This window comes from Aspergillus fischeri, genomic scaffold (genome assembly GCF_000149645.3).
Source record: "Aspergillus fischeri NRRL 181 1099437636249 genomic scaffold, whole genome shotgun sequence".
NCBI classification, from domain to species: domain Eukaryota; kingdom Fungi; phylum Ascomycota; class Eurotiomycetes; order Eurotiales; family Aspergillaceae; genus Aspergillus; species Aspergillus fischeri.
The window spans coordinates 2204765-2340724 of NW_001509770.1; the positions used below are offsets into that span (position 1 = coordinate 2204765).

The 135960-nt window shown below is 50.4% G+C and overlaps 37 protein-coding genes and 1 non-coding gene across 38 annotated transcripts, besides 4 other annotated features; 16 read left to right on the forward strand and 22 right to left on the reverse strand.

Annotated features, from left to right (window-relative positions):
• Positions 1-3066: 3066 nt before the first annotated feature.
• Positions 3067-5531, forward strand: NFIA_015050 (putative nuclear localization protein; the record flags this gene model as incomplete). Its single annotated transcript, XM_001264709.1, has 3 exons — positions 3067-3172; positions 3325-3483; positions 3613-5531. 3 exons carry the CDS (start codon positions 3067-3069, stop codon positions 5529-5531), a joined length of 2184 nt encoding a protein of 727 aa, XP_001264710.1.
• A 606-nt stretch (positions 5532-6137) lies between these two features.
• NFIA_015060 (histidine phosphatase family protein) lies at positions 6138-7350 on the reverse strand (the record flags this gene model as incomplete). Its single annotated transcript, XM_001264710.1, has 3 exons — positions 6138-6863; positions 6949-7164; positions 7219-7350. 3 exons carry the CDS (start codon positions 7348-7350, stop codon positions 6138-6140), a joined length of 1074 nt encoding a protein of 357 aa, XP_001264711.1.
• A 637-nt stretch (positions 7351-7987) lies between these two features.
• NFIA_015070 (putative homeobox transcription factor) lies at positions 7988-10135 on the reverse strand (the record flags this gene model as incomplete). The annotated part of the gene is made up of 2 exons (XM_001264711.1): positions 7988-9751; positions 9806-10135. 2 exons carry the CDS (start codon positions 10133-10135, stop codon positions 7988-7990), a joined length of 2094 nt encoding a protein of 697 aa, XP_001264712.1.
• A 6424-nt stretch (positions 10136-16559) lies between these two features.
• NFIA_015080 (HAD family hydrolase) lies at positions 16560-17453 on the reverse strand (the record flags this gene model as incomplete). Its single annotated transcript, XM_001264712.1, has 4 exons — positions 16560-17041; positions 17112-17221; positions 17276-17297; positions 17354-17453. The coding sequence occupies 4 exons, from the start codon at positions 17451-17453 to the stop codon at positions 16560-16562; spliced, it is 714 nt and encodes a 237-aa protein (XP_001264713.1).
• A 390-nt stretch (positions 17454-17843) lies between these two features.
• Positions 17844-19628, forward strand: NFIA_015090 (putative GTP binding protein; the record flags this gene model as incomplete). The annotated part of the gene is made up of 3 exons (XM_001264713.1): positions 17844-17862; positions 17916-18010; positions 18069-19628. The coding sequence occupies 3 exons, from the start codon at positions 17844-17846 to the stop codon at positions 19626-19628; spliced, it is 1674 nt and encodes a 557-aa protein (XP_001264714.1).
• Positions 18373-18471: a microsatellite.
• Positions 18435-18470: a microsatellite.
• Positions 19629-20374: 746 nt separating the features above from the next.
• Positions 20375-20395: a microsatellite.
• A 2-nt stretch (positions 20396-20397) lies between these two features.
• On the forward strand, positions 20398-21362 carry cbfA (putative CBF/NF-Y family transcription factor; the record flags this gene model as incomplete). The annotated part of the gene is made up of 3 exons (XM_001264714.1): positions 20398-20538; positions 20599-20732; positions 20807-21362. 3 exons carry the CDS (start codon positions 20398-20400, stop codon positions 21360-21362), a joined length of 831 nt encoding a protein of 276 aa, XP_001264715.1.
• Positions 21363-21811: 449 nt separating this feature from the next.
• Positions 21812-23720, reverse strand: NFIA_015110 (putative SIR2 family histone deacetylase (Hst4); the record flags this gene model as incomplete). Its single annotated transcript, XM_001264715.1, has 2 exons — positions 21812-23208; positions 23282-23720. The coding sequence occupies 2 exons, from the start codon at positions 23718-23720 to the stop codon at positions 21812-21814; spliced, it is 1836 nt and encodes a 611-aa protein (XP_001264716.1).
• A 1814-nt stretch (positions 23721-25534) lies between these two features.
• On the forward strand, positions 25535-28860 carry NFIA_015120 (mediator of RNA polymerase II transcription subunit 16; the record flags this gene model as incomplete). Its single annotated transcript, XM_001264716.1, has 9 exons — positions 25535-25680; positions 25744-26089; positions 26145-26855; positions 26909-27128; positions 27188-27307; positions 27363-27473; positions 27529-27795; positions 27855-27986; positions 28046-28860. The coding sequence occupies 9 exons, from the start codon at positions 25535-25537 to the stop codon at positions 28858-28860; spliced, it is 2868 nt and encodes a 955-aa protein (XP_001264717.1).
• A 520-nt stretch (positions 28861-29380) lies between these two features.
• Positions 29381-30084, reverse strand: NFIA_015130 (60S ribosomal uL29 domain-containing protein; the record flags this gene model as incomplete). The annotated part of the gene is made up of 3 exons (XM_001264717.1): positions 29381-29657; positions 29861-30003; positions 30082-30084. The coding sequence occupies 3 exons, from the start codon at positions 30082-30084 to the stop codon at positions 29381-29383; spliced, it is 423 nt and encodes a 140-aa protein (XP_001264718.1).
• A 405-nt stretch (positions 30085-30489) lies between these two features.
• Positions 30490-31310, forward strand: NFIA_015140 (putative vesicle transport v-SNARE protein Gos1; the record flags this gene model as incomplete). The annotated part of the gene is made up of 3 exons (XM_001264718.1): positions 30490-30555; positions 30627-30740; positions 30807-31310. The coding sequence occupies 3 exons, from the start codon at positions 30490-30492 to the stop codon at positions 31308-31310; spliced, it is 684 nt and encodes a 227-aa protein (XP_001264719.1).
• Positions 31311-31521: 211 nt separating this feature from the next.
• NFIA_015150 (mitochondrial ATPase complex subunit ATP10) lies at positions 31522-32664 on the reverse strand (the record flags this gene model as incomplete). The annotated part of the gene is made up of 2 exons (XM_001264719.1): positions 31522-32212; positions 32273-32664. 2 exons carry the CDS (start codon positions 32662-32664, stop codon positions 31522-31524), a joined length of 1083 nt encoding a protein of 360 aa, XP_001264720.1.
• Positions 32665-33012: 348 nt separating this feature from the next.
• NFIA_015160 (DNA-directed DNA polymerase IV) lies at positions 33013-35288 on the forward strand (the record flags this gene model as incomplete). Its single annotated transcript, XM_001264720.1, has 5 exons — positions 33013-33424; positions 33482-33654; positions 33707-34072; positions 34122-34374; positions 34468-35288. The coding sequence occupies 5 exons, from the start codon at positions 33013-33015 to the stop codon at positions 35286-35288; spliced, it is 2025 nt and encodes a 674-aa protein (XP_001264721.1).
• A 1123-nt stretch (positions 35289-36411) lies between these two features.
• Positions 36412-38873, forward strand: NFIA_015170 (uncharacterized protein; the record flags this gene model as incomplete). Its single annotated transcript, XM_001264721.1, has 5 exons — positions 36412-36919; positions 37024-38033; positions 38086-38475; positions 38527-38713; positions 38764-38873. The coding sequence occupies 5 exons, from the start codon at positions 36412-36414 to the stop codon at positions 38871-38873; spliced, it is 2205 nt and encodes a 734-aa protein (XP_001264722.1).
• A 274-nt stretch (positions 38874-39147) lies between these two features.
• On the reverse strand, positions 39148-39235 carry NFIA_015180. The gene has a single exon. It is a non-coding gene; the product is annotated as a tRNA-Asp (tRNA).
• Positions 39236-40215: 980 nt separating this feature from the next.
• Positions 40216-40692, reverse strand: NFIA_015190 (uncharacterized protein; the record flags this gene model as incomplete). The annotated part of the gene is made up of 2 exons (XM_001264722.1): positions 40216-40324; positions 40400-40692. 2 exons carry the CDS (start codon positions 40690-40692, stop codon positions 40216-40218), a joined length of 402 nt encoding a protein of 133 aa, XP_001264723.1.
• A 909-nt stretch (positions 40693-41601) lies between these two features.
• NFIA_015200 (uncharacterized protein) lies at positions 41602-42212 on the forward strand (the record flags this gene model as incomplete). The annotated part of the gene is made up of 2 exons (XM_001264723.1): positions 41602-41681; positions 41897-42212. The coding sequence occupies 2 exons, from the start codon at positions 41602-41604 to the stop codon at positions 42210-42212; spliced, it is 396 nt and encodes a 131-aa protein (XP_001264724.1).
• A 19-nt stretch (positions 42213-42231) lies between these two features.
• Positions 42232-43083, reverse strand: NFIA_015210 (aminoglycoside phosphotransferase family protein; the record flags this gene model as incomplete). Its single annotated transcript, XM_001264724.1, has 2 exons — positions 42232-42778; positions 42944-43083. The coding sequence occupies 2 exons, from the start codon at positions 43081-43083 to the stop codon at positions 42232-42234; spliced, it is 687 nt and encodes a 228-aa protein (XP_001264725.1).
• Positions 43084-44685: 1602 nt separating this feature from the next.
• On the reverse strand, positions 44686-47217 carry NFIA_015220 (uncharacterized protein; the record flags this gene model as incomplete). Its single annotated transcript, XM_001264725.1, has 3 exons — positions 44686-45110; positions 45162-46560; positions 46609-47217. 3 exons carry the CDS (start codon positions 47215-47217, stop codon positions 44686-44688), a joined length of 2433 nt encoding a protein of 810 aa, XP_001264726.1.
• Positions 47218-48671: 1454 nt separating this feature from the next.
• NFIA_015230 (uncharacterized protein) lies at positions 48672-50824 on the reverse strand (the record flags this gene model as incomplete). The annotated part of the gene is made up of 2 exons (XM_001264726.1): positions 48672-50380; positions 50446-50824. The coding sequence occupies 2 exons, from the start codon at positions 50822-50824 to the stop codon at positions 48672-48674; spliced, it is 2088 nt and encodes a 695-aa protein (XP_001264727.1).
• Positions 50825-51339: 515 nt separating this feature from the next.
• On the reverse strand, positions 51340-52235 carry NFIA_015240 (uncharacterized protein; the record flags this gene model as incomplete). Its single annotated transcript, XM_001264727.1, has 4 exons — positions 51340-51708; positions 51770-51907; positions 51970-51998; positions 52070-52235. The coding sequence occupies 4 exons, from the start codon at positions 52233-52235 to the stop codon at positions 51340-51342; spliced, it is 702 nt and encodes a 233-aa protein (XP_001264728.1).
• Positions 52236-55534: 3299 nt separating this feature from the next.
• On the forward strand, positions 55535-56508 carry NFIA_015250 (uncharacterized protein; the record flags this gene model as incomplete). Its single annotated transcript, XM_001264728.1, has 4 exons — positions 55535-55579; positions 55637-55654; positions 55706-56300; positions 56372-56508. The coding sequence occupies 4 exons, from the start codon at positions 55535-55537 to the stop codon at positions 56506-56508; spliced, it is 795 nt and encodes a 264-aa protein (XP_001264729.1).
• A 777-nt stretch (positions 56509-57285) lies between these two features.
• Positions 57286-58542, forward strand: NFIA_015260 (recombinase RAD51; the record flags this gene model as incomplete). The annotated part of the gene is made up of 4 exons (XM_001264729.1): positions 57286-57372; positions 57462-57541; positions 57612-57679; positions 57731-58542. 4 exons carry the CDS (start codon positions 57286-57288, stop codon positions 58540-58542), a joined length of 1047 nt encoding a protein of 348 aa, XP_001264730.1.
• A 484-nt stretch (positions 58543-59026) lies between these two features.
• On the forward strand, positions 59027-63087 carry NFIA_015270 (nucleoporin Nup120/160; the record flags this gene model as incomplete). The annotated part of the gene is made up of 3 exons (XM_001264730.1): positions 59027-59669; positions 59737-61878; positions 61931-63087. The coding sequence occupies 3 exons, from the start codon at positions 59027-59029 to the stop codon at positions 63085-63087; spliced, it is 3942 nt and encodes a 1313-aa protein (XP_001264731.1).
• A 600-nt stretch (positions 63088-63687) lies between these two features.
• On the reverse strand, positions 63688-68911 carry abcB (putative ABC multidrug transporter; the record flags this gene model as incomplete). Its single annotated transcript, XM_001264731.1, has 15 exons — positions 63688-63916; positions 63982-64356; positions 64414-64494; positions 64544-65162; positions 65218-65333; positions 65381-65452; positions 65507-65630; positions 65683-66024; positions 66088-66250; positions 66305-67083; positions 67139-67372; positions 67425-67704; positions 67769-67995; positions 68051-68588; positions 68687-68911. The coding sequence occupies 15 exons, from the start codon at positions 68909-68911 to the stop codon at positions 63688-63690; spliced, it is 4404 nt and encodes a 1467-aa protein (XP_001264732.1).
• A 5560-nt stretch (positions 68912-74471) lies between these two features.
• nrps1 (nonribosomal peptide synthase Pes1) lies at positions 74472-93664 on the forward strand (the record flags this gene model as incomplete). Its single annotated transcript, XM_001264732.1, has 7 exons — positions 74472-75455; positions 75572-75874; positions 75927-88200; positions 88263-88642; positions 88697-89354; positions 89400-91027; positions 91082-93664. The coding sequence occupies 7 exons, from the start codon at positions 74472-74474 to the stop codon at positions 93662-93664; spliced, it is 18810 nt and encodes a 6269-aa protein (XP_001264733.1).
• Positions 93665-94137: 473 nt separating this feature from the next.
• Positions 94138-96048, reverse strand: NFIA_015300 (MFS transporter; the record flags this gene model as incomplete). Its single annotated transcript, XM_001264733.1, has 5 exons — positions 94138-95004; positions 95059-95390; positions 95450-95541; positions 95599-95620; positions 95688-96048. The coding sequence occupies 5 exons, from the start codon at positions 96046-96048 to the stop codon at positions 94138-94140; spliced, it is 1674 nt and encodes a 557-aa protein (XP_001264734.1).
• A 1011-nt stretch (positions 96049-97059) lies between these two features.
• Positions 97060-99600, reverse strand: NFIA_015310 (TTC39/IML2 family protein; the record flags this gene model as incomplete). Its single annotated transcript, XM_001264734.1, has 5 exons — positions 97060-97896; positions 97953-99040; positions 99120-99186; positions 99254-99330; positions 99510-99600. The coding sequence occupies 5 exons, from the start codon at positions 99598-99600 to the stop codon at positions 97060-97062; spliced, it is 2160 nt and encodes a 719-aa protein (XP_001264735.1).
• A 1029-nt stretch (positions 99601-100629) lies between these two features.
• On the forward strand, positions 100630-101099 carry NFIA_015320 (proteasome regulatory particle lid subunit SEM1; the record flags this gene model as incomplete). Its single annotated transcript, XM_001264735.1, has 3 exons — positions 100630-100741; positions 100827-100932; positions 101066-101099. 3 exons carry the CDS (start codon positions 100630-100632, stop codon positions 101097-101099), a joined length of 252 nt encoding a protein of 83 aa, XP_001264736.1.
• A 549-nt stretch (positions 101100-101648) lies between these two features.
• On the reverse strand, positions 101649-103064 carry pgkA (phosphoglycerate kinase pgkA; the record flags this gene model as incomplete). The annotated part of the gene is made up of 3 exons (XM_001264736.1): positions 101649-102415; positions 102473-102893; positions 102999-103064. 3 exons carry the CDS (start codon positions 103062-103064, stop codon positions 101649-101651), a joined length of 1254 nt encoding a protein of 417 aa, XP_001264737.1.
• A 738-nt stretch (positions 103065-103802) lies between these two features.
• Positions 103803-104723, reverse strand: NFIA_015340 (Mpv17/PMP22 family protein; the record flags this gene model as incomplete). The annotated part of the gene is made up of 5 exons (XM_001264737.1): positions 103803-103874; positions 103932-104098; positions 104154-104496; positions 104574-104599; positions 104666-104723. 5 exons carry the CDS (start codon positions 104721-104723, stop codon positions 103803-103805), a joined length of 666 nt encoding a protein of 221 aa, XP_001264738.1.
• An 894-nt stretch (positions 104724-105617) lies between these two features.
• NFIA_015350 (TRAPP trafficking subunit Trs65 domain-containing protein) lies at positions 105618-107545 on the reverse strand (the record flags this gene model as incomplete). Its single annotated transcript, XM_001264738.1, is given in 4 exon segments — positions 105618-105795; positions 105854-106979; positions 107037-107317; positions 107337-107545. 4 exon segments carry the CDS (start codon positions 107543-107545, stop codon positions 105618-105620), a joined length of 1794 nt encoding a protein of 597 aa, XP_001264739.1.
• Positions 107546-108282: 737 nt separating this feature from the next.
• NFIA_015360 (snoRNA-splicing protein PRP40) lies at positions 108283-110414 on the forward strand (the record flags this gene model as incomplete). Its single annotated transcript, XM_001264739.1, has 2 exons — positions 108283-109339; positions 109395-110414. Coding segments are annotated over 2 exons (2077 nt in total), but the record flags the coding sequence as incomplete, so codon positions are not given.
• A 777-nt stretch (positions 110415-111191) lies between these two features.
• Positions 111192-113669, reverse strand: NFIA_015370 (putative RNase L inhibitor of the ABC superfamily; the record flags this gene model as incomplete). Its single annotated transcript, XM_001264740.1, has 7 exons — positions 111192-111407; positions 111502-112573; positions 112627-112723; positions 112780-112941; positions 113005-113407; positions 113557-113581; positions 113650-113669. 7 exons carry the CDS (start codon positions 113667-113669, stop codon positions 111192-111194), a joined length of 1995 nt encoding a protein of 664 aa, XP_001264741.1.
• A 1269-nt stretch (positions 113670-114938) lies between these two features.
• On the forward strand, positions 114939-119563 carry NFIA_015380 (chromatin-remodeling ATPase CHD1; the record flags this gene model as incomplete). Its single annotated transcript, XM_001264741.1, has 2 exons — positions 114939-119365; positions 119419-119563. 2 exons carry the CDS (start codon positions 114939-114941, stop codon positions 119561-119563), a joined length of 4572 nt encoding a protein of 1523 aa, XP_001264742.1.
• A 1054-nt stretch (positions 119564-120617) lies between these two features.
• On the reverse strand, positions 120618-121847 carry NFIA_015390 (C2H2-type zinc finger protein; the record flags this gene model as incomplete). The annotated part of the gene is made up of 2 exons (XM_001264742.1): positions 120618-121240; positions 121316-121847. The coding sequence occupies 2 exons, from the start codon at positions 121845-121847 to the stop codon at positions 120618-120620; spliced, it is 1155 nt and encodes a 384-aa protein (XP_001264743.1).
• Positions 121848-122420: 573 nt separating this feature from the next.
• NFIA_015400 (aldo/keto reductase family protein) lies at positions 122421-123507 on the reverse strand (the record flags this gene model as incomplete). Its single annotated transcript, XM_001264743.1, has 3 exons — positions 122421-122901; positions 122963-123395; positions 123456-123507. The coding sequence occupies 3 exons, from the start codon at positions 123505-123507 to the stop codon at positions 122421-122423; spliced, it is 966 nt and encodes a 321-aa protein (XP_001264744.1).
• Positions 123508-124147: 640 nt separating this feature from the next.
• Positions 124148-124850, reverse strand: NFIA_015410 (uncharacterized protein; the record flags this gene model as incomplete). Its single annotated transcript, XM_001264744.1, has 2 exons — positions 124148-124471; positions 124527-124850. The coding sequence occupies 2 exons, from the start codon at positions 124848-124850 to the stop codon at positions 124148-124150; spliced, it is 648 nt and encodes a 215-aa protein (XP_001264745.1).
• An 8751-nt stretch (positions 124851-133601) lies between these two features.
• Positions 133602-133646: a microsatellite.
• Positions 133647-134808: 1162 nt separating this feature from the next.
• Positions 134809-135669, forward strand: NFIA_015420 (C2H2-type zinc finger protein; the record flags this gene model as incomplete). Its single annotated transcript, XM_001264745.1, has 1 exon — positions 134809-135669. The coding sequence occupies one exon, from the start codon at positions 134809-134811 to the stop codon at positions 135667-135669; it is 861 nt and encodes a 286-aa protein (XP_001264746.1).
• Between the last annotated feature and the right edge of the window lie 291 nt (positions 135670-135960).

The following is a 135960-nucleotide window of genomic DNA, read 5'->3' on the forward strand; positions in this document are numbered from 1 at the left end:
CGCGAAACCTCCTGAGCGAGGCCTTTCATCCACGCCACAGAGAATAACACCCACCCGAGTAGGAGCCCTCCTAGAGGATCGACATGCGAATGAAATTCCATCATTTTCGCCTCGCAGCGAACCGTTCAAGCTCCAATTGCCGACAAGACTATCGAATGAAGATGAGGACCGTCTATTCAGAGAAAGAGGCAAACGGACAGGTGGCACAGCTGTCATCAAGGTGAGACAAGTCTGGAATGTGAGTATGCGTGCACGGCCCTGATCGACTCTAGTTCCCGCTCAAGTGACCCTCTACAAGACTACACCAAAGTCTAATGTCGATAATTTCGCAGGTCATCTGCCCCTCTAGGATGCCTGGACCAGGATGGAGTGGGCAGTGCTCTGGATACTTGATTTGATAGCCCACGAGGCGAGTCAGGAATGAATCAGGGTTAGGAGCCGAGTGGCTGAGAGGATGGAAGAGATCACCAAAGCTTAGGTAGCACTGGGGATGTGCAACTATACGCTGCATGTCCGTTGGACGCTGCTACATTGAGTTGCACGTCCTCAACTCTATTCCTGGTCGTGTACCTCCAGTGCTGGTAGATTTTATGCTGTCTATTTTCTCTGGCAGCATTAAGTACGCCATTTCTCAAAAAGCACCTGATACTGATAACGAGGGAACACTGAAGGAGATGGAACAGAAATGAATCAGTTCTCAAACTTGGAGCGAATGCGCAGCATTGTCTTGTGATTGGGCCTGAAATGGAAAGGCGCGAGATCTTTCGCGAGTACAGATGACGCCATAAAATACTCCATCCATGCTGACGATCGCTTGTCGGCTAGGATACTATTCTATTGTACCTCTCGACTCGCTCTTCAGGGTATTATCCGGGCTCATTCGGCTACCACTCCACAAAGGTACTGTCTATTGGTCTTTGACCAGAGAGATCTGGAACTATTGACACTGGTTCCGCCCATCAGATAAGGACAATAGGATTGCCAACATTCTTGAGCTGATTTGTCAACATACTTTGACGACACCACTTGGAATCATAGCACTAGAAATTATAGCACTAGTGACGAAGTACTTCACAGATGCCTACTCGACGGCTATCTTCATTCCTCCTATCCAGCGTAGGGACTGAACTTGCTCGCTGTTTCTGAAGAGTATGGAGAATAGTACTGTCCGTCGCCTTATGTCTCGGCTATTATTGGGCAAATGCGACGGGGTCTGAAGATACCAAGATACTACCCTGATATCAGATATCTTGTGACTAGTGAATCATCTTGAACCTGATTCGCTCTTCAGTCCATATTGCTTGGTGCTTCGTAATCTTGCTGGCGGCAGGCTACTGCACAATACCCTTGACTATGGCTAGACTGCAGAAGCGTTTCAAGGATTTCATTGGTAGGATCTCGCAAAAAAGGCCTTGTCTCTTCTCCCTGAGTAGTATTCTAAAGAATAGTCAATAGTCATGTTTCTGACTCTTTCGTCTCATGGCTCAAAGCTGTCCGCGCTATCCGAGAAATTCTAGCCTGGTTACATTTACCGTTATTCGCGTGGGCTCTGCAGGAGAGCACGTTGACATGGTCCAATGTCGTCATAATCTCCTTCTTCTTTTCAGAGATAGTATTATATCAGGTTACTTGGTAAATGATCTCCCATAATCACTGAGATAATTCCATACCTATTTATTGTTGCAACTTGCGCATCCCTCCTGTTTGCAGTGACCACGGATTCACCCGGTTGGACTGTGATCCGAGGGCCAGCCACCAATCAGGGGCCTTGTGGCGCCGCCTCCCGCCAGGTGCCCCCTCCACCGTTGGTCAACTGGCCCAATTTGTGTCTGAGATATCGCCATGGACGTAACTTACCCCTCCCCCTTCTCCATACATTGATACTCCTTACAGTCCATACACCCAAGGCAGAAGCCAGAATTCATCGACTAAAGTAATATACCTAAGGCATATTATTATTCCTTCATCACATCGGCTCCTGCTGGGTAAACTTTCATTTCCGTGCTTACTTTCTTCCCCACTCCACCCGCGAAGGTGTGTCGCTCTGTCTGGCTTGTCTTTTGAGGTACGTATTGTTTCCACCAGGATAATCTATCGAGCTCGTATCGATCTATCTGTCTATCTGTCCATCACACGTTTAATCCTCGTCTATCGCATTCGCTGCACATATTCTCGAATAATACAACGATACAATACACATACCCCATACTCCCTACCTGCTTTTCGTTTATGCACCCAGGCAGTTTATCGTCACACTGGCTGTTGTTCCGTGTACCCACTGATTGATTCCATCGGCTGGTGGCGCGCGTTCTTCCCTAACAATCACACTGTTTACTACCGCTAGCTATTTCTTATGCATCGGGTTTGTTTTTCCCTTTCCAAGTCAAGCCTAACTCGGATATCCTGGGCCACCTTATCGCGTTTCCCTGGCGCTTGACTGGGTGCCGCCGCTTTCTGCAGGCAAGGAACCTTGGGAGGACCCAGTTTCCTGCCTGTATCAGCCTCAGCCCTCTGTGGCGGTGTCCTCTCCAGCCACAGCTCTGTTTCCGAATCAGTTCACCGCCTTGTCTTTTTCTCCTTCTTACCTTACCTTACCTCTTATCATACTGCTCTTCTCTCTCATTATTCTTTCCAACTGCACCAGATCAGAGGTACCTACTATCAATACCATACCTTACAAAACCTGTATCATCCGAATCTGCAACCTTTTCCTGCTGATCCCGCTGCCTCTGCCACACACCACTGACCACTCACTGTGATCACCAACCACCAACCAAAAACTGAACTAACTGCTTCCCCTCCCCAATCCAGTCCATGATTCCATCATCAACTGCATGCGCGTCGTGATCTCTCACATCCCAGTCAAGGATCAACTTGTTTCGTGGCAGTCTCTCCTTCTTCCTTTCTTTCCATCCCACTGCAGCTGCGCTTGCCAACTCACCTCCGCCCATCCTGTCCCGTCACTGGGGTTCTCAACACCTCTCGCTCGCGTTTCGCTGACGCGCCCACGGCCCTGCTGACGGCCGTCATCAAACTTTGCCTTCCCCCGTCCTTCCTTGGCCCGCCATGTATGGCACATCCCACACTTCCGTCCCCGCCCCGATGAATGGCATCGGAGGCGAGCTTGTTGATGGGTCGGGGACCATCAATCCTGCTGCTCTGAATAATTCCGGTATGCTATCCCTTTTTATCTGCTAGCCTCCCTACATTTTATCTCTTGCATATCATGATCTTTGAGCGATCCCACTGTCGCTTATCACGGAGGTCGTGGTTTATTTGTACTTTGTCCTTTGCGACAGCCTCCCACTGACGGCCTTTTGCTAGTCGCCGCTGTTCTTCCCTCACCTTCCTTGGGAGACTCAGCGCCAGCAGGTCCGACATCAATAGCTACCCCCGCAGGCCTAAATCCCCCTCGTGGCATCAAGCGCAGTCGCACTCCCGATCAACGCGCAAACTCGCGCGCGGATGGTGACCATGATGACGGTATGTGCGCGTCGCATCTTCCACGGTCAAGGTGCCGTGCGAGACTGTCGAGCCGCTTCGTCGCCTTTTCTCTGTTATACATTTACGCATCTCTTGATGGTATTGATGCTAACTTCATATCGTAAATAGATGAACAGGGTCGACGAAAACGAGGACGTCCTCCGAAGACGCAACGGCCCAACGACAGCCAGAGTCAACAATCGCCTGGGAGTGCGAGCGTGCAGACTCCCCGAATGCAGTCGCAGTCGCTTCCACAGCAGACCAGTGTGAACGTGTCGCCGCCGCAGGCATCTCCCCCGGAAAAGGCGACCCCAACCAAAACCGCTGTAGTGAAGGCGCTCCCCACGGTCAGAGATCACACCACCGACCAGCTCAACGAAGAAGGCGATGAGTATATCCCCAAGGAGTTTGATGAGGCCGGCGAGAAGAAGGTGGACGCCATGGGTTACCCCCAAGGCGGCCGCGAGTTCAAATGTCGGACATTCCGTGTGCCGCTCCGTGGAAATAAGCTGTTCATGCTGGCGACCGAATGCGCACGAGTGCTTGGGTATCGAGACTCATACCTGCTGTTCAACAAGAACCGGTCTCTGCACAAGATCATCGCGTCGCAAATCGAAAAAGACGACCTCATCCAGCAGGACGTTCTGCCGTACTCGTATCGGTCGCGCCAGATTGCCATCGTCTCGGCCAAGTCGATCTTCCGTCAGTTTGGCAGCAGGGTCATCGTGAATGGACGGCGCGTGCGCGACGATTACTGGGAAAGCAAGGCGCGAAAGCAGGGGTTCACCGAGGATGACCTGGCTGGTGAAAAACGACCGGGGGCCGGCAAGGCTCGGGACGCCGCCGCCGCGGAGGCAGCCAATGCTGCGAATCTGTTGCCGACCCTCACCCATGGCGACGTCATCTACAGCAATGCGCTCGAGACCATGCCTCATGGCTTGCCGGTCGGGGGCCCGTCCTCGTCCTCGCTGGCTTCTCTGCCGATGATCCACATGGCCACCACCTCCGATGATCCCCGGCTGAGGGAGTACAACAGTATGCCTCGTGCGCGCCAGGAGATCACAGGCCAGCCGTACCAAGACCGATCGCAGCCCAGCTCGGCTGCTGAAATCCTCAACCATGCCTCGCACACGGCCGACTTCAACAAGATTCTGAGCAACCAGCGCAGTTTCCGTCAGAAGGGCCTGGAGGAGTTTTACTCCAGACAGCGCGAGGTCCCCGAGACCGCGGATCTGTCTCAACCCGGGCAGTTGGACGCCACCGTGTCGGCCTCCCAGCCCTTGCAATCGCCTCAGATGGCGTCGACGGGCTTGATCAGCTCGACGCAGCCGCAGGCGATTCTTCCCAACCAGGCGCCGATGATGGCCGGTCAGGCCGCCTTCCAAGCGCCCACGGGACACCAGCAGGGCCATATTGCTCAGTCTCCCATCCAGCCCATGCCCGCGGTTCGGCCCAACCTGATGCATCAGCGTTCGAACCCTTCTATGTCCGGGGGCACACCGCAGCCGACCGGACCGTATGGGTACCCGGCGCAACAGCAGCAAATGTGGGGTCAGCCACCTCCGCCGCCTCAACAATCCCCCATGTCCGCCGGTGGCCCGCAAGGGGTTGGGATGCCGCAGTATGCGACCCAAATGCATGCTCCACAGCAATCTCCCTCGCCCATGGGCCACGCTGTTCAGGGCCAGCATCACCCCTCGCAGTCGCCTCGCACGCAACACCGCCCGTCTGTGGGTCAGATGCAGCAGGCGTACCAGATGCATCATCCGCAGGCGCCGCAGCAACAAGCCATGGCGTCCATGGGCTATCCAGGAGGGGCCGCCAGTCCGTATGCTGTCGCAGCTGCCAGAGGCATGTATCCCTCTACACAAGGACCCGGGGGTCAACAGTTTATGGCTGGAAATCCTCAGCAGGCGGGATTGGCCATGGGGATGAACCCGGGGGGTGCCATGCCCGGCTGGCCATCTACTCCCGGTGGGCCGATGCAACCAGGTCACCCACAGCCAGGCCAAGGCGGAACTCCCCTAGGAGGGTGGTCGGGTTATTAGTCAAGAACATAAGCACAATTTTGGAAGAATGCACCCGAGGAACAACAGGCAAGGGGAATATATTCATGGCCGGGCGTTTTGCGGACTTGGCGTTCATGGACACGAGGCGCCGGCGAAGGTATTGATCATTTCTCCCATCTTTTTCCGGCCTGGAATCTTATTTAATGATAATCTGCGCATTTCCTTTTTTATACCAGCCGTTATACCCGATTGCGTTGTGTATCTAGTCTTGCGATTTCTATGCAAATTCTCTGGGTGTTTTCTCTTGGGGTGAAGAGGTTCATTTGCATGTGGCATGGATCTATTCTTCGATGTTCTCATAGATGGAATGGTGGTTGCACTTATGTCTTCGGTCGCGTTTCTGTCTGCTTTGCATGCATGGATTTTGTGTCATGCCCACTCTACTCTATGCACTGTGCCTATTGACTTGTCGGTGTCATCTCTCCTTCTGGCATACCGGTCCCTGCGATGATTGTTGTGTCTATAGTCGGGGAACCAATTTGATATACTGCCCCAAGCGTGTTTGTAGGAAGGAGTGTGTAGCAATTACATGGTTAACATATTTCATCTCATCCTTGTAGTCACTGATCACCACTCCTAGTTCAGTCAAAACCCCGCGACCAAAGGCGTGGTGACCGGCGCCGCAGTCGACGCACACACACACGCCGTAACCGACGTCACCGGCGGCGCCGTACAATGCGCCGACGTAGTCCAGGGGACCGTGGTCGGCTCCGGCGCATACTTATTCGAGAACTTCTTCGCCTTGACCAACACAGGAATCACCGCGCCCGTCTTGAGCGAGAACGCCCGATGCCCCAGCACCCGCAGCAGACTCGCAATCTCGCCCGAATGCGCCGTCACACTCACAAACAGATCCTTGCCATCCGTCCGCTCAAACATCTCGTCCAGCGCACTCTTACTCCGCACATCCTGCGCCGCGCTCGTCTCCCCAGTCACCCCATTCCACAGCTCGTCCTCCTCACTGAACCCCTCTTCAATCTCCCACCCGGGAAATAACCCCGTAATGTATGATCTACTCCGCCGATGATCACACGTATGCAGACTAATCCCCTCGCGCAGCCCCTCCATAACCAGCGGCTTGAACGCCGCAGCTTCCTTGGGTAAGGTTAGGTCACTGAACGTGAGATTAGCCGTCCGCAGCGCGCGCGTCAGCGGACTGACGAAGTATGCGTCTGGGGTGTGCATCCCGTCTCCGGTAATGAGTGAAGCCCAGAAGTCGTGGGCGGTTTGGGCTTGGGCTATTCCTGCGGGGGTGAGGTCTGCGTCGGACCAGGTTACCGTGCCGTTGCCGGCTAGGAGGGACCAGTAGCACTTTTTTTTTTCTTTGTCAGCTTTTTCCTTTCCTTTCCTGGAAGGAAGAAGAAGGTTTGTTGCTGAGGGGCATGGCATGGCATACATTCCAAGCAGGAGTACCGTAAAGACTCTCCGCGGCATTATGCCATCCCTCGCCGTGGCGGCCGAAGAAGAAAACCTTGTATTCTGTTTTATGGGGGGCGTGCTTGTTCAGTTCGTGGATGTGGTTGTAGAAGCGTTGCCACTGCGTGAGTGTGGTGTTCTCGTTGTCCGCATCTGTGTCGTAGGTGCGGTTGATCAGGCCGAAATTGTTCGCTGTCTGTTGGATCTTTAGTTTGGGTTATGTTTAGGGTAAAAGAGGGAGGGGACATACGTAGTCAAAGGTCGATGGGTCGGTGCTGGCCTCATCTTGTAGGAAGTACCCCGTTACCGTGGTGTACTCGTAGTAAGCTGCTTGTGCTGTCGCGGCGAGACCGAGAGCGAGGAGGCTTAATGCGCACTTCATTTTGCGCTTGTTTGCGATTCAGATGTTGATGAGATGCAGACAGAGGCAAAGGTAGCTGTCGCCATCTTTATACTCTAGCAATGGCAGACAGCAGTATCGTGCGCTAAGTCAATGATAATATCGCTATATTGCGACTGCGCGGCCTCTATGCCTACTGCCTACCACTCCGGCACGTGCGTCGCTAGCTAGCCTGGTGGATAAAGCCTGGCCTGGAGGCATTCTCATGTGGATAATACCATTGGTGGTTGATTATTGTTTGTGATTCGACGGTCGGAGAAGTCGGAAATTAGTCTAGATATGGAAGGCCAACTGTGTCTGTGGATCATGATTCTATTGTACAGACTAAAGTTAACCTCATCATATTATGTATTAGGGTAAAGATGGTAAGGTAGAAGTCATATCCTCCAAGTAAGTATAACCAGTCGCTTCAAACAGATGCAATCCAAACGTATCGACAGAGAAGGCGAGCCCTAAGCTCAATAGACAATGAAGTGAAGAGCCCAAGACACCAGCAGTATAATGCAGAAATGCTCCGAGTATAAACAACAGGCCCAAGTATGTATAAGCTCCATGTGGATATCAATATATGAAACAGGACGGCCAGGAAGCCGTGCAAGAAAATTCAGAAAATGGTCGCTCAGTTCTGAAAATTGTGTGGCGTAGAATTGGCGGCGAATGTGTAGGCCTTGGGTTTGTGCGATGGGAGCTGCTGAGCGACGAATCGGTGGATCTCTTGCTGTTCAGGAAACTCTTGAATCTGAAACTCAGTGGGCCTCGCATCCTCGGTCGGCACTCCTGTCGACATGTGCATGTCAATATCTTTGGACGAGTACATCCCGATATCCGCCGTTGCGCCAGTCGGATCGACAGCCTGCTCGTAAGTCACAGATGGCATCTCCATCTGGCAGCGCGCGGCGAACGATTGCTCGGACGGAGGCATTGATGCAGCGTCGGCCCAGCTCCGGCCCGTCAAAGGGGTCCCGTCACAAGAGGAATACTCGGGAAAGGTCGTGTAGTGGGCAGGGGCGGACATTGGCGGAGCGACGCCATGGTAGGAATACGACGACATCATATCTACCGCAAGCGGAGTAGCCGGAGGAGACGCGATGTTGATCTGCATGGGCTGAGTCGTGGGGAACAGGTGGCTGGTCGGTTGCGCCGACAGGCAGTACCCCCCGTCAGACGGAGTGGCTGGAAGCAAGTGGTGAAGGTCCTCTGGAGTCAGCGGCGTTGGTGGAGCCAACCCACCGGTTGTGACAGGTTGCAGCATGCTTGACATCTCGGCCTTGCTATTCAAAGTGCCCGCCTCGGCAAAGGTTGCCAGGTTGAAAGGCGACCGCTGAGCGGCCGATGCCTTTCTGACACCAGCGTACCGCGAGCCGAGACTCTGTGCGGATTTGGACTGTCTCACTGCGTGACCGGCGCCGTTCGGCAGGCGCATGGTCGGTGACATGGAAGAGGACCCAGCCAGCATCGAGCTAGATCGCGATGTGCCAATGGCCGCCGGCCTCGGCCGCTTTCTGCGCGCAGCAAGGTCGAGCTCCTTTCCAGCGTCTTTCCATGAAGACCGGCCAGTCAGCTGCGACAAGCCATGAGGCGAGCCGCTAGTGTCGATTCCAATGCCCTGCAAGGTGCTAGCAAGATCTTCGGACGAGCCTCGCCTTGACAGCTCCGGCTTGACGGAGTAATGGATGGTTCCGTATGACGAGGAACCAACATCCATGGGTGCACGGTGGCCGGGCAGCGATTCGGTCGACGTCGCCAATTGGCTCGCCCACTCCTCACCTTGACTGGCACGCTGCAGCGAACTTTCCATTGTGGGAAATGAAGGCGTGGCCAGGCCAGTATATGCGAAGGGCTCCTGAGCGCTCTGAGAGGTCCAGGAAGCTGAAGAATCTTTGCCACTCTCCCATACTGAGAAAGGGGTGTTGAGAGCACTGTGGGCGCTTTCCGAGTCATCATGGTCATTGGCCCGAGCGCTCAGGGAGAACGTCGTTGGGGAGACAGATCCTCCAACACTGTTGTCGTCATTTCGATCCTGCTCGCACTCGCTGCCGTAGTGCTCACGTGCCGCCACGGCAGCATTGAGAGCTCTCTGCAATGAGGCGAAAGTGGCCTCTCGAGCCGACTCACTCCTTGTTTTCTGATGCTTCGATCGAGATGAAGTAGAGGTCTTCTTTTGTTCGCCTGGCCCGCCCGACTCCGATTTCTTAGTGTCGTTGGTCTTATCGGTCTCCTCCTTGGTCGTCTTATCGCTTTGGTTTGAGTCAGATGTGTCGTCCGCGCTGTCGGCCTTATTCCGAACAGCTTCCTCAGCCTCTGCTTTGGCCTTTTGCATTCTCTCAAACTCCTCCTGTCTCTTTTGCTGCTTTGCCTTTGCTCGTCGGTTTTGGAACCAATTCTATTCAGAGTCAGCGCATGTCACATATTGCATTCTTCTTAGTGTCAAACTGACAGCAACTCGAGGCAAGCTCAGATTTGTCTGAGCGGCCAATTGACGCTTCACATTGCTGCTTGGCTTGGGGTGAGCCTGAAATTGAGCCTCCAGCGTCTCCACTTGTTCTTTGGTCAACCTCGGACGGGACAGATTCTCCGCGTATTCTTCGTAGTCCATGATCGGTTGATGGTAGTAGTCAACCATCTCGTATGGTGGGTGAGGGTATAGGTAGCCATCCATGGGGTGCACCATGGCATGGTGTGCCATGGCAGGGTCGTAGGCTATGGGTTGATCGAATTGAACCGCACTATGACCGCCGAAGGCGTATGGGTGGTGTAGGTAGTTCATGGCGGAGGAATTGGGGAAAGTTAGGACGCTCGAATAGGGGTGGTGTCAATGGTCTGATAGGGTCGACGGTAGAGATGTGATGGCTGCGAGACCGAAGCAAATCTTCAATTCATTGAAGAGGGAACAAGTGTCAAGGATTGCTGCATGTACAGGGCTGACTGCAACCTGGAGAGTGTCGTAGACGAAGAGAGTGACTGATTGCTGGTGGTGGGTGAGGTACTTGTCCTAGTATATGTACGGACAGTAGAACTCGACGGATGCAAGAGGGAAGATAAATGAATGACAGTATGTATAGTTGGCAGCCGGAAGGCGGGTGAGATAATATAATAGACAATTCACAGAAAAGGAAAAAGAAGGGAACGACTGAGAGCTGAATGAGTGACTGTATTAGCTAAAAGGGAAATAGGAAAAAGAAAACAAAAAGAAGGTCCTGAAATGGAAAGGGGAGAGACTGAGAGAGACTGGGAGGAGACAAAACGGAAAAAGGGACGGCGGAGAAGAAGGATTGACAGCCAAATGAGTATAGACAGATAGACAGATGAGATGAGGTTAACCTCAACTGAGGAACATTATTATTTTTGGGAGGGGGGGGAAATAGGGAAAAGGATGCATAGTGGAGTTGGGACTTGATGGACTGATGCAGAGGAGCGCAGGAGGTGTGGAGGGGAGTGATCTGATTGGACGGTCGCCTGCCCGGAACTGCGAGGACTCGGCCGCTGGATTGACTTGGTCTGGTACCAGCGCCGTATTTACCGCCTGCTTGGGTGATCGGGGAACTTTTTACGCCTCCCGCTTGGTCCATCAATACGTAGAGGTAAGGTACTTTCCTTGTCACCTTACTTGGTTCTGTATGGTTAGGAGATTCATATCTCTTCATATTTCAAGATTACTGACACACAATAGGCACTGATTGAATTACATACTCCTTTTCTGACCAAATTTTATCATCTTTATCTCATTTATCCGAGTCATTGAAGGTCTGACCTATGTAGCAGAGAAGTACACAGATTACCTGATTAGGTACCATGTATTGTTCTGTCCCAACGTAGGTTAGCGGGGACCTAATTGATCGTACGGGTACCATGGATGGTACCGTATCAGGTACCGTATCAACGTCATACAGTCGAGCCGCCGAAGTCTACTCCGTACTGGTGCTTCCTCCCGTGTGGTTCAAGGGGGTGGCGGCCGGGGCACAATCAATCCGTACGCAGAACTATCTTGAGGTCCGGGCAGGAGACTTCCAAAAAGACTACTGTACCTGGCTAAAGAGAGTAAGATACAAACAATTCAAGGAAAAGTTAGAACTGAGAAAATCGAGCAGAATCTGGGGACTCTCCATCTTTCCACCATTCCCATATGCACTGTGGATCGTAGTGTGCTAGTTTGGGCAGTCATTCTGTCTTGCTTTTTCTGGTGCGTATTGTGATGAGATGGGATCAAAGTAGAGACGATCCAAGTTAGACTCGAGATCATCACAATGTTGTCGCCACTGGTCAGTCATGCACATTGTCCATGCTGCAGAAGCACAATCATTCAGTCGAATGCAAAGTAGCATGAGGTTTCACAGCTCAGCCGTTGGTTAGCAGTTATCCCACAGTGCTCTAACAGCCTGATTTGCATGCGTCCGTCAGAACTGAGCCACTGGTTACTCGAGTCCTCCCCGAAGCAATCCATTGTCCAGTAGCCCTGAACAGCCCCTACTTCATCAGCATAACTTTAAGTCTTTGATAGCCATGTTGAAACAATGTGTCGCTTTGAAACCGCCTCAGCGGGGACGTCTATTTTTGCACCCTCCACGATGACAAATTGTACCTACAATAGTCTGTATCTCGAGGCCGAACGAGAATATGCCGTTGTATCAGCACTGAGCGATCCCCAGGATCCAGAGCCCTACGGCTTACCCTGATGATTCCCATTATCCTTCGTCAGTTCCTGCATTAGCGCCATTGAAACCCGATTTAGCTTTAGGGAGTCCCAGGGGTGTGATTCTCCAAGGAACTAAGCACCTAGGACAACGCCCATATGGTTCTCCTTAACGAATATTCCTACTTGAAGTCATGACGATCATGCTCGTGGCAAGTTGCAACAATGGCATGACAAATACTGTGCCCAGTACTCTACATAAGCATTTGAAGATGCTATCATATTCATAGATGGGATTTGCGTCCAAGCCTCCACTGATGGGAAACCACCACCGTCACCACGTCTTCAGAATTGCTGTTGCCTGTATGTCTTAGGTGGACGTGGTGTCTCGTTGGACTGATAACAACCTCTCATTGGACCATCTGTCAATGTTGGAGAGCCCTGTGATCAAGCTCTGTGGATTCTGATGGGCTCAGTCCTCACACTTGGGATGTACATATTCTGGATCTGGTTAGCACTTGCGGACCGTCGACCCCACCAGCAGGCCCAAAGTTTCTTCATCCTCCAGAGGTATTGCTGTTACTGTATGGTAAATTATTAGGGCGTCCATGTTCCAGAGGGTTTCGGGGCCTGGGTTACCTCACCTTTTTTGGAAAGGGCTTCTTTGACTGTATCAAGCATAAGACGAAGCTATGACTCGATTTACTAGTCCTTACCTTACGTCTCTCTCACATGGTTTACGGGCCATGCGGAGGAGATCATCGGACAGCCCAATCTTCCGGCCAAATGGAAAAAGCAGTCTGTGCCTATGTTCCAGAAGGGATCTTTGTCTTTGTACTTTCTACTTCGTATATTTCTTCGACGAGGGACTTGCACACACTTGAGCCCAACACAAGAGTGCTGGCAGTGGTCAGTACGTAACGTAGTGCTACTGTTCTGAACCTTCTTTTGCAGTACCACTCCAAGCAGTCGACGCAGGTCTTGCACCTTTTGGCGCTTCTGTCATCCCTTTGCATGTGGTTGCTAATCCTTTCGTAAGCATTTTATTCGTGTTCTGCCTCAAGTCGAAGAGCTACATCCTGCAAGTTGACAACAGACCATGAGCCGCAGAAAGGGCTGAAAAGCGAGTCAGCTGGGCCCCACTAATCTAGCTAACATCAATAGTCGACAGATCCCGACGATCAGTGGCCGGGATCTGTACGCCAGCTCTCGTCCGCTATTCCCCTTTGCTCCAATGCTCGCATTTGCACATGCAGCGCCCTAGGTTGTTGTCTCATATCTAATGCTGGGCCGATTAGACTTTCATTTGCTGTTTCCCGGGTTCCTGGTTCTGTGGCTATTGTCAATGCGGTGGTTGTCCATACCTCAACTCCCCACTACTCATGATGCAGTCTGAAGCGCCTGCTTGAATCACGAGGTAGCTGTCCTAAAGAGCTCCCCCCAATGCATCTGTAAGAGTCTAAAAAGATGAAACCAAATCCTCGAGCCCGAGGCCATGTTAGACCATGTTAGGGGGCGTGCTTTACGCGATGTATCATACGTATCCTCTTTCGTCTACCACGCTTTGTCTGTTGTGCTGGACTGCTGGCTTTCAATGCCAACCAAGTACTCGGTCCTCACGCCAATAAATGAGGGTTTGAGCTTCTGACGGCCTTTTCAGTCATGCTGCTGGTGATTATCTGTTGACAGAGTTAGAAGATAGAGTACGTAACTCTGGCACCCATCTCAGAATTTCGAGTCCCTTTCACTGAGACAATCGCCTCGTTCTCGGCTTTTAGTGCCACTTTCGGAGCTCGCATCATGTAATCTTTTCACAAGTCAGCAATTGCGATAGACAGCTCTTAGGTGCGCTTCGAACGAATTACAGCTAACAAAGATGGCATTCACGTGTACTCTGTGTGAATATGCAGATGGAGAACGTCTTAGATCCTTAGTGTAGACTGGAAAGACAGCAGAAGATCCTGGGTAAGAAGAAATACAGCGTCTTTGGGCTAATCAGCAGCGAATTGTTGATCACCACAACCTGACGATCCAAAAGTTAAGTTACGCGCTTGTCGAAAATGGTCAAACGAGGATCACAGGGCAGGCATTGACTCTTGGGGTCCTCGTTCGATCCGCAGGCAGGTCTGATGCAATCGCACAGACTACGTTCAAGAACATCCCTCAGGCCTTGATTGGACCTGAAGGAAGCCGTTGTCACCCGAAAGAGGGATTTGAAATATTGAGAACTTGACTAGCACCACCGGACAATGGAGGAGAATATTTTCCGAGTCGATCATAAGGTGATCACTGATCAGCGGTTGCTCACGGTCCATCAAGGTGACGCTTTCCTGAAGTTCACACTGCAACGTCTCCTAGATCCTCTTCGATGGCTAGGACCAAATCGGTATGAGCTGGGCCGGGGACGGGGTCCAGGAACTCCAGGTGATCAGCAATCGCATCATAGTACTATCATATCCCTGTCCTGGCATAAGGTTGACTTGGCACTGGGGATCCTCCTGTATCTAAAGGGCGAGCCACGGACTCTCAGTTCAGAGACTCCACCCCCTTAAGCCAGTGACTCGATCACTCACTCCGTCCTGTCATGACGATCCCAGGATTTCCAATGCATCGGGCTCCATTCTGTAAACCCGTATTACAGCGACCTGGTTTTGCTCGTAATTACGGTCATGATGCGCCAGCTGGAGCTTCCTTGAAAGTTAAGAATACCAGGGTACATGCGGAGGTAAAAGTCCTGTATCAGCCACGAAAGTACTCGACTAGTCCTATCCAGTACTCACTTTGCTGATCATTCCTTCTCATTCAGCTCTGACTTGCAGCGCCACAAAAACACTCAACTACTCTGTGGCTGTGACTCCGGTATCAGCCACGCTTGGGATCTTCTCGGTTCCAGCCCAAGGCCTCATTTGTATTGACAGTAATTTGTCATTCAGCACAATAGTACGGCTTGTGATGGCCGAAAAAGGGTCCGATATCTTCAGTCAAGGGGACCCGCTACTGACCTCCGCCTGATGGCATGTACTTTTTGTTCTTGAGAAGATCAATAGATGCTTCAATGTTATCGAAACGGCTACCATGCGCCCGTTGAGCATTGGTGCCATACTAGAAGCACGTTTACCAGAACGGACAATGCACTACAAGTACTTCTCAGACGAACACTTCTACCTGCAACTCACATCTCCAGGAGCTGCGGGTTTAAACTCAACCCGTCTTGCTCTTACCGCAACTGCCACAGCCGCCAGTTGTTCAAACCTCAAGCCATCTCAGCATGATACATTCATCATCAGAACGAACAAGGAAAGTGGAAGCAAGAGGTATCCACAATCTCAGAGCCTGGAAAGACCTTCCAACCCCTTACATGCCATATCAGACCCAGCTTCTGGGTTAAAGCGCTCTTTCGTTGCGGAAGAAACAGGTGAAATGATACATATCACATTTCTGACACTAGGACGGCCAAGACCGATCAACTCCCCAGTTTCCAGAACTCGATTGCCTCCTTCTATCGACTCCTTTGCTGCAGTCCGCTCGTGTGGAAACTATTTCGAACGGCAAAAGAAGCTACAACAAGCCACAGACTAGCCTAGATGCGGGATCTGGCTTGGATTTTGATCTATCTGCATGCTGCAACCCCGTTCATGCAATGAGCTGTCGCTTGCAGCCCATCCTGTCTCCTCCATGAACTGCTCCAGGGCTTGAGGATGTCGGTGAGCATGCCGATGAATGCTGTATATACCTGCAGCTGCAAGCTTACTCTGGCAGAGCTCCAGCTTCATGCTTCTGTTATCTAGATAGGCGCTAGCGTTGTCTGTTCTAGCCATCTTATGGAACTGCGCGGTTTTCGTCCGCTCACTTAAGACATATCCGACCGAGGGCATGATCGTGAAGCGGTGAAGAGTCTGCCATCGCGGTGAGTGTCTATCTCAGCACAGGTGAAGCTAATACTATGAGCAGTACTGCTGTACTTGGTCAGAGAATCGTCCGACACACTCCATAACGCAAGGTCTTCACCGCCAGGAGTTGGTGGGTTTATGGTGGATCTTAAGCTCATCACTGTGTTACGAAGGGGTTCAGGGCTCTTTTCTACCGGATTTTGTGTTTGTTTCTAGGCCAACAGTCAAATGTAGGCTCATACGGTGTAAACCGATCCCAGATCGGTCCGTTCGGCTAGGTACTCGGTGGATGATCTCCGAGAGTAGAGTTTCAAGGTTCAAATGGTTTGGCTTCACTAGAACCGTTCATCAAGGCGGATGATTTGTCATTGGGCCTTCTTTGGCCCATTCGCGAATGGCACAACATCTCTGATTAGTGCGATGCAAGGCATGGGCTTCTGGCACAATAGTACCTACCTGTCATATTAGTCAGACACTTAAAGCTGGCAGCAAAGATATTTTCATCCCAGTGGTGAATATTAGTAAGTACCGTACTATCATTCTATAATATTTACTCTGTAATGTAAACCATTCTATATACAAAGCAGAAAAAGATTGACAAAAGACTAGACCATTGACCATTGACCCCTCTATTGGACTCCATGTGAGGTCTTGCCCCTCCTGTTCACCCTTTATTGGAACGCATTCCTGATTTCCAACTGAAGCTTCCCGTCCTCGACGCCCTTCACCGAAATGCTCCTCAAGTCCTCCACAATCCAATCCGCCCCGGCCTCCCGACACTGCTCAAGAGTGTGCGTCGTCGTCAGCGCAATCACCTTGAAACCGGCGGCCTTGCCCGCCCGGATACCCGAGGGCGCATCTTCCAGCACCACCAGGGACGTGGAGTGCTCCAGGTCCAGCCGTGACCGGCCAAGCAGGTAGCACCGGGGATCGGGCTTGCCCAGCTCGACGTCCTCCGCGACAACCAGCACCTTGGGATGTGTGAGGTTGAGGACACCCAGCCAGCCGTCGACGAGAGCGCGGGTGCCGGATGTCACGACGCCCCAGCGTGCTCCGGACTCGTCCAGCGCGTTGAGGAGGGTTCTGGCGCCGGGGATCTCGACGGCGTCGGAACCGTACTCTTTGGGGATGCGGCCTTCGATGTAGCTGACGTCTGTTTGGACCAAGTTGTCAGCTTGGGCGTCGGGTCGATGGTTGGTAGATAGCGTAGGGCGAGTACTTACATTCCCAGTTGGCCTTGGAGGGGTCATACAGCTTGATGACATCGATACTTCTTCGGCCGTGGGATGTGGCGAGGATGGCCTTGGGGTCCACGCCTAGCTCGGCGCCGATTCTGGGACGGTACTTAGATACTGTTCGCAGGTAGTCGTATATTTGCCGGACTTACTTGTGCCAGTGCTTGACGATCGCTGTTTGCAGGATAACCGTTAGAGAGATACAGCGGTATAATTTGAGGAGAACTAACCATCCGTCGAGTCAACTATCGTTCCATCGAAATCGGACAAAAGTCCATCAAAAGTATGGACTTGTGGAGGGGCAGAAAATGAGCCTTCGGAATGGGCCATGTTGGGTTGAAAGTTGGAGATACAGTTGAGAGAAAGTGATACTAAATCAGAGGCGCTCGCAATGCGTCAACCGTAACAACTGTCCAATCTATAATGAACGTCTATACAACAACGAACGTCGAGAAGATTCTGTACAAATAATAGCACCTCTCTATGGAGTATCTACATGATTATATCTACTCCAAACTCCGCCAACCCAGTGTTTCCAGCGCCGCGGAGCGGAGATCGGCATAAGAGATAGTCCGGTTATCTTAGCACGGTGAAATCTTGGCGTCGCCCAAGTTTGCAAAAAAATATCTGAAGAGGATCTGGGCCGCTTATCTGGAGAACTTTTGTCTTCTTCTTTGCTGGAGTGCATTTTCAGACAGGCTGTGTCTGTAGTCTGTCAAGATGGTCAAGAATAATTTCGGTATGATTTCATTCAGGTAATCGATGGATACAGTCGCTGACCGTCGAGTACAGGCAAGAATTCGAAGCGGAAGCCCGTCCGCCTACGACACAAGATTGAGAAAGCCGCGGCGGCGAAGCAACGGAAGGCGAGAAAGCTTGCGAAGAAGGTATTTTGCTTCTTGTTATCCGCGAAATCGACGAAGGAACTAATGTCTTTGTCGGTAGAACCCCGAATGGCGCTCCAAGGTCAAGAAGGATCCCGGTATCCCCAATCTGTTCCCATTCAAGGACAAGATTCTTCATGAGATCGAGGAAAAGAAGAGATTGAAGGCAGAGGAGCAACAGCGTCTCAAGGAGGAAGCACGTGCTCGACGAATGGCCGAGAAGCAGCAGTCACAGGATGGAGAATCTGTCCCCAACGCTATGATCGACGATGATGAGATTGATGAGGATATGGATGAGGATGATCTTGACTCGTCGAATCCCATGGCTGCTCTGCTTGCCTCTGCCCGTGCGCGGGCCGCCGAGTACGAGGACGAACACGGTGATGAGAGTGATGAGGATGACGAAATGGACGAGGACGACGACGAGGATGATGATGATGATGATGATGATGATGATGATGATGTGGACGGCATGGACGAAGACGAGAAAGAAGGCGGGGCTACGCTTGGCGAGAATATCCCCGAGCTGGTCTCACAACCCATCTCGAAAGAAAATTCACGGCGGGCGTTCGACAAGGTGTTCAAGCAGGTCGTTGAGGCTGCGGATGTGATCTTGTACGTGCTCGATGCTCGTGATCCGGAAGGCACCCGGTCGAAGGAGGTCGAGCGTGAAGTGATGGCTGCAGACGGAGGCTCCAAGAGACTGATCTTGATTCTGAACAAGATCGATCTGGTCCCCCCTCCTGTGCTCAAGGGCTGGCTGCTGCACTTGCGCCGATCCTTCCCCACGCTGCCTCTCAAGGCGGCCAATGGCTCGGCCAACGCACACACCTTCGACCACAAGCAGCTGACGGTCAAGGGCACCTCGGAGACGCTCTTCCGCGCCCTCAAGTCATATGCCGCCAACAAGCAGCTGAAGCGGTCAATCTCGGTCGGCATCATCGGTTACCCCAACGTGGGCAAGTCGTCCGTCATCAATGCGCTGACTGCTCGTCTCAACAAGGGCTCGAGCAACGCATGCCCCACTGGCGCCGAGGCCGGCGTTACCACCAGTCTGAGACAGGTGAAGCTGGACAGCAAGCTCAAACTCATTGATTCGCCCGGTATCGTCTTCCCCAACTCCAGCGATAAGAAGAAGAGCAAGAGCAAGAAGGACGAGCATGCTCGCCTGGTTCTGCTCAATGCCGTCCCACCCAAGCAGATTGAGGACCCCATCCCCGCCGTCAGTCTGCTCCTCAGACGTTTGTCATCATCCGAGCAGCTCATGTCGAAGATGCTTCAACTCTACAACATCCCGCCGCTCTTCCCGTCGGGTAACGATCAGACCACCGACTTCTTGATCCAGGTCGCTCGCAAACGCGGTCGTCTCGGCAAGGGCGGTATCCCAAATCTTGAGAGCGCCGCCATGACCGTGATCAACGACTGGAGAGATGGACGCATCCAGGGCTGGGCCACCGCTCCAGTCCTGCCTTCTGTCGTGACGACCGCCCAGGGTGGCTCGACTGCCCCTGTCGAGTCAGGTGTTGACACAAAACAGATTGTCCCCGAGTGGGCTGCGGAGTTCAAGATCGAGGGTCTCTGGGGTAATGGCGAGGGGGACGACGAGGAGATGGCGGAGTAGACGGTACGATGAGAACGGTCTTTTCTTTCTTCAGCTTATTCAGTTATTCATGGATACCAAAAAGGCGTTGTCCCGGTTCTTGAGTCTTCCTTTGGACAGTACGTTAGATAGATAACAATATCTGGGATTCTACCACATTCATGATCACTTCCGCATCCTGAGCATCCTGCAATGGCCACCTGTAGACCAGGCCTCTACATAATTATCTTCCATGTGAGCATTTATCTAGCTCATCCTCAACATTCAGTACTGTAGCAGACCCGTCGAGATACAACTTCTTCCCAATTCACATAAACGACCTCGCTCATGCCGTCTTGATCTACGGGAATAGTTGGTAGATAACCCTGATTTGGCTCGATCCAATTTGGTGAGTGGTTGAAAAATTCCAGAGTATGCGATGGTGCATTGAGGATTCCGCGAAATATATATACCTGCGCACTAGTAATTCTTACCTGGTAATCTTCCAACTCTGCCCTTCCAAAGAATTTAATACGACACAATTCCCCTAAATACTACCCAGATTATACTACACACCATCAAGTGCACGCAGTATTCTAGATAGGTACATTCGTCGATACTACCCAGCGGTCAACTCAAGTCAGATAAAGCTCGCCACGCGCGAAACCTCGCGCCCGCGGACTTTTCGCGTCATCCACCTCAAGCTATCAACCACAGCATAAGTTGACCACCCACCACAACAATCAATCACCAGCAACACCTCACAGAAACTCGATGCACCGTTAAACAGCAAGCAAGCAAGCAAGCAAAAATGCCCACCCGGAAATCCACCGATGCCCCAACCGACACAGACGGCCCCTCGCCGCAACCGCAGACGCAGACCTCACCAGCCCAGAATGTCCAAGCAACAGAGCAGCAGCTTAAGGCTCGTGCCGAGGGCGTGAGTATCGAGGTAGCTTCTAACCAATCCCCGATTTGCTAAACCTACAGCAAGATTGACAGGTGTATGCAGGACTACCTCCTCCCGCGATCGCTCACCCTCCGACTAGCGAAAGCAGTCCTACCCCCCAACACAGCCATCCAGAAAGATGCGGTGCTAGCGATCCAGAAGGCTGCGACGGTGTTTGTGTCGTATCTTGCTTCGCAGTACGTCTTTCCCTTCTTTCCATTCCTGCTCACTGTTGGCGAAGCGGGGTGTGGGTGGATGCTGACGAATATAGCGCGAACGAGGCGACGCTCAAACGAACGGTTACACCTGCGGATGTCTTCGCCGCATTATCCGAGTTAGAATTCGAGGCGTTCCAGCCTAGGCTTGAGAAGGAACTGGAGGCGTTTACGGAGATGAAGGCTGGGAAGCGGAAGGGGAGGAAGTCTGGGGCGGGGGTTGGTGACGAGGCTGGGGCTGTGCAGCAAACACAGGAAGATGATGAGGAGAGCGCGGTGCGTGAGGCGAAGAGGGTGAAGCGGGTTCAGGGGGGTTCGTCTAGTGCTCAGGTTGGGGAGGAGGAGGAAGATGACGATGATACCCAGGAGGAACAAGAACAGGGGTTGGAGCATGAGGAGGAAATTGAGGAAGACGAGCAGGAGGAGGATGAGGATGTTGACGAGGAGGAGGATGAAGATGAGACACAAGAAGAGGACATTGATCGAGTGGAAGATCTGGATCGCGATTCGCGACCGAGGCGGACGATGGATCCAGATGCTGCGGATGACACAGAGAGCGAAGATGAGTTGGGGCCTGGGACGCAGCTGCAGAGTGGGCTGGGTTTGGGATAGACACAGGAATGCTTTGCTTAAGAGGAGACATCAGACTACGCAATGAATACTGATTGATGAGCACCACGTATACAGAAGAATTGTTCGATGAACTCGTGTCATTGACACGTATTATTGATTCAGCAGCTCATCGGAGCTGTCAAGTGCAAGGAGCAATATCACCAACGCCGGTCTTCAACAACCGCATATCGCATGCGTCCAGTAAGTATCATGATCCCGTAGAGTATACAGCAAGAAATACAGGACAATCCAGCCGCATGTACATCCATCGACTATTCAGCCTCAATGCAAGACATAGTGCATTGAATTCAGATCATCCCCATACCCAACGCCAAATATGCAACATAGTCTATCAGTGGTATCCGCGAACAACATCTGAGGCTCGGTCGTCCGGTCGTCCTCAGTTCAGAAAATAATAGTACACAAAGGCCAAACTTGAACTGGAAACATCACGGACTTGGAGGATTGAGCAGATCCTTCATTCCCTTCGGAACCGATTTGGGAGAAATCGTGTCAGGGTTGCTCCAGAGTCCACCGCACGGAGAAGTGTTTCCTTTACCGACCAGGTTAGGGAAGAGAGGCCCGTTATTGCGCGCCGCACCAGGCGGAAGTGGATGCATCGGTTTCGCATCATCCTTCTCCAGTTTGACAGATTTGCCAGCATCGCCAGTCGCAGCCCTCGCGGTTTTGGTGACTTTGCTAAAGGCGGTGATCTTTGCATTGTGCGCCGGCTCGACTTTCTTGCCTCGCTTCTTGGGCGCACTCTTTTTCGGTGCGGCTTTCTTGGGTTCGCCGCCTTTCGCCTTGTGGAGCACATCTTTGAGACTGCGTCCCCGGCTGGCGGGATTATTGAGAGAGCCGCCGTTCGATGGGTGCTTGTGTCGCAGTTCTGCTGACTCCTCGTCGTGGCTAGAGGAAGGCGTAAGAATTCCTGTTTGCGTCTTCTGCTTCTTCTTCGGCGTTCGGATGACAATGGATACAGCACCTTGTTCCTTCTTCACCCGCTCGACTTCGGAGGAGTTGCACTCGTCAAACACGTCCTCAGAATCGTCATCCCACCGTTTCAGACCGGCGAGTCGCGCCACTTCTTCACAGTCGCCCTTGACCATCAAATCCCAGCAGTCTTCGAACTCCTTGCCGGCAGGCGGCTCGTTGTTGATCCACATGGTGACGCCGTTGCGACGCGTGCGGATCACAGAACAGAGGCTTTTCACCAGGCGACGTACGCCGGGGATTTTCAGACTGGTGCCGACCACGATCAGGGCGTCCGGCCGTGACCGGATATCTGCGTTCATGACCGAGGTAATCGCCTCCTCGTCCGGGTTGTGCTCGTTGTACAGCACAATCCGCGGTCGCATCTTGCCAATCCCATGACTGCGCTGTCCAGTCTCGATGCGAAATTGGTTATTCTTTGAGCACTCGGGGCATTCAGGAGCGTCAGGCCTGTTGAACATTTCCCGGTCGAAATCGAGCAGATGACGGCACTTTTGGCAGACCATTTTGTCCAGGCTTCCGTGCAATTGGATCGTGCGCGGCCAGGGAGCCTTTACGTTCAGAGGAATCTGGGTTGCCAGAGGAGGCATTGATGTCTCAATACCATCGATATTCTGAGTGTACAGTCGTGTGAGCCGGTTCTCCTGTGCTAGACGAGCGAGCATGTGGTGGAACGCGGTCGGGCAGGTCTTGGCCGCCTCTTCCGACAGCGACCGCACCATATCCTGAAAGGAGGCGGTCAAGGACTCATCCTGGTAGACGGCAGCGTCAAACAGAAGCTTGCCGGAAGCTTTGAGGTTGTGTTTCTTCTGGAGGGATTTGAAGAGGCCATCAGTAGAGCGAAAGTCAGGAACTATAATCATAGATCAGCCAATTAGCGTGTTTGTTCTTCTGTCATCCACCATGAGGCTGAAGGAAGTGCATACTGCCTGCAGACGTGGAGATACCAGCACCCGCGATGACGACAATCTTGCGGTGACGACGAAGAGTTTTGACTAGTAAATCAACCTGCGCCTGCTGTTCGCCAAAACTGAGCCCTGAATCCCTGGACAGATCGAGGTGTTGCGTGGTGCGCTCTTTTGGTGTAGCTACGCGACGCTTCTTTCTGGCGGGGGAGAGGCCGTCTTGGCCGCGTGCGGCGCTAGACGACTCGCCCGTGTCTTGAGATGGAGGCGGCGAGGGAATGAAGCTCGGAGGGGATTGAGGGGATGCTGGCGGAGAGCTCAGCTCTGAAAGCTCTGAAAGGTCGAAATCATCCATGAACTTAGGATTCCACCTCTCGTCTGAGATTGTAGAGGTTTGTGAGGAAGAGGTAGATGATGAGGTGGTTAAGGAGGAAGCGGTGGTGGTTGAAGACGGCGCCATGAGAGCTGTGATGATTCACGTATTTCTTGAGGAAAATACGTCGAGAGAGAAGGAGAAAGGGCGATAGGGAAGAAAGAGGAGCTTTTCACAGGGAAAAGCTAGAAGTTGCCCTGAGATACGATCATGGGAAAGATGGAACACGTAATTGAGGTAAAGTAATCCGGAGAAAAATCAGAATCTCGCCTCAAAAGAGAGTCGAACCAGCTTTTGGCTGGGAATTAAGACTAGTTGACGGAGAGAAATTCAGGAAGACGATTTGACCGAGGGATTAATGTAAACGGGAAATAGAAAGACTAGGCGAGAATGATGAAGCAGGGGAGAGTGAATAACCACAACCTAAGCCATTGGAGGAAGAAGTGGTTGGTGTTGTGGTGGAAGAAAGATTGTTCTTGAGAAGAGTCTGTCTGTCTGTCTGGCCTCTGTCGCTTGGTGCCGATGGTTGTGTTTATTTTGACTGACCACGGGGAGAGACGACAGGAAGAGGCACCGCCGACGGGTTTAGTCAAATAATGGATCAGACGTGGTGGAAAGGACTCATGGACCAAGACTAGTTAATGAAATCGCCGTTAGGGTTGATCAGGGTCGAAGAGCAACATGTGGTATGTCAGAAGGAATGTTGCTGTCGGCTGCTGGCGAAAGTGAAGGGTTGGGAGTAATGGCAATATATAAGGTATCATCCGACGGCAATGGAGATCGTCATTGTCTTCGTGGTAGCAGTTAAGGGTTCTTTGGCAAGGGAAAGGAACGGGTCTTGTGGCTAAGACGGAGCAAAGGATATCTACAAGACTACCTTACAACATAGGGGACGGTCTACTGCAATTTGACGAAATCAATAGAGCCATCTGAATGCTTGCTGCTGCGTTAGATAAGATCAACCAAGAGCTATCTCATCCATTCAACTCCTAGCTGAACTTTCATTAACTTTATGATCAGATGATTCTGGTGGTATTGACGCATTATTGTTATGATGATTATTGCAGAGTTTTAGGCTGATTGTTCCCGTCCTTGATTGCTACAGTCTCATTGGTCAACCTCATAAGATGCCTGGGGCCACACTTCGGAGGGCTCAACACATGAAGGTATCAGGTCAGCTTGGAAGGCTTCAATATCCACGAATTTTGCCTCTAGTTGCAAGAATACTGAGATCTTACGTTTCAATCTGTGACTATGGAGACTGTCCATCAAGCTCTAGCATTGTCGAAAGGCAGACACGATCCCATAAAGTGGTGAAGTTGCCATTTTCTCCTCATATCGCAGGACATGTCATGTTCAGAGTATTTGAATGTGCAATATTAACTTGAAAACACATAGCCCATCAAATGGAATGTGTAGATCAATGCGAGGATGCATTTTCTACCGAGCTCGCCGACGTTCTGAAGGGTTTTTGTTGTATCCGTCGATATAGAGTCGAAAGCGCCAATCATGGCAGGTTGAGCGGTTGGCCGGGAGATTGGCCCACATGACATCACATGACGGATGACTGATCAGCTTCATTTAATTGAATGAATTGTGGAGAACGAACAGTGATGATGCTACTGATAGAAGTGTGAGACAAAAGGCATAATGATAAGGTGAAAATTATTATCATGGCAGAGAACTCTTTGATATGATATTGTTGAATTTTTCCTAATTAGGTAGAATTCGTGGTCATCTTGTGCGTTCGATCGTCTGGATATCGCGCGCACGTTGGAACGGGTTCTCCAGTCTCGCAGGCCATCACTTCTAATGCCTGGAGGATAATGATGGTGCTGGCACTTCTCTGAATCTGTACCTCGTCATCGATTTTGTAAATCAAGACACGATACCTGTTCAAAATGCCCTTGATCATGGAAGACGGCATCAATGTTGACGATTTGTTTGGAGAGCCCGGCTCCCTCGAGCTGGGTTTATCCCCTTCTACTCCCTCTCCTAGAGGTCTTGCACAACGGTTAGATGAAATGAGACTGATAGGTTGTTGTCAGTAAGTATCAGGATTTAAGCTTGCGAGTTTACAAGCATGGCACCAAAACTAACGTTACATCAGGAAGATTGCATGGTCAAAACTTGGATGTATTGCATACATCTCTCAGGACGGTCTGAGAGTCAATGTCCGTCATCTCCAGTGTCGACCCTCAGATGGAAAATGGGTACTCAGTGAGGAAACCCCTCTACTGCCAGTCACCGATGCTCATGGAGGGCACACCTTGGTTCATCTGTGCTGGAATGAGCCAGGGGCCGAACTGGCGGTGGCAGATTCTTCAGGAAGGGTATCCATCTACTCAATTTCAATTGCACTCAACAGCATTGCTGGTCATCGTCAAGCAGCTTTCGATCCTGATGATGACGGCGCTCAAATAGTGGGTATGATGTGGTTGAACACCCAACGCACGGTGCGTATTCGCCGATCTGGAGACCTTCCTGGACCCTCGGCTCACTGTCGTACAGGTGCATTCCTTCTATCAAGCGGCAAAGGTGCAGGGACGCTGGGCCTACTCGCCATTTCGACGTCGTCCAATCGGCCCGTTCCATCCAGTCAATAAGGCAGGTTTGGTCTGCGTGACCAGGTCCGGAATCATCCGACTGTTGTATCAGAATCCCGACAGCAGATGGGCAGAGATCTCTGCAGAACTCAAAAATACAGGCTACTCAGACCGACTCCTGACCCACGCGGCTTTGGTATCTACGCAGGGCGGCATCCTCGTTGCCACACACTCAGCATGCCAGAAAATTTGTCTTTATCGCGTTCACATCGCCTGGACCCCGACTCAATACGACCCTGGCCAGCAAAAACCGCCAGCCCCTTGGCCTGTTCCTTCCTTCCGCTTCCTCCATTGCAAAGTCGAATCCCAGTGCGACGTGCCAGGCACGAACCGCAATGCGGGAGACAATGCACAGGGCTTGCCCTCATTTACCAACTCCTTTTATTGTCTTACCGGCTTGGACATTGTGCTTCCAGCCCTCGATAACCCAGCGGGCTCAACGGCAAATCCTTGGGTGGTCGCCATCTATTCAGCCCCTCTCCACGTCACGCAGGATCATCCTCAGCAACAAGGCCCGGCAAGCGTCATTGTACGGTGGCAATTGGACACCGGTCCGTTGACTCTTCATCCGAAATTTGATGACGTCCCTTCGAAGAAAAACAATGCCCAGGTCAAGGTAAGCACTTTGACGTTGATGGTCGTTTGTATCGCTGTTGACAATTGAGGCAGCCGAAATTGGAGCTGCGTCGGTTGGATGATGTCTATTCCGACAAGTACGCCATCTCGATAGACCAGATCGAGTATGGCAATGTGCTCGCCATCACATACGATGACGGTTCTGTGGTTTTCTATGATCCCAAGACCATGGCTGTGTTCAATGGAGTCGACGACGCAAACACTGTAACCAGCTTGGCTCAGGCGGGCTTTCACCACCCGCCAGAGCCTTCAGGTCAGTAATATTTCGGTATCGCATTGCCTCAACCACGCTGACCTATGGATTTGCAGCAGGTCTTCATATCAGCTTCTCACCAAACGCTTGCGCTGCTGTAATGCTTGACGGAGAGGGACAAACTCACCTAAGGCTCACGGAACACTCTTACGGGGCTGAGGGCGGACTTCATGATGAGAGTACGTGTCTTGACTGCAAGGTTATGAATCGGCGCATTTTCTGATACAGCACTAGACAAATATTCGGCTGCTATTGCAGCGCTGACTCTAGCGTTCTGTCGGGGATGTGGAAGCGACGTAAATACAGACGACATTCTGTTGATTCTTGTACGCCAACTGACACCCGGTTAGTTCACCTCCTTCGATCGTTGCAATGATCCTTTCCGCTAACAAATGTACAGAGGCGCAAGCCACCTTCATCAACGAAGCGTACCGCGCTTTGCCTATAAACTGCAACTTTACAGTAGAGCAGGATAAACTTATGAACCATCCTTACATTCCTCGCTGTCTGAGTATTCAAGCTGCTCTGGGATTCAAGAACAAATACACGCCGCGGAGCTTCGCATCCTCTATACCTTGGGCCGTCCTCCAGCTTCGCCATGCGTCGGTTCTATATGCATTCTTCTTCCAGTACAACAAAGGCGGCGCCACAGAACCGCATGACCCTGGTGAGAATATCTAGGTTGATTCACAACGAAGCTGGTGCTAACCGTATTCTGCTGCATAGATGTCTTGCGTATGGTGCTCGGAAACACCAAATGGGCCCTTGATTTTTCATTCTACGTGCTGAACGAGCTGTTCGACCTCGCTGATGACTTTGAAAGCCTATCCGGCGACCAGGAGGCATTTACACAGAAGTGTTCGTGGTGCCTCGCCTCTACATACCTGGTCAGCCATGCTAACCTCTATTTCCGGCAGTGAAATCCACAAGCTCCCTTCCTCTCATCATCCTCCTCTCAAGCATGTCTCGCGCATTCCTGCGGTTCATCTGCCGGGGCTTGCGAGGGATATACGCAGGCTACGCGACCGCAGCCCCTCTAAGCGGCGATGCCCGCGTCTACTACGCGGAGATCTACCAAACACTGGAATCCGCACCGATCCGTATCGACGCATACGAGAAGTTCCTCGCCGGCGTGGACTCGGCCGTGCGCCACGCCTATCACGGCGCCGGGTTCGGCGACGCGGAACGGCCAGGCCCGGAGAAGGAACTCCTGGTCAACGCCCGTGTGCCTCCCGTGCTGGTGCCGGCGGTGTCCACCATCCTCCGACAGACGGTCCCCGCGCTGAAGACGGAAATCGACCGCATCACGATCTACATGGGTGACTACAGCTGGCTGGGCCTGTCCAACGACCGCCGCACCGAGATGTACCGCCGGAACCGGGACGTGGACATCATCAAGAAGATCCCTTGTAGGCCTGCTGCATCTGCTCTTCCGGAGACTAACGCAAATGCCAATGCAAACCAGAACGGGAAATCCAGCACGCAGGTGCAGCAGCGTCGGCGGCGGTGCGTCCGCTGCTGCGAAGTCTCTAGCGATACGCATCCGCCGCGGTCCCTACTCTCCTTCCGCATGATTGCGAAGTTGGGACTGTTACGAGCTTGCGTCTGCGGGGGCATGTGGACTCTAGAGCCGAGTGTGTACAGCTCTGCGCAGTCGTCGGGTGCGCCGGTCGGTCAGGCGACGGGACGTACGCCTGCACTGATGGCTGCTGGGTTGGCTGGTTCAAGTTAGTAAATTATAGTTATGAGTCTAATGAATATGTTCGAGTTCCTCAGGAGAGGTTCATGTCGGAGAAACAGAGGGTACCAACGACAAAGCTGGTCGTCAGAAAACCGCTACTCCGTAGTATGAAAAATATCTAAGCATGTCTTAAGGTAGACTCTGGATCGAACCGAACTGGCCTCTCAAATGCCTCAACGATACCTCCCAGGACAAGTTGGCAGGCCGAACCAAGAGCATAAACCCGTAACGCACATTCAAAAAGTAAAGTCGCATTGTCATGTCATGTCAAGTAAAGCCTTCATGTATTATTGACCTGCATCTCATATCTCTAAGATACAAAATCAACCTTTAAAAGATTTTTGCAGAAACCCGAAGCCCCCGCACGCACGCAAGGTTTCTAGGTCGAACTCGTCATCTTTTATAACGACCTTCCCGTAACTCCATTTCAGATCCAGAAACGACGTTGGTCTTCATTTAGGCCTGTGGAAATTCATCATTAGTGACTCAGCTGGCCCGAATTGAAAATGCCTCAACGATTGCGGGATTTTTTGTCCGCATGGTGATGCAGCAGGAGGCATACCTTGACGGCGTACTTCCGCTGGGGGAAGTGGATCTCCTTCTTGCGCTGCTTCTCCGTCTTGAGGGTGGCCTCGTGCTTGGTGAGTCTGCGGCGGAGGGCACGGGTGAGGCGGGGTCTGAGGTCAAGAGGAGTGTACTTCTTGTTCTTGTAGAACAGACGGAGCTGGGCGCGCTGGTTGGCGTTGATGACGGTGAGAACGCGAGCGATCGACTTGCGAACGTCGTGGCTGTAGAACCGCAGCAAATCAGCATTCATGTCCCCAAATATTGTATCTTGTGTATATTGCGCAATCTGCGATTCTGGTAGGCCCCGATTCTTCCCAGTCTGTCGTTTTCGTTGTCTTTCCAATAAATTTCCATGCCATGAGGGGTTTCATTTTTCGAGGTAGAATTGCAGATGCACAAGGAAGGGCTTCGAGTTCAAACGCACATTCTCTGAGTCTTCGACGAGGCACCGGCAGCGATCTTCTGGACACGGAGCTGGGAGAGCTCGGTCTTCAACTCCTCGAGCTGCTTGGAAAGGTCTTCCTTGCTCTTTCCCCAGAGCTGACCAGCCTTGACCTTGGATGTCGACTAAAATTCATCAGCATAACGAACCCCCAACGGCTTCGAAAAAAAAGCCCGAATCGAAAAATTGCGCATTCAACATACCATGGTGGGCGGCTTCGTGTCGTGTCGTACGGGTATTGTCGACAGTGAGGATTGAAGATGGACCGGGTCAATTTGGGATGTTCTTTGTGGGACTAGGGTTTTTTTCTGTGTTGGTGCGGTCACGCTGCGGCTGGGCTAAGCGGGCACGTGACTGTGGCTGATTGCTGGGTGACGCCGCCCCCGGAGGAACCCCCCAACCGGCTGTCAGAGAGGCCCGGGAGGATCATCGTCGAATGATGGCATTGTTCTTGGTCTCGGTGGATGTGTTATTAATGACTGCCTGGACGGCCGGATGACTCCGTCGCTAATTTAGCACTGTGATCCACGATTTATTGCTTCATTTCTGGGGCGCGGGTTTACCACCATCACTTTTGTGCAGAGCTCCTGACCCCGACCCCGAACCAGACTATGGCAACTTCGACTGGGACCGGATGGGCTCAGCTCCGGCAGCAAGCCCGTTCGCTTGAGACTCAGGTACGAAACTCGAAACTACGTTATAATATGGTCTTTACTCGCGATTCAGATGTTGACCGCATTGTCTCTAGACCGAGAGTCTGTTTCACACCTACGCGCAGTATGCATCGATGACGAAGCTGCCTCCGAAACCCTCAGAAGAAGAACAACGGATTGAATCGCAACTGAAGGATCTTCTTGAAAAGGTCTGTACTTTGAGATCCTCGAGTCCAGCCCGAGAGGACGTTCATGCTGACACGATACGATCACAGCGTGAAGCCCTCATCTCCCAGCTCTCCCGTCTCCTCGACTCCGAAGCCACTCTTACCGCATCTGCCCTGAAACAGAGCAATCTTGCCCGCAATCGCGAAGTCCTCCAGGATCATCGCCGCGAACTGCAGCGCCTGAACGCCGCAATTGCCGAGTCCCGCGACCGAGCCAATCTTCTGTCTAACGTCCGCTCCGACATTGATGCCTACCGCAATTCAAACCCCGCCGCGGCCGAGGCAGACTACATGCTCGAGGAGCGGGGCCGTATAGATGAAAGCCATAACATGATAGATGGCGTCCTAAGCCAGGCGTATGCGATAAACGAGAGTTTTGGGCTACAACGTGAAACCCTGGCCAGCATCAATCGCCGTATCGTCGGTGCTGCCAATAAGGTACCGGGAATGAATGCATTGATCGGTAAGATTGGTACGAAGAGGAGACGTGATGCAATCATTTTGGGGGCTTTCATCGGGTTTTGTTTCTTGATGGTGTTTTTCTTCCGATGAGATGCTGGTGCTCCGTATACTGCCGATCTTCCTGTGTTATAATTCCTTGCTCAGCGTTGATTCTTCATCGGAGATCGCACGGCGTTTGGGGGTTTTCATGTACTCCTTTTCTGCATGCAAGCACTAATCACAATGGCCATGGCGTTTCAGGTTGTCTATTTCACATTTATTTATATGTACATACAGGGTCAGACTGCTGTAGCCCTAGAGCTCACCGCATGACCACTCTTGGCTTCAGACTTGCGGAATCACTTTGGTTTCTTCCCGCCCATTCCTCAGCCGGTAGCTCCGACTCGAGACTGATTCTTCTCTCCTGGATTAATTTGCGAACCCCGTTGTTCAATCCCTCTAGCTCGCCTTCCTCTGCCGGACCGCTACCCGCCCATCGGATGCGACAGTTCTCGTCCAGCAGATAGACATAACCAACTTTACTGTTCATCATTCCGATTGCTTCTTTCAACCCATCCGTAAGACCTTTGCGCACAAGGAAATACCGTTCGTGCTGCTCCTTAGGCAGATTTGCCCTCATCCGCCACATGAAAGTACGCACGAGCCAAGCCTTCATCGCATTTTCTTCCAGGTTGATATCGACCTTCTGCACAAGCTCGCTTCCGCTCTTCATCGCCTCCCATAGACCGGGGTTCTGCTTTGGGCCCGTAAATGTCGCAACCTGCGACTCTGCCCAGACACTGGAGAAGACATTGACGACGGACACTTTGCCGCGGAGTATCGAGGTGGTGTTTTGCGGTTGTTTCGGCGACGCAAGCGTGATACCGTACATGTTAGGGAAGTAGAGGGCTTTGTCTCGTTTGAACAATCGGGGGTTCGATTTGAAGGTTTTACCCTCGTGATAGCGCATGTTGGACCATTCTCTGAAGTATGGTTTTGCGACTTGCCTTGTTCTGTTGATAGCGGCAGAGTTAGCATGCTATATGTGACAGGCGGTGGACGGAGCTTCATACAATTCCTTGCGTCTCTCTATGTGTTTATCGTAATTGACGAAATCATCCCGTCTCTGTTGCAGTGATCGCTCGTCGACGCCAGTATTCTGTCCTTCTTGAGGGGGAATCACTGTGCCGATGGGTCGGTCGAGGGCCGGAGGGACAAAGTCCGCATCGCCAGGCTGAGGTGCTGATGGGGAGTCATTCTGCTTGAACTGAAACTTGTCGGTTGTGGTTGGCTTGCTTGCCGTGGCAGGCTTCACGTCGTCGCCAGTCTTGCTTTTGCTAGTGGCATAGTAGCGCAGTGATGGCTGCAGTCTGGTGACATTGCGGAGTTGACAGCTGAGGCAGCGGCCACCTTGTAATAGGGATGCGTCTGCGAGTGATGATAGACGCACTGATGATTTCCACATGGTGATAAAAGCCAATTGGCTGGAATGAGTGGTAAGTGAAAGATAGGTTGGGACTACACTAAGGTAATCTCGAGCTCGCCGGATCGCCGACGGCCGACAACTGTTTGACAAAGAGAGTAGTTTAATTGATTTCTGGTCATGTGACTTGGTGGCACTTTCGTGCTTGTCACACGCGTCTCTGCCTTCGGCCGCGTGTAAGTCTAATGCTCAGCATCACGACATCGATTTATACAAAGTAAACGCTCCAATAGTCAGACCTATTCATTAGGCAGCCGACGCCAACCACTTATCCATGGCTCAAGGTCCCTCGCAAAGCTTTGCGCAACCAACCCTCCTCCAGGACAAAGAATGGCGGAAAAGACTGTGGACAAAGATGCCTTTTTCAAGGCACTGGAACAGCTGGATTGCTTGACGGATGACTCGGAAAATGAGGCTGATATTGAACTGTCCCATATTATCAAACGATCCAGATACAGTGACAAGATTATCTCTTCGAATTGTCGCAAAGATACACCACCTTTCAAACTGCTACGTGCGACTTCAGCCCCTCAGTCTACTTCGGCCAGTGTCTCAGACTCAAGCACCCATAGCAAGATGCTTGCTCCCGGTAGCGATGTCTTGCAGCCAGGGGTCAAAAGATCTAACACTACCGGGACCTTGGCTGGACATTCAGAAGCCGACAAGCAATCTAAACGAAGACGGGTGATCGCCCCTAGGACTGTTCCTGAAGAGCAGCAGATCTTCAAGAACCTTGTGTTCTGTGAGTACCTGGCTATATGCAGTCAGGATATCATCCAACTCCTAACAATGTCTCCAGTCTTCTTTCCTAACAACGATGTCTCGCCTCTTCGGCGCCTACGGATCCAGCGTGCTCAGGAGTACGGTGCCATCTGGGCGAAGACATGGGAAGCTCATGTCACTCATGTGATAGTTGACAAAGGTCTGATGTTTCAAGATGTCCTTAAACATCTCAAACTCGAGGCTTTCCCGGTGAGTATGCTGTGAGCTGTGCACCTGTTGCATATTTTCCTGACTTTAGCAGCCCAATGTTGCTTTGCTTGATGAAAGTTATCCTTCCGAGTGTATCAGATTCAAATCTGTGCTAAGTACAACTCTTGTTCGATTCCGTGTCCGTGGAGCATCTTGCCCTGAAGCTGAAGAGATGAACCCCACAAACGAGACGCCTTCGACCGGTTCTTTACCCTTGAAACCAAGTCGGAAAAAACAGGCCACTCCTACCCCTTCTCAAGACTCGAGAGACCAATGCATTGTCAATCCCGCTCCCGAACAGCCCGTCGAGGCGCTCTCGGATGAAATACATCCAGAACAGCCTGTCCCGGAACCCTCTTCCCGCGAGCGCGATGCCTTGGATGACATGGTCGAAGCAGCTAAAGCTGCAAAAGACTTGGTGAGTGTCGACGCGCTATCGACGAATATGACTGCTGACCCAAATACAGCCTTTGGACCCTCTGGAGGAAGACTCCGTCGAAGCGAATGATACGGAGGCCTCGGACGCGTCCGATACAGAATCGGTTGAGAAGAAAGAAAGCCACCTGTCTAAAGAGGACAAGATGGTAGAGGCCTGGCAGCAGAAATTCGCTTGCATGCAGAAACATGATTCAAATTCCAAGCTAGACAATCCGAACTGTAAGACCATCGAAGTCCTCCAGCAAATGCTGGACTACTATACAAGGACATCGGATCAGTGGCGTACGTTGGCCTATCGAAAAGCGATCGCTGCCCTTCGCAGATAACCGAGAAAAATCGTCACCAGAGCGCAGGCGCGTGCTATCCCCGGCATAGGCCCGCGCTTAGCAGACAAGATCGAGGAGATTGTGTTTACCAACCGGCTACGTCGCTTGGAAAACGCAAACAATACGCCCGAAGATCTCGTACTACAGGAATTCTTGGGGGTCTACGGTGCCGGTATATCGCAGGCCTCCCGATGGATTGCTCAGGGCTACAGATCGCTGGATGATCTCAAGACCAAAGCCTCATTGACGAAATCACAGCGGATTGGAGTGGAACACTACCACGATTTTGCCCAGCGAATTCCGCGCCGTGAAGTCGAAGCCCACGGAGAAATCGTCCGAAAGGCGGTCCAGAAGGCGGACCCTGGGATGCAGGTCATCATCGGTGGTTCTTACCGGCGCGGGGCGTCTGACTCAGGTGACATCGATCTGCTAATCACAAAAGGCGATGCTACTATTGAGCAGATCACGGCGATGATGATGGACACTGTGATTCCTCGACTCTTTCAAGACGGATTTCTTCAGGTCAGTCTCGCCAGTACTTCGCGAAGCGACGGATCCAAATGGCACGGAGCGTCTGTATTGCCTGGCAGCAAAATCTGGCGCCGCATTGATCTTCTATTTGTACCTGGATCTGAAATAGGGGCCGCGCTGATTTATTTCACGGGGAATGACATATTCAACCGGAGCATGAGACTGCTGGCGAGCAAGAAGGGGATGCGCCTGAACCAACGAGGCCTTTATGCAGATGTACTACGTGGAGAGCTACGAAAGAAGCTAAGCGAAGGCCGGCTGCTTGATGGACGCGATGAGAGACGAATCTTTGAGATTCTGGGGGTTCCATGGCGACCTCCCGAGCATCGCATATGCTGACGTATCAGGCGGAATTGCGATTAATGATTGATGACTGATGGCTGATGACTGGATGACAGCATGATATGTCGCGTAGGCCCAGGTAGCTCTTGAATAGGAACTATTTGCTTTTTCCCTTACTTCTCAAGATTTAAGGAATCCAACTTTCCTGGATGACCGGATTTCAGCTCGCGTAAGGCAGACCTCACCTCTCCAACGAGCCGGTAATTTCTGCTGTCTTTCTTACGGAGTCGACAGGATAAGGAATAGCGAGTACGCACTACTGTCGAGTCCAATGCAGGGTTTGGCCTTGGCCTCTCAGGTCGAGGACAAAAGGCGGTCTCAAGATGGATGTGCATCTCTACTATGTGCAGTGAGCTGGATATTGGATACCGTTGTTATTATGGGGTTATGCGGACTGTGGACTGTGTATCTGGTACAGCAGAGGCGAAGAACCCATACAAGGAAAAGTGGCCAACAATTAGACTCAAGAGGAGACTCGAGGGTATGATTTCTCTATGGGGTCGCCTCAATCATAGACGCTTTCCAAGACAAATCTTAAAACATCCATGTCCATGAGAAACGACAATAACAAGTAATAAAAAGACACTGACCGACCTCATCACCGACATCATCACCGCCTTGCATGCGGTGAAGCACATCCCAGTAGCCACAGTGAAGCTTCCAGGCGGCAGGCCCCAGACCGCCTGTGAAGAAGCCATTTTGCCGCTACCTCGCGAATTATTGCTGCTCCATCCCACTCCTCCATCTCCTCCTCTTCTTCTTACCATCCTCTCAATCTCAATCCAAGCAGTCTTCTGCTATTTGTTTCTACGAAAATATCATCTTGATAGGCTCTTCCTGCTGGTAGGCATTGCCACAGGGTGGGTCAGGCTCTTGTGTTGCTCACGTCGCGAGAATCTTTTTTTGCCATCGATTCCACCCCTCGTCTGAGTCTCACCTGTGCGTCACAACAGTTAGTGATCCTGTGCTATCACACAGTTTTCTGTGATACTTTGTGATGGATATTGGCTCTTGATACTAATTAGCTACTTGGTTGAAGTTTAATACTACAGGATCCATTGTTCGTCATTTCTGTCGAGGTCATCCTGACTGGTCGCACACTTGTCCACACGCCCTCGCCATGGGTCGCAAACCAAATCAACTCATCCTCGAGTTTTTTATTCGAGGCCAAAAGCTCGAGGACGCCAGTAACCGCTACCAACACACGTGCAGAGCCTGCGGGGAGAAATTCCCCAAAGGTCGCATCGACAGCTTGACCAACCATTTGGTGAAGAAGTGTCAAGCGATCCCGCTGCGTGACAGACAACGCGTTCTGCTGCGACTCCACGAACTCCCTGACCTTGCCGACGGCGATCAGAACAAGGATCCCAACCTGGCGGGCCAGGGCAAAGGCAAATCGGTTGATCTGCCATACACGACAAGACAGAATTTTGATGGCCTAAACGTGCTGGCAGAAGCCTCGAGACAAGTCGGCGCCTCCGACCAGACCAAACGGGGCGGCCCAGCATATGCTCAGTCTGTCACTGTTGGTGGTAAGACTGTGGTTGTTGACCCGGCGCTCGAGGCCGAAGGTTTTCAGGGTCATCCTACTCAACCAGAGCATATTGAGGAGGACATCAAACCGCCTGGTAAGATTTCTTTTCTTTCCTTTACTCATAGATCACCTTCGCTTTTGACTTTGTCGATATCGTGCCCTTTTTTGGTGTCGCGTGCTAACGTGATTATTGTACAGGAACCCCCCAGCTTTCGGCTGCGACGGCCATTCCTTCCCTTCCAAGCACTTCGATGAATGACCATCCTTCCTCTGCGTCCCCTCCGATGGTGGAGCCTTCGTTGACCCCCGATCCCACCTCCAATGCTCGCCAATCCCAGCTGTCTATGATTGCCGCATCGGCTAGTGAGATGGTTCCTCAGGGCATCTCGATGGATCATGATCCGAACGCTCTCATGTCGGATGGCCTGCCCAAGCTTGGCTCATCCCCATGGAATCAGCAGCTTTCGAGTCATGAACAGCTTCTCTTCGACAGCCTTCAGGAACATGACCCTACTCTTACCGCCGCGACTCAACGTGCGGCCTCCTTCCCTCGTCCTATCGCCATGAATCCAAACTCTCAGGCCAAGGGTTTTGTCAATGAATTTGGGAACGCGACCAAGCCGACTAAGCCGAAGGTGCGCGGTCGCTTCTCCGCCGCGAGACGCAGGGAGGTGCAAGAAGTGCGCAAACGAGGAGCTTGTATCCGCTGTCGCATGCTCAAGAAACCGTGCTCCGGTGACAGCCCTTGCACGACCTGCGCCAGTGTTGAGAGCGCTCGTCTTTGGAAGCATCCATGCATTCGCACTCGTATTGCAGAGGAATTCGAACTTTACAACGCAAACTTACATGCTACCCTCGCATATCACGATGTCAGCAGTATAAAGAACCAAGTCAAATTCGAGCACTATGCTGGCCGCATCGAGGTCACCCACTTCGAGGAGAGTATGGTCTACATCACTTTCAGTGGACTCCAAGGCCACAAGCCATCAATGTCGACGCTTGACCCTCAGCTTCAAGGTCTTGGAGACGATCCCCAGTTCCAGGGACCTCTGCACGAACTTTACCTGCTCGACAGCGATGCCGATGACCTTCCTGGAAAGATTGAAATGTACATCAAGAAGACAGCGCCTTTTTTCTACGCGCGGGAAACTTCTAAGATCATCAAGCACACTCTGCTGCTCGCGTCGGAGTTGAGTCAGCAGAAGAAGGTAAGCATCAGTTCAGCTTGACGCATTGCGATTTGGTGTCTGACATATGTAGGATGTCTTGTTGGAACGAGTCTTGGAGTTGTGGGTTGCAACGCACATCTTGGTCGACTCGGAGCTTCGCTGGAAGACATACTGCAACCCAACCCTGCCACCCACCTCGATGCACTCACTCGCACAGCCGTCAGATGACGGCCGCATGCCTATTGACGAGGTTACCAACGCCGAATCCTACGGGCTCCTTTGCAACCAGCTGCGCGCCGCGACCGAGAAGCGGGCCTCTCAACTGAGCAAATCTGTGATGAATGACCTGGAACGCAGATTACTGCAGCGCCAGCAAAGCGGCTGGTTCGAGACCTTCCTGGTTGCGCTCTTGCTTTTAAACTGCGTTGAACGGACTTGCTGGCTATTCCGTTCCTGGGATGACGAGAACTTTGCGCAGCGGGTAAGTAATCTCCGTTTGCTAGTTGTCTCGTTGTATCTAACACGATTGTAGTGGCCCCTGGACAAGCGTCCTCCATACTATGCCAGCCAAGGCGATCGCTTCTCCGACATTCTGCACATGTTGCTGAAGATGCGCAGCTTGCCCCCCAAGGCGGCTCCGGGACCGGATGGCATTTTGAAGGCTATGGACGGTAGTGACGAGAATGCAGCTCGCTGGTTCGACATGATCAAAATCACTCGTGAGTGAGATTGCCCGTTTATTGATAGTTGTGAAAACTAACTTGGACAGCACTCTACCTCGAGCAACGCCAGGCCGCGGTTTTCGACCCCAACGACTCTCGCTCTCTCGATCTCCGCTATGGTGCCAAGCTGCTTCCCCCGACGAATGTTTACACGTAAGCGTGGAAGCAAAATTGATGTGATCATGAAATTCGATGAAGCGGTTTGCGATCGGCTATGTATTACAGAGGTTACTAGTACGGTGAGGCGGTTCAATGGATTTGTCTGTCCTTTTTTACCTTGTGCTTTGTAGCCCTACCTTAAAAAGGATGTATGTTTATTATGTACGAGTTATTTCACTTTAGTATAATAATGCAGAGGTATCTCTCTAGCTCGAGAATGCGAGTATGGCTGATAAAAATACAGAACAGTAGTAGAAGGTTTGCAAAAAATTCTCCCCGACAGGGAGTCGAACCCTGGTCTCCCGCGCTCGTTCTCGTTGGAGTGACAAGCGGAAATCATGACCGTTAGACCATCGAGGATGGGGATATACTCGGCTGGCCGTTTATAATTTCATAAAGTAATGGCAATGTTAATTCCAAGGCCGTCTATTCAATAATCGTACATCAACAGGATCTACCATTTCATAAATGACTTAGATGGCCCGAACAGGAGGTACCTAGCTAACATACACATTCCATAGAGCACCGCAGCAGCACAGCACCCCAGAGAATTTGGTCAAGTCCACCAGCATGCGTCAACAAGACAAAAGAGGGAAAGAGATACCATCATTCATTCCCGCATGCCAACGCAGAAAGGGTCGCATATCTCCTCCTCTGAGAGATCCTCGTCTATGCGTGACAGATCTCTTGACATCCAGTTGATGGAGCCGGGTCTGCGTTTGCCTCTCTGTCCTGAGGCTGGGTTTGATTTTGGGGTTCGTTTGTAGAGGTATGCCGTTCAAGGAGGACGAAGTAGTCTGTTGATTTTGAGTCGTTGGAGGTGGTTGTGGTTGTGGACCAGGTATTTATGAACTGACTATTATCGTTAGTTGGTGTTGGTATTGGACAGCTGCACAGCTGGAGGGATGAGAATGCACGTACTACCCCATGTAAACAGCCAAATCACTTGTCAGAGTCTCCGTAAGCGATGCCAGAAGTTCAGGGATGAGGATTGGATCACTGGGAGTGTTGTGTATGAGAGGCGAGTTTCGCGACACGGGGAGGCCTGGTCTGTTGATGAGCCAGTATGTTTCTGTTTCAGGCCATTTGCGGAAGACGAGGAGGAGGTATTCCATCTGCAGTGCTGGGTAGATAGCAGAGTTGTGAAGGATGGAGTCATGTTGGCGATGTTGACCAAGGACAGAGAGTGGCTTATACATGTATCGTGAATGATGTATAATGCATCGCACATACACCAGAATAACAGGGCTTAGTTATCCATCTACAACATACAAAGGGGATACAAATCATCACATCGTCATAGCATACAATAAGGTATACAATCCACCGGCAATAAATCATCATGACACAGCCTCCTCCCGAGAGTGACTGTGAGTCTGCTCCAGCACGACAGCATAATACTTGCCCTCTTCCGAGGTATCATGGTACGGGCCAGCCGCCAGAACCGCCCTGTCCAGCATCAGCCGTTATCCATAAATATACATCTATTTCAATGTAGCAAAGAGAAGCGGGGCGGAAACATACCACCCCTTATACTTAGGCTGATTGAAAATCTCCGTAAACGCCCTCAGAATCCGCAAGGGGAGTTCCAGGATGGAGGGTAACTCCGGCCCGGGGCCGCAGATGGGCAGGCCCAGCTTGTTGACGGGGAGGTAAACGATTTCGCTCATGTTGCTTGGGTTGCGGGCTTCCTGGAAGATGAGGAGGCGGCGCGAGAGGCGCGCCGTCGCTGGATTCATTGCGTTTGTGTTGGCGCTGAAGCTGCGGAGGCTTGTTGTTGAGTTGGTTGATTTCATGAGGGTGGGATCGAGGTCCATGATCTATATTCATGGGTGGGTTTATTTGCAAGTGAATATGACTTTTACATTGATATCAGTCAGTGTTGATGATACAGTCGTTCTCGAAATCGGTTTGACCAACAAACAGTTGATAATTATTTTGTGCCCCGCTGCCAAGACCTCTGTCTGAATATTTTATTGAGCCTTCACCTCAGGCCACTGTAATTTTCTTTTTGTAGTACGTCGAAATTACAATGTATAACAAGGTGGGTCATCCCATCATTATGCAAACTATCAATTGAATTATAAATTAGTGCAACTTGATGATCTACGTATACAAGCAGCGGAGTACGGATGATCTACACTCTACCTTCATTAGCAGCGGGTGATATCAATCTATCATCAGAAATAACAACTATGATTTCACCAACCGTCAGAATACAGCCAGCGGCTGATTACATCGTAGCCAAATGCCATTGTAATTCTTTCGCATGAAACATGATGGTTCCCTAATACGTCAGCTCTGTAAGCACTATGACAATTAAAGGCGAAGGTGCTAGGACAGACAAGGGGTATACTGTGAGGCCGGCGGCAATCAAAAATGCAGTCGGGTCTAACTCCGCATTGTTTAATTGAATTCACGCTGAGCGCAGATTCTGTGGCATGATACATAGATTAAGCGCCCACTGATTTGATTCTATTCTTAGCCGAGATGCGGATTGGAAGTTGAGCTTTAACCCAACACACTTTATGTCTCATCGCGCAGACAGCGGTTACAACTCATGGTAACAAATTAGGCAACTATGGAGATACATTGATATCAAGACCTTGGAAGCCCACTTAGCCATAAGTTCTAAAGAATAATCCATTCCTGTCAAGCATCATTTGAGTGATATCCGGTTCAATTAGCACTAGAACTAGCTGTCTTTTGTGAAGGTCGCCTGCACAATGCCATCTAACAAAGATCGTCTGTATGTTACTCTCTATGCTTGTGGAGGCAAACCTACAATGCCAGGCAAGGAAGACACGTGAGTCCATCATACAGAACTTCATCCACGTTATGTTGTTGTAATTTAAACTGATGTCCTGTCCGAGCAGATACCACTGGGCCTTGATTGTGGGGCCAAAAATTGAAGCAGATGGTAGCATGGGTGTCCGTTACCACGCAAAGGAGAGGCTAGGATTGGGGGGGAGGTTCTGAATGGTTCTTTGAGGAGCGCGAGTGCCAACTTACCCCCACTAGCATGTTGCTTGTTCGTATCATGGTTGGAAAGGTAGCGGATGGAAATCGCCTAGTCGAAATTTTGCGGAATACGCCTATTCGACAAGGCCAACCAGGCTGGAACTGTGTCTCCTGGGTGAAGGAGGCTTTGGACAAGCTTAAGGTCGATTCCAAGGCTTTAGGCACGAGCGTCATTGAGTGGGAAAAGGTGCGTAACGAGGCGATGAATTATTGTCAGCGGAAAAAAGATCAGCACCGTTTCGATGGCCAGGGCAACTTTGATTCGGATAAGGTTCCAGCATATGACTTGATGGAGCGGAAGGAGATCATTGTATGAATTACCAAACCAGGGTCACTTAAACATCTCCAAAATATTTTTGACGGATCCTTTCCATCGCGAGCTCTTCGGGCATTGGTTGTAGGAACTTGTCAATCTCATGGACCCAAAAAGAGTTCTGTGGGTTGACTTGGTAGGCAGAAGTGTATTCCCAGTAGGATGGATACCAACCAGCAGTTTCCCAATCAATAATACCAACAATTTCATCTCCGCGAACAAGAATGTTGAAACTGCTAAGATCACCATGGGTGAACACCAGAGGCCAAGACTTGCCGTGTTGCTTGATGAGGTCCTGGACCTCAGGGTCGAGCCTTGAATCAAATTCCATCCCCATGCGTAAATGCCGATGGAAATCCTGGGTGTTATCAAAGGGACCAAAGCGCAAGGTAGGGCCCGGAATACGGCCGTCGAAAAGTGATCCACCATCAACAGAAGCTACCCCCATACCTTCAGGTGGCTGCAGGTCTCGCATCTTGCGGATCTCTTTTGCTAATTGTGAAAGAAGTTTTGCCTTTGAATTTTCGCTTCGTTTTACCCAGCCACTGCCAATGATGTCTCCCTTGATCCTTTCCATCACGATGTACGTCATCCCAGAACGAGCAAATGCACATAAAACTTTTGGTACCGGGATAGATGTGTGTTGCGATATGAAACGCATTGTTGATGCTTCAGATAAATGTACGTGGCGCCCGTATTTAACACACAGTCCGCTAGTCAGCATGAGAACGCACCTTTTCCGAGGTCGAATATGTTTGAGAATTTTGATCGCCAGAAGTGTCAAACCGCGGTACAGAAGGTTGTCGTTGACTGGTTTAGATGCGCTCGATAAAGCGGTTGACGACAAAGGAGGCCCCTTTCGACTAGCCGACATTATGACTTATTGGCTAGGCGGTAAGTATTTGATGAGAATATCTCGTTCTTGGACTCAAAAGAAGAGTAAGGTTCCATGGGACCTAATGATGATTGGGAAATGTACAGCGACACAATAGAAGCGTTCGGTGGGGAGTGGGTGATACTGTGTAGCTGAGGTTTTTCATGGTTCGTGATTCGTGAACTACCTGCACGTGATCACCTGACATTGGGTCTATTCTCCAGCCAGGGAGGAGGACGTGGCCCCATTATACCCTCCACTGCAAAGGAATTACTGCATCCTGCATTAAGCAAGTATGGCGCCCAACTTAAAAGCTCTATAACTTAAGCTCATTCAGAATACGATCCAGAGTCAATCACTAACTAGTTCCCAGATTGCCCATGTTGCTAACTGCAGCAAATAATCTATAGTACGCATTCATTCCAACCTACAGGCGTACAACCAAAGTTGCCACGGGTTGGTGCATACTGTAATGAGTCATCCCATGACACAAATGGTTCACCTGGGTAGACACCGTCACTATCGGAGAAGTTGAAGGAATTAGACTGCATCTTCTCGACGATAAGGGAGACCTAGAGTTAGTGACTGTCAATAATTTTACTCGGCCGCAGCAACTGGCAATCTGAAGGTCTGGCTAACCTAACAACTCCCTACTCTAAGCCAGTGTTCACTATGAACTGGTAGTGACTGGCAAAGGGGAGGGAAATGTTGGGATGTCATGCCACATGGCAGCTGTCAGGAACCAGGCACTGCAGTTCCTTGGTTTGTCTAGTTTGCTCTGGGTCTACCGTTGGGCGGTTCCATGAGGCTCATAGTAACGAGTTAATACTCACTGCCATACGTAAGCTATAGGGAAGCGAATAGTTAGTTAGTTGCAAAGGAATTACGCAAGAATTGTACTCCGTACAGATGTGAGTTAGGCACAATTCAATATTTAGACTCCGTTTGGTTACAATGGCGGCAAATACGGAGTACTCCGTCCAGCAGGCCCTTATTTCACATGGGGCACCCCAATAATACATCTACGCTAAGGCCTTGGCTGTGGGGCGGGGAAAAAATACACCTTCTGTACTCCGTACTCCGTACGAGTGTGTTGGCCGCGCAGCTAGACTCCAGCAATAAGCTCTGATGACTGAGTCCGGAATTACCCCTATATGACCATTGTGATTTGTGATTCGATAATAGTCTGGTCGTCCACCACACAGCATCGGTGGTATCAGCATAAATGGTGTTTGGCAGGGTTAGGCGCGTTGATACGCGTCCAGCCCACGTGTTTGGCGGGGTTCTTGATTGATAACAGTAGTATGGAGTATCAACGATGACACGCAATATAAGGAGCTTTAATTGAGGACAATTGATAGATCTGATGCCATACGATTCGATGCATAAATGATGAATCACGTTACAACACTATCCGTTGACAGAGGCTAAGGATTATGCAGTAGAATCAAGTAATATTTACAGTCGCAAGTTCACAAGTTCAAGACAAGGGTATCATAAAACGCCTCGAACCATCGCAAATGCAAGTCGAGACAGACCACCCAGCAACATAATCAATCATCATCCACATGCCTCGGTGCCGCTGAATCTACCTCCAGCTAATCAAGCGTCAAGCTCGCCATCCAACACCCTCCGAGCCGCATCCAACCGCCGTCGCAGAACCCGCTCCCTCTTCGGATCAGGCTGGGCAGAGGCAGTGAGCGTCTGCAGGTCCAAGCAGACCTTCCCCAGACTTTGGAACAATTGCTCCAAGAGTCGAGTATCATCGTTATTGAGACCTGATCTCCCGTTTTGTGTATTCGGGTGAGGGCTTGACGCAGCGCGCACTGTCGACACAAGCGAGGAGACGATGGAGCTCGTGGCCGACTCTGACCGCTGAACAGGAGAAAGGGTTCTCGATGAGGCGTCCGTTCCATTCGTGAGCCCGTTGTGGCTCGCCTGATTTCGTGAAGCTCGGGGTGTCCCCATGGATCCCGAATCGCCAGCCGGTTGTGCAGGCTCAGTATAGGGCTGACGACTCCGCAGTTCTGCTGACGTTAGTGACTGCCGACGTCTCCTTTAGCTAGCTCAAAACCTACCGTCGTTGAACTTCTTGTCCCAGTAGAGAACACTCTCAATATCGTCGTCGCCCTCGATGGCTGTGGCAAACGTTGCAATGGTGGACAAGGAGGCCGTACTGTCAGACCGCGAATGGCGAGTCCCGGAAGCTTCATGGTAGGGTCGTGTGGTTTCAACGGACGAGGTCGACACATTGCTCGTGCGACGCAGTTTGCTCCGCGAGTAATTGCCCAGGGCGCTGTGAAGTATGAAGTGCTCATAATCAAACGCGTCCTCGCGCTCCTCGTGCGGTGTCATTTCAATATGCTGAGGCACAGCTGGAAAGGCCTCCAAAGACTCTTCCAAGTCCTCGTCGTCCAGCGGCTCGCGAAGTATCTCCTCCAAAGCTTCGCGGTCAATGTCCGAGCCCGAGGAGCCGTCCATGTCGTAGTCCCCCTCCTCTGCATCCTCGTACAGGCTCTCATTGAGCGAAACAGCATGAGAAGCAGCACTCGGCTTTCGCTGAAGCTTTGTTTCTGGTTGTTCGGTGTGATGGTTTCTCTGGTCGTATGTAAATCCATTTCTTACGGTCTCAGATTCCTGACGTTCCTGGTGGTGATGGTTCTCCTGAGCGTCGGCAGTATGCCCACGTCCCGGATTTGACCGGAGACTCCCATTGCTGTTCTTGAGTTCCAACGCGCTCGGGTACCACTGGTCCCCCTCGGTGAACGGACTGGGCGTCCTCAAGCTCTGCAGGCTTCGCCGCCGGAGATTGTCCTCTTGAGCTTTGACCTTCAGACTGGAAATCTTTATGTGGAGCCCCTTCATCTGGTCCTGAAGATCTCGCACCTGAAGTTGTGACTGTGCGCGAGACGGAGGGTCGTGAGGGGGATGCTCAGAGTTGAATTCTTCATACATGTACTTTTTGTCAGATTCCACGTCGGGGCTTGTAATGCCTAGTCCCTTGGGCGTCTCAGAGTTGTCCCCGCTCTGTTTGGCGGAGTGTGCGCGTTGAATCGAGCCCGATGGTTGCGTTGATAAGACAGAGGCACGATGGGTGAGATAAGCTCGGGTTGTGTCATAGTGAAATGACCGTTCATCATTGTGAAAGTTGGAGGAAGTGCTCGATCCCATGGCGCTCAGGGATCGTGACAGACTAGGCCCGGTGGTCGGAGGCTCGGTCGACGCTGTTAACGGTAGGTTGGTTTCACTGTAAACCCGGGAATGTCTGTTGTTGGCCGAGTCTTGCGCCGAGGTGTACGTCGACCGAGGGCGCAGGGCTGAAACCCTGCGGTCCGCTCGGGAGATTGACTGGTATAAACCCCCGACGGGCTGCCCCAGTCCCAACGGCTGAGTGCCAGGCGCTGGCGATGGTGAGGGTGAAAGCGAGGGCGACAACCGGATCGACGATCGGGCTCGGGAGAGGTTCCCTTCCATGAGCTGCAGCCAGGTTAGTCCAGAACAATCGTCGCTGGGTGTATATCATACCGTGAGCTTTTTCTTGGCATTTTCGAGGATGCGCTCCGCTTCACTTTCCAAGATGGCCGATGACAACTCGTCATCTGGTCCCTTCTCCTTGACAATCGACATCACGCCCTGCACTTCCTCGTTCGTCGAAGCCCCCGACCCATCCGCGTTGCTCGGAGTCACCTCCTGCAGTGGCGGCTCACTCATGCTCACGACGCTGATTGTTGACCCAGAAGAGCTACTCCACGCCTTTTGGTCTCTCGTCTCCTTCTCCCCTCGCCCATATAACACAGGAGAACTAGCCAATCTCGGTGCGGAACCATGCGATGCCAGACTCAGATTCCCAGAACCTTCCCCCTTGCGCGGCAACGACCCGGTATCTTCCTCCCCGATGTCCGAAAGTCGACGGCTCGCGTCGCGACTATCCTGCAGCCACGTGTGCCGGGGAAAGTTCTTCTTCTGCGGCCGCACGGGAGGTCCATACGGTGCGCCATGCGAGCTATCGGTGCCGGGTAAACTCGGCAGGGATTTATTCCCGTAGAATGCTTGGAGATGGGAAAAGGAGGGCAAGTTGAATGGCGGAGACGGGGTGGAGGACTCGCGCTCGCCTTCGTCGAACGGCAGGATCATATCTGGATTCGATAACGTAGGGGACGGTGGGATTATTGGTGGAGACTGTCGATGTTGATGCTGCCGGGCATTGCGCCCAGAGGATGCACTATCCAGCATTGAATCCGTGATGAGGTTAATTTTCACGCCAGTGATGGGTGTAGAACTGGAGAGCGGCCGGCGTTAAGTCCACAGGTGAAGACTTGCAATCTAACATAAGGCCATCTGGGATCGACAGACGAGCGTTTCAACCCAAAACCTGCAGGTTGAAATGAATAAAAGGGATGGCAATGCAGCCCGCAGGACCCTGATCCTGATCTGTTCTATGCAGCCGCGAACCAGTTCCGAGACAATTATCGATCCGCTTCGATGAGGCGACAGAGAAAGGGTGGAATTTACGAATTAGGATTAAGAATTAATGACGAGAGGAAATAGTTAGCAAAAAAGGAAGGGCGAAAGACAAGACAAAAAAGAAATGTCGGCGGCGTGACTGATCGGGAGGGAGACAACATGGCTGTCTTTCTTTTTCTCCGATAACCCTGAACGAAGTCAACAGTCAAAAAGTCTAGTACGTACCTAGTTAGTTAGATGGACAGTATCATAGATAGCAATCGTCCTAAAATGCCTTAGGAGAGTCCATTCTTTTTGCAGCCAGGCCCAAACAGGCAGGGATCCGTGCCTGTTAGATCGTCGGCCGTTCAGGACAAATTTAAATCCAATTTCGCTTGAAGTTGGGCATGGGAAGAGGACTCCTCAGAGCAAACATGTAGGATATGTTGTGGGTCATAATGACAGTGTTGAAATCATAATGACTTTACTCAGGGTAGATATGCTGTAGCTGCCGCTGCATCTCGCAAGCATGAATACTTCCTCAGCATGGCAATAGAGACATGGGAAATGGTCAACGTCCAGGAAATAGAGATCATCGTAAATTAGATTGTTCTAGATAGATGCCGTTTTAGTTTGTTTACTTAACTGTTACCCCTGAACCAGGACCCATGGATGACTCTCGCGCTGGTTCCGCTCTAACTCCCCTCTATCTAGTCTAGATAGCTCGATTAGCATCAAGATATCTCCTGAGTCTGAGTCTCCAGTTCTTGAAGCAATAAGCATGAAGCATCTACGTAAACTTTGTTATGAAAGTAAATCGACTGTCTGATTGATTGCTATGTGATAATCCAAGCTTAATTGCATCGAGTTTTGGACGTGTCAACTGTCAACTGTCAACTTCTCCGGACGCCACTCGGCTGGCTACATTATCTAGAGTAAGAGCACGACTCCATTGTAAGACTCTGTAGTTGAATATATCATGCTTTTGATTGGCCCTAGTAGTAATGATAGACCCTGTACAAAACCCTTGATATATGGAATATGGCGATATAAAAAGATCCAAACAGATTGGCCAGACCAGACCCATGTACGATTCAACCAGAATTACAATATGCTTTTTACCATCCGCCTGCCGAATATACAACTCATCGAATCTTCTCCAGTAGCAGTTTGGCTCCGCTGCTGGTCGGTCCAGCCTTTTTCTTCTCATCCTTGCCGCTCTCCGCAGCCGCCTGCTCCAGCGCCTTCTTGCCCTTCTTGAGCGTCTTCAAGAGCTCGCCCTTCTTAGCAAACTCGTCCGACTCTGTTAGCGCAACCACAACGAACGTATTGGATCCTGTGGCCCACGTCATGATCTCATCCTTGATCTGCTCGTACAGCAGGGCATGGAAGTTCAGAGGCGGCTGCACCTTCTCCACTACCTTCTCCGCAGTGTTGAACCGACCACCCTGGACCAGGGACTTAAGCAGTCGTCCGAAGAAAGGCGAGTCCTTCATATCTGATTTGACTTGGGCGGCGGCGGCAACGGCCGATAGGGCGGGCGTCTTGTCACCGTCAGCGTCGAACAGCACCTCGGCGATGAATTGGCATCCGAAGCTGGTCTCCAGGAGAGACTCTGCGCGAGCGGCGATGAAACTAAGCAGAGTGGGAGATGCCGCCTTGACCAGCTCCTGGCGACGAACAGCAGGCTCCTTCTTCGAGGTCTCCTTTCGGATCTCCCGAATCTCCTTCAACACTGCCTGGTCGACCTCTGGTACAAGCCACTTGACGCGGTCTCCGGCAAAGGGAAAGAGAATCGGTATCCGCGCCGTCAGGTCGTTAACCTGATACAGAAGCTCATCATTGCGCGCCTCCTCTTCCATGCCTTGGTTGAGGAGCTCGGGGAAAATCAACTTCGATGTCAACTTGGTGTCATCAATGACTTCGTATGCGGCCAGGAGAACCATGTGGCCGTGGAGGTCCGCGGCCATCATCTTGATGGTATCGCGGTAAGCACGCGTGAGCAGCTTCCGATCCTTCGCATTGGAGTAGGCCAAGCTCAGACACATTACTCGCGAGCCTGACTTGGTGAAAGCGAGGTTCTTCAGAAGATCTCCTTCTTCATCTCCCTTGAGCAGCTCAATGAACTCGTTGGCCTCCGAACTGCCTGGTTTTGTGTTGAGGAAGTACTGCAGCATGGCATCGTGCAGCATTGTAAACCCGGTCGTCCGCTTCTGCACCAGCTGGTTGATCATCTCGTGCAGGAAGTGCATAATAGGCGATCTCTTCTCGGGGTTCTTCTCCAAAATCTCCGACAGCTCGGCAGATGCCTGTTCATCCTTGAATATTGAAAACTCGGGACCATACCACTCCCGAAGAAGCGTTGCCTTTTGTTGCTTGGTCGCAACCGTCCGGTAGACATCGTCCAAAATCCAGGATCCTTCAGGGTGGCGAATGAGCCGCTTAACGTGGCCATAGAACTCCGGTATTATCAGGTCGCGCACCTCGGTATCTCCATGAACAAGCAGTTTGCCGACTAGGAACTTGGCGTAGCGGCTCTGCGCCAGCTCGTTGTAGTGACCCTTGAGCTCCTGTGCGATCTGCTTCCGCTGCTCGATGTTGGCGTACTTGAGAGCCGTCTGAATGACCCGGACAGAATCGTGCTTGAAAACGAAATCCCTGACTCTCCCGTTGATAATCTCAAAAAGCTCGGCAATGAGTTTCTTCCGCTCCTCAAGCGGGACGTGAGACTTGCGACGCAGACGCTCCCACAGCTGCTTTGAACGAGCTATGATGTCGGCGTTAGGCTTCGCGGCTTTGCGCTCTTGTAGAAGGGTCTTCTGCTTTGCATGTGCTTCGCGAGAGGAATTGTTATCTAGAAAAGAAAGTATTGTCAGCCAGGTAATTCGGGACGAAAAAAGTTCCAGAGGGTCACCATACTCTTCGGGGGCTCTGCTTTCGTTGAGGCAGCGGACCCCTTGGTCTTCTGCTTCTTCTCCTGCTGAACGTCTTCCTCCTCATCATCGTCACTCGCACTACCCATCTCGACATCCTCATCCTCATCAACCTCCGAGTCCGCAATATCGTCAATATCAAAGTCGTCCTCCTCATCGTCAAACTCCTCCTCTTCCTCTACCTTCCTCTTAGACTTCTTGTCCTTCTTTCCAGACTTGACATCCTTCTTCGAACTCTTCTGCGGGACAGACTTCTTCACTGGCGCAGATTTGGAATTTTTTGTTGTCACGGGCGCAGTCTTGGTCTTGGTCCGCTTCCCACGGCGCTCATCGCCCGCATCAACGGGACGTTTTACGCCGACCATATTGTCGACTTTGTAGGCGCTGTTGGCGACTATATATCAGATGAATTGAAGGTGCTGGAAGGATTGCTTCGCTATACCCCGTACCGCTGGCTAGATAAATTTTCTTGAAGCTGTTTCTGCCGGAGAAAAGTCGGCTCACTTTTTTTTGAGGCTTGCGGGCGGTCGGGTTATGTTTGCATTGTTTGTTTCTCTGCCGATAAGGATCGGCCTTGATATAGACATTTGATATGGCATTTGATACGAGGACATAGAGAGTATATGGATGTGTTGTATATGTCATGTACAGATTAAATTCCGAGGCATTCACATGAGGATATGCCTGAGTGTCTGTCGAATAAGGCAAAAGGCTATACCGCATACAGCACATGTGAAATAGGTACACAGAGAACAAAATGCGCCCGGTTCCAAATCCTGGCTTGCACAAAGCAGTCAAACACCAAGGAATCCATTCCCCCGGCGCCTAAAATCAACTCAATTCCCAATGAATTATCCATAAATGAGTTGCGTGACACACCTCAGGCGGTTTCGGCTCCTGCACCGACAGGTGGCCTGATCGTACCTAACTCGGATTCCAAAGTGGTGGATCCCTTTTTCCTGCCTGGAATGTGAAATCCAAGATGTTGCGATGCAGGCTTTGTGTTTCCAGACGCCTGCGACTCGCCAGAAAAGTCGCTAAACCGAGAGAAGATGCCTTTCTTTTTGGGTTTGACCTCTTCGTCGTCAAGTCCCACGTCCTCAAACTTCTCTTCTTCCATAGCCTCGGGCTTCGAGAATCCGTTCGTGTGCGAGGTAGACTGCGACGTCATACGGGAGAATCGCGAGTCTAGTGAAGTTCGAGAAGGCATCGTGTCGGTGTAGCTCACTGGGGAGCGAGCGGAAATATCCTAGAACACCCGGAGTCAGCTGACATACGCTCCGGGTAAATGAAGAGACCTGCCAACTCACAAATGACCGCCGGTACGAATCGAATGATTCGCGGGATATTGAGAAGGGTTCATTATCGTCAACGAGATTTCGATGATTTGAGGATCGGTTCGAACCGGGATATTTCTTCCAGAAACTCTGTTTCTCTGGGGGCGAAGGCTGCGTTTGACAATCTTTAGTTCTGGGATCCTGGGACTTCAAGACACTTGGGATGCAAATACCGGCAGATAAGCACCGTTATCGTCGACAACTGTAGATTAAAGGATCAGAAACGTCGACTCTCATAGGGTGCTAGTGATTGTTGCGAGTATGAAAGCATACCGCTCAATTTATATTCTGGGGGTTCCTTTTCGTAGCTTTTCCTGATACTCAACGGATTGGAGTGATGGCTCTCTGTCGACACCCGGTTGTCTTCGTGCATGTTCTCAATCTCCCCACCATTGGGGGCCGCCGACCTCCTGCTCAGGAAGTTACGAAACGGAGCCATGCTGGAATGACATCTAATTCAAAATCGCAGAAAGTAGCCAGATATAGGGCTCTTAAGAGGAGCCCCGGATATATTAGGAGTGTAAGTGTGCAACTGCAAGGGAATTTGATTGATTAAAGGACAGGAACCGTGCAACACCCCCCCCCAATCTCACATGATCGGCGGCAATGTGGTCCCGTTGGTACAATGTATGGATGTCTTTCTTGGATGACGATCTTAGCGGCAACACATTAACCAGAAGTAAGGCTCGAGTCATTGCGTTCCCTCACTAGTTGTAGTTAAATCGGCCGGTAATTTGCTGCTAGCCCAGCCGTATACGTCAAGGCATCGGCAACCCCAGAAATCCTTTCTCATTAAGACAAGGGAGGGAGATTTTTTATCCCTCCCCTTGATGTATTATTTTAGACGCCCCACGTCTTTACAGTTTACGCTTGCAATTGGAGTGGTTGGTTCCCACTCTGAAAGGCTAAATGGCGCATTTTTCACAGGAACCAGCATTGATTGTAGGAACTGCGGTGGAGGGAGCGAAAGTGGAGCAGGGAAAGAGTATCCGAACCGGACACGGATACACTGAACTGCAAGGATCCCCGGAAGTAGACAGTACCTAGTTTGTGCCCGCCTCGTGCCTTCATCGAGAACGCCCCAGATCGATAAGACCATCTAATATTATAGGTGGCAATTTCGTTAACACATAGGTACTCAGGTACCTCGGTTGCGTACTGTCTTGGCAGGTCCAGGACACCTAATGGAGGGAAAATTCACCTGTATGGTTTATGCATAAATGTCCCACGAGTAAGCACGTAGTAAGTAAGGTAGTAACTAGTAGTAGTTTTGATGCTTTTTGTGCTGCACGTGATACATAGGCCTATGATACTATCATGATGCTATTATTTGCTTTTCAACGACTTCAGTTCTCACGAGACGCTTGCATCGTTTCTGGTCTTAGTTATCGGCGTATTGGTTAGGTTACTTCCCAAGGTTCTCCTTATATTCTCCTTGTAGAATTCACCATGCACTCGACTCATCAACAGGTAAATTTCAATGCCTCGTCGCCTGGAACTTTACAGTAATTCGGACCGAGAAAGAGTGGTATCCCAGATGCCATGCACCATAAGTGCCCCTTTCTCCAGGGAGGGGAAAGGCATCTTATTCGGGATCTCGGTTTAAGCGTGATCAGGTCTCGGGCTGTTAATGTCCAAGGGCAAGAGTATATAGGTACTCCCATACGCATCGGGTCTCGATTGTAGGCCCGCATGCATGTAGTTTTTCTGAGGCGTCTGAATGCGTATTCACATGTATCTGCACGGCACATAGCTAAAGGTATTTGGTAGTAGAAGAGCCGGCTAGCGCGGAGTATGGATATGCATTGTATGGACAAGGTGTATCCAGAAGGCCTGCGGAAAAGGAACCCTACAGACAAGCATCCCCGGACCTTGGAGTGACTGCCACGAAAAGCCGGTGTCCATGTGGTGGTTCAGGATATTGGCAGTCACTATGGAGCGATCCACGGCGAGTTGGGTAATTGCCCAATCTGGACACGAGCACACTAGGAGTAGGGAAAACCCTCGGCGCGGTCACTTCATACCAACTCTCTATATAGGGTCAGGGTGCTTGAGATTGGACTTCGGGGCGATCTGGAATTTCGATCTTTTGAATTGAGATACCTGTGCTGTGAGTCAAACTTCATTCCTTTGGTTTCAGTCGGGTGCCACTCGTCTATTGTGGTACTCATCTGGGGATCTTTCCAGAGACTCCGCAAAATAACGTTCACCATGGCATTCATTTCTCGATTTATCTGCGCCGCCTTTGCTATCCTGGTGGCGGGTGTTGTCCATGCAGTCGATCCTAAATCCAACATACAACGCCTCACGGGCCCTGGTGAAGACGGTCATCGGCCCCCCGAGGTGGTGGACAGACCTAAGTGTGAGGTCAGCACGGATTGTGACTATGGGCATATTTGCGATGGCCACCTCCTGAGATGCACGATAGGTTGCGAAAGTTCATCCGACTGCTTCCGAGGTCATACATGTCTGCATGGCAAATGTCTCACGGATCATGGTACCCAGTGCGCTGGTTACCATAGCTATTGCCTCGAGGATAGTGATTGCTGCTCGGGTAACTGTCGTGTAGAATTCTGGGCGCTTTGGAAGTGGTGTGGGCATGGATGACGAGCCTAGTACTATGCGGCCAATATATATTGTGCATTTGTGCTGCGTTAAGAGAGTCCTCGGTCAGGAACGTGGTGGTCGGTAGCTCGCGAAGCGACGCGAATTGCCAAGGTACAAGACACAGAGCATCTTAATTACATTACATGAGAGACCGGAGCAAACGCACAGATTGAGAAGGAATTGATAGTTTATACCAGGTGAATCAATTGATCATCATCGAAGACGGAATTGCTGGCCAGACGATGGTTGTGGGCATGGGATATTTTTTTTATTTGAGGCTATTTTCCTTAATCTGTCACGGATAACCTAGTGGAAGGCCCGCCGCTAAGTCAGTAACCTTGCTGCGGCATTTGCCAGCGGGAAAGGTGCCCGGTACGAATCCTGGGGTCGTCGTTGTACTCGTGCGAGTAATCCACGATGCTACAAGGCGCTAAGCAATGGAAGTGATACTTGAGGGAAGCAATTCTGCAGAGACACTTCCACCCTGGGATGGCGTCGCCGGAGGACACCTACCCGTTACAGGGAAATTGGCTGTTTGGCTGGACAACCGCAATCTTCTTTTTGTTTCCCTTTTTTTGCCCATTCCCCCGTTCTCCAACCACAACTTATCTATTTTTTTTTATAACATTCTCAATCACGTACTCCATGTGACCGAATGAGATTAATTACTCAATATCCTGATAGTCATCACATAAAGAATGATTGCTGATAGGGTGTCGTAGCCGTTATGAGCGTTGAGAAGGTCCGCAGTTATGATATGCTATGGCGCTGCCTTCATCTTACGATGTTATCTCTTGCGTCCACAAATCCGTGGATTTAAATCATATGTAGACTCGACATTATGTGTTACGTCAGAAGCCACTGCAGCAAACAGAGCTTTCTGACAAACGGCGCTCCTTCCATCTCTCGTAGCTACTAATACAGGGCTATGTCTCTCCTGCCTTAGACCATCCCAGCCGGCTGAGACCCTCTCAAAGTCCCTTGCCGTATCCATGCGTCCTCATATCCCTATAAATCTGCGCTGTCAAATATCGAATTGAGTACCGGTCATCGTTGCCTCACTGCGCCCGTCCTGCCTGTACGCTCGACACACAGACGTCTCACTGGCGAGAAGCCAGCAAAGCATACACGATGCGGTTCTGGGTGGATTGGGCTCTCTGGCAAAAACTGAGCATGGTAAGTTCGACGAGGTCAATGATACAAAGTGATCGAACCTAATGGCAAATGGAACAGGTTCTTGCAGTTCTCCTGGTAAGATCGACTTTCCCCATGTTCACAAAAACGGCACTGATCATCTCACAGGCGATAGTCCTCGTCTACGCTTTCTGCGTCCTTGCGTATAACCGACGAATGACCAGAAAACATGCCGCCGCTGAAGCGTATCAGAGAATGGAGCGGGGCACCGAGCTACATCCGGTGTCGACTGGAGGCAGCGACATACCATTTGGCGCCCGGGCGCTGGAGAAGGGTGTCCAGGTAGATGGTATTTGGATTTCTACCAGCAACACTTCAAGCCCAGCGCAGCTCGCAACCCCAAACGCAAGCAGGCCGACGACGCCAGTCGTAAAGCAAACACATAAATCCTCGGCTGCTGACATGGCAAGCGATGTACAATCCCGCTGGCACAAGGAACAGTCTGCTCTCAAGGCAGTTGGTGGTGACTTTCGACGATTTGTGGCGCCGTCCAGAAAAGAGATCGCGGATAGCAGCAAGTCCAACAGCGGTGATTCCGGCAGACTTCCTGGGAATCAGCTTATTCATTCAGATATTGTTACGCCTCAGGAGTCCCAAAACTCAGTCGGATCAGATAGACGATCATCGCGAGGATTCTTCGGCCCACATAGCTCATGGCTGACAAAGTCCCCCGAGAAGACCAAGCGGAAGTCGGTCGCTGACGGTGAGTGCATTGAAGAAATTGATATGGCTGCTGTGCTTTTCAAGATGCTAATATATCATCTCTAGCTCTAGGGCACCGTCGAGGGCAATCGTCGGAAGATTTCAGGCGCAGGATCAGCAGGTTGATCGAGGAAAATATCCAAACGCGTCCGAAAGAGGAATTCCAGCTGAAGCCTCTACCGCGAGATGGCGTGCATCGACACAAGTAGAGATTGCTTCCGGCTACTCACAATCATGATATTCCTTTTTCTGCGTCACGAGAACAATTACGCACGTTCCGAAGCAGTTGCGTGACGTAGCTTCTCGATTATCCAGAGATATATTCAAAGCGACCTGTCCTCGGCTCTTTCGGATGAACCTACTCGCATTCGTACATGATGCCTCCGCTCACTCATACATACTAGGCTGAGATGACCAAGCTCTTCAAACGTCGAGGGTAACGATTGTATCTTATATAGTACAAGCTTGAATATTCCCTTGAGTCAGGATTATGCTCTTCGCTGCTCTAATGATCTCATATCTCGAGTGACATCTCACAGAGATAGTAGCAATAAGATCTAGGCCTCGCCGTAGCACTCCACTGAGTGAGCCGTCCGATAGTGGGTTGAAATCTGGCACTTGCAGCCTCTGTTATCGCTGTTGTTGGATTTGATCGTTGGCGTTACCCAGCCATCTAGGCTGACATGACACGTGACCTCGTGAGCGTCAGGACGCGTCCGCGATCTCCCTGATTGTTTAGTTGAGTTACGACCAAGCGATTTGCCACATTAATGAGCTGAAGCTTCCCCTGTTGAGTCATACTGCCGAATAATCTGTGGCAGCGCCTTTGAGTCTCTAATTTTTGAGCTGATTAATCCGTGGATTAACGCAGAAACCTACGGATTGACTGAAAAACGCGTCCTTTCGCGACAAGACCACTTCTTTGCCGGGTTTGTGGAAGTACTAAGAGCGCCTACACGACTTGATCTGCTTTCTCAGTCAACAGCATGACGGCAGACATGGAGACTCAAAATGAGTATGATGAGAGCGGATTGCCAGGCCCAGGCGCACCCACTCCACTGTCAGCTCTGGAGGTGAGTAACCGAGGAATGAGATGAATGCTACGATACCATGTGTCTTTACGGCAACAGACAAGGAGAATTTGCTGATACAGTTTGTATAGGGAGTTGCAGGGTTGACCAGTAGAGACATCAAGCTCTTCGTTGATGCGGGCTATCACACAGTCGAGTCAATCGCATATACGTAGGTCTTCCTATGCATACTTCAGGCCAGCGTAATTCATAGAAAACTACTTACACTCTAAATGATACAGGCCGAAGCGATTGCTGGAACAGATTAAGGGGATTTCAGAGCAGAAGGCGACCAAAATCTTAGTTGAGGGTGGGCCAACCCAGTCCCCTGAACATCGTGTCTGTCTGACTTACTTTATAGCCGCCAAACTCGTGCCAATGGGCTTCACAACCGCCACAGAGATGCACGCCCGACGAAGCGAGCTTATCTCGATTACGACAGGGTCCAAGCAACTAGATACATTATTGGGAGGAGGCATCGAAACGGGGTCGATCACCGAGATCTTCGGGGAGTTCAGGACAGGAAAGAGTCAAATATGTCATACGCTTGCCGTCACCTGTCAACTGCCGTTTGATATGGGTGGAGGCGAGGGCAAGTGTCTCTATATTGACACCGAGGGAACTTTCCGTCCGGTTCGTCTATTAGCGGTGGCCCAGCGTTATGGACTGGTAGGAGAAGAGGTTCTGGACAACGTCGCCTATGCTCGAGCCTACAATTCAGATCATCAGCTCCAACTACTCAATCAGGCATCTCAAATGATGTGTGAGACGCGTTTTTCACTTCTTGTTGTTGACTCCGCCACCTCGTTGTACCGGACGGATTTTAACGGTCGTGGTGAGCTGTCGTCTCGACAGACGCATCTCGCCAAGTTCATGCGGACCCTGCAGCGACTGGCGGATGAATTTGGAATTGCTGTCGTCATTACAAACCAAGTAGTCGCTCAGGTTGACGGTGGTCCAAGTGCGATGTTCAATCCCGACCCGAAGAAGCCCATTGGTGGTAACATCATTGCGCATGCCAGTACGACCAGATTGAGCTTGAAGAAGGGTAGGGGTGAGACCAGAGTTTGCAAGATCTATGACAGTCCATGTCTACCTGAAAGTGACTGTCTCTTTGCCATCAACGAGGATGGAATAGGAGATCCAAGCCCCAAGGATCTGGAGAATGATTAGTTGCATTATCGGGACCTTTCCCACGACGTTCGGATGCCATGACGATTCTTCGCATTTTACTCAGGTACATATATTCTTATCCTTGTTTTCTAGCGGGCAATGTATATCACACAGAGTCTTAATAGATTGATGCGAGCATGTTCCGATGGTTGACACTGGTGCCGCTGAAAGTGTCCATGTAAGAAATATGTAGATTTCTTTTATGCTCTTCGCCTGAAAGGAAAGTTCATCCGCACTTAGCTATGCAATCTGAGCCAAAATGATCGTTCTGATCATTTGTTGTCGTCAGTGACCAACACTAACACCGCGTTGCTTCAACCCGCGCCAAGACCCTGCTTTTTTTTAAGTAGCAAAAGAGCTTCAGCTTCCGCCTTGCAACTCCGCCAAATCACAACACATCCATTCCATCTGCCTCGATATCGGCCATGGAGGCTTGAGATCACCATTTACATATTTGTGGAAGGTGATCTAGTGTCAATCCGCCATGGCGAAAATCTATAAGGACACAAGGGTCGACCTTCGGCCATACTCGCCGAACACCGTCGCCAACATCCAGATTCCAAACCAAGAGAGCTCGCGGAACCGCGCCCGATTTTCGATAGCCTCATCCTTCGCGAGTCCTGAAGAACCAGCCGCGAAAGACGAGGAGGAGTTTTCTCGCCGATACCTAGCTACACAGGGGTCAATTTACTTCCGGAAACACAAAGTGTATCCCCGAACCTTTCTCTGGCGGGTGGTTAATGACAACAAGGTCCTGGAGATCCAGTGCGTGGATTTGACAAAGGGAGGAATTGAGCATCATGAATACGACATAACATTACGCTTCGACTTCCAGGAAGAGATCCTTCCATCCGGGGTTGATATCGCTGACTTGGAGGATCATGACGTGTTGAGTGTGTTTGTGATCACGGCTTCCAAGCAGCTGCACACGTTGACTCTGCGCCCGGAGTTCTTTCGACGACTAGCGGCAATTGATGAGAATGTATCTGAGTGGTGTAAATCATGCACACCGGCACCTCTGGCTTTCTCGCATCCCCATCGGTTACATGCGAGCAGTCCGCTCGAGTTGTTTATTTCTCTTGATAGCGGCGCGCTGCTGCGCCTGACTAGGAGGGCTGGTGACGATAGTACTTTCCCTTCCGATACCTTCTTCCTAATGCGAAAGTGTTGTACTAACTTTTTGTTGCTTTAAAGGCTCACATTGGACTCCTTTGACATTTGACGAGAGAACCTGGGGGGCGTCGATTCGCGGTCTCGTTCGATGGCATGCACAACCCACAATCAAGTACCAGGGACGCAACCTCGATGTAAACGCGGCCAATGCGATTGCCACTACATCCGATCAGACTTATGCATTCGCAGTTTGCTTGAACCACACTCTGAAGATATGGAACCTCGCTACGAACAGACTAGCCGCCACGAAGGATCTCTTGGACCGACCAGTACAACAGCAGGAATCTGCAGCATACTCGTTAAACCCCGCCGAATCATCGTTCATCCGTGTGTTTAATGTGGAGAGAGCGCTGGATGGCGGTTATCGCTACTACATAGTCACCTATTCACCCTTCGAGGATGGGCGCTTTAAATTCTGGGCTGTCAAAGGAGGCCTGACGTCGCAGCTGGTCGTCGAGGACCTCTTTCCTGATGCTGCACTGACACCGTTAGACCCGGACTCTACAGGCAGCATGTTTTGGAGTATCGCTGATTTCCAGGTCAAGCCCATGGAGGAAGGGAAGCGCATGGAGCTGTGGGTGCTGTGGAGAAATAACAGCGTGTACCAACTGTATACACTGCATTTCAGCTTCGAGACGCTGGTTACAGACTGGGCGGCGAATTGGGTGTCTACGGCCGTGGACACGCGGACACATGCATCATTACCCGCTGTTACATCGGAGGATGCGCTGGACCCGACGGAGAAGTGGTTGAGCTTCCTCCTACAGCCGAACCGATACTCGCCGGAGGTACTTGAGACTGCTTTGTCTGTTTATCAGGAAGCACTTCGGCCCCTGTCCTTTCCTACGGCACCAAAGAAAAGCGCCCCTCTTCAAGAACGACTCTGTTCGACGGTCGCTGCCACAGTTTCCCTTCGTAAGTATGCGGAGGATGATATGGATTTTACGAGGTACCGGGCAGACACAGACTCCAAATGGCGCCAATTCTGGCAGATCGCGGAGGACATCAACAAGCGAAGATTCGCAGCGATTCGCCTCGCGTATGATGTCTACAACGAAGTTCCGTGGATGCTTTTCTCGGATAGCTGTGCAGTCATTCGCGAATGTAGCCCTACCGAGTTGCTTCTGCATAACTCAGGCTCCGAGCTTCGAACAGAAGGGCCCAAGATAGCCGACCGGTGGAGCCACAGGAACCTGGGCTCGGAGATTGGCGATTTGTTCGAACAGGCATCGTTCTTGTTGAGGGTTGCTTCCGGTTTCAGGAAACGTTTCCCCCCTGATCTCGAAGCAGCGTGCCACTGCGCCCTTGAGGCAGAAGTCTATGCGGAGCCTTCATCGTCCATCCCAGACCGGATGGATGCGTTCCGTGAGCGGTGCGACTTTACCGAGCAGGTTTCCAATAAAACCTATGACGGCCTGCTTGCTGCAATGAATGAGCGTCTGAATATTTACAACTTGTCGAATGATGTCTTCTACACCATCATTGACACGATACCTCTCGGCTTCCCCGGCAAAGATTCCGAACTTCTTCCCACTCATTTCGGGGTGAAAGTAACCGTCAACGGCGCCCAGGAGACCATCGAGAACACACGGCAGCTTCTCATCGACCTGTTACTCCTCGTGGTCTTTGTGGACGGAGAGGTCCAGCAGGAGGACGGGTCGACTCTCGATGCCGGTGATCTCTTTGCTACGCTCACCTCTCTCTTGAGGGAATACGAGATGATGTCCTGGCTCAGCTCGAACGTCCGAACGTGTGTCGACAAGTCTCCGAGCGTCATTAGTGATACGTCCAACTCGACGTTCTCCCTGAAAGACTCTCCACCCAAGGGCAATGGCGAGCGAGTAGTGACTATCTTGGAGGATCTGTTCGCCACTGATATTAAACCTCGCCAAGCCATTGGCTTGCCCCAGAGCTACACACTGACACTCGGTATTCGAGATGTTCTTTCCTGGGTGACTCGCCAAGGGGAGGTGGCCTACCCGAACGCATTGGTTTACATTCAGTGCGATCTCATTGCGAAGAACAACATTGACCTTGCCTGGGATTTCCTGCGCTTCCAAGCAACCACATCATGGTCAACTTATGTGAAGGGTCGTTTATATGTGGCGATGTCCGAATTCGACACTGCGGCTTTGTACTTCCGTAAGGCTGCATACCTCCTCTGTAAGTTATACTTGGCTGTGTACTTCAATCCCAACCGTCTAACGTATTACAGCATGTGGTAAACCTCTCGGCAACTTGCATGAGATGTCATCAACGCTACTGGACATCGTCTCGGTAGACTGCTTCCACAACGGACTCCCCAAATACTTCCAACATATCTTGTCGATATTCGAACAGGCGCGATCCTTCTCCCACGTTGCAGACTTTGCCAGCCTTGCACTACAAGCGCTCGCAAGTGAGAATAGGAACGAAAAGGACCCGGAGCGTATTAATATGCGCACCGACCTGCTCTCGCGTCTTTTCTATGCGTCGTTGAAGACCTGCCAATTTGACCAGGCCTATTCAGCAATGTCTCGATACGAGGATCATGCGCTGCAGCGATCCGCCCTCTCCTCTCTTATCACCGCCATATTGAATGCATCCGGACCAGGCCTGTCTGGACTTCAGCAGATTCTACACTTTCCCACATCTCTCCTCCCAAATATCGCCACTCATGTAGATGACACACTTGTCTCCCTTGCTCGGAAGCAGACCTCCTTCAATTCTCTATTGGAAGCCGGAACAAAGTGGGCCGACACCACACCAGATTATCAGCGCATCCTGCAAGCATACCGTGTTGCCCGTAATGATTATCGCGGAGCTGCCGAAATCGCGTATCGAAACGTCCAACGTCTAAGACATGCTAGAGACAGCCCGTCGAATCATCTGGTTCTTGCCAAAGGCAGAGATACTGACGATACGCGGCAGACGGTTGAGGAGGACGACCCGGAGAGCAAGGAAATCCGCAACGAGCTTCTGTCTCTGATCAACCTACTTGGCTGCGTTGACAAGAGCGAAGCCTACATCCTCGTCGAGAAGGAAGATTCGACGTCTGTGGTCCGCCGCCGCAGCGTTCAAGCGGACGATGACGGCAATGTCTTCATGGACGATGCAGATACCAGCTCTCTTACACCCACAGGATCTAGACGCAGTATCAGCTCCAGCACAAGCGCTATCAAACCTCATACTCGCAAAGATAGCAAGTCCTCGGTCTCCGGTGCGGGTGTCAACAACCACCGCCAACGGCGAGTCATAGTGACTCTCGACCACCTCCGTCGCGAATACCAGTCTGAGCTGGACCGAGTCAGCAGAATCGAAAGAGGAGATTGGGAATTCGGGCTTCTTGATGCGCCGGAAGCAGATAATGATGATACAATGCTCCTTGCCTAGATGCGCGACTTGAACAATCTTTGTTCCTCAGAGTTTAGACTCGGGCGTTGCACCTGGAACTTGAAATTCGACTTTCTGTATCGCGGATAAGAGACATGGGGCTCCATGATTTGTTATTTACTGGATGGATTCTGGCCTGATTTGATCGCAATTGCAACATATGGTGCCAAATAGGACGGATAATGTTTCTCTCTACCTCTTCTCATCTACCTCCTCGTTTCTGTTATTGAATGTTTAAGCAGCAGTACTGTACTGGGTAGTCATAGTCATAGTCATGTCATGGTCAGGAGTGGGAATAAATACTTGCAGTTTGCATTTTCGTCTTGATGACTTGCGTCTGGTCGTGAACTGCTACGTAGTGGCCTTGACTCTAACATGACTCGCTTGACAAGACTGATGTGGCTGAGACTATTTGTCGCTGCTGGTATGTATGCAAAATTGGAGTCCTACTCTTGCCCGAAAAGCCATGATGATTAGAGGTATTATTTATATTTATTAAAGCATGTAGGCCATCCTAGTCCCAACCGTACTCCGTACTTAGTATCGAAAAACCCTAGAATCCTGCATCATGCACTCTGGCTCAGCAACGCTAGCAATCCACTACTGCTCCTCCGTCATCGAGCTCGCATATAGTCTGCTGAAGTAGGAGCCCTCCGTGGAGAGAAGGGTACATGGATCCCCGGATTCCACGACGCGGCCCGCGTCAAGGACAACGACCTTGTCGTAGTCGAGGATTGTCTCGAGTTTGTGGGCGACGGCGAGGATGGTGTGCGTGCTGAACTTCTCTCTGATGACTCTTTGCATGATTTCGTCTGTCTTTGCGTCGACGCTGTGGTGGATATGGTCAGTATGATATCCTTTGAGTAAGGTGGAAGAGATGAGGTCGTGACGTACTTGCTTGTAGCTTCGTCTAGGACGAGGACCTTCCCTGGCCGGAGGATAGCTCGCGCGAGACAAAAGAGCTGTTGTTGGCCTTGCGAGAGGAAGACCTCGCTGATGTCGGTGTCTAGTCCGCCTTTCTCTTGGATCTTGGTGTAGAGCCCTACAGACTTTAGGGCTTCGATTATGGCTTTCTCGGCGTGGGAGCCTTCGGGGTCCATGTTGCGTCTAATGCTGCCTTTGATTAGGAGCGGGCTTTGAGATACGCCGTTGATGCGTGAGCGGATCTCTTGACGGGGGATCTTGGTAATGTCGACGCCATCGATATGAATACTTCCCGAGCTGAGCTCGACCATTCGGAAGAGACTCATGATCAGTGAGGTTTTGCCGCTGCAGTGGTGTAATTAGATATTGGCTCGGTCTGAATGGGGATCAGACGGGACTTACCTGCCTGTCCTCCCGCATATTCCGACTTTCTCTCCTGATTTAATTGTCAAAGACACATCACGCAGGACTGGCTCCGAAGGTCTTCACATGGCGTTAGTGGGTATCTATAGCTTGAAGGCAATCTGCATACCTGTACTCTGCCGACACTGATTTGAATTCAATGTCCCCTCCCCAAGGCCAGTTGGGAGGCACGTCGTCCTTCTCAGTCGGCGAGTCCTCTGAGCTGACGGTCTCGGTGAAAGAGCGGATACGCACGATGGAGCCAATATGCGTCTCAAGGTTTGTCCAGAAGGTCACGAGCAGCTTGATGCTTTGGCTGAACAATATCACGTTCAACAACGCCACGCCAACGTCACCTGCGCTGATCGTCCCTCTCAATGTCACCACGAGGACAATCAGTATGATGGCAATTGCCGCTACGACCATGTCCAGCGTCAGGGTTAGCCAACGCTGAATAGCGTACAAGAGGTAGAATGGTCTCTGCGAATAGTCAAGCAGCTGAAGATTCTTGTCTTCCAGGGCTCGCTGCCAGCCGAAAGCTCTCAAAGTCACCAGGCCGTTGAGGCAGTCGCTGAAATGAGAGTATAAAGGTGCCTTGGCTTCAAGGTCCAAGAACCGCAGTTGCCGTGAAGTCCGAAGGTATACCTTCTGGATTGAGTATACGGTGAGAATCACCAACGGAAATGAGATAGCTGCATATCTGGAAGCAATACCCATGAGGATCATCTGGGCGAGACAGAGGACCAAAGCTAGAGAATGTATGGTGAGCGACCTGCCAAACGTACAACAGCGTGGCGCACTTACTGGCAAACGTGTTGATGGCTGCAACTGGGAGCTCCATATCAATGAGCTGCAAATCCTGGCTAAACCGATTGAGTATAGAGCCACTATCCGTTGCCGCAAAGAACGACATGGGAGCGCTAACAACAATTAGAGACATGTATGGGAATGAAGACTCGTGACGCACCTCAGAACTGTTGCTAGCAACCTTCTATGAAAGCTTTCACCAGATTTGGGTACCATGTTTATCACCATCTCCCTAAAACGCATGTCAGCCCTTGCACGTCGTCTTTAGGAGTTAGGGCTTTCTTACCAGCAGCCGATGATTAGAGAAAGCATGCCGACAGCACCGAGCATTGCGTAAATTCCGAGATAATATCCGGTACGGCCATTGGGGTCTTCCTCGTTTGAGATTGCCCACCATTTGACCCAGATGCCTGTCATGTCGGTTAGCACGAGACGCTAAAGACGGAGTTACAGACACCGTACTTGGAAAAGATATGCAAAACACAAATCCTGAGATAGCCACTAGGAAGATCACCGTTGGCAGCCAGCCAATTGATCGAATGTAGTACAAGTAGATCGACAAATCGCCGCTCTGCCTTAGTGGGTCTTCTTTGATTGCCTCTGTCTTGCTGGGTCGCAAAGTCTTCGGTTGAGCAAGGTCGGTTACAGAAGGCTTGTCGATTTTGGACTTCCATTCAGGCAAGCCCAACCCGAAGCTTGAGACATAACCTCCAGCAGCATCGAGTGCCTTGAAGCTTCCTTGCTCTGACGCATGGCCCATTTTGTCCAGCACCACGATCTGATCGGCATAAGGTAGTCTTTTGGCTATAATTATTTGTATCTGATCAGTATGGACACGAAAGTCATCGTTAATACTAGGTAACACACCTGACGATGAAGCAACTATGATTGTCGAGTTAATCTTGCGTAGCAAGCCATGGATGCCAACGAGACTGTGAAAGACGTAGTCCTCTGTTGCCGCATCCAGGCCGCTGAACGCATCATCCAGGATGACAATATCTTTCCTAGCGTACACAGCTCTTGCAAGGGCCTATGTTCATTCATCATATTAGCGAGACTTCGTATCGTAGGGCACTGAACCTACAATTCGTTGGCTTTGCCCTCCACTCAGAGCAATTCCCTTGCTCCCAATCACTGTTTCGTCTCCTCGTGGTAATTGTTCAAAGTCTTGAACAAGAGCACAAGCGTGTACAACACTTGCATACCACTCTTTGTCAAAGCTTGACATGGCAACGATGCTCTCCCGAATGGTTGCATTCATATGCCACGGAGTCTGGTCGCAAAATGCAACGCTGTCGGACGAGAGTCTTATATCCCCATTCACGCATGGCACCTCGCCGAGAATAGCCTTCAGCAATGTTGACTTGCCGCAGCCGGAGGGCCCAACAATCATAGTGAAGCTTCCCCGCGCGATTGAGATTGTTAAACCCTTTAATACAGGCTCTTTCTCAACATCCCAGGCAAACGTTGCATCCCTTACTGTCAGTGCATCGTGGTACACAGATTTCGCACAATGGATCGACCGATTCGAAGCAGTTTCAGATAGCGTGGCGTCAGAATCATCCACGAGAACCAAAGCTTTCGGCTCAAAGCTCTCATAAGAGGTGTGTAACGGCTTAAGCCGGCAATCAACGTGATCGTCTTTCTCAAGGAACTCCTGAATACGGCTGAAAGAACCAATAGAGCCAACGAACGTCATTAGAGCCATGACAAGAGAAAGGAGTGGATCTGCTAGTAGTGCAAAGAGTGACAAGGATGTATAAGCTGTAGACATATCAAACGCAGAAGTCTTTCCTCTGCTATGCATTATGCCATAGAAAGCCCCGAGTGCGAAGATAGGAGCGAAGATGCGAGTGGTCCAACCTACATGGGACCGTTAGAGACCAGGAAATCACGCTATACAATGAGATCAACATACCGAGAGCCATATTCCAGACTAAGAGTCTCCGAAATCTCTTCGAAATCTCTAGTTCCTCCAGCCGCAGCCCGTGCAGGCTTTTCATAATGGCAGACTTGAGACCCAGCATCTTGATTCCCTTCATTGAGCCAAGCATTGAAGCGGTGGATGAAATGCGCCTTTCAATAGCTTCAAGCCACACTGCCTGCCTAGCCATCACAAAAGACAGTGCGATAAGGCATCCGATAAGAGCCACTGGTCACGGTCAGTTGGCTGATTGCAAAGCCTGGAGAGATGCAAATCTTACCCAGAGCAACTCCTACAGGAACCACACAAGCGACACCCAATTCCCTCTCAAGCAGGTAAATTGCCAAGGCTATTTCAGCGGCATTACCCCAGATATCATGGATTGTTTGCCAGCCCTGAACAATCCTTTCAATATCCGCACTCATTAAGGTGAGGGATACAGCGGGATCGGCATCTTTGATACCTAGCCTGCTTGCTTTGTTATAGATCATCGAGACGACACCTCCTCTGACCATGGTAATGGTGCGATATGTCATGTGCTGGTACTGGCCCATCGTAACCTAGTGTAGGCGGTTCAACGTTAGAAGGTCACATATTGCGAACGGGAAAGACCCGCGTACTCACTCCCATTCCAGTGTAAACGAGTATGTAGGCACCTATCAAACCATATCCGATGCTGTTTGTGTGATTGTTCACCGGTTCCGTGGAGAAGGCTAGGGCTCGGTGTAGCAGCAATGGCTGACAGAAATTCAAGGCGGCCAGGCATGCTCTTGGAGGCACAGCTGAGAGAAGAGGCCATTTGAATGCTTTTAAGGAGATGAACAGCAACGTATTTGGTTTCTTCCTGGGGACTAAACTCTTGTCAGTTCGGTCTATATGAGCAGAGAGTCAGACTTCGGATGGTACCTTTGTCCCAGAGAGTCTCCAAGGTGCTGTACAGTCGTCTGGAACTCAATTGCTTATCGAGGACGAAAAGATCTTCGACGGCGAGGAGCTTGGAGAATCCCGATCGAAACAACGGATTCAGCCATAAGAAGAACAAGCGATTGAAAATCCCTGCTGTAGCTTCGGGAGGATACCCCGAGTACCCCTTTCTGAGAATGTGCCTCTTTTCCACAGCCTCAAGGATGAGAAGAAGAAACTTGATTCCGACTGTGACCGAGGTCAGGATGGCAATTGTTTCGTCTGTTTGGCCACTGCTGCGCAGCCATAGTGTTCTTGTCTTTGCTATGTCAAAGAGCAAAGTGACAAAAAGGTAGATGTTCAGAAGGAAGGATGGCGTGGTTGACCGTAGATGTTCAGCGCAAGACAGAAGACATAGGATAAAAAAGCCAACAGTTGTAATGGCGTTTGCTGCAATTGAAGCCTGGGTTCTGGTCGCAGCTGGAAGCGCCCAATAGACTGTGAGGACCAGTTGAACGATGCCTAAGGCAATCCACGCAGTCTACAGCATCAACAACCAAAAGGGAAATGGTAAGCAAACGTCTGGAAATTCACAGAGGGACTGCACTCTAGGTACAAGAGGAAATTGGAGAAACGTACAATCTTAGCCCATAAGAACCACGAGGCTACAACTTTTGCTTGTCTCCGGAACAAATGATAGAGTCGAAACGGTGCGATGATCAGGACGATCCCCAACGGCAGGATCCCCAGGATGAGCTCCTCAAAAAGCAAAGAGAAGTCGAAACCGCCTCGACAGGACAGTGCAGGAACGTGCAGAGTGTTGTCCACCTGCTGGCATGACAGAGGTGGTGATGATCCTCTCATGACTACAATCTAGGTGAAAGTTCCATCTACATTCGAGGTCTTGAGTATGGACGCGTGGACTGATGGCACGGAGATAGCCTTATACCTGATGCTGGATGATCGACTAATCCAAATGACCCAAAGTATCCCTCGACCTAAATCCAGAGCTTACGATCAAAGTTCAGCAATGATGTTCCCTTGTGCCAGCAAATGTCTCATGGTGATCCCGCTGAGATGTATTTCAGCTTCCCCAAGGCTATCATAGGCGAGTCTCGTATGACTTGCGCCGAAACAAAAAAAAGTATCTGATGAATTGTTGCTTTGCGAGGCGTTCCTCTACTTGCTTAGGCCAGCTGAGGTCAAAGTCTTGCCACCGGCCTACCTTACACTCAATGGCTTGCTTCCAACTACGTTAACTTCGTACGGAGTACATTGAAGAAGAATAACCATGATATCCACCGACGATCGATGGAGTCAGCGTGGCAGGCTAAGAGTCAGCGTGGAACCTCGATCATTATGCAAGAGGCGTGGTGGAATTTGCTCCGAGAGTGTCGAGGCCTCGAGCTAATGTATATAATTTCTTTTTTTCCTTGATTGACTGCGGCACTTGCCGTTGTATCGCCTTTTTTTCATTTTCTTTTTTCTCGTCGATTTTTTTTTTTCCGGTCCCCTGATCAATGGTGCAGATTGCAGGATAGACTAGCAGGGCTCTGCTTACATATTGCCTCTTTAGGAACAAGAGACGAGGCGGAATGAGTGGATGTGAAGACCCGTAATATTGACGGTACCAAGGTACGGGGGTAGTTCTTGGGCTTGAAAAATGCGGGCTTGGCTTAGTAGTTCTTCCACTCCTCCCATCAACAGAGCGCTATGACAGGGTGGGCAAAATGTCCGACTGGACATGGGGGTAAGTGCCGTGTAACATCATTACATTGACCCTGGCAAACAGCGCATAAGGTCAGGCTGTACTTCTGGGGTACCTAGTTTGCTTTACATAACTCTCTTACCTATGCGGTTAATATGGCTAAAAACAGAGCCTTCTCCACTATCACTTCCGAATCAATTGCCAGTTTAGATCCAAATGGAAAGGAGTATTTATTTTACAGTGCTCAGGTTGGGTTCACTGTGACTTATTCCGCCATCCCATCAGTACCGGCTTTAATTGAGAGCCATATACAAGTAGTACAACAGTGAACACTGCACTGTAACCGCTGGACTCGATGTATGAATAGCTAGAAAGAATTCAAATACCCCCAAAATAACTCCAATGGGTGTCCAAGGGAGCTGCTTCCAATCAATATTCCCCGTTGACGTTTCCTTTTCGTCTTTCTGCATCAGAAGTCTAGCTCAGACAAGAGATGATCATGTGCGGAGTCCATCGGGTATGTCTTACATCACCTTCACAAACTCTGCCTAAAGACCCATATTTTACTCCTCTGTGAGATCTTGTCGTCTCCACTCAGCCGCGCAGATGTGGTCTAGAGCCCATTGACTCTTGAGGTCTAGTCATTGGAGGCTAGGAGTCGAGCCATTGACGTGTCGGGCAGAATTTGTCATTCATCAGGTGAGGTCTCTCTAAGAACGCATTATCCCAGATCCGTACCACTGCCTGATTGAGTTTGACGACGAGGGAGACCTAAAAGTACGGAGTCTCCGTCAATCTCAAGATAATCCCTGTTAGGTGGCGTGTTGGCGGCACGCCGCGACGGTGAGACGTCTCAGTAACCTCATCCTCACCGCATGGCTAAAGTCCCAGATACAAGTTCATTTAGTAGACACTGTACTCTGTAGACTCGGAAGCTACCAGGCATGAAAGACATCGTGACAGACGGACGATCGGAGGGGGCGTTGGGGGCGGCAAATGGAACGTGCTGGCATCTCTGTTTCTCTTGATTTCTGCAGCCGCTGATGCACTTGGGCCAGCCAGGCTTTAAATGTGGCTGCCGCTTAGGGATTGTTGAAGCCGGGGTTCAACCGCGCCATTATTGACAGCCAATCGGTCTAGAAGCCAGCACAGAGAGATGGATTGACGGAGTTGTAGAATAGGGATGAGGAACCACACAAATGATTCTAAGTGACAGGGTTTCTGCCTTAGTCCAAGTCGACAGGCATTCCGTTGACCTGTAAAAAGTACCTCATGAAGCCACTGTGTAGGTACTAAGGTACGGAGTAGGCAGGGAGACACCGACGCAAGCCGAGATTTGGGGCGCTTCCGTATTGGCAGGATGTTTTTCTCACCACCTAATATTAGTACCCATTATTAAAAGATTATTCAACCCCACAAATCCTGCTTTATTGGCACCTAACACCTTTAGGCTTTGTCTTCTTAAGATACGGAGTAGTTCCGGCAGCACTGAGCAGTGATACCGTCCAGAAAGTTAAAATTCATGGAAATGGCCGAGTGTTTGCTCGGATCAGGTACACATCGCGGAAGCTAAGATAGTCTGGTGCACTACCTTGTTTTTCAATCTCCGTGGAGATCGGTTGTTGAATGTTGAGATCCCAGATCGTAGTGGTTCGAAGTCGGTTAGTTACGATTAATGTTTTTTCTATTAATAATAAATGATATTATATGCTACAGTCACACAATATTGCCCCATACTGTCAGTTACTTGACATGTCATATCTACTCTTTTCAGTGACTGTCAAAGTGTGAACGAAGACTTGTAGAACAGCTTGGAGTGGGACCCACCGCCGATCATAACATCATGGTACTATCATATTTTGTAATAATATTAATTAGAAAAAGATGACAGGCTAGAACGGGTTGTTTTTATGTTAGCGTCCTGCCAAATCTAAGACATAGCAAACAGATCCATGGAGGCTAAGGTAATTTAGGTAAGCCTTCTTTAGTGGCCTAACTTGGTATAATTTGCCTGCAGTTCCATCAAATAATGTCTATTTATTCAGCAGATTCGATTCCTACCCACAATACATGGGAGGCTATGATGACCATTTAATATGCAGATAGAATGACAGTTTCTGTTACCAGAACAGATTGATATTCTCTTCACAGTGCATGGGACAAATGCATAAATGTGTGCTTCGGTTCTATCCCGAACAGCTGTATATTTAGGACCGATCCTCAGCCAGTAGATCTTCAGAAGCGGGTTAGAATATGATATGTCATGAACTGGCGGTGCGAGAAAAACTTAGGTAGGGGATCTCCGATTTTAGCAGAAATCGGGCGCTTATGCCACCTCTCCATGGCCCTCCCTCCGGCTTATGCATGTCAAATTAAACACAGTCGCTCAGGAGGAAAAGCTTCTAAGCGAGCATCGTTTCCTGGTCTCCCTTGCATAGTATTTGGTTTTAGTCTCGGATACTCTAGTTATCATTAATATTATTAACAACAAACAACATGATAAATAATAATATCTAATATCGCATAATGTCGAGATCAAAGCTTCGATTTCCAGAGGTGGATAGAGACGGAAACTTGGAATAGGCATCCCGATGGATCTTATTGGTATCGGATTTGCCCGGCATCATGGTACCAGTTCATACGGGGCCACTTCAGTTCGTGGAATGTTCTCCAAAATTGCCTAAAAATGATAGAGATCAACCTTAGGACTGCAAACACGTTGTGTTGATATCTAGACTATTACCCGCAATTCCGTGGATACTGAAGTATTTTCTTTTGTCCCGTTGAGTCGGGATCGGACATCTGCATTTTACACATCAATATCGCGGGATCAACATCGGCACGCAAAAGCCGAAGGTTCAACATACCCGGAAGAGGTAGCGAGCTGTCCCATGACATGCAATCAAGGGATATGCTTCTGCACAGTATATAAGCGAGAGAGACATGTCAAAATCGACCTTCAGGGAGCAATAATAATAGTATCATTGTAGGCTTTCTGAATGCAATTTCTCAGGGTCACTGTTTATGAGTAGGTAAAAGTTACAAATGACAACAATAGATGGCAATAATGTAAGCGGCTTGTAATGTGCTGTGAAACTTGATTTTTCTTTTCCCTTTTCGAGTATCGACTAGAGAGGTATTTTTTGTTCTTTTGACTTTCCTTCGACCTCTATTCGAGAGACTAGCGAGTCATTCTCCATCAAAGCTCCTAGGTACCCACTAACTAGTCAGTGCCTTGATGCTCTTCAGACTTGGATCTGTATTTTCCTTGTTTCTTCAGTAGATGGTTTTAGATAGTTCTTTCAACGCAAGATCAACGGCCAATAGCCTAACAGTCCTTTGTTTCCATTGCGAGAAGCCGGGTCATGGAGATGAGGAACTACACTGAAGTGGACCGCTCCCGTTCCTGACCAGGCTGGATCTAGTAATATTAGATACCCGGCAGGATGCTGAACTTGTGTCATGGGGCTGAATGTGGTTCTTTTGCTTGTGTAAAGGGTGTGGGTATAACACTCGCTAGGTAGACCTTGATTATACCCTCACCAAGCAATAATAAAACAAATTCATGTCAAAATCAGCTCTTCTGGTAAATAAACACCGTAGTAGCTAGCGTGGACCAATCAGTCCGTCGTCATCATCGGACTTTCTGAGTGGGAAAGTAAGGTGCTCTCTTTGTCCTTACGTCACTGTACTCCGTACCTCAGCAAGCTTCTTTCAGTCTTCCAGGTCTGAGCTTTCAAGCTGTCAGTTCGACTCGAGTCCAGATCAGACCCAGGATCCTATTTTTTATCCACTCCGAGTGTTATTCTTATCCAACAAGGAGGCTACGTGTCGATTAAGCCCTGAACTTCTGCTGCGATTCAATTAAATGTACGGAGTACCAGTGGGTCGTCTCCTGCTAGATACCTCCTACCGTACTTAGGTACCTCCATCAGCCGGACCAAGAACATCCTTGATTCTTGACATACCTCATCGGTATCGAGATTTGGTTCCAGACCGCGGATGAACGCCCTAGATCGTGACGGGGAATATGCAAACAGGGGCCTTCCTGGCCGATCTTCTCGCTTGCAGCTCATCGTGAGTGGCAGATGGTACCCATGTTCCTTGTAACCCCTGCAGTTCTTTTCTGCCCATTTTCTTTCGTCAGATATACGATACGCCACCTTGTGGAGTTGGCTAGCTTTCCAAGGCTATGCGGCTTCCGTGTCCGTGACTGCATTAGTTCCACAAATGGGCCCTTTCCATGGCATCTCGCAATCAATTGATCTTGTTTCTCCGACCCTCCTGTTCCTTTGGCCACTGGTCAGAAGCAAGGAAAAGGTGATGCGAGAACACGGAGGTACCAGGAGGGTATTACGGCTGATCAGAGCCCCCCTGACGCCCCAAGGGGCGGTTCCGTGGCTCTCAGCCGTCAGGTTCATTGCCATGAGGCAAATGGATCTTCGTATTCTATAATTATAGTTTGGTCAGATTGTGAGTCCTGGGCAAGAGCTACCGAGAAGGTGCGTCGCTAGCTCCACGAGCCTAATTAGGCCTGGGTGAAGGGAGATGCCGATGACTTGATGACCATATCGAAGCCATGAATCTTAGCTTTCCACTTTAAAGAAAGACCAAAGGACGTGCGGCGTCTCTCTTTCGTCAAGTAAAGTTCTCTGTTCCTTTAGACATTGAACACCCGTTTCCTCGAGGGTCCTTAAGCAGATATTGCACAGAACCATGGCGCAGTCAACCGTCCCATGCTATTTACCCAACTTTGGTGCTACCTGTGATGGCCCGAAACGTCCTATCTCCTTGAAACTGCGAACAGATGCTCTCCAAAGCTCTGGATTGCAATCTGCATGGCGCGAAGGCCAATTGAGCCAGTTGTTACAGGCCTCGTGGGCCCTACTTCTACATCGCTACACAGGCTCTGAGGATATCTGCTTTGGCTACTATCAGATTGGTAACGAGTCTCAAGATTTACTACAGTCTTTAGAAGCCGTGGATCCTGCCCTTTGCAAAGTATCAGTCAAAGAAGGCATCTCCCTTAAAACGTTTTTCGACCAAGTCAAGACACATAACTCTCCCGACAGTCCTCTCGAGGTAGACAGAAGCTCGCTCACAGCCTCTGAAAATGCTCTGCTTTACAACACTATTTTAATGATACGAATCTGTCATGGCTCCAAGGGAACTTCACCCGCCATCCCACTACCATCCAGCCTGCCAATAGCGCTTCCTCAGGAGGTAAGTACTGAGAGACTGGTCCTTTATCTTCCCGTGCAACCTTCTGAAACATATCTGCAGTGTCGGGTTCGACTTCATGTCAAAGTCCTGCAGGACGAGGTAAATATTTTCTTCGAATGGTGGAACAATGACATGCCCACCGCGCAAATGAAAAGCATTGCTGGTGCTTTTGAGCATATCCTAGCAGATCTCCTTGCAGCAAACGATACAGCAGTGGACGATCTTGACATCTTTCCAGAAAATGATTGGTCTCGAGTATGCAACTTTAATTCAGTGCTTCCAGAAAAGCACGAACGCTGCATCCATGAAGTGATCTATGAACGGACTCTTCTGCAGCCAGAGAATGAGGCGGTCTGCTCCTGGGATGGTAGCCTTACCTACAAAGAATTGGATTTGCTTTCCTCTAAGGTTGCATATAATCTTCAGGAAAGAGGAGTTGGCCCAGAGGTCTGCGTAGCCCTCTGTTTCGAGAAGTCGGTAAGTGCTGCGGATTACCAAGTGATATAGCTTGCCGCGTATAGTCATTTACTTATCTGACTTGACATACTCGGTCGAGCTCTGCTCTCAAATTGCAGTGCTAATAGATAACATAGAAATGGAATACCGTGGCGATCCTCGCTGTCCTGAAAGCTGGCGGTGCTTTCGTACCTATGGACCCAAGTCATCCTACAGCACGATTGCAATCTCTCGTGCAAGGCGTGCAGGCGCGAATTATGCTTTGCTCTCGAAGTCAAGCAGACAAGCTCCAAACGGTGGCTGAAACGCTGATACCGTTGGACGAGGAAACCGTCCATGGCCTTCCGGATCTCCCCACAAGTACTTTCTCCTCGACGACAGTGAAGAGCTCAAACGCCGCATATGTCATTTTTACCTCCGGCTCTACTGGACAACCAAAGGTGCGTCTCCTCCAATTCCAATTCGGTCACCTTGGTGCTAACCCCAGAACAGGGCACACTGCTGGAGCATAGAGCATATGTTTCAGGTGCGCTGGCTCATGGACCAGTCTTTGGCCTCAATTCATCAACTCGGGTTCTGCAATTTGCATCGCATACCTTTGACGCAAGTTTAGTCGATATCCTCAGCTCGTTAATATTCGGTTCTTGCATGTGCATCCCTAGCGAGGAAGCACGTCTGAATGACATTGCCGGCGTGATAAACGAGATGAAAGTGAATCACGCATCACTGACACCATCATTTATTGGATTCCTCGATCCTGCAGCTGTTCCAGGGCTAGAAACCCTCGTTCTAGCTGGCGAAGCAATGTCTCCGCATCATTTGGCGACATGGTCTCATATCAAGCTTGTGAACGGATACGGCCCAACCGAGAGTTCTGTTGCGGCTGCCCTCAATGCTAATATGTCTCCTTCATCAGATTGCAGGGATATTGGCTTGCCAGTCGGAGTGCGCTGCTGGGTCGTGAACCCTGCGAACCATGACCAGCTTGTGCCCGTTGGTTGTCCCGGTGAGCTGGTCCTGGAAGGACCGACGCTTGCGCGATGTTACATCAATAACCCACAGAAGACGAACGAATCATTTATTTTCAACCCTTGCTGGATGAAGCGAGATCCTAAGGGTGGCTCAGACCGAAGGTTTTACAAGACCGGTGATTTGGTAAGATACAATTCCGAATCTGGATCATTAACGTATGTAGGACGGAAAGACGCACAGGTCAAGTTCCATGGCCAGAGAGTTGAGCTTGGCGAGATTGAGAATCAGCTGAGCGCAGACACGGACATCAAACACTGCATAGTGTTGCTTCCCAAGTCCGGGTTCGCACAAGGAAAACTCGTGACTGTCCTGTCACTGTCCGCTGGCCTTGGAGAGGCACTGGTGACCGATGCAGTGCCCCTTAAGCTTATCGAGCATCGTGAGAAGCTTCAATATGTCAAGGATATTCGGGAACGATTATCAACTAGGCTGCCGACATACATGGTGCCAGGAGTATGGCTATGTGTCGAGACTTTGCCGATGCTCGTGTCTGGTAAACTGGACCGGAAATCTATTGCGACCTGGGTTTCGAGCATGCCAGAAGACCCAGAAGTACATGCCAATGAGGCCGCCAACACTCGTGCCGCTAACTCGACGGAGGATCAATTGGCGTCGATTTGGAGTCGTGTGCTCAACGTACCCAAGGATCGCATCAGCGTCGACGAAAGCTTTTTGAGTCTAGGAGGAGACTCCATTGCAGCGATAACCTGTGTTGGCCATTGCAAGAAGCAAGGCATTGGCCTTACTGTGCAGGAGATACTTCGCAGCAAATCCATCAGAGAACTAGCCACTCGCGTCAAGGGAGTGGCTCAACCGGTAGCCTACCACGAAATGATCGAGGAACCTTTTGGGCTTTCGCCAATACAGAAACTGCATTTCATGGTTCGCAAGGAAGGGCAGGGCTATTTCAATCAAAGTGTGCTCACTCGCATCGACCGTCAGATCGACGACCAAGATATGCGCCGCGCAGTCGAGGCAGTGGTCATGCGCCATTCCATGCTTCGAAGCCGGCTAGTCGAGCCCGGTACTGGCAGTTCTCTACAGCAGCGCATTACTGAGGACGTCGCTGGCTCGTACCGCTGGCGAACGCATTATATGACTGCGCAGAATGAGATTGAGAATGCTATTGCGGAGAGCCAGTTGTGCATCAATGCCTTCGTGGGCCCTGTTTTTGCGGTTGACTTCTGCTATGTTGACGAGGAGTCGCACAATCTGCTATCCCTGGTGGCTCATCATCTGGTCGTTGACATAGTCTCGTGGCGTATCATTCTGGAGGACTTGGAAGATTTCCTGCTAAACCCTCAAGCCTTCGTTCTACAGAACAGCTCCCTTCCGTTCCAGACATGGTGCCGCCTGCAAGACGAGCAATGTGAGTCTCTGGCTTCCGAGAATGGTGTGCAATTAGTAGATCTTCCTGCTCCAGATCTTGCCTACTGGGGAATGGAGCATCGTCAGATGACGTATGGCGATGTGATCTGTGAGACTTTCGAGCTTGATTCCGATAGCACTCACTCGATTTTGCTTGAATGTCATCAGAGTCTACGAACAGAGCCGGTTGATCTGTTCCTCGCTGCTCTTCTCCACACCTTCGGACAGACTTTCCCAGAGCGTACTTTGCCCGTGATCTACAATGAAGGCCATGGCAGAGAAGTGTGGGAATCGAGTTTAGACATATCACGGACTGTGGGCTGGTTTACGACCCTTTACCCAATATTCGTACACGAAATCTTCTCCGACGATCCGGCCAGAACTGTTGCCCGTGTCAAAGATCTGCGTCGGCAGGTGTCTGATAATGGCCGACAGATGTTCGCAAGTCGCATGTTCACAGGCAAAGGACAGGAGACGTGCCGACACCACTGCCCCCTGGAAATGACTTTCAACTACGTGGGGCAGCATCGGGATCTGCAGAAGCAGGATGGTCTTTTCCAGCTTATGGGACACATGGCTGGTGAGACTGGCCAGGGTGGAGGTGCAGCAGATTTTGGCGAAGAAACTCCACGATTCGCACTGCTGGAAATTTCAGCGTTGGTAGTGCAAGGTCAACTTCGTTTTACGTTCTCTTTCAACCGATTCATGCAGCATCAAGATAGCATTCGCGCCTGGATATCACGTTGCCGTCAGCTGCTTGCTTCTCTCCGCGAGAAGCTACAGTCTCTGGCTCCTCAGCCCACACTGAGTGATTTCCCAATGCTCTCTCTCACCTACGAGGAGCTCGACAAGATGGTATCAGCGAAGCTACCAAGCGCCGGTATTACCTCCCTTGATCTCGTTGAGGATGTGTATCCTTGCTCGCGCATGCAACAGGGTATTTTGCTCAGCCAGTCCCGAGACAGCTCGGTTTATGCTGTGCATGATACCTTCGAAGTGAAAGGCGTCAGAATCAAACCTAGTGTGGATCGGTTGATTGTCGCTTGGCAGAAGGTTGTTTCGCATCATGCAATGCTACGAACAGTTTTCCTGGAGAACCTGACAAGCCAGGACCTGTTTTGCCAAGTCGTTCTTAAGGAATACAATCCAGCTCCCACACTGCTGAGCTGCTCCGAAGAACATGATGTGCTGCCAACCTTTGACAATCAACGGCCCGTGAACTATCGTGACCACCGTCCCGCTCATCGTTTCAGTATCTGCGAGACAGCAACTGGCAAACTATTTTGCCGACTTGAAATAAGCCATGCCGCCATGGATGGGACTTCAATTTCTCTGATCATTCGAGATCTGCAATTGGCGTACAGTGGTCAGCTTCAGGACGACCGCAAACCCATGTTCAAGGATTACATGCGGTACTTGCAGAGCTGCTCTCACAGTGCTGGCCTTAATTACTGGTGCTCTTATCTATCCGATGTCAAGCCGTGCCATTTCCCTGTGCTCAATGATGGAAGACCTTCTAACAAGCGGCTGCAAGCCATTCGTCTAGACTTCTCATCCTTGAAAGAACTTCAGGCACTATGTGAGAGCAGTGGCTTGACGCTTTCTACGGCGTTTAGTACGGCTTGGGGACTTACGCTCCGCTCGTTTTGCGGTTCTAACGACGTGTGCTTCAGCTACATGGCTTCTTTGCGAGATGTCTCGGTCGATGAAATTGGTTCGGTTGTCGGACCGGTCATTAATCTTCTGGCTTGTCGAATGAAGGTCACAGAGAACGTCTGTCTCGAAGACGTCCTGCATCAAGTGCAAAACGATTACATGGAAAGTCTGCCTTACAGACACACTTCCCTCATTGATATCCAGCATGCCCTGAAACTCTCAGACACCATTCTGTTCAACTCAGGCATCTCCTATCGGAAACTTCCCCCGAAGACCCTCAGCAAAAGGGATGAGATGCGACTTGTAGAGGTGGGAAAGATCCATGATCCCGCGGAATTCCCGGTATATGTCAACATCGAGGCCACGGATGATGTTGCATACATCGACCTCAACTACTGGACGACCTCTCTGTCTGAAAGCCAGGCGCAGAATGTTGCCAGCACCTTTTTACAGTCCCTCGAGAATATCATTCACCATCGCGACGAGAACATTTGCCGCTTGTATCAATTGAGCGCACAGAACAAACAACAAATCGCTGTCTGGAACAACACTCTGCCTAAGTCTGTTGACAAGTGTATCCATGAGATTGTCGAAGACAAGGTCAAGCAGTGCCCGGAAGCTATCGCTATTGCAGCTTGGGATGGAAACCTCACTTATGCCAAGCTCAATGAGTTGTCCTCGCTTCTTGCGTTCTATCTGACCAAGCTGGGCGTGGGACCTGGTCTCCTTGTGCCGATTGTCTTGGACAAATCCTCATGGCAAATTATTGCTATCTTAGCAGTTCTGAGAGCCGGTGGTATTTGCCTTCCGGTCGACGCAGCTCAATCATATGATTTTATCGAAAAGCTGTTGATTGACAAAGACGTTCAAGTCGCTCTTGCGTCCTCAAACAAAGTGCAGCTTCTGGAACGCACAATTCCTTATGTCGTGCCCGTGGGAAGGTCACTGTTCGACTACCTTCCTCGTTCCGATGATGTGCCGCACGTCTCACATAAGGCAACGGACCAGGCTTACGTTGTGTTTACTGGCGGTAGTGTCAAGGAACCCAAAGGTGTTATGCTTCAGCATCTTACGGTCATGACACGGGCGGAGAGCTTCGCTTCGGCTCTGGAACTGAATAAAGCGACCAAGGTGTACCAGTCCGCGACATACACGTCTGACATGTTCCTCAATGTGCTTTTCGGTACAATGATGCGGGGTGGTTGTGTTTGTATTCCAGCCAACGATGAATTCAACAACCTCCCACGATCAATCAATGCCTCCCGAGCAAACACAGTCATTATGACTCCGTCACTCGCATCTCTGTTGCAGCCATCTGAGGTCCCTGAGGTGCAGCTACTGGCACTATACGGTGAGAATCTGACAAACCAGGTCAGAACAATTTGGTCAGAAAGAGTTCGCATGCATTCTTTGTATGGAGCAGCCGAGTGCTCTTCGAGTTGCATTCATGCTTCAGACTGCCAAACCTCGGGTGAGACAAGGAACCTTGGACTTGCGGCCGGGTGCATAACTTGGCTTGTTGATCCTTCAGATCACGACCTTCTGGTTCCGATTGGCAGTGTCGGTGAAGTTGTCGTTGAGGGTCCCGTCATCGCTTCTGGTTACTTGCTGGACAACGGGCATGTCCAGGGAGGCTTCATTGAGGATCCTGTTTGGAGAACGAACTTTGAGCGTGACGAACCCAGCAATGACCTCGAGAAACGGGACGAAAGTTCAACACTGACCCGACGGATGTTCAAGACCGGGGACTTGGCCCGCTACAATTCGGATGGCACATTGGTCTACATGGGAAGAAAGGAAAGACAGACCCAGAGACTGCAAGCGGACGTATGGGATATCCAACAGTGGATCGATGCATTCCCGTTACCTGGCCATCCTTGCGTTGTGGAGCCGATTCGCTGCTCAGATGACGATGAATCCATGGGGCACCTGGCTGTCTTTGTCCAATTCGCGTCAACTCACTTGGGGAAGACTGATGGCCAGAGATCTGTAATCGGACAACCTTCCTCGCAATTTTCTGATTTTGTCACTGAAATGCACACCCATCTGCTGAGTGTCCTGCCTGCGACTCAAGTCCCGAGGTTGTACATTCCTGTTCACAGAATGCCCTTGACATCAACTGGTCTGCTTGACCGTCGGCTCCTGAGAAATGAGGCTCAGGACCTTCCTGCACAGACGCGCCTCGAATTTGACCTGAAAAGCTTTCATGAGTTTTGGCGGGTTGAATTAGCCCATCCGAAGAGTTCTCCTTCCCAATCATTCCCTTCATCGACGAGTGCTACACATAGGAGCTCTGGTACCAGCACGTACGAATGGGACGGCCACATTGAATGGCGTGATATCAGCAAATTAGAAAGCGCAAGTCTCGAGACCGCGCTTCTTGCCGCATGGGCCCTCACTATATCCGGCTACACTCGATCGAACGATGTCATCTTTGGAGAATTGCTTCTCAACCAGGAATCGTCTGGGCTGGATTCTACTTCCGATGAAGCGGCGCCCGCGGTCATTCCTAGAAGATCCCAAATCGATGAAGATATGAGCATTGCGGAACTTATGAGAAAGACCCAAGACCGCCTAGCAGCGGCTTCTCCCTTCCAAAGAGCTGGACTTCAACGCATTAGAAACGTCAGCGCGGATACTTCCCGTGCATGTAGCTTCAATAACCTTTTCTGCTTTGCCCAATCCAACTGCGAGGTGCAAATTCCTGCTCTTGCATATCCTCTTGTGATCTTCTGCAGTGTCGCAAAGTCGGAGCTTCAGCTGAGCGCTCGCTATGACGAACAGGTCTTGTCTGCGCCCCAGCTTGAGCGGATTTTGACACAATTCGCACGCTACGTTGAATACTTGAAGGCGGATCTCCGTTCTCAAGAGACGATCGGTGACATGGCTCTTCGCAAGAATCAGACTTCTTACTTGTCCAGCCCTGATACTGCCTACTGGAGGAAGTACCTTGTTGATATCGAGTCCTGTGCTTTCCCTTATTTGAACCCGGACAATGAAAGAAGTGGATTTAGCACGGCGAAACTGATGATTGAAAATCTGGCCAATCTACGCAACTTTTGCCAGAAGATTGAAGTAACCGAGGACATTGTGCTACAGCTCGTTTGGGGGTTGGTCCTGCGATGCTATACCGGTTCAGAAGAAGTTTGCTATGGTTACTACCCTGCAACGCCACAACCCGTGGGGTCGAAGTACCTGAAAATACTCCCAAGCAGGCTTCTTCTCAAGGACGACTCAGACCTTGGGTCAATTGCACAGCAGAGAAAGAACGAACTGGATGGAGCGATGGAGCACCCCATCTCCCAGATAGAACTGCAGCATGAACTTGGCCTTGACTGGTATTCGCTCTTTAACACTGTCTTCAAATTTGACAGGTGTATGGAGCTCCCCAGTGACAATAACGGCATATCAAACCTGCTCAACGACACCGAGAAAGGCGTCTGCACTATTGCCGTCAACCCTAGATTTTCATCTGTATCGGCAGAAATCCTCTTCGAGTACCGGACAGACGCCTTGTCAAAAGCCAATATCACGAGTGTTGTTGATTGCTTCCAGCACATTCTGGAGGAGATTATCGACAATGACCCTGTCGGCCATAAGATAGGGGACATCAATTTCTTCAGCGAACGTGCTTGTCAACAAGTACGAGAGTGGAATGCTGCGCTACCAGAGAGACCTGATAGATGCGCACATGAGATAATTGAGCAGCAGGTTCTGAGCCACCCTACTTCGCCTGCAATCTGCTCGTGGGACGGAGAATTTACTTATGAACAACTCGACCATCTATCAACTAAATTGGCAAAGCATCTTGTTTGCCTGGGTGTCAGACCCGAGGTCTTTGTTGGATTGTGCTTTGAGAAGTCCGCTTGGGCAGTCATCGCACAAGTTGCGGTTCTGAAAGCCGGAGGAGCATTCGCATCTCTGGATCCCACTCACCCAGAAGCGAGACTTAGGGGCTTGGTTGACGATATTGGCGCTCATATCGTCCTTTGCTCTGCCAAACATCTCGACAAGGCTCGCCAGATATCCCGTGCCGCCTATATCGTGAGCGAAGAAACACTCAATGAACTGCCAAACGCATCGTCTACTGCGTCGATGACTCGGCCCAGCATCCACAACGCAGCCTACGCTATTTTTACCTCCGGAACAACAGGCAAGCCAAAAGTGACTGTTCTTGAGCACATTGCTCTCAGCGTGTCTTCACCAGCTTTTGCTCGTAGCCTGGGAATGGACACGACTACCCGTGCTCTGCAGTTCTCCAGTTATACTTTTGATGTGAGCATTATGGAGATTATTATTGTTCTTATGACGGGAGGTTGTGTTTGCGTTCCCAGTGAAGAAGAGCGCATGAACGACCTGTCCGGTGCCATTAGGAGACTGAACGCCAACTTCATCAGTTGTCCTCCGTCAATTACAAACACGATCCAACCCAAGAGTGTCCCATCAGTGAAAACTGTTGTTACGGGAGGTGAAAAGATGACTGCGAGCCATATCGACCGTTGGTCCGATAGGTGTGTCATCAACGCGTACGGGCCCTCTGAGTCGACGGTTATGGCAACGATGAGCGTCAAAGTGGATGAAGCAGGAGTACGCGTCAACAATGATTGCAACTCAATCGGTGCTGCGACTTGCGGCCGCACTTGGGTGGTTGACCCTAACAACTATGAGCGTCTTCTGCCTATCGGGGCTGTGGGTGAGCTGGTACTTGAGGGCTGCAACGTTGCCCGTGGTTACCTCAACAATGACCAGAAGACAAAAGAGTCATTTATCAGTGAGCCTGCATGGACGAAGATCCCAGGCTTTCAGGGACTATTCAAGCGAAAGGAGCGCATGTACCGGACTGGTGATCTTGTCCGCTATAATCCCGACGGCACAATTTGCTTCATCTCACGCAAGGACACTCAGATCAAGTTCAACGGTCAGCGCATTGAACTGGAAGAAATCGAACAACAATGCATCTCGTGTCTTGCTGGAGGCACCCAGGTGGCTGTCGAGGTTGTAGAGCCTGAATCAAAGACAGTTGCCAGATCCATCGCAGCTTTCTTTACCGTTGACAATCAATCTGGTTCAGACAGACCTGATTGGGAATCTCAATTGCTCGTTCCTATGTCAGAAGCAACACGCGAAAAGGTCCAGAAGCTTAGGGAGGCCTTGACCAAGGCTCTGCCACCAAGTCTGATACCAAGGCTTTTCTTCCCAGTCTGCCGCCTGCCTTTCTCAAACTCCGGAAAGCTCGATCGCAAGAAGCTCCGGGCAACCGTTGAGACTCTGCCCAAAGACCAGCTCAAGCCTTACGTTACACTGACGGCTGGCTCCAGACAAGCGTCTGATGAGGGAGTTGAGGGGACACTCAGAAGCCTCTGGGAAGAAGCTCTGGGCCTTGCGTCAGGTTCGGTCAGTGCTGAAGACAGCTTTTTCAGCTTAGGTGGTGATTCTTTCTCCGCCATGAAGCTCGTTGGAGCCGCCAATTCCCGGGGAATCTCTCTCACATTTGCCGACATTTACGAGGATCCAGTCTTTATGAACATGGCCAAGCGTTGTGGCATGTTACAGGAAAAGACCAGCACACAGACTGTGACTCCGTTTAGCCTGCTGCCCGCCTCAGTCGATCGTGAACGGCTCTTGGAGGAAGTCGCCGAGCAATGTGACGTGCCTCGAGCATCCATTGTCGATCTCTACCCATGCAGCCCTGTACAGGAGGGTCTCCTCACTTTGTCAGTCAAGCAGAACGGTGCTTATATTGCTCAGCCAATTTTCCGGCTCTCAGAGGGAATAGATCTCGACATGTTCAAAGCTGCGTGGCAACAGATTGTGGATGAGCTGGATATCTTGCGGACTCGTATTGTACATACTGAGTCTCTGAACTTCTTGCAGGCTGTTGTTGACAAAGAGGAGATCTCTTGGGCTTCAGCAACCACCCTGAATGAATTGACAGCCGAGAGCCCCGAGTTGCCGCAACACAATGGCGGGCGGTTGACTGGTTATGCGATTGCTGAGTCGCAGACTGGCCGGTACTTCTGTTGGACAATTCATCATGCGCTGTACGATGGATGGAGTATCCCGCTCGTTCTGCGAAGAGTGGAGGAGGTTTACACGAATTCTACAGCCAGCGCCCGAACGGTTCCCTACAGCTTGTTTATAAACTATCTGCTGGAGCGGAACATGGCAGACTCTGACGAGTACTGGAAGTCTCAACTGGCCAACCTGTCCTGTTCTCCATTCCCACAAAGCAAGAATTCCCTGCCCGACTCTGTCCGAGTAGGAAACAGGCATCACAGCAGCATGAAGATCTCTCGAGCCGCCAGCGGAGTGGATCTGACAATCCCCGAGCTTATTCGTGCTGCGTGGGCGATTGTCGTCTCTGCTCATACTGGATCCAGCGATGTATGCTTCGGCGAGACGCTCATGGGAAGAAATATCGACCTCGCTTGTGTCACAGATATTGCTGGACCCGTTCTTACCACGGTCCCCACGCGCATTCAAGTCGACAATGAGCTGCCAATCACCCAGTATCTGGAGAATGTGCACCATCTGACGACCACAATGCTTCCTCATCAGCATTCAGGACTACAGCGAATTCGAAAACTCAACAGTGACACAGCATCGGCTTGCGAATTTCAGAATCTGCTCGTCATCCAAACTGGAGAGGGCCAGTTGAACAAGGGCTTGTGGGTGGCTGAACCCAACCAAACAAGTGGAGACTTCTTCACTCATCCACTTGTCGTCGAATGCAAGGTCGATACTTCTGAGGTGTCGATCACGATGCACCATGACGAAATCGTGCTGAACAGCTGGCAGACTGAGAAGCTCATCGGTCAATTCAGCTTTGTGCTCGAGCAGCTGCTCTCCATCAACAAGGGGGAAACAAGGAAGTTGAGCCAGCTCGACATTTTCAGTCCACTTGATAGAAAGGAAGTCGCACTATGGAATAAGAGGCACCCTGAGGCCGTTGAGAAATGTGCTCACGACATCATTTCCGAGAGATGCTCTACCCACCCCGATGCTCCAGCTGTCTGTGCTTGGGATGGCGAGGTCTCATACAGAGAGATGTATACACTTGCCTCGACTTTCGCGTCCTATCTGGCTTCTCGCGGCGTTGGACCAGAGATTCTGGTGCCAATTTGCCTGGATAAGTCTCTCTGGGCAATCATCACTATTCTTGGCATCTTGATTGCTGGTGGTGCCTACGTACCCCTTGATCCTGCTCACCCAACATCGAGACATGAAGAAATCCTCGCCGAGGTGGACGCCCGTATTCTAATTTGCTCCCCTCAATATCAGAGCCGTTACTCTGGCATTGTCAAAACGATAATTCCCGTCAGCAAGGAGACGATCAGAGCTTATGGTGCCCTCAATGGCCAGGCGAAGGGACCGAGCCGTGTCACGCCATCCAATATGGCCTATGCAATCTTCACCTCAGGAAGCACTGGTCGCGCCAAGGGTATTATAATCGACCACCGCGCACTTGCAAGCAGTGCCATGGCATTCGGGCCGATTGTGTACTTGAATGAGACTTCCCGTGCATTCCAATTTGCGTCCCTAACCTTCGATGCGGCTGTCATGGAAATTCTAGCTACTCTGATGCACGGTGGATGCATTTGTATCCCAAGTGAGGATGAGCGCCTGAATGATGTCGCCGGCGCCATTCGACGTATGAATGTCACTTGGACTTTCCTGACTCCGTCGATAGCCAGCATTATCGAGCCATCAACCGTTCCCTCACTGGAAGTGCTTGCCTGTGGAGGAGAGAAATTGTCACGCGAAGTCGTGACAAAATGGGCGCATCGAGTCAAACTCATCAATGGATATGGACCCACGGAGACAACCATCTTCGCTGTCTTGAATAACGTATCCCCGACCACCGATCCTGCCTGCATTGGTTACGGAATACCTTGCACTTTGACCTGGGTTGTCGATCCTGAAAACCACGATCGACTTACCCCATTGGGAGCGATCGGAGAACTTGCCTTGGAAGGTCCAGCTCTGGCAAGAGAATATCTGAAGAACCCCAAGAAGACTGCCGAGGCATTCGTGGATGAGCCAGCGTGGATGAAGCATTTCCAGTCGACCCTGCCGTCTCCGCGAAGAATATACAAGACTGGAGATCTTGTCCGGTATAACCCTGACGGATCGGTGGAATATATCAGCCGCAAAGACCACCAAGTCAAGCTTCATGGCCAGCGTATGGAGCTCGGTGAGATTGAGCATCGGTTACATGAGGACGACCGCGTCCGTCATGCCGTTGTCATCCTTCCCAAGGAGGGTCTTCTTAAGGGGCGTCTGGTCACGATTCTCTCCCTGAACTCTCTGAAATCAGGTTCGAGCATCATCTCCGATAATGCATGCGAGCTTATCAGTCGAGCGGATCTGGCGAGAGTCGCGTATTCTGAACTCATCACGATTCAAAAGAATCTCGAGACCCAGCTGCCCATTTACATGGTTCCTCAGACCTGGGCTGTCATCAAGAAGTTGCCAATGCTCGTTTCTGGAAAGCTGGATAGAAAGAAGATTACTCACTGGATTGAGCATATTGACGAGCCAACATATGACAGGATCATGCAAGACTATGACAACATTAAGAGGGGCCATGTTGAGGACAGCGTCAAGGAAGATAAGAACACTTCGGTCAAGATCTTGCAAGACATCTACGCCCAAGTACTTAACCTCCCTTCGAACAAGGTAGACCCCAACCGGTCGTTTGTGAGCCTAGGTAAGTGGATCATTGTCCTTCCCATGAAGAAGAGAGGAAAAGAGGCTAACTGGTAAACACAGGGGGTGATAGTATTACTGGAATGGCTGTCATTTCCCGAGCTCGCAAACAAGGGCTCAACCTGACACTTCACAAGATCCTTCAAAGCAAGTCCATCGTTGAGCTGACTCAAGCAGCGGAAGTCAAGACCTCGAGCATTCAAGTCGAGGAGAAGGCCAACGAATACTTTTCCCTTTCTCCTATTCAAAACTTGTACTTCAAATCAGCACGCACGTTCAAGGAAACGGGCCGCTTCAATCAGAGTATGACTGTGCGCGTTACTCGAAAGGTTGAGCCAAACATTGTCAAGGATGCACTCAAGGCAATTGTCGACCAGCATTCCATGCTTAGGGCAAGATTCAGCAGATCTGCAGTCGGAAAATGGCAGCAACGTATTATCAATGTACGTGCAAATCAACTCACTGACTTGGTCTTAAGGAGCTGACCAATCACACAGGATATCGAGTCATCTGTCCATGTTGGTATTCACTCAGTCATGAGCTCCCATGAGATGTTGGGCAAGATTGCCAATACTCAGTCGTCTCTGGATATCGAGAATGGGCCGATCATTGCGGCCGATCTGTTCAACGTTAATGGCGAACAAGTCCTTTTCCTGGTGGCCAATCACCTGTGTGTCGATATGGTTTCATGGCGCATTATCCTTCAAGACATGCAAGAATTCATCGAGACTGGCTCGCTGTCTTCTGAGAAACCCTTTTCGTTCCAGAGCTGGTCCGAACTGCAACTCGAAAACAGCAGATCAGAAGCAGACAAGGCCAAGCTTCCGTTTGCCATTGAGCCTCCGAACCTTAGCTACTGGGGCATGCAGAGCGTGCCCAACCATTACGGACAAATCAGGATGGAATCGTTCGTCGTGGGCGAAGACATTACTTCGTTTATTCTGGGTGGCTGCCACGAGATGCTGCGCACAGAAACAATCGATATCCTGCTTGCCGCAGTTGCGCAGTCATTCTATAGGGTCTTCACAGATCGCAGAATGCCAACCATATATAACGAGGGTCACGGTCGTGAATCGTGGGATTCGAACCTTGACCTCTCACGGACTGTTGGTTGGTTCACCACATTGTGTCCACTGCAGGTCGACGAATGCTCAGGTAATTATCCTCTCGAGAAAATCTAGAGCGACAGGCTAATATAAGACTCAGATTTCGTCGACACGGCAAAACGTGTCAAGGACCTAAGACGGAAGATCAAGGACAACGGCCGATCTTACTTCGCTCGTAGCCTTCTCCAGGCCAACAATACCGAGCCATCGGACTTCCCAGTTCCGTTGGAAATCGTTTTCAACTATCTTGGTCGTTTGCAGCAACTGGAGCGCGACGACTCGCTTTTCAAGCACTATGGAGAGGCGTTCGACGAGGAGAAGTTCAGATTAGTCGGAGATATGGGATCAGATACCCCCCGGTTTGCCCTCCTGGAGATTTCCGCACTTGTCGTCAACGACAAGCTCCAGGTCTCTTTCACGTACAACCGGCAGATGCAGCGCGAAAACCAGATCTTCGAATGGATTTCAGAGTGCAGAAGAGTACTTGAGAGAGATGTGCTTCGCTTCAAGGACACCGTGCCGGAACCTACCCTCAGCGATTTCCCCTTGCTCCCTATAACCTACGATGAGCTCAAGAAGCTCACGAGCACAACGCTGCCAAGAGCAGGGGTCAAGACCTGGAGCCAAGTAGAGGATATTTATCCTTGCTCATCAGTGCAAGAGGGTATTCTCCTGAGCCAGCTCCGGGAGCCCAGTGCGTACATGTTCCATGTGATCTTCGAAGTGCGCTCTCCTGGAGGAAGCGGCAAGGTCGATCCAAACATGCTTCGAAGCGCATGGTCAGCAGTTATCAATCGGCATCCGATCCTGAGAACCCGGTTCATCGATAGTAACTACGCAAACGGTACCTTCGATCAGCTGGTGCTCAGGAAAGTGGAGGAAGGAGCCATCATCCTCCATTGCAATGATTCAGACGCACTTGTCAAGCTCGATACTATCAAACTCAGCGACATCAACGCCGGACGAAACTCACAGCTGCTGCATCAGTTGACAGTCTGCAGCACTGATTCTGGACGAGTGCTTATCAAACTGGAAATGAATCATGCCATCATAGATGGCGGTTCAGTTGATCTGCTTTTGAGAGACCTAGCAATGGCGTACAAGCATCAGCTGCCAGAAGGATCCGGTCCGCACTTCAGTGACTACATCAAATTCATCCGCGGGAAATCTCAAGGCCAAGCTTTATCCCACTGGAGACAATACTTGTCCGATGCACGTCCCTGCCATCTCACGTTCTCCGAAGGAACAAGTGGTAGCCGTCAATTAGGATCAGTGATGGTGCCGTTCAGCCGGTATTCTGAGCTGCAACAATTCTGCGAGAAGAACTCCGTGACACTCGCAAATCTTACTCTCGCTGCATGGGCAACCGTCTTGCAAAGCTTCACGGGCTCGGATGATGTTTGCTTTGGTTACCCTTCTGCCGGTCGTGACGCCCCAGTCCCCGGGATCCAAGACGCAGTCGGAATATTCCTCAACATGCTCTGCTGCCGAGTCAGGTTCTCGCCAGGGAAGACTCTGTTGGAGGTTTCAAAGACAGTGCAGGATGACTACATCAAGAACCTTCCATACCAGGATTGTTCTCTTGCAAGTATTCAGCATGAACTAGGGCAAAAAGAGCTGTTTAACACGACAATCTCGATTCAAAACCACCACGCCGTCTCGGAAGAATCTGGAAATGACTTGCTGTCCTTCAATGTACAGAAGGCGCATGACCCGACAGAGGTAAGTTTTACTCAAATTGTTCTAATGATTCTCGGAAGCTGATTACTGCAATAGTATCCTGTCACCGTGAACGTCGAAACTGCCAAGGGCCACGAAGGTATCCTGCTGCGATATTGGACCGATGCTGTGCCCGGAGACAAAGCAAACAATCTTGCAAATGCCATTGCCAACATTTTCAGCTGCTTTATTGACAAGCCGTCTCAGCTGGTCTCAGAGTTGGACCTCCGTGGAGGACAATCGATGAAGGGCGGTCAATTCATTGACAGCAAGTCCCTTCAGGAACTTATCGATCGCCGTGTCACTGAAATAATCAGTCAAATGCTCAAAGAAGGAACTCTGGCCATACCGGCGGCTGAGAGTGGAAAGGGCCAGTTCAAGGGCACGACCCGGGCCCAACCTGTTCAAGTTACAGTTAAGGCGAGAGGCATGCATCGTGAAAGAGATCTGTCCGACTCGACGGCAACCCTCACCGAGGATCACTCAAGATTGATGGAACTAGAAAAGAGATTATGGAAACTTTGGTGCTCAGCATTGGGCCTGCCATCCGACACTATCCAACACCAGGCGAGCTTCTTCAAATTGGGTGGCGATAGTATAACTGCCATGAAGATGGTCAGCGCTGCGCGCGAAGACGGGCTGACACTGACCGTGGCTGATGTTTTCAACAATCCTGTCTTTGAGGACATGCTGGCGGTCATCAGTGCTTCCAACAGTTCGTCTGCTTCGGAACCTGAATCTCAGACCGACAGTGACAACGAGAAACCAGCAGAACCTCCGAAGGCTGTCGAGCAAGAGCGAAACCCACCGCCACCGGAGATTTCACTCTTGAAGACGGTTCCTTTGAACGACAGCGCTCTGCAGGATGGAATTTGCCCGAAGATCGGTGTGTTTAAAGGAGGCATTGCAGATGTTTTGCCTGTTACGGACTTCCAAGCCATGTCGATTACGGCTACATTGTTCAAGTCCCGCTGGATGTTGAACTACTTCTTCTTCGACGGACGAGGATCGCTGGATCTGAAAAGGTTGAGAGAGAGCCTCTTGCGCGTTGTCGATGCTTTCGACATTCTCCGAACGGTCTTTGTCTGTTTCAACGGCCAATTTTTCCAAGTGGTGCTCAGAAAGATACGGCCAAACATCTTTGTTCATGAGACGGAGAAGAACTTGGATGAGTATACTGAGTACCTCCAACAGCAAGATCGTGAGCAAGAGGCGCGGCAAGGCGAACAATACGTGCAGTTCTACATCGTGAAGAAGAAGGGCAGCAACCACCACCGAATCTTGATTAGAATGTCGCACGCTCAATTCGACGGACTATGCCTGCCCACCATCATGTCAGCCATTAAATTGGGATACGAGGGCAGTACTCTGCCCCCTGCTCCTTCCTTTGCGAACTACATGCGCATGCTGTCGGGAGCAATCACTCCAGACCACTATCAGCATTGGACAAACCTGTTGAAGGGATCGAAAATGACGCAGGTAATTCGAAGGACCGAGGAGAATACCTATCGCTATATTGGTGCTTTCACGGAACAAAGAAAGACTCTGGAGATCCAGCCCTCGGTCCTGGAGAATGTCACCATTGCTACCGTCATGCAAGCAGCATGGGCGGTTACGCTGGCCAAGCTGTCTGCTCAGTCAGATGTCGTCTTCGGACTCACAATCAGCGGCAGGAATACTTCAATCCCAGGTATCGAAAACACTGTTGGCCCGTGCCTCAATGTGATTCCAATTCGAGTCACATTCAAAGAGGGCTGGACTGGAGTTGATCTGTTCCGCTACCTACAAGATCAGCAGATAGCCAATATGCCCTTCGAGGCCTTGGGTTTCAGAGAGATCATCAGACGCTGCACTGACTGGCCCAGTTCGACATATTTTGCCACCTCGGTGTTCCACCAGAATGTCGAGTACGAGGGCCAGATGCAGCTAGACAACACTACATACAGAATGGGAGGCGCGGGTGTCGTCGACAACTTCACCGACATGACATTGTTCTCCAAGTCATCCAGCGACGGCAAACTGGGCGTCTCTCTGGGCTATTCAGAAAAGGGCCCCATCGGCCCCAAATTTGCTGCCAAGGTCCTGAGCATGGTCTGCGACACCGTGCAAAGCCTGTTGGCCAACTCGCGTGTTGGGCTTCCGTCCCCATCCATGCTCCGCTCATTACCTCGTCAATCCGTCCACGACGTCCCCGGAATGTCCGACGAGATGTTTTTGTCCACACATCTGAAGAACCGGAGCATCTCGGATATCCTCGTCCACTCGGACGTCCTGACGCAGGCCTGGCAGCAAGTCCTCCCTCGCAACAATGCTGACGAGTCTCAATCGTCTTTCCAGCTCGACTCGTCCTTCTTTGAACTGGGAGGCGATGTTTTCGACATGGCGCAGGTCGTCTGGCTCCTCGAGCAGGAAGGACTGCAGGTCCACATCGAGGACCTCCTTGAACACCCGACCTTCCTCGGGCAGATGGCTGTCTTGACACTGCACAACTCACGGAAGAGCGATTCCATGGAAGAAATCGTGCCCGTCGAGGAGATTCCTTTGCCTGCAGCGAGAACAGGTACTTCGAGTTCGCTAGGCAAAGCCTTGACTCTGGCGAAGAAGGTCACAAGGTGGAGCGCACTGTCGGCTCGAGGGTGATCCGTCGAGGACATTCCCCAGTTGATTCACATATAATTCTATTCACTCGTTGTTATTGTTATTTTCCTTTATTAATTGGCGTGCATATCCTGTGGTCGCACACATTTTCTTTGTCTTGGATACTTTACTCTCATACTCATAATGTTGTCATTCTGTGTATATTGGCGGTTCTGATCATTTTGGCTGCTGGATAATTATTGCATATATGCATTGTTTAATGAACCTAGTATGTAATAATATTCATTGATTATTTACTTCAAACTTTTCAAGCACATGCAATATGCACAGGGGAGAAGTGACGCAGGATGCATCTAACATAAGTGGTATCTCGTAATATCGTGTGCCAATTCGGCAGCCGACAGAAGAAATCAAGTCGATAAGGGTATAAGAAAGTCAATGTGACCCGAAAATATGCAGGAATCCGAAAATATTCAACAAGAATAGAAAAGAAATGTAAGGACGGAAATGCAGACCTACCGGCCATGAACATGACCGTAAACAGAAGCTTGAGACCACTTTCCGCGGGCCCTGATCCGCGGTCCGTAGATGTAGAATAAATACGGGATGGGGATGAGCGCGACAGCCATGAACCCCAGCGTGCTGGCCGCCCAGTTGACGCCCATCTTGCGGAACATGATGCCCGCGAAGAGCGGGAAGCAGCCGGCGAACAGGCTGCGGAGGAAAGTATTTGCCGCGACGGCGCTGGCGGCGTACTGCTGGAAGGTATCGATGAGGTAGTTCAGGGCGGCCTGGAAGATGGTGAAGAAGCCGAAGCCCATGGAGACGGCGCCGGCGTTGGGACCGATCCAGTGGATGTTCTTTGCGCCGGTCCAGCCGAAGATGAACAGGCCGGCGGCGAAGAAGACGGATCCGACCATCATGGGAGGGAGGCGGGCCTCGGGAACGGGGAAGTTGTTGTTGGCTTTGAAGCGCTTGATGTAGAATCTCTGGTTGAAGAGGTTGAGGGCTGCGCCGAAGAGAATGCCGATGAGGTAGGCGAGGAAGGGGAGGGCGCCGACGACTGGGCTCCAGCCGCGGACTTCCTGGAATTCGACGGGAAAGGATGCGAGACTCAGGTAGAGGATCCCGTAGACGAAGGATGCGTAGAGCGCGACGAGGAAACAGATCGGGGTGGCTAGCAGTTGAAAGGGACGGACGAGGTATTTGTTGCCTAGTTCCTTGAGGGTCACGTCCCATTCTTCGTGCCGTGCGTGTAGAGCCCAGTTGCCGGTCTCGTATCGAAGCCGGCGGGCTTTGTAGACGAGGAGGACGGGTGCGTAGCTTTCGTCGAGGAAGATCACGTCCATGACGAGGAAGAACATCATCATGATGCCGGTGATCTGTGGTACGTCTGTATTAGCTGCTGTTTATCAAGCCGTATGAGCTTCACTCACGTATTGTGTCCATCTCCAGCCAAGGTAGCTCTGGACGATAGCACCGCCGACGATTGGCCCAAGTACAGGACCACCGACGACGGCCATGGCATAGCCAACAATAGCTGCACCCCGCTGCTCCGCGGACCAGATATCGCCCAAAACGCCGCCGGTGTTGGTGACGGGAGCGGAGCCGAAGAATCCCGTGAAGAAGCGGGTGATCATGATCGTCTGCAGATCCTTGGCTGTGGCAGTGCCGAACGAGAATATAGCGGCGATGAAGTAGGGTATGAGAACGGCAGATTTACGCCCGTATACTTCGGAGAGAGGTGCAAATACAAGCGGACCAAGTCCTGGAAAGGCCAATAAGCAAACCTCGTCGCCCTCATAAATAGCGGTGACGATCACATACCGAAACCAAATAGTAGTAAGGTTGTCCCAAGTGTGCCAACTTCCTCTCCAACGCCGAATTGTTTGGAAACTTGAATGGTGCCGGTGGAATAACTGTCTTAATGTCAATGATCCGATGCAGAGAACAGTCGTGGGCAGTGGATTCCGTACATTGAACTTGCCCAAGTCGCACCTATTATTTGTAAAGATCAGTTAGCCCTCCCTGATGGTTTGCATTTCCGAGAGCGGCCTGCGCATACCCATTGTTGTCAACCCGTATAGCACGGTGGTAACAGCCTTCTTCCTAAATCCCCAGTTCAATGGCCTGTATGGGTCATCAGGCCCATCAAAATCCACAATGACATCTTCCGACGTTTTGGAATGCGACAAAGGGTGCGTGAAACGCGCAGTCTGTCCAGGTTCTCGGCTTCGGATTCTAGATATCACTGACTGTGTGCGCTGCTCGAGTACTGAGAGCCCCGACGCCGCGGTGGTCTGCTTTTCCAGCGCTGCGTTGTCGAGTTCACGGTGGCCGAAACCATTTTGTTCAATTCGAGAATCGGTATCACTGTCCGCCGTAGACGTGGAAGATGTGCGGGACAAATGGTCGTTGTCGGTCATGACTTCATAGAAGCAATATGCGATAAGAACATAGACAAGCGAACGTCCTATTCCTAGAATTTGACTCAAATCGAATTCCTTCTGCGTAGAGTGGAAAAGTGTATTTCCCTAGCAAAATTTGGCGCAAAAAAAAGGTTTGCCTTATAGGTGCTAACAGAGTTACGACGTCACCCAAATTTGTAGGGATCATATCTCGGCTCTCCCACAGCAAGCCAAAAATAAGATGATCGAGCGACCAACTGAATCAATGGCACCAGGCATGGGGATTGGAGCTTGTTATAAACAAGACATAATGAAGAAGTCCCAAAGAATTGCCATCGTGACGAGCCGTCTTAACCGGACCCTGTTCGTCAAAACGTTAGACTGGTCGGACGTCCGATAAGTACCTGACTCACGTCCTTTGCTTGACTGACGGAGTAAGTGGGGATGTTGACATCTCATAGCTTTAACTTCTGGGCAGAGTCCTCTGTCGAGTGGATGGAAGACGACATTAGCATGCGATCCACCAGACATCAACACTGCAACATGTCCGCGACTCTATACCCTATCTCAAAATGAGATGATCCTTCATACACAAGCATCAATGACAAGCGGCATATCCGTCGGAATTTTTTCCGAGCCCACGTTGAGTGGATGCTTGAGGAATGGATCGCCACCATCGGCGTCCCATAAAGTGGGACTTCGGCAATGGAAGCAATGCTGATGGCTTCGGGACGGCTAATTCGCCCATTGTGGAAGAGCCGCTAAGAAGTATGGATCGTCTGTTCGTCTCAAGGGGGAATTCAAGTCCGCAAACGGACAGGATGCGAGGCTCCCATATTATCGTCTGAGCATTGGTTGACAAGCAACGATTCCTAATTACTTGGGAATATCACAGATGAAGATCATGAAGTATATCACGTGACTACACGCTCCAATACATTGTCTATCGTGCTATTCTGCCATGACAAGCTTGCTAACCCTGATTCATACCATCGTACAAGTCATATACATTGATCATGCACGTTATTCCTAGACCGTCGGATGTGTGCTCTCCCACTTTTGCACTGCTTCCATGGCGGCTGTCACCTTGAGACCTATACGCGCATCAAGCTCGTAGCTCTCCCACTTTGCCGCCTTTTCGAGATACTCTTTGCACTTCCGTACTCTCTCTCGCTCGTACTGTAGCGCATCCTTCGCGTCGGCAGGCCCAGCGGATTCTTTGTCCGAGTCTTGTTTCGCTCCGCTGTGGTTGGCGATGTATGTTGGGCGTTCCATCCAGAGATTCGCTGCCATTTCGAAGTGGGCCACTGGACAAATCCAATCGTCTTTTAGGTGGCCCTTGAACAATGTTCGGTCTTGGCCAAGGATATCCTCGAGCATTTCCTTTGCCTGGGTGTGTTTGCGCAGCGAGCGGTGAACTGCAGCTCGAAGCAACTTCAAGATCGCTTTCTCCTCGGGACCTTCTCGTGACCAGGTCGTATTCGCGTTGGATTCACTCCAGGCCAGTTTCTGCAACGACTCTTGCAGCTGCTCGTCCGTCATACGGCTATGGCCGTTCCAAAAGAAGATCATTTCCTCAATCGGGTCAATGCCCACCGCATCGACCAGAGACACCTTCCACTCCTTGGCGCGTGCCTCCCATTTAGCAAACTTGCGAGCCACAAATACATCGAAAGGCAGTTGTCGGGCCATGAAGCGCTTCTTTCCCGCTACTGTGGGGGCCATTCGGAAATATTTCTCGGCCAATTCAGCATGCTTTGCGGCTTTCGCAGAGTCTGTCTCCTTCACGTCCCGGTATAACGAGAGATGACAGGACCCAGCAATATAATAATACAATGAGCGGGACCAAGAGTTAAGGTCAACACACTAAGTCGATGTGTTAGTGGGCTCGTCTGCGATTCCTCCATGTGAACAGCTCTTACCTCAAGGAAGGAATCTGCACACAGCTCATATTTGTGCAGATACATGGCGTTCAAGCTCCGCTCGAAAACCCTCAATGCCTCAACCTGTTTCAGGGGGCTGCGTTCCTCCCCACACAGCAGCTCCAGAGCCCTGTCAAGATTTTTGTTGGCTCCACTCATCCTCGACTCCTCGAGTAGCCAAAGCTGACTCTTGGGAAACCGCTCTCTCATCTTCGCAAGCAGCAATTCTAGCCGCTTCTGCGGATAACCCTGCACATCCCCGTCTTTGCCTGGGATAGAATCGGGCATGATATCGCAATAACGGACGAACCCGTTGTAGTAGCCGAGAATGGCAAAAGCTGCAATACCACCGATTAGGTTGTGGAACTTACTGGCCTGCCACAACATTTTCAATCCTCTTTCCTTATCGCCGTGGAACCCAATAATACTGAGCAGCTTGCTAAAAGAGGGTGGCACCATTGAGATCAGCAAAAGCAGGACTCCAAAACAGAAATTGGAACCAGAGTGCACAAAGACATCAATCTGATTCTGGAAGATGTCGGAGTCAGGGTCATGGTCGAGGATATCGGTGTTGATTGGGGTCGGAGTTTGACCGGGGTCTTCCGCAACGGGAGCTTCGCCTGAGAGACTCAGATCCGCCAACCTTTCATTTACATCGGTATCTTTGCTAGGTGCCGCAAGTGTATCCGCTGTCGCTTCTTTGACTTTGGCCGAGGATATCGACGAGCTCGAGGACTGAAGGTTGCTAGAGCTGTGACGCTGGGAAGACGGAACGGACCCAGACGTTGTGGATTCTACCAGCGTCGCACTGCGCGATTCCTCCATGTATTTCTGTTCCATCTTCAAAATGGCATCGAGGGTGATGTAGGCTTTCCTGAGTCGATAGAATGCCTTTATACTCTCTGTGAGGCTTTCATTCAGCACCCCGACTATGGCGCTCATGAGTTGCGCTATTGCCTGGCACAACGCAAACTCGGTTCCTGGCGAATACATCGGCGAGTGGTAGGTATTCGGCGCATGTGAGTTATGCTGTGCCCTGTGCTGGTCGACGGATGCACTAGTCTCAGCTTCGTTCAGTCGCTCCGATGCTACAAGAGCGTCAGTGATCGACAAACGCCTGACTGCAATTGACTGCAATCAAGAACAGGAGATAAACTCTAAGCCCACCTTGGCGCATGATATCCTGTTCAAATCCCAAAGTAGCCCGAATGAATGCGACCACTCCTCTCCCAAGCTGCACGCAAGTACGAGATTTGGTCAGCACAAAGATGATGTCATATCTCGCAAGGGGTCAAACATACATTATGGAAGGTCGAGGTTCCTTCTGCCAGACCAGCTTCAGCGCCATCGACGTCGTCATTGAGAATCAGAGTGGCAGCTGGATCGTTGAGCAAAAGAATCAGTCTTGTTCATAAGTCGCATAGTCCAAGCGCACGGCTTTGAGTGCGCGGGTGGATAGGGCAACTCAGACATACCCCTCATAGCATCCTCAACTAATGGGCACCGAATGAAATGATCAGTCAACGCGGCGTAACGTAGACCAAAAAGAACACTCACGATCCCGCAACTCGACTAAAGAGTCGAGAGACTGTGTCGAGGCATTGGCAGCCGGCTTCTTGCCATAGAGCCATGATCCAACTCGGAACATATTGCGAAAATGTCCTTGGTAGAAACTGGCGCAATGGAGAAATGAGATAAATAATAATCTTAAGTATATTTACGACAAAAGATACCGAATCGAAGATCTCGTATCACACCGAGTAACGGAGGTGTCCGGACCCGAATGAACGATGTGACGAAATGGGAGCAATGTCAAGTCTCCCATCAGATACCGACTGAGGGCATGGCTCCAGAGGAGAGCTGAATGTCACGTATGAATGCTTCAGAGGGAAGAAGAATAAGCAAGGAAAAAGTAAGAAAATAAATAAAGGTCTAGAGTTGTGCTGATGATAAATAATAATGTTAAATAATAAGATCATAGACGGCTTTATCGGTTTAGTCCATGGCCCGGGGCGGAGCATTCTGCCCGAGATGGCTTTCCACGATCCATATGGCTGGGAGGGCGTCAATTCCAACCAGTCACTATTCAAGTATCCGTCTGATATTCCATCATCAACCATTTAACGAATCATTCGCTATCTCCTAATACATATGTAAGATCTCATGCCTATCATCGACAACGCACCATTCTAGCTAGCAAGCTCATCGGTGGTTTTGAGGCTCTCGTTCATGTTCCGTCGACCCCGTGAGCCTCAGCCTCATGGACTAAGCGTCAAACCTTTCTGTACGGTCACAATGATCATTGGTGGTTAGTGAGATAAAGACACAGTAATCATCTAGCCTGGAGGTAGCCTTGTTAAAATTAAGTTGTGTCCGTGTTCTGTAGGCTACAGCGTAGAGGGGTGATGGACGCTACCTTGTTAGTTAGGGTCTCCTCCGCGCTGCTCACGGAGTTTTGGCCTGAGGCCAACGCCGATCACCGCCGCCTTTGACCGACCTTGTCCAGATACCTCATCTAGCTGAACAGACTACCTATCTCTTGAGCATATTGACCCACCTCATTGACCACCTTCTTGGCCTGCTTAATATCTATAAAATTTCCTTTTCACGTTAGGGAAACACATCGACCCAATTTCTCTCGCCTAACCGGTTTCATTTCTCCTCACACAACGCCGCCATGTCGAACACAACACAGACACAGGATAAGCCCGAAGCCTCCGAACAGTCCACACAGCAGAAGCCCACCGTACTAGAGGAAGACGACGAATTCGAAGATTTCCCAGTCGAAGGTGGGCACCTATCCTGCCCCGCTCACGGCGAGGCGGGGTACTCTCGCAATATAACGACGAGCTACTGCTGACGGATGAGCATTAGACTGGCCTCAAGAGGAAACCGAACAAGCAAACGGAAATAACGTCCATCTGTGGGAGGAGAGCTGGGACGATGATGATGCGGCGGAGGATTTCTCAAAGCAGTTGAAGTACGTCTGCTCGCGGCGCTGTCAAAGCTCGCTTTCCCTCGTTGCTGGCGGTGGATTCTACCATGCCACGTCACGTCATGCTCCATCTGTTACGTTTATGCTGTCGTTACTGACGCTGCGGTTCGCACTATAGAGAGGAACTCAAGAAGGTCGAAGCATCCCATTAGTATCCATTAGCGCGTTACGGGTTTGCGAGAGTGATACTGGTTGAACCGACATGATCCTGGGGCGGACCTTACTGAGCGTAAGGCTGCATCCGGTACGGACAAGAAATCGATGATGGAAGCTTCGCATACTGGTCAGGCTGGAATATACCTATGCTTGTCCTGCCTCGAAAGCTGCTCAACTAAGCGGTTGGGGGTATATGGGCTTGAGGGTTATTATAGCAATGCAGGCCCGCAGTGAAATGGGCGACCGGTGTATTGATTCTCTACATGATTCCTATTTATTTACAATTAATGAATGAGATGGAACGTCGTCCAACTGTCATGTCGCTTGAGGGCTACACTTGCTGTTACCAATGGTAATCAATCACAACTTGGCGCTCGTATCTATCAGACCACTATATCAGAAACTTTCTTGATTCGAGTACTTTTTTTAATTCCTGATTAACTCGTCGCTTTATACATTATATTCATAGAGTGCTCGTCTCCCGCTTCTTGAAGGCCTTCATGAAGGCGGAAGTTTGCTTCTGATTCAAGACATTATTCTTTCGTTTACTTACTTGACAGGGCAGCAACACCAGGCAGCTCCTTGCCTTCCAGAAGCTCCAGCGAGGCACCACCACCGGTGGAAACATGGCTGAGCTTCTCCTCAGCACCGTACTTGGCCGCAACAGTAGCTGTGTCACCACCACCGATGATGACGATGGCGCCGTTCTTGGCGGCATCAACAGCAGCATCCAGAGTCTGCTTGGTACCGTTGGCGAAGGGGTCCATCTCGAAGACACCAGGAGGACCGTTCCAGAGGATGGTCTTGGCCTCGGCAATGGTCTCCTTGTACAGCTTGACACTCTTGTCGCCAACATCCAGGCCCATGTAGCCGTCAGGGATGCCCTCCTCGTCGGTGGCATAGCCTGTCTTGGCGTCGGCGGAGAACTTATCCGCCGTGATGTAGTCGACAGGCAGGACAATCTTGACGTTGTTCTTCTTGGCCTTGTCGATGATGTCGCCGACGGTCTTGCTGCCAGCCTCGTCGAACAGACTGTTACCGATCTTGACGTTCTCCAGGGTCTTCTTGAAGGTGAAGGCCATGCCACCGGTGATGATCAGGCTGTTGACCTTGGGCAGCAGATTGTCGATCAGCTGGATCTTGTCGGAGACCTTGGAACCACCAAGGATGGCCAGGAACGGGCGCGAGGGGCTCTCGAGAGCCTTGGCAAAGTAGTCGAGCTCCTTCTTCACGAGGAAGCCAGAGGCCTTCTGGGGCAGGTCAACACCGACCATCGAGCTGTGGGCACGGTGGGCAGTTCCGAACGCATCGTCTGGAACAAATTGTTAGCTTCTAGTTCATCCAGACCAAGCACGAATCCAATGCTTACTGATGTAGATGTCACCCAGGGCAGTCAGGCCCTTGCGGAACTCGGCAACCTTCTCCTTGTCGGCCTTGACCTTCTTGCCCTCCTCGTCCTTGTAGCTACCTTCCTCCTCAGGGTGGAAACGCAGGTTCTCAAGCAGAATGACCTGGCCGCCCGAGGCCTTGTTGACGGTCTCCTCCACCTCCTTGCCAACGCAGTCCTCAGTGAAGATGACGCTCTTGCCGAGCAGCTTCTCCAGCTCAGGGACAACAGGCTTCAGGCTGTACTTGGGGTTCTTCTTGCCATCGGGACGGCCAAGGTGGGACATGAGGACGACGGCCTTGGCGCCCTGCTCGATGGCATACTTGATGGTGGACAGAGCACCGACGATACGCTGGGGGTTGGTGACCTCCTTCTTCTCATTGAGAGGGACGTTGAAGTCGACCTGCCAGGCACGGGGGACATGTTAGCCATTGCGCGCTTAAAGCATGGTTCTCTCCCGGAAGTCAATCGTCGATTAGCTCATGGATGTGGTTTCAGCACAACGTACCCGGATTAGGACACGCTTGTCCTTGAGGTCGACGTCTGTGATAGCAAGCTTGTTGGTGAGAGACATTGTGTATGGTGTTTCTATCAGATTGTAGGCCGGGTCAGCTAATGGGGCCTGGAGAACGAGGAGCACGACGAGTATACCTTTGGGTTCACTAAACAGACGAAGTTGAGACTGAAAACTCCTGTCCTAATATGCTCACGGTGAGCCTTCTTCGATCAACTTCGGTCCGACGGCGGGGTAGTTGGCATTGTTTGTTAAGCTCGACTGTGGTGGGGCTTCCGGTGAGAGATTCGCTCACCTTCGGGCTGATGCGGGACTGATGTCAGTGTTCCAGGATCGATGACGGAAGGCTCCGGGCCTGGTAGAACATCGTGCCTGAGAATTCTCGATAGCCTCGGGTGCGAATAGGGCTGGCCTGCATGTTTCCGTAGTTATTCGCTGGTGGGACTATGAAAAAACGTTCAATACTCTTGTCGGAGATGAGGCAGATTATTGGAGAGTTGCTTGAGGTAGGTCCTTAGACTACAGAACACCCGCGCAGTCAGGGAAACTTGGAAGAATTGGCGGTCTTGGATAGTTCATAGGATTTGCTCTTTGGATCATGATCATTTATGAGAACGAGAATTGACACCTTTTTGAGTTTCCGAAAGATTGACCTGTACACCATTGTCCATAGAAGCAAGAAAGTAAAAGCCCCCCACGCATTTACAACGCCTGATAACCACAGAAAAAGAGAAGAGCAATAAGGGATATATGGTCAAAGAAAAGCAGAAACAGACTGATACCGCCGCTGTGTTTCGTCTATTCTTCCTCAGCCGAGTTGGTCAACGACAGATATGCGGTCCAAGCGATACCGACGGTAGATACAAATGGCTGTGACACATAACGGTTAGCATCATGCATATTTAGTCATGCAAAGACTTCACTTACAATCTGGAATTGAATTGGCACAACCCGGAAGTTGAGGATCTGCACAGCAGGCCACAAGACGTAGTTTGCCTTCAGGGTCGGTAAGTAGACATCCTGGAACTTGCGGGTCAACGCTCTTTTGCCTCCACCCTCGGCGACAGTCATGAATGTGAAGAAGCACGCAAGACCTTTATCAAAACCATCAGCAAAGCTCCTATCTCCGAATGTAAGGGATGTCCATACCGAAAGGAGCGAACATGAGCTGATCAACAGCAACACGCTTCAAAGCCGGCAGCGTCGGGCTCTTTTTGGTCAATGGAAATGCTCGGGACAGGAAGCCGAACCACTTGAATTGTATAGGCGCCATGAAGAAACCGTATGACATGAATCGGGTGAGACGCTCGAAATCAAACGGAGGAGGAATGTGCTTCGCATGTCCCAGCTCTCCCACGGGTGGCGGTCGTTCCTTGTCCATCTCGTGGATCTCGATCGAGATGAGATCACCGTCTTGCCTAGTTCGTACTGTCGAACGGGCCTTAAAGGCTGTGATCAACTGGGCCACCGTATCTGCGATACCACCAAGCACCTAAATCAAACGCTTCGTTAGTCGTGAACTCCACAAAGTAAAGCAGGCAAAGCCAGAGGCTTTCGACAGGTTCGTACCGCGTTGGTGACCATTGTGGTTAGAACTATGCAAAAAGTGTCAAGTTAGTGAAATGCAACGCGTCTCCGCACAGGTCTTGGTCGAGTCTTACCAGGCCGGTCCGCATAGTAGGAGTTGAATTTGGCCGCAAGGCGCATTGCAACCGCCATCTCGATGAGAAAGATTATCGTATGTAGCAGAGGCTACAAGAAGAGGAAGCAGGAGTCAGTGCAGATCGCAGCATTGAACGCACAGAATGAAAGGACCCCTTCGGAAGTTGCCCGGAAAGAAGCAGCGTTAGGAATGGGGAGAGTTGTGCGTTATCGTGGCTACATACCAGTCGTCCATAGATATATCTTCTGTTAAGTCCATCCAAAATTCTTCGACGCGCTTGGGAAAACATTGTGGAGCGAACTGAGATAGGAAAAGTCGTAGTATATCCTTGATGGAAAGAGATCGAAGACAAGTTTTCCGGTCGGCGGTCTTGAGCGACAGTATGACGCAAAGTATGGGGACTGGAGGCAAGGTGGCAGGGAAAAACCAGCAGCACAGGCCCTTTAAAATAAGATAACTAGTATTGTCGTCATGTATTCCCAAGGATGAACAAATGATGGACACAGACGAAGTGGATGAACTATGGAGTATATCCACCTGGTCTGAAGGAGAAGACCCCGGACTTTTGAACTGCATACAATGAATGATCCAACGGGGCTTTCATAAGGCATCCGCATGATCCTTATCGCCCGCCCACAAACGATTAATTAGCCTTTCGTCTAGTGTGTGCGCCTTGCCGCCGCGATAAGCCAGCCCCCAGTTCCCCGCTATGGTATACACAATAATAGTCTACATCATCACTACTTTTTGCTTCTGATTATGAAGTCCGCTAATTGATGATAATCAGGCTGTAAGTAGGTGGTAGAATGTCGGACATTAATGTCAATTAGGAATATAAGGCCACAAATTAGGGTATATTATGCATTTGTCTGGCTACCTGGCCTACTCTATCTTCAAGAGACTCCATTTACAGATCGGGCGCTCGGAGCATCCTTCAGAAGACAAGTAATCTATACTGCATAGGGTACACCATTTCGATCAAATGCTACTATGTCCGGAAGATCTCGGATATCGGTAGTTTCGTTCGAATGGGCGTCCACGAGGCGCACGGCTTCTAAGTGAAGAGGTCCAACTGCAAGGGGAAGCAGTTTCAACTCGGTTGAATAACACGTTCCCGGTGGAAGGGGGCTATTTATGAGTTAGTCAGGCATCTTCTTATGAAGTAGGCCTTCAGAAAGAGACCTACCCAATGCGTATTTCCGTGCTGAGGCATATGAGCTCAGCTTCCTGGCCCGCCACGGTCTTTTGCATCGCATGGACTATGTTGTCGTCCGTCACTGCTTCTGCAACCCCATCCCCTTTACGACTCGAGATAGATGATGAAGAAGGCCGGGCTACATGTCCTCTCGGATCTGCTCGTTTCCTGCGAGGAATGGCAACCATGGCGAATTTACGCGCGCTCGTGGATCGGTTGACAATAAACACATCCCAGGAGAATGGCTTGCCAACTTCCACCCTGCTAGGGCCAGTGAACGAGATTGTGACTCCCATGTCTGTAATCGAAGAGGCTCTGTCTCTCAAGGAGCTCCGGCTGGGAGGAGGACCACCGGCTAGGACGTTCGCTTGATTTTGCCCCACAGAAAGACTTGCTGGGCGGTTACTGCGTTGCAAGGCTTGACTAGGACCACCGAACGTTGGATTCAAGATCATTGAAAAGTCAATGTTTGTCCTCCACTGCATAAGAATTCGTGGATGGCAGTCGTCTGATACTTGGATGATTGCCTCTAGGGATATATCCAAAACACTGACCAACACGGTGGTCGAGAGACTCGAATCCTGGCTGTACTCGGGTGTCAATTTATAGATTAGAGTCACATCGTCTCTTGGGCGACATATGATCGGTGGTTTGAGTCCGGGATCTTCAGATAGTGTTTCAATCTTCCCATCTGATAACCGAAGTTCGGCTTTATCAAATAACACATCACAATTAAGAAACGGAGTCACCTCAAAATCCAGACTTGCAATTGTCGTAGGTCGTCCAGAAAATGAGTTCAGTCGAGAGTACCGTATCCTGGCGCTGGCTGCAGGGACCACACGGATCGGATGACCTGATCGTTGTTGGACATTGTATATAGGATCCTCGCTGTATTGCGCAGGTACGACTCTTAGAAGCCTGGAAGCGGGTAGGAAAGGGTCAATTTTGTTCAGGGCTTTATCTGCTGACAAAGGTTGCAAGATATTTGTTGAAGCAGGAACCAGGGGAGGAAGATAGTCGTCGTCAGGGGACTCTTGTTGTTGACTATCACTCTGATTGAGACAGGCTGATGCTATGAAGATAAGCGAAGGGTGTTGGATCCGTATGCGAGGGCGCCCTGAATAGATCAATCAGTAAGACACACAACTGGAGTGTCAAACATCTGGGAACTTACTGAGAAACGTCTCAATACTCCAGATCGCATACACATGATTGCCGCTCCCTGCCTCCCCTTCAAACTCATTCACGACTACCAGTGGTTCCTCCTGTCCACTTACAACCCCTGAGAATATCAGGTCCCTCGTAGGTGTCGGATTCCCAGAAACTGCCTCGGCGGGGTCGATGGCAAAAACCTCAAGCTTGACTTCAAGGTTTGGAAGGTGATGTTTCAAGCTCGCCCGCGAGCAATCGGACAATCTGAGAACGACGCACGCGGTGCAAAATTCATCTGTGATACTGTACATGAGTAAGAGACAGGAGTTCGATCAGGAGGTTGTCTTTCCGCGTACCGAAGAACAGAAGTGACCGCTGAGGTATTAGAGACAGTACAGAAGATAGGTCGTCGGCTCCCCCTTCCAAGGCTTTTGCCAGAGCGGCCTCCAGATCTATATTTGAAGCATGTGGGACGACTGTATCTAGCACAGCATGTCTCAGGAATTCTCCAGGGATATCAAGACTCGGCATAACGAAAGCACATGCTCGCGCGTCACTTGCAACAATTGTCTCAAATAACTAGAAAGCCGAGCAACTCGAATAGATGTCGCTCGATTATTATTGTAGAGCTGAAGTGACCATTTTCCAATGTTATTTTATGCCCAATTCTGGCGATGAATATGATAAGAGAGAGTTTAGGGACCCGATGCAAACATAACAAACAGCCTTCACTAGACAAGGGAAACTAACGGGAGAGCTTCACCCGTCATCTACATTTTCCGCGCATCAGGATCTTCATCCATTGCAGAGCAGCTTTCCTTCCTTGGGAACATTTGCTCATCAAGCATCATGAATCCCTTGACTGGACCAGCAGCTGCCCCGCCTCTGTGGCAGGAGGCGCGCAATGCCGACGGCAGAGTGTATTATTACAATGTTCAGACCAAAGCTACACAGTGGCAGAAGCCCGTCGAATTGATGACTCCTGTCGAGGTTTGTTGCTATCCCGAGTCTCGCGGTGCTCATGTTTGTGCTAATACTTTCCTTACGTTTGCAGCGAGCTCTAGCCAATCAGCCATGGAAAGAATATACTGCTGAGGGTGGACGGAAATACTGGTACAACACGGAAACTAAGCAAAGCACTTGGGAGATGCCAGATGTTTACAAAAATGCTTTGGCGCAGGTTCAAGCACCTCAGCCGGCCCCTGTAGCGTAAGTGATCTCCTGTTGCTTAAATGTGCCGCCAGGGATTAACCAGTTTTTGCGCGCAGGGCCCCAACGTTTGTCGCAGGCGGAGTCAGCTCGTTTCCCTCCCATCCACAACAGCGTGACCGTGACGATTATGACCGAGGCTATGGCGACCGGCGCGGTGGTTACGGCTCCATGGATGTCAATGGAATTTCGGCCGCTCCGGCACTGGGAACTGCGCAAGCAGAGCCAGAGTATAATTCCCTCGAAGAAGCTGAGAGTGCTTTTATGAAAATGCTCAAGCGCCACAACGTTCAGGCTGACTGGTCATGGGAGCAGACGATGCGTGCGACTATCAAAGATCCTCAATACCGTGCTTTGAAGGACCCCAGAGACCGAAAGGCTGCTTTTGAGAAGTACGCAGCCGAGCTCCGCATGCAGGAGAAGGATCGAGCCAAGGAAAGATTTGCTAAGCTCAGAACCGACTTCAATACTATGCTGAAAAGCCATCCTGAGATCAAGCACTATAGCCGCTGGAAGACAATCCGCCCGATTATCGAAGGCGAGACCATCTTCAGGTCCACCAACGATGAGAACGAAAGGCAGCAGCTCTTCGAGGAGTATATACTCGAACTGAAGAAGGAGCATGTGGAACAGGAGGCTGCTCGGCGCAGGGCTGCACTCGATGAGCTGGTCAATATCTTGAATTCTTTGAACCTGGAACCTTACACGCGGTGGTCTGAAGCACAGGCTATAATCCAGTCGAATGACAAGATTCAAAGCGATGATAAGTTCAAAACCCTGAGCAAGTCTGATATTTTGACCGCTTTTGAAAACCACATCAAGTCCCTTGAGCGCGCATTCAATGATGCACGTCAACAGCAGAAGGCAGCAAAGGCGAGAAAAGAACGTCACGCTCGTGAGAACTTCATCGAGCTCTTGAAGGAACTGAAAGCGCAAGGCAAGATCAAAGCTGGCAGCAAGTGGATGAACCTCTACCCGTTGATCCATGAGGATCCACGCTACCTTGCAATGCTAGGTAACTCGGGTTCTACTCCCTTGGATCTTTTTTGGGACATGGTGGAAGAAGAGGAACGATCGCTGCGGGGGCCAAGGAATGACGTGTTGGATGTTCTCGATGTAAGGTCCCTACACCCTGTTTCCTTGAACGGATTCACTAACATGTTGCTCTTAGGATAAACGGTATGAGGTCACGTCGAAGACCACGTTTGAAGAGTTTCAGTCTATCATGCTTTCCGACCGCCGCACGGCGAACCTCGATTCTGACATACTCCAGCTACTCTTTGATCGCATCAAAGAGAAAGCTATCAGGAGAAGCGAAGAGGAGAAGCATGCCGCGGATCGTCATCAGCGACGCTCTATCGATGCCTTACGCTCGCGGATGAAACGTCTGGAACCTCCTATACGCCCAACCGACACTTGGGACCAAGTGCGTCCGAGGATCGAGAAACTGGAGGAATACAAGGCGATTGAATCAGATGAACTTCGTCAAGTGGCTTTTGACAAGTTCATCCGCCGGTTGAAGGAGAAAGAGGAGGACGTGGACAGGGAGCGGGAGCGCGATCGAGACAGAGATCGTGGAAGTCGGCGAGAACATTACGATCGCGATCACCGTAGAGGCGAGAGGAGAGGGCCTCCCAGTCGTCTCTCTCGCACACCTGAGCCCGACGCCTACGAAGCAGACCGTCGTAAAGCTCAGGCCGATCGCGAGCGGTCTTACAGGAAAGTCAGCGGCTTATCTCCGATCCGTGAGAAGCGCGACGATCGAGACCGTGACAGGGATCGTGAGAGAGAAAAGGACCGAGACCGTTACCGCGATCGGGACTGGGATCGGGAGCGCAGCTCCCGGTCTCTGAGCCACTATGATCGTGAACGAAGGGATCGGGAAGAAGAGCGCGAGAGACTCTATCGCACTCGCGGTGATCCCCGCGGAAGTCGGGATGAGCTGGATTACGGTGCGGACACACGCAGCACCGTCAGCAATGACCGGAGGCGCCGGAGAGACAGTGATACAGAAAGTGTCGCCAGCCGCTCTGCGAAGCGCTACCGGCGTGAAAGTCTCGAGCGAGACCGTAGTCGGGCTTCCAAGAGGGACAGGGAGCGTCAAGAACCAACTCCTGCCGCGGAGGAAGCCAAGAAAGAAGAAAAGGCTGTGCACTCTGGCAGCGAAGAGGGAGAAATCGAGGAGGACTAGTCGGTTGATGTACGTAGCTGTGTATTGATAATCCTACGATTCCTGGTTGGTTGGGAGATTGGCATTTCCATTTTCACAAGCCTGACTACACACGCGTATGTATCTGCTTCCATATGGGACGCACACAGGTCGTTCTTTTGAGTAGTTATGCTGTGGATCGTATTTATGCTCCTGCCTGATACTGAGCGATATAGCAGAGATATATATCAGTAGCGCAGGTGATGCGTGTCGTTCAGATGCATGTCTACTTTTAGTTGATCACTGGGAATGTACGAGGCGAGGACTTTGCAGTAGAATATATTACACTGGATCTTCAGTCAGACATGCTGCACACTCCACAGTTCATACTACCCAACACCATACATGCAAGTTGATCACACTAGTCATTGATAGAAAAGAGAAAAACAGTGGAGAACCAAGTAGCTTATATATGCTACCTGAGATCTATGACAGTGGCCACCTAAATTGACCATTTCCCAGCTCCCTTTTGTCTTCACTGAATCTGAACACATTGGTCATGGGACCATCTATACAATATCATAACATCATCGAAGAATTTTTGACAGACCCAACTCCGAATATGATCACGCCAGCCAAAACACACCAATACCTAATAAAGCCCATGTTGGCCCAAGTTGCCTGCATTCTGCTTGCAGCGAAGATAGACTGACTGGCCCAACAGGGGTGCGCGGATATGGGGCATCAGAAGGGACGAAGATGGATGACGACATGTGAACACAGCGAAGTGCGAACCGGGAACAGATGAACCCACTGTCCCTACTCAACATTGTCGTCATCGTCATCCTCCTCCTCATCCGAAGCACCAGCTGGATCGCCAACGAGGCACACGCCACGACTGCGGCGACGCGAGGCCCCAGGAACGCCGAATAACGCCACTAAACGAAGGGTTTTCCATTGACCACGACGTCGCCGCTGGTCAGCGTCGCGACCATCGTCCCTGTGATGGTTGCGATTATGTTTGCCTGGGATGCCCTTTTCAACTCTCTTCCTCCAAGAAGTACTAAAGGTGAAAACATATTAGCATGACGTAAAAATTTTTTGCACGGATCGGGATCGGGTGACTTACGAAGTTGCCAGCCAACTTCTGCTCCTGGTCCATCTGACTGTTGTACTTGTTGATACGAGGACGGTAACTGTTGGGATCGCGACGGAAGGTGACATCCAGGTTCCTCAAGAAAGTGTTGCAACCAGTGACCAGGGACTCGGGGGTATTGGCGTGCGCGTCAACAGAAGGCTTGCCGTCAAAGACAATGACACGGTCGGCGAGATAGGTGGCCATGATGAAATCGTGCTCGACAATGAAAGCGGTCTTCTTGGTGTGCATGATGAAACGCTTAATAACTCTGGCAGCCACGATACGCTGTTCAGAGTCGAGGTAAGCGCTAGGCTCGTCGATCACGTAGATATCGGCCGGCATTCCGAGAGCAAGGACAATAGCAACACGTTGCAATTCACCACCCGACAGGTTCTGAACTTCCTGGTCGATGAAGTCATCGATCTTGAGGGGCTTGTAGACATCGGTCTGGAACTGAGGCGAAAGGAAAGCAGCCTTGATACGCTTGAAGAAGAGCTGACGCACGGTACCCTGGAACTTGGGTGTAATCTTTTGAGGCTTCATGCTGATGTGCATGCGGGGCATGCTGACGTTGCCGTCAGGCTTCTCGGCACCAGCGAGCATTCTACAGAAGGTAGTCTTGCCGGTTCCGTTCTCACCCATCATGACAATGATTTCGGAGTCAGTGAATGAACCAGAGTCGATCTTCAGGTGGAAGTTGCCAAGAGTCTTCTCCATGCTCGGGTAGCTGAAAGCACGGGCCTTGTCAACCATGAAGTCATCACCAGCCTCAGCCAGACGGAAAGTCAGAGACTCCTCTCGGAACCGAAGATTTTCGGTAGGGATGTGACCGTCCAGGAAGATATTGATACCTTCACGGACAGAAGAAGGAAGTGTAACCACACCGTAGACAGCAGGTCTACCGTACAACACACAGACGAAGTCGGAAAGATAGTCAAGGACGGACAAATCGTGCTCGACAACAATGACGTAGTCATCGGGGCGCAGAAGCTCACGAATAGAGCGGGCTGCTGCCAAACGCTGTTTAACATCGAGGTAGGAAGACGGCTCGTCAAACATATACCTACAGTTCTGTTAGTGAGAGCGGGGATGACGGCATGTTGGTGTAGTCCTTACACGTCGGCCTTTTGCACACAAACAAGGCCAATAGCGAAACGTTGAAGCTCACCACCAGACAAGTGGTCAATGTCACGGTCCTGTACCTGTCTGAGTTCTACAAATAAAGTCAGTTTCGTTGATTTAAAGGTTCTGTTTATCGAAAGGCCATACCAAGAGCATCAAGGATGCGCTCCATGTTGTCCATCTGAGAGCGAGCCTTGATGAGGTCCCCGACGTTCTTGACCGGGCCCTTCACAGCCCGAGGAATCTGGTCGACATACTGGGGCTTGACCACGGCCTTCAGGTTGTCTTCCAGGACCTTGGTAAAGTAGTCTATGAAAGTTAGAAATCATAGAAAATTTATGCAGAACCTTTGTGACTCGGCAGTGTACGTACTCTGCAGTTCGGAACCACGGAAATATCTCAGAATCTCTTCCCAATCGGGAGGGTTGTCGTAGCGTCCGAGATTGGGCTTCAGCTTGCCGCTAAGGATCTTCAAAGCAGTACTCTTTCCGATACCGTTTGTTCCAACAAGACCAAGGACCTGACCAGGACGAGGCATAGGAAGACGGTGAAGCTTGAAGCTGTTGGCCGAATAACGGTGGGTGACCTCGGTTTCCAAGTTTGTGGGCAAGTTGATAATGTGGATGGCACCGAAAGGACATTTCTTAGGACAGATACCGCAACCGATACAAAGGCGTTCCGAGATGAAGGCGATCTTGGATTCCGGCGTCACTTCGATACAGAGCTTTCCGGTACGGACGACGGGGCAAGACTTTTTACACTCTTGGCGACATTTCTGTGACGATCAGCCATGCTGTAGATATGAGATGGAAGATCTCGATTTCAATCATACCTTCGGTTTGCACTGTAGGACAAAAAGTAACAGGGTAAGCAAATGCGACGCGACCACGACATAGCATCTCGCGGAGGAACGAAGTAACTCACTTTGTCACTATTGACAATAGCAATACTATATAGAGTAGAAGCAATTAGCACTCAGTTCCGAAGCATCCCAAAGATTTCGGAAAACAGACTCACCGAGTAAGCTTGTCAGACATGATACCGATGAATCAGCTTAAAAAGCACACGCAGGCAGATAATCAACAGAGGCAAATCTCCAGGGCCAAGCAAGATATAGCAGCAAGTATAGCTCTGACGTGACCTCTAGCAGATGCGTAGATGAAGTCGCGACAGCTGTCCTGGCTGAATTTATAGAAAAGAGCTAGAAATCCGGGCAAGAAAAGCTGACAACGAGCCACCAGATATGAATGCAAGTGGAGAGGAGCGAGGTTTCTTTATGGAGGCGTCGAAAATGAGGGGCTCTCAATGGGGGGAGAGAAAACTATGTCAGGCATTGTGGGCACATTGTTGATGCCTCAGGCCAAAAGTCAGTTTCTTTTAGGTTGAGTACCTCAGGCTCTACATATTATTATTTTCCCTAGCTGGTGATTGGCCCTCGGTCCATCCCTCGAAAAATTTCTCTTCAAAGCCGGTCCAGGCTGGAAAATTACTGCGCCGTCCTCCGAAGCTGTGAATTTCTATCCGCTAGTGAGACTCGGCCACGTGATGACAGAGGTGCCGCCATGCCTGTTGGGGACTCGCTTGTGGGCTCACTAAACTGTATATGGTATGGACAGGTCTTGCAGCCTTGAGTCTCAGGCCGCAAAGCCATCTCTTCACTGCGACTCGTCCACCTCCCAGACCGCAGCCCGGCGGCCAACCTTACCTCTCTTTCTTACTCCCTCATCATATTATTCTCCCATCCGTATCTGGTGTTGTTCGCTCTCCCTCCACCACCCACTTTATCATTCTTTCTCCAACACCAACCTATCAATCCCTATTGATTCAACATTGTCTCAATACTTCTCCCTTTTTCGGGGTCACCTCGCTATGAATTGTGAGTATTTCCTTCTCTTTTCCTAGCTTTACAGCCCGTGTCCTGGTTCTGTTGGCTGGGGTACTTCTCCACGTTATCGACCCACCGATCTCAAGAATATCGTTGCATCTTTCTGTCCTCATGTCTTTCTGAATTCTCTGAGTCGTCTGGGCTGTCTGTCGGCTCTGATCCTCGTTCTGGGATTGACGCTCGCCCTCCTCTTTCACCGTCATTTCCTCCATCCTTCCTGTCGCGTTCCATCCAATCCGCCATCCAAACCATGTCCTGGCATCATGCCTTGTCTCCTGTCGGCTGTCACAGGCTTTCTAGCTTCTATTTGCTGGAAATGGAGTCGCGTAGTGCTGCTCTACACATACCTGTGCCTTTCGTGCCGCTCCGACCCCGAACCAAGCTTCAATGCTGACTTTTCCCTTCATCAACAGCCGCTAGCATGGTGATCCCATCACCCCCCGATAATATTGCCAACATGGCATTGTCCAACGGCCTTTCTCCCTCCCTCACCTCGAATTCTCCAGCCGTGAATGGCGAACTGGCTGATAACAATGCCGGTTACAACCTTTCCGAACAATCAAACAATTTCACATCGTCAGAGTCATCGCCCGATGCGGAGATGGAGGACGAGTCGTATCATAGCGGCTCTCCTGACGCTGAGGCGGTTGGCAGTTACTCTGCTACGGATAGTAGCGAGAAAGGTAGCAGCCCATCCAGCATCGGAAACTCCTCGTCATCAGAGATCAAGCGTGGCATCAAACGTAAATCGTCGTCTCTGAGTGAATCAGACTTCATCAGACAGAATCCAGATTTGTATGGTCTTCGCCGTAGCGGACGAGCTCGGACAACACGCCAGGTTGTTCAATCCACCTCCTCAGAGTCAGAGTCGGTCGTTAGGGTCTCACGCACCAAGCGTCGACGCCCGGTAGCCTCACAGCGGTCCTCGAAGCGTCCATCCCCTCCAGCCAGTCAGTCTTCCTACTCCGCGGAGTCAGACGATGACGAGTATGGCGGACCTTCTCGTACGAGTAAGGCGAAACGTCGTCGTATGCTGCAGCCAGCGTCGAACAAAGAACCTTCACATGCTGAGATCCGGTTCTCGACGCGGACTGCGTCTCGTCGTGTCTCCAATTACAATGAAGACGATGATGATGACATGTTTTTGGATGAACCTGATGAAGTTATGGACAACTATCAGGCAAACACTGTTGAGGACGACCGTCCAGCTGTAGATGTCGTGCTAAATCATCGCCCCAAAGAGGGGGTCAGCCCAGGTGACAACGATGTTGATGAGCACTCCTTTGAATTTTACATCAAATGGCAGGAGAAATCACATTACCATGCCACATGGGAGACTTACAAATCCCTCATCGATAACTGCCGCGGCACACGCAGAGTTGATAACTACATTCGCAAGGTGCTATCTGAAGAGCTACGTATGAACCATGACGGCGATGCCCTTCCCGAGGAGCGTGAAAAGTGGAACCTCGACCGTGAAAGAGATGTCGAGGCCATTGAAGACTACAAACAGGTTGAGAGGGTGATCGCCATGCGGGATGGTGATGAGGGAACAGAGTACCTCGTCAAATGGAAGCGGCTATTTTACGACTCTTGTACCTGGGAGAGCGAAAGTCTTGTCAGCGAGATTGCTCAACGCGAGGTTGATCGCTTCTTGGACCGTTCCTCTCATCCACCCTCGTCGGACAAGACCGAGATGAACCCTGCCACTCGCAAGCCCTTCGAACCAATCAAAGGCACACCGAGCTTTTTACAGAACGGCGAACTAAAAGATTTCCAAGTCAAGGGAGTCAACTTCATGGCCTTTAACTGGGTCAAGAACCGTAACGTCGTTCTCGCTGACGAGATGGGATTGGGTAAAACCGTTCAGACGGTCGCTTTCATCGCGTGGCTGCGTCATGTCAGACGCCAGCAGGGACCTTTCATCGTCGTCGTCCCTCTCTCGACTATGCCATCCTGGGCTGAAACCTTTGACAATTGGTCCCCTGATCTGAACTATGTGGTCTACAATGGCAACGAGGCCGCACGCACCATGCTCAAAGATTATGAACTCATGATCGACGGGAATCCCAGGCGTGCAAAATTCAACGTGCTCCTTACTACCTACGAGTATGTGCTCCAGGACTCGACTTTCCTGAGCCAGTTCAAGTGGCAGTTCATGGCTGTCGACGAAGCTCATCGCTTGAAGAATCGTGATTCGCAGTTGTATCAGAAGCTGCTGGAATTCAGATCCCCCGCTCGTCTTCTCATCACTGGTACTCCTATTCAGAACAATCTCGCTGAGCTGTCCGCACTCATGGACTTCTTGAATCCTGGCGTGATAGATGTGGACGTGGATATGGACCTCAATGCTGAAGCGGCTTCTCAGAAATTAGCTGCATTGACGAACGCCATCCAACCTTACATGCTTCGCCGCACAAAGTCGAAGGTCGAGTCTGACCTTCCTCCTAAAACGGAGAAGATCATTCGCGTTGAGCTTTCAGACGTGCAGCTGGAGTATTACAAAAACATTCTTACGAAGAACTACGCCGCTTTGAATGATGGCGCACAGGGTCAAAAACAGTCACTTCTGAACATCATGATGGAATTGAAGAAGGCTAGCAATCACCCATTCATGTTCCCCAATGCTGAAGCGAAGATACTGGAAGGAAGCACGCGTCGTGAGGACGTATTGAGGGCACTCATCACAAGCAGCGGGAAGATGATGCTTCTCGACCAGCTGTTGGCCAAGCTGAAACGAGATGGTCACCGCGTTTTGATTTTCAGCCAGATGGTGAAAATGCTTGACCTGCTCGGCGATTATATGGAGTCCCGTGGCTACTCGTATCAACGTTTGGACGGAACTATTCCTGCTGCTTCGCGCCGCCTGGCTATTGAGCATTTCAATGCGCCCGGCAGTAGCGATTTTTGCTTCCTTCTGTCTACTCGCGCAGGTGGTCTGGGTATCAACCTGATGACTGCTGATACTGTCATTCTGTTCGACTCAGACTGGAACCCGCAGGCTGATCTTCAGGCAATGGCCCGAGCACATCGAATTGGTCAAACCAGACCAGTCAGCGTATACCGCCTTGTTTCGAAAGATACCGTTGAAGAAGAAGTTATCGAGCGAGCTCGCAACAAGTTGCTGCTCGAGTTCATCACTATTCAAAGGGGCGTCACTGATAAGGAAGCCTCGGAGATCCAGAACAAGATGGCCCGGAGTGGCATTAACGTTAGCGAACCGAATTCCACTGAGGACATTTCCCGTATTCTCAAACGCCGCGGTCAGAAGATGTTCGAGCAGACTGGAAATCAGCAGAAATTGGAACAGCTCGACATCGATTCGGTGCTGGCCAACGCAGAATTACACCAGACAGAACAGGCCGAAGGTATTCAAGCGGACGGTGGAGAGGAGTTCCTAAAAGCATTTGACTTCGTTGACATCAAAGTCGACGATCTTACTTGGGACGATATCATTCCCAAGGACCAATTGGACGAAATTAAAGCTGAGGAAAAGCGCAAGGCGGACGAACGGTACCTCGCCGAACAGATCGAGATGAGTCGACCTCGAAAACGCAATGTTCCCGCTGATGGGCAGGACACTCGTGAAGAAAGAAAGGCTAAGCGACGAGCCAGAGCTCAGGTTACAGTCGACGAGGGGAACAGCTCTGACGAAAGTCGTCCCCACCTGGACCCCAAACGTCCCCTTAATCATAAAGAGATCCGCCATCTTTATCGGGCCCTCGTACGTTATGGAGACATCAATGAGCGCACAGAAGAATTCTTGCGGGAAGCCCGTCTTATGGATAGAGACAGGGAAACCATTGTTGCCGTTCTGCGGGAAATGTCTGATATGGCTGCCAAGCTCATCCGAGAAGACGATGCTAAGATGGAGGCACTGGAAAAGGCAGGCAAGATGGTAACGAAGAAGGAGAGGAAGGCCGTCTTGTTCGATTTCAAAGGCGCTAACCGTTTGAATGCTCACCACATCGTGGATCGTCCGAGAGACTTGCGCATTCTGAGGCAGGTCACCTCATCCGTTGCTGACGTCAAGAGCTTTCGCATTCCGGAAGCAACAAAGGCCGCGGATTATTCATGCTCGTGGGGGGCGCGGGAAGACGGCATGTTGTGCGTCGGTGTCGCCCGCCATGGATGGGGTGCCTGGACCCAGATCCGGGATGACCCGGAACTTGGACTTGGTGATAAGCTCTTCTTGGAGGAACATCGTGTCGAGAAGAAGAATGAGCGCGCGAACGCCGATGATAAGACAACCAAAACTCCTGGAGCGGTTCATCTTGTTCGCCGGGTCGAGTATTTGCTGTCAGTGCTGAGGGACAAGTTGACCAACGGCACCAATGTCTCTGCCAGGAGAGCGGTCGAGAACCATCATCGCAACCATCGGAGCACCGCTCGGACCAACGTGAGTGCCAGCGTCTCGGCCTCGCCTGCGCCGTCTATCGCACGCAAGGGTCACCGTGAAGCCGACCGTTCAAGGCACCGTTCTCAGACTCATGGAGCCCGTGACAGTGTGGAGCGGAACCACACTCCAGGTCGGGATTCTCGCCCAAAGTCCGGCCAGGAGAATGACCGTCGTCGCAAATTGTCTGACGCCTCGAGCGAGGATATCCGTCGTCGTAAACCGAGTGAGCGTAAATCTAGCGATAACGGCAATTCCGACGAGATGCTTCGCCTCTTGTTCAAACCTATTCTTTCGTCTCTGGAGCGAGTCTCTGGTTTGACTAGGGACAGCATGACAAGCAAAGCGCGCCGCGCCTCTGAGTTGCGCAACCTACTTGGCTACATTGGCGGATTCATTCGGAAGACTCTAAAAGGAGAGAATTACATGCCGTCCCTTGAGATTCGCTTGTGGTGAGTTCAGTTCAGAACCGGCCGGTACGACATCTCGCTAACAATTTTGATAGGGAGTACGTTGCTATCAACTATTGGCCGAACAAAGAAGCCGGAGGCCGTCAACTTCAGACGATGTATCAGAAAATCGTTGCTGCGAACAATGCAACCACCAACAAGGACGGGTCTGCGTCAACACCATACTCTGCTAGAGATTAGGCTCAGATTTCATCTGCGCGTCTGACAAGGTAATCATCGATGCGATGATTACCTTGTCTACGAGATTATTTCTCAATCTTCTGCTCTTTTACTCCTTTCATTAAGCCTCTTCTTGAGCTACATCTATGCATACGTGAAACGGCATCACATTGGCGTTTGGTCAGTTGACAAGGTGGTTTCGAGCGGGCTTCTCATGATATGTTTGGTTTATTTATGTAAAACTCTCTGCTTATTTGCATGTTTTCATGGTTTCCATATGGACCTGGTCCCCCCCGACTTAGGGGCGTTGGGCCTCGTCATCTCTGCATCTTGTCGGTTTTACCATTTACAGGGACCCCCCTTATGGAGTGTTGGGCCCTGTTTTGCGTTTCATGTTTCTCCAAGCCCATACGGGCCCCCCAACTGGCGTGGGCCCTATGGTGATGTCCTTTCGCATTTGTTATCTTCACTTCGTGTATCTTCTATCAAGGGATCACTCCCTGGAGTTTGATTTCGTTTTGGGATCATTCGTCGTTTCTGGGAGATGCATTCGCTGCATTGTAGACCTTTTTTTCATGTCATCTTTGATGCTTACGGTGTGGCGGCTTTTAGCGATCATCTGGGCTTGACATTGTGTCGGATATCTTATTCATCTGAGCTTTTTTTGCAGGGACATGGAGAGGGAAAAGAACATGATTCTCATCACTCATCACTCATCACTTCTGTGCTTGATCGTGGATGCTCTTGAAGATCTTTTGTAGTCTGCGTAAGCTGAGTTCGAGTATCGAAGTTGGTCTGGCATCTGAAAGACTACAGAGAAGTAGCACGACTTGATACTAGGCAGGTAGTGGAACGGTAAATTGATTTCCATATTTCCGACCTATCAAAATAATGATACAAGACATTATTGTTCAATCTGCAGATACGTCCATGCATGAAAGTCCGATGTGCCACATTGAATCGCAAGTACGGTAGAAAAATCCACAATGACGCCGAAAGCCTAACCCATGAAAGACCAGTAGAGAGGAAGTGGATAGGTAATACGGAGAAGAAGACAAAGTCATGCAGGACGAGATCATGGAGGAATGGACATTGAGTCGCGGCTCAGACTCGCCTCTACTTCAGCCACCGCTAGCTGTCCTTGCTGCACTTTCTGGACACCGTTTGGGACATTACCTGATTCGGCTGGGAGACCCTCCGTGGCCACAATGGCACTGAACAAGCGGAGTTCGGCGTCGATGACATCGTCGAAGATGGTCTCCTTCTCCAGCCACGCCTGCTTCCTCTTCGGCCTGATCTTCTCCCATTCCTCCTTCAGCTCCTGGCCTTCCTTCTCGGCCCAGTGGATCTGCCGACGAAGCAGCCGGTAGAGATCATAAGGCCGGAGCTGGAGTTCGTGCTCGTCGAACCCGATCTCAGGACCGAACTCGGGTAGTTCGAGCTCGTCGAGGTCCTCGGCGACGACTGCGTCATCGTTGGCGATCTCGCTGAGCCGGTCTGCCTCGTCCTTCGGTTGCGATAGCTTCAGTCTGATGCGCTGGAGTTTACTGACGGGGGTTCCGGCCGGGGTTCCCACCGCAGAGGCTGGGACGTTGTGGCCTTTCGGTACGGGGTCAGAGGGTCGGAGGGCTTCTGTCTCGTGGACGGTTCGCATGTGTTTGGCGAGGGCGTCTGAACGGGTGAAACTGCGGTCGCATTCTGAAGGGATTTGTTAGCGCCGAGCTCAATGGAGATTTTGGCAAGCAGGAGCGAGGGAGGACGAGAGGCGCTCACCTGGTAGCGCACAGTAGAATGGTTTCTCCCGCGTATGGCTCCTCATATGTGCGCGCAGTGCGTAGCCGCTCGCATGCGTTTGGCCCTTTCGAGGACAGTCGGACCACTCGCAGGAGTATCTCTTCTGTCGGTTACCGACATGATCGTTGTGGATGTGCTGGACCAGATCGTCCATGTTGCCCAGATCGCCCACATTGCATCCCTCCCACCGACAAACGGTAACCTGGTCGTTGCCCTGGCCGCTGTAGTCGTCATCTTGGCTGCCGCCTATCAGGGCCAGGAGGGTGGGAGAGTTAGGAATGTCGCCGGAGGTATCTGACGAGATCGAGGTCGAGGGGGAGGTCGGTGGGAGATCTTCTTGAAATGTAGTCGAGAGAGGAGTATTGCGATCCCATGACGCGACACCGGTGCGACGACGCTTGGAAGGGGGCAGGGTTGAAGCCGACGGCGAGAAGGGATGCTTGAGGTCTTCGCGATCCGACATTTCGTCGGACGCAATTGAGGAGAGGGGGGAACCGGGAGATTCGGTCATTGGGATAGGCGTTGAAGCCGGCGCCGGTGATGAAGAAGTTGAGGATTGATGTTGAACTGGATAAAAAGCTGCTGCCGATAGCGCTTCAATGGCGACATTTGCGGAGTGTTGCTGATGTTTGATTCGAGTATACATGCAGCGAGCAACACGTGATGAGGCTATTCCGGTCGAAGAAAAACCCGCACAATTACCGAATCTCCTCTCTTCCTCCTATTCAGCTTCAACAACAATCAATTGCTCGACAGCGTATCATCAATAGACTATTGCCATCATCGAATGAAAACATCAGCTCAGCTTGGAATCTAGTGTAAGTACTATTGTCCAGCCAGCTCTTTGTTGCATGATGATTTAATCAAGAATTCTGCAATGCGGACAATCTCCAGTCCTCTGTGAGATTGCATGTTGACTATTCTACACTTGATCTGACTTGTTCCTTGACCTTAATTGTATTCTATTATACATTTTACGGCAATGTGCTGACAAGATCAGATTTATAGGATTATATATCTGTCTGTTCTCAGTATCTATATGTACATATTCAATACAAATCTCTCCGCAACATTGAACAATTGCCTAGTACCGAGCACCACGCACTTCATTCTCTTGGAGGATTCTGTCAAGCTCAGCCATTTCGGCGTCAGATAGACGGGGAACACCGTGCGAATTCTGCCTAACCTTGTCGCTCGTTGTACCCCCAGGGATCGGAATGATGGTAGGCATACCTGGCTTGCCGCTCAGGGTCAGTATCCAGGCCAAAGCGATCTGGGCGGGTGCGGCGCCCTTGCGAGAGGCCAGGCCCTTGACCTCGTTGACAAGCTTGATGTTGTGCTTCATTGCGTCCTCCTGGTACTTGGGCAGCAACCTTCGGAAGTCGCCCTCGGGGATCTCAGATAGGCTAGTGAAAGCACCGGCCAGCACTCCGCGACCCAGAGGCGAGTATGCGACGAGTGGAATCCCCAGTTCCGCACAGGTCTCGGCCACGCCGTCGTTCAGGGTGTGGGTGTCCCAGAGAGAGAGCTCAACCTCTACCGCGGCAATTGGGTGGACTTTGTGTCTGTTCTCGGTCGTCAGTAACAGCGTAGACCAAGCACTAGCAACTCGAAAGTAGAACGTACGCTCGCCGGATTGTCTCCGCATTCACCTCACTCAGCCCAATCCCCTTGATCTTGCCCTCCTTGACCAGCTGAGCCAGGATAGTCACCGTCTGCTCGACCGTTGTGTTAGGATCCTGTCGGGCACACTCGAAGATATCAATCGTCTTCTTCCCGTCCAACACACGTAGACACTCATCCACGCTGCGGCGAATATTCTCCTCCGAACCATCCGGAACAAGCTCGCCGGGCTTCAGACCGCCCTTGATACTCAGCACCACCTTGTCCGCGTTCTCGGGGTACTTCGTGAAGTACTTGTTCAGCAGATGCAGCGAGTTATACTCCGGGGTGCCGTAGAGCTCGCCGCCGTTCCAGAAGTTCGCGCCCAGGGCGAGCGCCGTGTTTAGTGTTTCGAAGCATTTCTCTTCAGAGGGAAGTTGAGGGGACCATGTCATTCCTGTCCTGGTCAGTAGAGGACTCAATTGAGTGTAGAGGCGCGAATTGAAGAATCACGTACTCATCATGCCGTACCCCGTAGGGCCGACTTCTGTCCCAAGGAGAGACGGCATCTTTTTCCTTTTCCTTTCTTTTACCGGTGTATGTGCACTTAGATGTATTTCAGCGATTTATCTCAGGCAAAAGATTAGAGAAGGAGATGTATTTATGCTTCGGTTGTCCTCGGTCAACTTGAAGAATATTAATATTGATTTGTTGCATCATTCATGGTCCACCCCACACCGGATGCCGACAGCGGCGGACTTAGCTGTCTTATCACCGCCAAGCTTACACACTGTGGCTCTGTCCATCTTCTATCTTTTTCTATGAGTTAGCCCGGGCAAAGGGGCGGTTATCGAGAAGGCGAAAGCTGTGATTACCCTGGTTTCTCGCTGTCCGACTTCAGTCGGACTTAAAAAGTCACGGATCATGGCGCGAATGCCGATGTCTACGGAGTACAGACTGTACAGGTATGAAAGACGAAGTATGAGAGGGCAACCATGCTAGATTGTGGTTCAAATTTACTTTTTATTATCTATCGCTGACTCGTACATAACCTGCCATCATAACTCATTAACATCTACCACGCTGAAGCGTTTATCGCCCTGAAACAGGGCACCATCAAGGGAAGAGCCAAAAGAAACCGCAAAACATTGACCATCCATTCTCGATAGACCAAAAACATCATATTCAGAAACTCCAAGCCAGAACGTCTCAAATCAGCGTAAGCTCATCCTGAGTGAGGAATGCCTCGTGGAACTTGTCGATCATTGTGGAGAGGATATCATCCACGATATCGACGGTGTCCGGTGTGTCCTCGGTCTGCTCGTCATCCGAGCCATTCTTGGGTTCGTCGACGATGGAGGCGTTGTTCTCTTCTGTAACGGTGTTGCTGGGGCTGTTGCTGTCGTCGATGACGTCGGAGTCCTCCAGCTTCTTCTTCCAGTCGTCTAGCTTGTTCAGGGCGCTGAGACCGAGTGAGTCGAAGATATCCTTCATGAGCCTTTCGCGGTATTCTCCGTTTGAAGGGACTACTCTCTGCAAATCTGTTAGTCGACGGGTAGTAAGTATAGGGGGGTTGAAAGGGACGTACGGGACTAGGACTAGCAGATCTCGAGTGGATATCAGATCTTGACAAGCCATTTCCTGATTTAGAGACGGGACGAGACGACCCCAGAGAGGATAGGGCTAGGATGGTCAGGAGGAGGAAGTTCAGGAGCATCGATGACCGCGTCGACTGCGACATGTTGAGCGACTGAGTGGATAGAGATTCTAAGGTCTTGTGGCTTTTTCCGGTGATGTAAAAACACGATGTCTTGACGATCCAGTTGATCTCGTCAAGGATGATGTGAGAATGGATGATGATGATGATTCTGGCAACGATTGCAACGATCGTGGAGCACTTCATATACCCCATGCATTCCCGGATCCTCCCTTGCGCGGTCGATCTGCCGCCGTCAGGAATGCGGGAGTGGCTGGGAAGCAACGGCCACAAAGGCCAGGATTCCTCAGACTACCTGCCACGCTTCGAGATCGGTCGATATCTGCTAGTGCGGCTGGTGATAAGATGGAATATATGGTAACCTCATTGTTGTGGCGCGTAACTGGAATGATGCGCCTGGGGAAAGAATTGTAGACATAGTCTATATCTTCGTTTCTGCTGTTTAGTTGATGGCTGTAATATTTCGCAGAAGGTACTAACCTTGGCCTGGTACTTGGGAGATGGATGAAGGGGCGCAGAGGTGGCCGGCTACCTCTGACATTCCAGTCTGCAACACCCATACCACTATTGCAAGACTATTCTTGCCACTGAACATCATGGAACCGTCCTCTATTATAATACAATTCCACGTTTTGAAGAGTTTATAGTAGTTAGTGTTTCATTCCCAAGTGATAGAACATTGCATTGCATGGCGTTACCCTATGTGTGGCATAACTATCATGAATAAGATGGCATTCACAGCTGTGGTCGAAACGTGTTGTCCCACTCTATAGAATAATGGGCCCCGTCAAACTGATTGGTATTGAGCGTCAGTTCGATAGTAGACATGTCAAACTTCATGTAACTATACTAAAGTCTGAACAATGAGCGCGGTGGATGCCGGACGATCTCCCGCAGTCACCCGAACAGATTCAATGCCATGGACTCCTGTCAGAGTTGCAGTCATTATCGACTCATGTTAGATAGTCCTGGTACTTCTTCATCTTTCCCTTACCGCCTCAATCTGGCCGCAGAACCGCCTGAAGCCCACCCTCAAACTCCCCATAATGTCCATAACAAAGACAGCTACAACCAAGGCCTCGAACACGCCGGGTCGTCATGAGCAAAGAGCACGTTGTCCATTCCCTCAATAGCGCAGCGACTCTTTCGCCCAATGCAGGAGACAATTACCGAGTGAGCCCGGAAAAAGCATCTGGAACCGCTCCGGATTAGATCGCAGCAGCGCAGCCTCCTCGCCATCGGGATGTTGACGGCATTGAACCACTCGCATGAGCTGGGTTGTTCATATCCACGCCCCAGTCAACAATGCACTGACGTAGATCAAAATCAGGGAGTCGATCACGCATGCGAATGTCTATTGTGGTGCGCCGGCGGGAATGGAGGCGACGAGGACGCGGAACGGGTGTTGATTGAGATGGCTGAGGGAAGTGAGCATTAGCGAGAGTTGAAGTAATCGATCCATGATTCGTAATAAGTCTTCGGACTGTACAGAAGGTCATGAAGGGTCTGTCTGGTGCCACTAACCCAAGTCTTCTCCATTATCCCATCGCGATTCGCCGTCTGATGGTTGTCCATGGTCCTCTGGTGTATAGACATTTGGACAGTGGTATACTTGGAGACTAGGTCGTGCGACAAGCCATTTTCTGGTTTTGGTGGGCGGATTCCATTGACGAAACCGAGTACAGGGTGGTTTATTAACTCGAGCTGGCTGATTGTAGCGTCAGTAGAGATATCTGGAAGGCAGTGTGTAGGACTAGCTACTTGAGCGGCATCATACCTCTTGCACATGGCTGCTGTGCCTTGTTTGATTGAGTCAGTAAATCATTGCTGTTTGTAGCTCAATGCAAGTCCAGATTGCAGCCAGTTTGAACGCCCTTCACCGTTCCTTAATCCACGAATCTCATTCCCCGAGCACCCAAGACCTACAGACTACCAATAGGCAACACACAGCAGCTGGAAGTTTGCTCGTCATCCTGATGAGGTTGCATCGAAAAGCCTGATCTAAAGCATGTCTTCGCTGCACAAGCACTTTGTATATCCAAGTCACAATAAACAACCTGTACTTCTTTCGAGAGGGACTGCCTCGCCTCTCAATGTCACCTTAGAAGGGTATGCCAACTTCCAGATGCACCGAGGAGATAGCCTGTACTCTGTATGCCCCTGCTCAGCCTCCTTGTCAACGAACCCGAGCCAATGACGGAGCATAGGATAACACATGGTGACATAGAATCGCAAACGCAGCTGTATGTCCAACATGTGGATGACAGTGACAAGAGGACAGCTGCACTGCACCTACTAGGCAGAAACATTTTTGACGCGATCTGATCCATCTCCATAAGTGACGTTTGTCAGTGTCGCTAGGTGTCGACGTGATACGGCTGCATCGCATGGGTCAAATCCATGGGTAGTGCCATATCTCCATAATTTCAGTTTCCTTAGCGCATAAACTATGGACATACGGAGTAGATACTCAGCTCATAATTCAGCGAAACCCTGGCCTGACAATTCCTCGTACTCTATCTAACCCACTTCGGCCCTCATCCGGACAACCCTTAGTCGAAGGCGCGAAGGCCCCACAAGCTAACCACTGGCATTCGTATGCATCTACGTAAGTTGGCGGTTCATTAAAGTTATCGAATCATCAAGCGAGGACGCCATAAGGCTAGTGATGCAGTAGTAGGGCGCCTCGGGGGGTTTTCTACCACGTACCTAGGTACTCCGTAGTGACTGAGGCCCTGTGGCTTACGTACTGCCGCATGGCCAGCCACAGGTAGAGCGCTAAGTGAATCAGCATACGTAGGCCCTGGTATCAGGGCCTAAGTCTACCCAGTAAACATCTGGTATCAGCCATGAAGCTATCTAACTATCTTGGTGCTAGACGCCGCCTTTCTGGTTCTAGGAGCGTCTACGGCTCTACGCGTGGCCGTGCCAGGTCGAGAACCCCCCACCGAGTGACGTTTCTGCTTACGCAGCTTATTGCAACTAAGCTTTGGCTTGTCTTTGACTTTGTTGTGAGGTCTGCCTTTTGTCTCGTGTTCTGTGATCTTTTGTTTTATTTCTTTTCTTTTCTTCCTTTTTAGGTCTGTCTAGGTCATTGTTTCGGTTCGGACGGGAGTCTCCTATCTGATGTGGGCTGTTGCACTGGTGGTTTTGTTTGCTTGTTCGACGCTAACTGGATACTCCATTGTCAAGTCTCTAATAGGCTGTTCAGCAATATAGATGTCGAAATACAAAATATGAAATGCGAATAGGACGAACGAGGGAGTCAATTTCCCTGCTCCACAACCTGCGTGAGGGGAAATGTGTCCCACAATCCAATATGACTGACTCGTGCCAGTTACTGTATCGAGGACATTGTTCCACGTTTAAAAATACATTACAAGGTACGCATTACATTAGCGGAAATATTTCTGTTTAAATTACATTACCTGGAATACAGTCAAGTTAGGTAGTTAGAACCCGCTGCAACCAGGGTTTGGGCCCAAACTTTGTGAGACAAGACCCTGAAGATCTTGACTCAATGATTAGCCAAGGCATTTGAATAGCAACAGCCTTTTTATAGAACTGACCATCAATGTGAACACACTGTACTCCGTATAATCTTATATTATCTTATTCAATTACTAGACTCTATCCAGAAAGTCCTCAGAAAACAATCCTAGAATATCCTAGACCATTCCTGATCGTCGAGATCCTGCCCGGTCCGTCTTCACGGAATCACGGATATTCTCCGGACTCACTTAATCCAAGCGATCTCAGGGTCTGGGCCTCTTTTTCCCCGTCGTGGCGGTTACAATTGGAGCTTCGGCAGAAGCATGATTGCGTTTGTCTGATGCTGTGATCGCCGGGATTCACATCTTAGCAGGGCTCCCGCTCTACTGCCGGGTTGCCTTGTAAATGTCTCATAATTTCTTGGCATTATTCCGGTTACACTGCAGATGCTCGTTCTATCGAGTCCAAACGAGGCCAACGGAGTCGTAGAAGATCGCATGAACAAGGTAGTGCAGCAGCTGTAGGTAGCCTGGCAGGTTGTTCTATGTGGTAGTGACAATCTGAGCCTGCCAAGGGTAAGACAAGGACCCTTGTTTAGATGTTTAGAATTCAAATAGGCGTCACCGGAGATAAACACCAGTCGAACCCTAAATCCACACGGCTAATCCCCGGCTTATTGCAAGTATCAGTGTCAGTGTCAGTGTCGGTGTCGCCAGCTGAAGAAGAGGCGCAAATGCCTACGTATGCAACGCGCCACCGAATTCTAAAGATATTGACCATGAGACCATCAAGGATTGGGCGTCTTCAAGGGTCCAGAAAAAAAAAAAAATTTTTTGTAATTGGTCTTTCACAGAGTTTCTGACCACTTGTAAGCCTCTGATCTGGTGCATGTTGGCAGTCACCTTCTTGGCCCTTGGGCTAATCTTAGGGTTGTGAACTGAGACAAGGGTAGCCTGAGTATGTAAGCCGAAGTCGGCGACTTAGATGCTGATTCTGACTGGTATGGGTTAGAGCCCAGCGTACACTTGCGGTTGGATTGCAGGCCCTGGCTGCACAATGTATGACGGATTGGTAGGGTTTCATCTTCCAGACAAGGCTGACAAAGAATCGCGATCTGGACTCGATTGAGGTTGGGCTGCATGGGATTATTGGGAACGGTGGGGACTATTTGGGTGTAGCCAGGACGGGTTGTTCTGCGTTGCATCAGCTGAGTATGGTACGCTAGGTGTGTTCTACTAGTAAATCGGTCATAGGAAATATCTTACGGAGTACCGTACGATGATCCGCTGGTGGAGTACCTGTGTACCTGGCCGAATACGAATACGACGGGTACGAGGTAAGTCTCGGCGTCGGCACTTGTGGTATCCGTGTTACCGGCAAAGGTCAACAATACAGTAAACCCCGATATAAGCAACTATTAGAGACAGCCACTTTTGCTTCCTCATATTGAAATTTCCTTACACTGGATTCTTGAGCAACCAATGCTGGAAATATATGTTTCTCTACCTAAATACTACTAGTTATTACTCAAATACTATTCCTTGAGTTTCCTCCCTAAATTACCCTTTCATATATGTAAGATACTATATTAAATACTATATAAAAGCCTTCGAGAGGTACTCCGTAGAGATGGCCATAATTTACCACTTATGTAACCCTGTATTAGGCTGTAACAATACTCTTAAAAGTGGTCTAGTATAGCCAGGCTGGTATACACACATAAAAAGATACCCTGATATAAGGAATCTTGTATGGGAGAGATGATTTTTGGAAGCAATTTCTGTATATTAGAGCGTTAAGCAATTTATTATGGGATTTTAATTCAGACACCAAGATTAGTTGCTATATCTGAGGTTTTCCTTATATCAGAGTTGCTTATATCGGGGGTTTACTGTAATGGGAGACGAGATTAACTTTATCTGACAGTCCGTTGTCGGTGAGACGATGAGCCATCTCACTAACCAGTGCAGCACAGCTAGGGTCTTCAACTCGTCTGAATCTAGACAGTAGTAGAATAGTCAGTAGTAGTTAGGGGCACTGAAAACTGGAAACATTTAAGCGGCATTAGATAGCCCCAAGCTAGTGTAGGGACTATGTAGCCCGCTTTAGCCTTCTCTACTCAACCCCATGATCCAAGGTGGCTTGATCCGTACCGGTTAGAGGCTTAGACCATAGTTGTGGTATACGTAACCCTCGACGCGGCTGCGGTGCTTGCCCATTCCCTCGCATCAGGTCCATCTCTGGAAGGTGACGTGCTTACATTCCTCGCAGTTACGGCAAGATTTACGATCAGTCACTGAGCGTGTCGGCACAGCCCCTGATACCGGTCTTATGATGACAATCGCTCCTACCCCTCTATGCGGGCAGGAATCAGTGATGTTGATGAGCAGTGTCTAGACTCATAGCGAATGATGATCAGCGCTTTGGTCGAATCTTGGCGACGTGTCAATTTCCTCATCAGCCTAGCCGTTATCGTCATATGTCACCTGCCGTTATGCGTCAGGTAATCTCAGGTTTGGTTTAGATATGGGTTTGCGCTTGTGAAAGATGGGACGGGCCTCTCAGGAAAAGGAGGGACATCCAAGGAGTCAGAGACGCATGCGCCATGCTCCCAAGGAAAGTATATCATTGTCCTGAATTGCCCCTGCATAACGACAGTAATCGCTCGCATGCTTGTGTTGATGACTTTTTCACTCTTCTGCGCCGAAACCATCATGACATGCTAAAGGAGTCAGAATATACAAACCTCAGTTCATGGGTAAGATGGGGAAGCTCCACAGAAGTGTTCCCGCTGACTGTTAAAACTCCTGACGCGTATGTTGCAATTACGTGGAGTAATTCTTTCGGCAATAATGGGAATGGCCTGACCTCTGATGCTAAACAGGTTGCGACACCGGACAGGCCAGTTTGAGATTAATGATACCTAAGCCCGAGCTCATTGTCTTGATAAAGTTATGGGCGGCTTCTCAACCTCGAGTGAACGTGGACAACGCGTATGCGCGGTTCATCATAGGAACTTGCTGGATTTAGGAGCTCTGCTTAGCATGGGCATCATGCTCATCTAGCAGAAAGGGAAACTAGACCACGATAAGGACACACCTATCATCAAGCGAGTTATGTTGTCCCTTAACCAAATCAGGGTCTGCTTGTGGCTTGTGGCTTCTGGTTCGTTCAGACAGTTCGACGAGTACGGAGTAGACGAGGACTTAACCCATCATGGGTCCAAACCAGCGGCATGAGAATAGATTTGAAGCTATCTGTTGTTCTCAAGATAGTCTGGTTTTTCAGAACACTAATGGAATGAAATGAATGGGACAGAAAACAGAGTACGGAGTAGTGCAAGTTGAACACTACCTAGACTGCACTAGAAAACAATTCGTGTGAAAGAGATAGGTAAGGTACACCGCAGTGGAGCTCAGCCACATACAGGAAGTAACAATTACTTACTTCGTACATACAGCCGTACTCGGGTTCCCCACGTCTAACCATAGCAAACCCGAGACGGGCGGACAAGAGTACCCAAAAAGGGATTTGATACCCATTATTGATTATCTGATGTACAATCAAACTCGGCATTCGCATTTATGATGGCCGAGATACAACAGCATAAGTCATTTCGGCTGAGAAGCGAAAAGAGCTTTTAAGGAACTTTCCAATAATTCTGTAATTACCTCCCGACGACTCAGTGCACGAATTGTTGTTGACCACTGTATTTGCACGACTTTGGAAAGGATGGGAACCTGTATGGGTAAAAGCTTGTCCGGGGATATTTTACAGGGCTGGTACGGAGCGGAGGGGAAACAAACCCTGGTCGTACATTCTTCCTAGCACGAGCTGCCAAAACTGCTTATCAGGACAAAGCACAATTGACACACCTAGATTTAAACTGATAATAGAGTATCCGGTTTGGGACTCTTTCACCACTGATCCAGGCAGTAAATAATCGAATGAAGCTCATGAACAATGCCTATGTACTTGTTTTTGGTAATCCCAATATTTTACTTAAGGTTTCCGGTATGCTCCTGCGGGGAGGTGGTAACAAGATACTCGGTATTTGAGTTTCTGCCTCCAAGTTTCTTTATTTACATGCAGAAATTTCCTTCCGGAGGAATACAGTGTCTATGTATTATTATTCAGTTAATGAACTAAGGTACAACTCTACACCCAAGACTCCAGAATCCTATGTTTATAAATGCTAAGGACGCCAGCAATCTATTTCTCCCTTATCATTGGTATACCAAGCTACCCTAATCAAACTTGAGTTAGTCACTTCTACTAGGAGCAGGGACTTTTGGAACTTTTTAGTCACTTCCACAAGACACCACAATGCACATCAACGGCACTACAGCCGACCTAACCGGGGACCAATCCCTTACGTCGAATGTCATCCTGTTTGCTCAAGTTAATATCTACAGTATTAATCTATTTATTTACTCCTTAGCTAGACTATCTAGCTGACGACAGGCACACGTATCAGCCAGGGGCGCAGCCAATGGTGGTGGAGCGATAAATCTGGTTTTGAACGGGGTTCTGAGGGTTTTGCAGATGAAGGGTCTACAGTCTATACTTCACATAGGTAGTGAAGTATTACTACGACGGAGGATTGGGTATCAGAACAATTCATATTCTAATACTCGTACCTATCTTCTTTTCACTCAGCATCATGGTTCTATTGTATGCTGCCTGCGGTCTGTGGTACCTTTCTTAGGTAAGGTAGAAACCATCAGATTAAACATGTACCAGAGAATACAAGTACCTGACAGACCCCTCTGGCGTAGTCAGCGGAGTAATTGACCCCCGTAGACTAAAGCTCACAAACCCACAATACTGTGGCTATTCCCTTGGTAGGCCCCATAACTTTTTGTTAGTTGTTACTGGACCCCTCAGCCAACTAGTGTGCCCAAGTTCTGCATGTACTTCGGAAATACCTGAGCCACATTTATGCCATGGACCGGGAGTAATCTTCCTAGAAGCTCCTTGACACTGCGTATGCATGTGTTCCATATTTCGCACTTCCAAAAATAAGGTATCTATTATTTTCAATTTCAGACATCAGACAATATACAGTGAGATAGACACTGATTATCTATTGTCGTACCTTGGTAAATTTACTTCACTCTGTACCTTTCTGGTATACTTGCTTGTAATAGGGGTAAGACCATACTTGTCCACACCACGGCTGACCTAAGACCATCTATCTATCTACATATCAAAATAATACATCCATCTATTGCTTCCATCCGGATTGATTATTGGGTATTCTGTCTTAGTATTCTACAAATGAAGATGCCTATTTTCAGCTCCACTCCCTCCACTAGTGCTGTGGATTCTGTATTCTTGTACTCAAACCACCAAGCCACTAGTTTACCCATTGCTCACTGACTTTCAAGCATGGCCAGAGCTCCTCCGGACCCTGGACGGGTTTCAAGATGCTCCTGCTAACCTCTGCAGTCAGTCTTCGTCGTCGTCGCCGTCGTCGTTGCCGTTGTCGTCGTCGTCTTCTACTTCTTCCTCCTTTAAGACTCTTTGGCTTCATTTCTCTCTCTGTGCTCCATCTCTCCCTTCTCCTGACTTCCTGTCATTCATCGCCTTTTCTCCGATCATCGATCTGGTTTCCGCTTCTCTGGCCCCTCTACTTCTTTTTTTCTTTCCTAATCCGACTCTTCCGTTCCCCCTCCTCTATAATCACTCCCACATATACCGTTCCATCATTGACATATCATCTCTCCTCCTATTTAACAAGCAATTATCGGACTAGTTCCTCATCGAGGGATCTATCGGCCATTCAGTCTGCTATCTTCATCGATTTTGTCATCATTTGGTGACCATCTCAACTACCGCTAAATTCATCATCGCGCATGAACCAGAATATTGGGCCCCTTTAATTTTCTGGCATCGGAGATTTTCTCGCCTGGCACTTTTCCAAAGGATTGTGGCGACAATCCTGCATCACGCGTTTCCAGAGGAATTTTGTCGAGTTTTCTCTCTGGTGCGTAAGGCGAGCGGTACGACCGGCCCAGTTTGAAACATCTGTCAAGGGCATCGCAACGTTCCAACAATCGATTTCTTTCTGCCAAGAGGACCGGGGGATTTGCTCTGCGATAACTGCTCCATACCGACTTCTATCGGTTGGCGGTGGATCGTCTTGGCCCTTGGCTCTTCTTACGATAAAAAGGGCTGTGTAAGACCCATCCGGGAATCCAGCAGCGTCAAGGAAGCAGACGGTAAGGCAGAGACGCCTTAGTTTACTTGTCAGGCTTCTGCTGTGCGATCCGCGCAATCAATTGCGCTCTCTGCAGATCTGGTCGTGTTACACGAGCAAAAAAGGAACAAACATATTCAGACAGCTGGTTCGTCCATCTTCTTTTCATACCGAGATTCTTCTTTTTTGACGGTTTCCTGTGTGCTTCTTCCCTTCTTTTGTCTTCCTCCTCTTTTTCTCTCCTTGAGCATTTTCATAAGGGATGGACGAGCGGTCTTTTGCGGCCTCAGTCACAGAGTCTTGAACTTGTTCATGAAAAGAAGGGAGAACGGGGGAAGAAAGCAAGATGGGGGAGATCAAATATGGACTGAGTGTTTATAACAGACAAGTAGCCAAAGCGAAGAGCTAATCCGTCATCCTTTCATTCAGGTGCAGTCAGTAAGACTGCTGGGTCATGAGATGGCCAGTTGCAAGTCAAGCTTCGTTTCCATCTTGAACAATGATGACCACCCATCATTTGCAGTTCGATCAAGCCCTGGGGTCTCCAGACAGCCATCCACTTCTTCATCATATTCGCATCAGTCAGAGCAACAGCCACGGACTTTGTTACCCGACTACAGCTATGGAGCTCCCTACACAGAGTCTACTGCACGATCTCCTGGCAGGGTAAAACGACAACCATTTGACCCAGTTTCGGAAGCGATGCAGCCCGCGTCACCTGGCTCCTCCGATTGCTCTTCCTACGATTACGTCACTCAGAACAGCGCGGTCAGTTACTATCCCTCTGGCCGACAAGACTCGTACGCTTATCCCCCTCCCACGATTGCACCCGCCGAGAAGCGTCTGAGCGGCCACTCGGCGTCTGAACCCCCATCCCCGCCGCGATCCATTGGCGGATCTAAAGATGGAGCCGGTGCCAAAGGGACCAGAAAGAACAAATACCCTTGTCCGTTCGCAGCCAGCCATGGATGTTCAGCGACTTTCACCACTTCCGGCCACGCCGCACGCCACGGCAAAAAACACACGGGAGAGAAGAGTGTGCATTGCCCCATATGCAACAAGGCCTTTACTCGAAAGGATAACATGAAACAACATATCCGAACTCACCGCACGCATTCAGAAGACATGCCTTCGGGAACAGGCGACCGCGATGGCGAGGCTGCCAGCAGCCGGTGGGCACCGCGGCGAACCAGCCCACCATATAACCATTCGCGGTCGACGAGTCAGTCGCAGACGGATGGAAATGTCTATCACCGCAGCACGAGTACTATGAATATGACAACGTCTAGCGGAAGTCAACGTCGGCATTCGCCTTACTGAGTTGATGACTCCGCATGAGTTGATAATGAGCAGCCATGCCTGAGGTGAAAATGAGTTGAAGAGAAATAAAGAGAATTCACGAGAAGGTTGTAAGGCACACACGGGGGGATGCCACATATTCTATCCACATTTTTCTCCTATTCAGGAGGGCAATCATCCTCAACAGGGTCTGGGTTTCGATTCTTTGGAGTCACGGCTTTTATATCAAAGAGGTGCAAATGGTGGCTGCTGTGCAGCACCCTTTCTTTGGTACATTTTTTCATCCTTTAAGATTCCGTCTGAGAAAAGATG